The sequence below is a fragment of the Leuresthes tenuis genome, unplaced genomic scaffold (assembly GCF_036924035.1).
Source record: "Leuresthes tenuis unplaced genomic scaffold, fLeuTen1.0.hap1 SCAF_7, whole genome shotgun sequence".
Taxonomy (NCBI): Eukaryota; Metazoa; Chordata; class Actinopteri; order Atheriniformes; family Atherinopsidae; genus Leuresthes; species Leuresthes tenuis.
Window position 1 is genome coordinate 24,051,336 of NW_027325361.1, and position 111,489 is coordinate 24,162,824.

A 111,489-nucleotide genomic window follows, 5' to 3' on the forward strand; every position below is an offset into this window, starting at 1 on the left:
AGTTGATGATGTAATCTCTGGACAAATATTGTTATAGACTTTTAAAAAAAAGAAAAAAAAGTTTCATAATGCTCCAGTTAAATTAGTTGAATACAGAACAAAAGCACGGCTGAGCCGGAATACAAAAACCTAAACTATGTAAAAAAAACTTGGCAAAACAAAACCTGACGTGACATGAGTAGCTGTGACTTCAGTGACGGTGAGGATCTGGCAAAGTGCATGAGCAGACCTGAAAACTAAATACTGAGGAGGGTGATTGGTGATATGAGTGAACCTGATGGCAGGGCAAGAGAAACTAAGGAAAACATGGCAAAAACTAAAGACTAAACAGGAATTTAACATAACAAAACTAATAGACGTGACAGAGCCGAGGAGTGAGTGTAAGCGTGGATGGATGTTTGTCTCCATGTAAGAGCATTGATTTTGTTCAATTTGTCAGACTAAAATGCTAAAATGAATTTTAAGGTCTGGTTTGGTTGGACTAACACAATGATTAGATTCACTGTTGTGTCACTTAAATGCACTGACTGTCTTTGTCTGCTTAATACTACTTTTTTAACAGGCTATAACACGACTTTTATAAATGAAGGTCCATTTATTAATTTGTTTTTCGCTCTCTAAAAATAATAAATCTTTGCACAAAAGGTGTGAATAAGGATTGATAAATGAGGTTTGTGTAAACTTAATCAGGAATAATAAGGAAAGCACTTAGCATGTTGATTCAGAGTTAGACTAACAGAATCTTTCAGTCTGGCCCAATGTCACTTGTTCTCAGGTAATTCCTCACTCATTGCTTTGTAAGTGTTCAGATTTTTGAGTGTTATCTGCTCACCTTTCCAAAATAAAGACATGCTACCAGTTCAAAACTAATGTTATCATGCAAATTCAATAAAAATGCTATTATGCTGAAGTTAAGGAGTTCTAATGTTGGCCATGTCTGCCTATTCACTGGTGGAAGTAACTGAATAATGTTACAAAATAAATCTATTCAATAAGAAAAAATATTTCATTACAATATTTGTTTGTACTTTGCATGAATGACTTCTTGAGGCATTTCTTTGACCAACTTGGGTCAGCCAATGCAACGACTTTAGCGCAACACCATCAAGGAGCTATCCATTCATAAGATCCATCCATTTGAAGAATGCACCTAAATTCTGAGTGTTGAACTGTTAATTAAATTCATACCACCACTCATTTTTCGGACAAATCAAGCCAGCCTTTGAGTGCTGGAAATCCATGAAATCAGAAAAGAATTTTAAGACTACTCCAATCCAGTAAAACAAATGCAGCCTAAAGATGACTTTTGAGCTGTAATTTGCTGTTTAAAATGTTGGAAAATGTTCCAAAAATAATCAAATATATTACTTTACATTACTCTGATAAATTTGTTGCATCGGGTTAACTCATGTTGGAACTGAACCTATTTAGTCCGAGTGTTTGCATGCTAACGTTTGCTAATAAACACAAAAAGTTGAGGATGAGAAGTAATTTGCCTTTTAGAGTTGAGGCATTTCATAGGTAAGTGGACATGTTGACCTGTTGCTGAGAACAGATTAGAAATCAGTGGTATCCAACCTCTGCAGCTCACACAATGTTTGTACAAAACTTTATCCATCAAAAAGTGGTTGAGATATTCTAGTCTGGACCAAACTGCTTGTGCTTGCATGGCTCTGAGATGTAAATTATATTGCACTTACCTTTACCACATATCATGTTTATTTCCTGTTACAGTGCAATAAAGCTAAAGCATGAATGATTTCTGGGCAATTTTTTTGCAGCACCTTGTCAGCAAAAACAGAACAGAAACAACATAGCAGTCACCATAAAGCTGATCCAATCCCCGTTTCACTGAATTTGTATCAGCACCAGTGGAATGCACTCCCTCACCCTGTGATACAAATAGAACTATGCCCTTAATCACTCATTAGTCATCTGCATTCATCATTTACTCTTCGCATCCTTTCTCTTCTCTATTAGAGTTCCACTAATGTTATCCTAATCTCATTTCTGTCACTGAGCTTGTTTGTTCCTTATTCCCCTGTCCGTGTCGGTATTGTGATTGGTGTAGTGTTGGATGAATGGACTGGAGCTGCAGGATACGCCAGAGGCCTGATAATTCAATCTGCAAATTACAGCTGATTGATAGTGGTGCACTTTGAATAAATGAACAGCAGGTGTGTGTTTGGTCATGTACTGCACATTACTGTGATGTGACACAAAAGTGGCACATTTTGGGGCTCAAATTTCTCTCACTCTGCCTTACATTACCGTGAAATCAAAATTCTGCACCCTCTGGTCCCTTGGACTGATTAAATGGCTCCGTCCTGCTGACAGATGAGATTAATCAAACCACTAGAACTGTTCTTGGCTGTAATGGCTGATAATAATTGAATGAAGGAGGGATATTGTATTGAAAGCAGTCCACTGTCTCTCCTAATAAGACAATATTCAGTGATATTTAAGAGTATGCACACAGCTTTGTAATTATGGTTGCTGGGCTGGGGGGAGGTCTTCAGCTGGTTGCATTCTGCTGTTTCACCACAAGATGTCACTTGATCCGGCGTGACATTTGTGCCTTGCAAAGTGACTATATTGTGCATCAGGATGCTGATGTAATTTGCGATCTGTATGTCATTTTCTCAAATTTCTTTAATGGATTCTTGTGAAATTTGCAAAATTGCAAGGCTTCAGGCTCTCCGTTTATTGTCAAACCACAGAAGTTCAGACCAATAAGCATCCTATACTGGCAGCTATGACCATGTTTTAGGTGTCACAACAATCAGCAGTAATAGCTCCTATTCAGTGACTGGTTTCGTGTGGTTCCACATGATTCATCTGTCTAACTGAAGTCAAATTGTGACTTTGATGGATAAATGCTTCATCCATCTTCATTCATCTGTTAAGTTATTTTGAAAGTACTTGCCCTTTTCCAGACAGTGTCTTCTCAGATGGTTCTGTAAAGCAACCCTGTCAGGCAGTATTGTGCATGAAGGCACATTCATGAGCAGCGATCACATTTTCTGTGAACTTTTAACTGAATGAGGCAGTTTTCATCTGACAAATATGTGGCCTTCAGCGACACGCTTGTCGAGAATGAACTTGTGAATTGGCGGCTGTAGTTCAGGAGGAAGAGCACCACCAATCGGAAGGTCGGTGGTTCGACTCTGGCTTCCCCGGGCTACATTTCCAAGTGTCCTTGGGCAAGACACTGAACCCCACGTTGCCTCCCAGTGTATCACTGGGGTATGAATGTGTGTCTGAATGATTAGAAAAAAAAAGCACGTAGTTAAGAATCTTAAGACGTGCTGTATGAATGTGTGTGAGTGGGGTGAATGCGGCATGTAGTGAAGCGCTTTGAGTGGTCAGTTAGACTAGAAAAGCGCTATACAAGTATTAGTCCATTTACCAATTGCGCCCACGGTCACACGACTTTGCGATAAGTTCTGCACCAAAGAAAGGTCTAACGATCAACCTACAACTAATGCAACTGTATTACATGCTCTGTGTGTCCAGTTTGTGTGTGTGCTCCCAAACTAGATTTATTCTGGTCTAGCTGGTCTGTTTTCTTAGTTTAAAAAAAAGAAGAATGTTATAGGTGTATGACATTTAGCTGTTGGTCTTTGTTCTGAAGTTGCTCTTTTTTTTTAACCCACTGCTGAAGACAACTTAAATTCATGCTATGTTAACTGAAACACTGAAGCATTTGTCACTGGCCATCTGCTGGTTAACACACTTTAATCGGTGTGAGAAAATGTTGACTCGCAGATAATAGGACAAGAGAACAGAGGAAGGCACGCTGCAGGCCAAATGGTAAACTAGCAAACACCGAATACATTGTGATGAACAGGTGCTGTTTCCTGCTGATTCAAAAAATGTGAGCTCTGCCGTTTATGATCATTTAAAGGATTCAATTTTTTAATCTAGCGTGGTAAAATGATATTATGAATGGGACTTCTGAGAGCAAAGTTATTGTATTAAGACATACACAAATGACTGTCAGGTCTCAAATGTACTCTCATAAACTCAAAAACTATGTAGTAGGCTGTGCACTAAAAACATGTTTTGGTTTTTTTTTGGTTTAATTTTGAGTTTGTTATGAAATAGATAAATGCAGAGATGTGCTGATGCAGATGGCGGCTGTATCCATATTCCAATACTTCCTAACACTATGTGCCATATTAAGAGGATGATTCAGTGGAACTCATAATAAGGTTAGAAATGAACAATAGTAAACTAGTTCATTTAAATACCGTGAACTTAGTTAATAATTTCAGTTGGTGAAATATGAACATGAACTAATTGAGTTTTAATCTGAACTTTGAACTAGTTTGCGTGAAAACTGTTGTCAGATTAAGAGGTGTCCTCTTTTTCATTGAAAGTTTCAGGGCACAAATGATGTAGAAACACAGCTAATCCCACCTCAAAACAATATGAGGTGCAACATTAACCATGGATTCTACTTAAAAAAGTGAACATAGCCTGTGCGACATTACCTAGTTGTGGACTGCAGTTTTACAGCAACATTAGAAACTATGTTTTTCTGAGTTGTTTTGACGTACACTGACATTTATTTTGCGCATTCCCGAAACTGCCCTCGAGCGCCTGGTGGCTGAGATACTGCCATTCACAAGTTTTGCTTTATGGAACCACATTGTGAGATAACAAGACATTTTCCCTTTTAGCGCCTACTTTTTTTTTAAGAAAAAAAAAAGCCAACAACAACATTTTCACTGTAATGGATGCACACTATAGTAGATTGGGTGAAGAGACCCAAGACAACACTATCATAGGAAGGAATGCAAAGAAAGAAAATGTAAACGGCTCAAAAGTAAACATAGAATTGGCTTTTATGCATGAGAGTTTAGAGAAAAAACAGGAGGAGAGATGGATGTAGACTTATCATGTCATTTTTTGCTATTGGTGAATAACTAAATAGCTTGCCTGTTTTGTGTTATGTCGTATTTGCTTTGCTTAGTTCTGTTGGCACAGTTGTCAACGTTTGGCTTTATAATCATGAAAAGATTACAATCTGATTGATAGCTCTTAAACTGCTAGTAAAACATTTAGAGATTAAGTTGGAAAACTTGACACCTAATCTACTTGGGATAGCTTGCTGCACTGGGTTCACTTTTTGTTTGTTTGTCTCTGGCCTACAGATGAAGCCTCAGTCAGCAAATCCAGTCCAGTTTTAGACATGCAACTTTGTTCTTGGAAGCTTGGAAGAATGCTCTCTGCGTGCTTGCATAACGATGTAATATAAAAAAATGCAAATTATGTTGCACGTGTATTGATTTCACATGTACGCCACATCCAAACGCATTTAAGATAAATGAGAGCATTTGAATAGTTTTTACTTTTTTTATGAAGGGATTTTTTTTTAATCACCAGTATTTTCTTATTTCCGTAACATTACCTTACGTTCTCATTTTTGGTGACTTCTTGTAGTGTCTTTGCTGACCTCTTTAGCATGCATTTTTGCATGCAAACGATTCTTCATAAAGAAATATGTAACACTTTCATTATAGATCCCGTTTAAAGTATATTCACCAAACATGCAATTTAGATTATTCATTTCAGAAGTCCTGTCAAAGTGAGCCATCAAAGACAAAAATCTGCCAGTGTGTTTAAAAATAGAATGCTGTAATTCGCAGACTGAAATCAGACAGGAACTGTTTCCCGTGAGCACCTGTCTGTGCTGTTTGTAATAAGCGATAGTAGCAGAGGTAGTGACAGATTTTTTTTTTTTTAGACCATGGTTTTAAGTAGGGGACAGCTGTTTTGCACACTTTTAAACAGGCTTAAAATAGACTGTGAAAAACATCAACCCATTACTGGGCTGTGACAATGAGACAACAGCAAAATTACCACATCAAAGTGGGTTTGCAGTAATTCAGAAATGACAACTTTTGCAGAAACAAGCTTCTTGTGTGATGACGTCCCAGAGGATGCTGGACCTCCTCAACAACTCTGCTACGAAGATTTGACTGTATAATTAGGCTTTTCAAAGAAAACTGTCAGATAGGCGGGTGAAGAGTGCCAGTCACCCAAAAAAAACAGGGCAGAAAAATGATAGATTTGTTGAATAACTGGCATTTAAATGAGGGATCAGGCATTACTAAGTTAGTGGAAGAGTGCTCCTGGGAAGTCTTAAAAGGGGCAAGGCATAATGAATGAAATTAATATATAGTGTGGTATTTTTTACCATAAGATCAGTTCATAAAAGTACAGATGAATAAATTAATTGAAAACAACTAAAAAGAAGGATTTTTCTCAGGTTCCATATTTTCAGATTTTCAAATAATGAACCTTTGGCATATGTGTGCAATAAAAGCAATAAAGAAAACAAATCAGAGACTTGATTGATCTTTTTCACAGCTTTGGGAAGCTGTGATAATTAGACTGAGGCAATAATACATTTCAAGGCGTAATGAGACAGAGTTAGAATATCTACACATTCACCCACGATAATGAATCTACATAAGTGATATTAAAACTGGAGGCAGGAGCAACAGCAGCAGCTGCCATGAGTGATCCCCAAAGAGCAGGTGGAGCAAAGCTACAATAGTGATATTACCAGCAGCTCATTCTGCATGCTCAGTAGAGCATTTTAGCTACAACACATGTAAGATAAACAATGTAACTCATCCAAATTGTGCTGAAGTACTAAACTGATCACTTTTATTTGAGATAAATCTTCTTCGATGTCCTTTAATGTGTCAGGATCTCCATGATGGCCGCTACTGTTGGAGAACTTTGATGCAGCTATTCAGCCTTTCATGCAATCTCACTGACATTTTTAATGATTATTCTTTCCAAATCTTATTCAATTATCTTTTTTAAAAGCCCCTATTGATTTTGTAAGTTAATTTACGGATAAGTTTTCTTCTCTAAAGAAGTGCCCAGCCAACGTTCTGCTGTAAATGCAGTCCTGACAACACTGCAAGGTTGCACCTTTCTGTGGGGAAAACATTTTAATTAGTGCCTCCTTGTTTCCACTCTCCTCCACAATTTCTGTGACCCAGAAATCCTTCCCAGCCAAATATTTTAAAGGATGCCCCAATTCCTAAAATGCACCCAGAGGAGACAGGAGGCTTGCCAGAGGAACTCCAAGCGAGGTTACATCAGAGTATTTCTTGCATGTCTCAAGGGAGAATGAAATGTTAATCCATCAATCCTATTTTTTTATAAATTGAATGAAGAGTAAAACTATACTTTGTCACAAATATCTTTATCTAAAGCAGTTAAACTACTTTACTAAAGTAGTGAAATACAGATGAAGGCTGCAACAAACAACAGTTAGCTGATAGAGCTGTGTCAGTAGACATTAGGCAAAAAAGACAGCTCCAACGCAAGAGTCAAATTCCTGTCACATCATCTCCTTTCTTCGACTGTTTGAGCTCGCCTTCTCTGTTCACATCTCTTACCCCATTTCCCAATTCTCACAAACTCCTCAACTCCTCTCCCCACATCTTAGTCTCTTCTGCCAAAGATGGGAGCAGAGGAGATTAGGTAAGACGGGAGGAAGGGGGCATTTAACAGTGAAATGTCCTTGCTTCAAAAGCGTCATTTGAAACAGGCGTCAGTTTAATATGACGGGTCCAATTCAATCCAACTTTATTTGTTAAGCACTTTAAAAGAACCACAATGGACCAAGTAACACGGTTGGGTCTGTGCAACCGTTTACAGTGATTTGTTTAATTGAAATTTCATCCAATACCTTGTAGAAAGCATGAGGTCAAACAGGACTTCGATCTCTTATTTGACATTCAGGACACATCTCCAAGAACCAAATACTAATAAACCTATCTGATTTTTTTTGTCAGTTTCAGAATGTGTCATTTTCATCACCAACGTCTTAGTGTGCACAGTATTAAATGCAGTCCTATTCTTATTAGGTTCCAGGACATTACCCTGCGTTGTCATTTGGTATTTTTGGTGGCTTCTTGTGGTGTCTTTCCAGCCTCTTCAGCATGACAACAAATTCACGTGTATGGATGTTTGTGCACAGGGATCAGCTGGAAATGTGTTTTCACCACATGAGCTTGATGACTGAAAACTTACACAGACAAATGTTGGTGAAATCTTATGCCCGCCAAAAATTACAACAAGTAACGATTACGAAAAAAATTACTTTGTGAAAAATCTGTTTTATTTGACAATAAATTGTCTTTACTTTGAAGATACACTGCAGTCTTACATGGTTTATACAAATTACCCATTGAGATTACGCAACCCTGTTGCAAGTGTGACAGATTCACTGCAGCTCTGTCTGGGCTGGTTACAGCGGACCAGCACAGCTCAGTCGGCTGGGCTGCAGCTTGTCCAGATGGTTCTGCTGCATTCACACGAGGAAATATAGAAAGTGAAATTAAGACAGTGTATATTAAAGTATATAACAATATCTTGAAGAATGTCATAAAGTTGCAGAGAACCTGAAATGGTTTAACTTCAGTTTGATTCTAAGCACTGTTTCACCATAAAAATGATTCAGAACTAATTCTATTCAGTATGTTTTCTGCTTAAACTTTATTACTTGTCACAATGCGTTGGAGACCGGACCCACAAGCAGAAACTGGAGACTGATAAAAGTTCAGCCACTTTATTCAGAGGAGTACTAAAACAGGGAGGGACTTTAAACAATGGAGTAAAGCAGGCAGGCCAGAGATGGCAGCAGCTGACGAGATGTGGACACAGAGATAAGTGGATTTGTGGTATGGCAACAAGGAGAGGAATCACTCTTTGACTAGAATCTAAGAGTTCTTTGAGTTTGGCCTGGCTGTTACCCGATTGGTGGTGAACAACAAGACTACCAAGTAGATAAACAGTCTAACTGATGCGAAAATGGGAAGCAGCTGCATCAGGAAAGAGCCAGAGAACCTGCCAAACACGCCCTCATGCACACACACTCAAGGGAGACAGAAAACACACGGAGGAAATGGGAGGAGGGACAAAAAAAGGGTAGGCTGACCTTGCTGCCAGCAATGACTATGACATTACCAGGCTCCATAAGTTTTATCAAAGTGAAGCACCTGTTTTAGCTTCAACAATTGTTTTATATCTTCCAGTCTTCTTTGGGATCATTGCAGTAAAGGTTTTAAATCATATTTGCCAGTCCATATAACTTAATGTTTCCATTTTGTTATAAATAAATAAAGAACATCAAGTGGAGGTCTTCAAGGATTTATTCTTATGTCTCTTGTGTCAATCTAATCTAATCTTCGTCTGCACTGTGTCCATTTAAGCAAAATACACATTCTAGAACTTTGTAAACTACCAGTCAAAAGTTTGAACACATCCACTCATTCAGATTGGATGGAAAAGTGTGTCCAAACTTTTGACTGATACGTAGATTACAGTTGACTGTACATTTACTGTCAATTTAATGGATTAAACGAGTCATAGCCTGCCTGTGCCCAAACAACTAACTTCAATAACAATCAGGATATTATCCATCCATTCATGCATTATTTTTGTTCCCCCCCCTAATCTACTCAGGGTTGCGTGAGGGCTGGAGCTTATCCCAGCTGCCACTGGGCGAGAGGCGGGGTAGACCCTGTATGAGTCGCCAGTCCATCATAGGGCCGTCAGAATATTAGTCTTCTGACATTTAAAGTTACTGTTGAACCTTTAGTCAGATTAGTGTTTCTTGAACCATCAAATAATTGCTAAAAGAACCATTTAGAAAATTCAACTGCAACTTCTGTACATGAGAGGGCTCTGTGCCAGTTTAAGTAATAAAAAAAATACTAAATGCCTTATCAATCCGATGACAACACAGATAATCAGTTGAGGTGCCATGCCTCTAACTGACAGATTATTTGAAGGTACCAATTTAGTTGCCTCTTCATAAAACATTGATCAGAGTATTTTCGGTCTTTAGAGTACTGTCGCACACCACAGCAAGGCTTAACTCGCAGCATTTGCTTTTATTATATCTGCTGAAAAGTGAAAGTGAAATGGCGTGGAATTAAAAACGAGGCAGGCGTTGCGGCAAAGCTGTTTTGCTGGGTAAAGTGTTTGTGAGCAGTCAGAGCATAAAAACTAAATATCAGTGGTTTTCTGGTTCCTTCAGTTGTAAACATGCAGTATTAAAAAAAAAAAAAAAAAAAAAAAAGGGCTTGGTAAGCAGTCGGTGCTCTTGAAAACTCTCCATTATTAGTTTGAGGTCAGTAACCGACACAGAAAAGTGGAAGAGATGTTTTTTAATAGTTTTCACACACTGCCCAGTGAGGAGGAAAGCCGGAGCACACACACTGACTGTTGACTTTCATTATATTGTAACAGATGAAAAGAAGGTGGGGGTGTTCTTGTGTAACCATCACATTGATTTTGCACAGTTAAACCACTGTTCGGTTTCATCTGTACAATCTTTGCAGAAAACCCAGCACCTCTCCAGCCCACTGCTGCTGTCACGTATTTTCTTCTTCTTTTGTTTAAAGTTGATTAGATATGTGTGAGTGGAGCCTTTTTTGGACCAGCGTGTGTGCTGTCAACAATGTTTTTCACCGCCTTCCTCCGACTCTGCCACCTTTAATAACCAAGTCTTTTTTGCCTGCATGTTTAGATATGCGCATTTGTTGGCAGGACATAAAATGAATGTGATTAGTCAAATGCATGAAAAGAACCAAATTATGCAGCCAGAGAGCACACCCACATGCCACAATAAGCGCAATTTTTCACTGTATTGTGTACAGTGAGAGCTCCTGCGGCTCACTGTGATAAAAATGAAAGGGTTTTGCCTTCCAAGTATCCTCACTGAAGATACAAATACAATTTTGTCCCACATTCTATTGTGACAAATTTGTTTAAATGTGCAGTCCTTTGATTTAATTGAATATCCATCTTTATGTAACACAATTTGTCTCAATGTGTGCCAGATATTGTGTGCTTTCTAAATATCTACCTGCAATGATGATAGTAAATAATACCTGATAACAAAACTCATCCTGTTGGCAGGTTAAAGCACATCTTTAAAAACTACACATTAAGTAAGAATGATTGTGTTACTACAACCAAAACTGGACTTGTGAATTACATGTAAACATGTCAATCCAACCAAATGTATGGAAGTGTAGCTCTGAAAGAGGTTCAACACACGCAGAAGATGCGGTTGGGGATCGAATGTCCCTTGCATGTTAATACTCAATTACAATCAAATGGGCCTAGTCGCTCCTCAGATGCTCCAAAATTTCATCTATTTTGGAACTTTATGTTAAAAAAAGGTAACGCATGAGTGCATATTAATAAAATTGAAAATCATGCGTCACCACATTTAGCGTTTCCAGATTGTTCAAATAAAATCTGATTTTATATCGCAGTGTCATCTGACTAAATCACCATTCAAGTAAGTTAAAGTAGACTTTTGCAAAGAACTTGGCTAGTCTTACATGTACAATGATCTCCAACAGAGAAAGTTAGAAGCAGCAGAATGTCTTGAGTGTTTTCTCATACAGTCCACAGAGTTGCAGCGTCAGACACACGTCAGTTAATAACTTGATTCCCCACCTGAGAATGTATACTGGGACAAGGACAATTGTTGGACAATTTGAATATGCAAGTCGAGCTGCAAAGGTAGTTTGACACATCTGTGCATGTAATTGTACTGGGTGAGAGCAGGAAGTCCAAAAAACATTCAAACCATGAGGCAAATGGAACCTATTAGGAACCTATGACGCTTAAATGTGGCTAAAGTTTTCCAACACGTTTTTTATCCAAGCAGCAATGTATGAATCTTTTTTGTTTGTTTTTGCCTTTGTATGCCATTTCACCTATTTCTGATTCCGTGTTGTAAAATATCTTCAGCAAGTTAGCAAGTTCTATGTACTGTAAGCAATTTACTGCTACATTTGTCCTGTGAACTCACAACCATTTCAAGATGAAAAAAAGGTCACATTGCCATATTTCCCTTCAAAAATCATAACTTTCCTTTTTTTTGCAATGCATCAAACTGTCTCAAAATGTGCCACTTCTGACATGCATAAGAACATCCGTAAGAAGGAAGGAGGGACTGGTGACTGGTGGCATTCATCTGTGGACTTTCATACAAAAGACGTGAAGTTCTTTCACTTAATAGATTTGCTATACTTAAAGTTTAGGTATTAAGGATTTGTGGATACAGTTACACATAAAATAAATAAAGTCAGGTTTAGAAATTCAAAAACACACAGTTAGGATTAGAAGTTTAAGGAATATGTGATTGAGGTTCACCATCACATCACATGAATGCTGCCCTGTACAGATCAACAGGCAACATAAAACAATTTTCAAACCTCTATAGGTATACTGCAACGTTTATGCCCTGTGGACAAGTGTAGCTGTTACACATTCTGAAGTGAAACTTGGCTGATACTTCAGCAACATCACTACTATTAGATCTAGATTCTGAACTAATTTGGATGAAATTCATGCTCCAATTGCTGAAGTCAACACAAAATTTGTCACAGTCTGCCGATCAGTTTATGTTATGTTACAGTTTGTTTAATTATGTTATGTTCTAGTCATGTTTTTCCCCTGTCGCGTTCAGTTCACTCAAGTCACCTGGTTAATTGTTCACAGCTGCACCGCATTCACTGATCACTCCCTTCACAGTATTTAGCTTCCTGGTGTACTTTCAGTCACTGCAGAATCTTCATTATACCTCCACGCGTTGCACCAAGATAAGTCTGGTTTTCCTGCCTCATAGCCTTGTTCATAATCGTCATAGTCATAGTCTTGTTTTGTTTTCATGTTTAAGTATTTTTTAATCCGGCTCTGCCGCGCTTTGTTTTTGCCTTTGCTCCCTGTCTTGTTTTTTGTAGAATAAACCTTGTTTTGTGAATTAAGAGCTGCATCTGGGTCCTACCTTTCCACAATCCTGACAAAATTTTGTGCACAATATATAACCTGACCGAGGGAGTCTAATCTATATATATATATATATATATATATATAAAGACATTCAAGTTGTATTTTCACAAATACACCAACAGACATTGACTGTGCTTTTTTGGGTTAATCATTTATTAAATAACCTTTCAATGAATCTCAAGATGTAATTCTATGCTGAACTGAAACATAACAATAAGAGTCCTGACCTAACTACAACCTGGTTACTCCTGTAAGAACCCTGCATCCATCAGCACTGCAATATCAGCCAACAAAGCAAAGTCAGCCTTGTACAACTTCCACCTCTAACCCTGTCTGTCCTGTATATCATTGTAATATCTCTAAATATTATCAGCTTTGTGAGGTTCACTAACTTGGCATACTTCATTGGTGCTGGCAGGAGGCCCAGAAACCCTTTAAATTAATGAGATAACTATTCTTTTTCTGTGTTCACCTGATTTCTCTGCACCAACATTTTGAGCACACCCCTCTCCTCTTGCACTGCTTGGGCTCACGATTCAGTCACAGCTCTTTCAAATTTTCACTCAGACATTCTATACTGTGCAGTGATGTCCAATATCAGTAAAAAGTTTGGACACGCTTTTCCATACACTTTGAATGAGTGGATGTGACCAAACTATTGACTGGTATAGCAGTTCATGCAGTCAGAGTCATTTTAGGCTAGATTTCCAGCAGCAAAACAATTGCTAAAGTATGGTGTGCTTTTACTAGTATTTTAAATCAACAACAGATCATAGGAACCATAGTAACCTTACAAATTGCTACTCTGCAGAGCCTCTTAGCTCCACAAGGTGTCTGGTGGCTAATTTAGTTAGCACTCTTTGGTGCATTCTGTTAGCAGCTAGCAAATTCACAGTGAACTTTGACGGAGATCACAAGTAGCTACTGTTTATATGAATTTACTGTGTGGATCACATTCATTTTATATTCAGGATGTTTTGGACAATACATGAATCACAATTTCATGATACGTTCCTGTTTCTAACACTGTAACTATTTTAAAACTTGTTTACAAGCTAACTATGCTCCACAGGGGAAGTTGGACTACACTCTCTAGTATAAGGTCCCAGACAGTCCCAGTTTTGGGTGACCTGTCCCCGGTCAAAGCTGTCCCGGATTTTGACACTGAATGCGCGCAGACTCAATGTTGGTAGCCATTTAATTTTATGACGTACAAACAGCGTCAACAACAACAATCTAGAGGTGGCAAAAAGGAAAGAAAAGGAGATCAATTGTATGTTGTGTTTTAAGTTATTTATTTTGTGTGAACTGGCAGCAAACTTGACTGTGAGCGCGCGCGCGTGTGTGAAGTGATGTAATATTAAAATAAGTATGATTGTTTTTCTGAATTGAAGACCTAACCTCATAAAAGTCAGTGAACGTTAACATTATGACACTGTTTTCACTGATGCTATAACGTTAACATTATTATGAGATTACCAGGTGATGACTTCTTTTTCTCATGGTCTCCTCTGCTCTTATTCTACCCAGGCTCCTGAGGTGGAGGTGGATGAATGAGGAGATAACTGTAATGTCACAAATTTTTTCGATTGCCAACTTTTGTGTAATAAAAGCTGGTTAAGATACATGAAGAAGTACTTGTCCCTGTTTTTTTATTTCATAATAATGATATTTGATGATTTTTCACCACTGCAATGAAAATGTCCCTGTTTTTCATTTCAGAAATCTGGTCACCTTACTCTATGCAAGTTTATTTAGTTTTTTTTCTGCTGTACAATGTGTAAAATATATATTTTTTACAACTTGACACCATTTCCTGAGGTCTTCATAAAATGTCTTTGGCACGTTTTTGGTTTGAAATACAGACGCACCCCTTCAGAATCTGGAGCTCTTTTCGTAGCAACTGCTTTCAGGGCGTGGAGTGAGCCAGTGTACTCCACCTCCCTCTCTTCTACAGAGTGTGCCTTATTTGAGATTTATCCAAGAACTTCAAGCTACCATGCGAACATAAATTCCAAAACAACACAAATTTATTTCCAGTAACGCTTGGAGCACATCACAACCACACAACAGGGCATACATTACCTTACCACAGGGTTCACAATAGCGCACATCAAAATAATAGAAAAATATTTGGCTGGCAGTTCTATTCTCATATATCTACTTTCTTCGTCTGCAGTTAAACATGGACAGTTTATAGTGATCCCTCTTTTAGGCACAATTTTGTGGCGAGCTGTGTGTTGACCATGTTGGGATAACAGCTGGACTAGCCAGCTGCACCAGTGGCTCTGTGTTAGAGTGTCCACTCTCACAGATGATTAACAAAATGAGAGCCTTTTCTCAGAGAATCCTACCTGAAGTAAACCTTTTGAGGATTTGCTAAATCAGCATTAGCCCTTCTGGGGGAATTAAAAAAAAAAGCATTCTTCTACAGAAGCATGTTTATGAGCTCATGGAAATACCCTTATATAGCTCTGTGTACTTATATCTCGTTTAGGCACTTGGCTGAGAGGTGCATGTGTATTAAGACTAATCATAGGCCAGAAAACAAATTCTTTTGGTTGGTTTTGCAAGGAGGCAATATAGAACCATTAGGAGGCATTGCACCTTATTCCCCACCTTCAGTGAACAATTGTTACAGATATAAGCTCATCACTCTCTATATCTTGGTTTAAAAACCTCAACATACTGTATATGGACTCTGATCTTCTCTCTCGTTTTTTTTACTTATTTCTGAAGATCCCACATTACTCAGAGAAGGAAAGTGTAGAGCTTTGCTCACAGCAACAGAGACACTTGGTACAGACATACACACGTGTCCAGGACATCTTTGAAAACAAAGGGCTAGTGAACAGGAATTAAGTGATACACAGAGGGAGAGAGGTTGCATGCTCTGGCAGGAGCATCAATACACCACAATATGTTCACACAGCAAGTAGCTGTTTGCTTGCGAGGTTTATAGTTTAAAATGGACTGAGGTAATTCCAAAAATCCAAAAAAATCTTAAATGAGATTACAACTTGCTGACCTTGTGAACTGCTAGGTTGAGATGTCCACCAAAGTGTTTTTCTTCTGCTCTGTCCTCTGAGATGTGCCTCAGTCAAACCTAATATTTTTACAGATGCCACTGCATCAGTTGCACACTTTCTCCTTTAGACGCACAAACAGTTTGGCAAGAATCTTGCTGAAAAAGTTCTGACAAAGCTCTACTATGGGAAAATAGAGATACTAATCATTTCTTTTGTTCAGCCTTTTTCCTATGCTCATCACTTACGTTGTGAATGAGAACATAAATGCAGGATCTCTGTGTAACTTAATGTAACCCAGTAGAGAAATTTATACTACATTCAGTAAATGTCCTACCTCCCCTATAGGGACTTATCTTAAAATAACTGAGTCAAGAAGAAGAGCACAGCGCACAAGGAAGAGGTGAAAGAGGAAAATTAATGCAGGATATGCCCTTTGGTTCATAGACATAAATTAATGATTTTTTGCCACAGATTGTTCTGTTAAATAAGTTTTATTATAACTTTATGGCATTATGATGGCCTCAGTACATGGTGTTTTGTACTGTCATTGATTGGTATCCATTCATATCCATTCATCACAGATTAGGTAGCTATCAGCACAGTCTTAGTTTGGAGAATCAGAATATTTTGAAAAAAGAAGCTAAACTAACAGTTACTAGTAGATTTTCACCATCGAAAACTATTTAAATATAAAAATTTTCAAGTGAATGCCACACACTATTTTCACGACGGAAGAATTTTATGTTGATCAGCTGATCAAGAAGCCAATATGCATGCAAAGTCGCAGACATGCTTTGGTTGGGAAAGATGGGAAAATAAAGTAAATGAATGCCTGATGCAAAACTGATGCGAGCTAGATATCACTAGAAACCACAACTGTTCAATTTCAAAGCCAAAATGCTTTTAGAATCTCTTAAAAAAGATTCCAAGCTAGCTGTAGTGATAACAGTGCACAGCAGCCAGCTGCAACAACCAGAGCAGGTAACTCTCCAACACTGAGCATAACTGTCCAAAACTGTCCTCATGCTTTGGTGCCCAAACATTTATTTTCTCATGACAATTAAAAGTAATTTGATTAATGATAGCATTGTGGTGTAAAAAAAATATGACAATATATACGCAGGCAGTACAGAAAAGCAATCTGAGGTAGTGAGGTTTTCAGAAACAAGCAGGGGGAAGTGAGAAATATCCACAAATCTATTATATTATCATCCATTACCATGCATGCTCCTTCTGCTGCAGTGTCTATTCTCTGCCAGTGCAGAGGCAGCCAGGAGTGTGTGTGAGTTACAGCGGTGGCACTGCACTGCATCTCTGTCACTGAAACTTTTACACTTTTCACAGCCTTTCATTTCATTCATCCTTATTTATGATGCTTTTGGGCAGTTTGTCGGATTTTGAAAATGATTTAATGAGAGCTGTGAATAGCAAGCCTCAGGTTTAATCCTGTTTAACCAGGTTTAACCTTTCCAAATCATATTGTGATGTTTTTGCAGGGTGGTATAAACTGATTGTCCAAATTTGTCTGTGGTATAGTAGCCTGCAAGCTACACCTAACTGAGGCTTCTTCATGTTTTTACAAAATCCATCCATCCATTTTATTAGGCTGTGCTCATCAGGCTTGGGTGTGGGATGCAGCTAGGATAGGCTGCACCCCCCTCCTCCCAGACAGGTTTCCAGTTCTATCACAGAACTAATACAGAGACAATTAACCATGCTATGCTATCCCTTGTTTACTCTTGTAATCCAGAAGCACCCAGATATTTACTGTTCTTACTGTACATTTTTACAGACATTGTTCCAAACCTTTGTTTGCAAACCTAAACTCCGCTGTCATGTTCTTTTTAGAGAGAAGAGGCTTTCTCCTGCAACCATTTCAAACAATCATGCTTGTTCAGTCTTTTTCTAGTTGTACTGTCATGAACTTTAACATTTACCATGCTGTGAGCCTTTCACAGTCTGACCTTAGGGTGAACTTAAGGGGGTGTCCACTCCTGGCAAGATTGTCAAATGTCTTGAATGTTTCACACTTCTAAATAATCTTTTTTTCCCTGGAAGATGTTGAACTTTAAAATAGATTTTTAAACTACCTTATAACCTCTCCCAAATTTTACTGGCAGCAACAATTGCTTCTCTAAGATCATTAGATGCTCTTTCCTCCTTGGCATTGTGTGAAGACACTTGAATGTTCAAGACAAGAAAACTGAATAAATGTTGTCTTTTATAGAGGTGCTCACATTTGGTTGACCAGTTAATCAAGTGCAATTTATCAAAAAAATAAATAAAGACTGTCATTCCTTCTTCACTTGAATGAATGTTGAAATGAAGTTCATGAAAATAAGATAAAATGATCATGATTTCTTTATTACTCTCAATGAATATTCTGAGTCATCCAGTCACACTTAAGTCTGCAGAAGCTCCTTTCACTTTCAGTGATAAGTAAAAGCATATTACTGAATTTGCTCTACAGGACTTGAAATCTGAATTATCGATCCCACTTTACATCCAGCAGATGAAACCCTCATTAGGAGATTAATTGTTTTCTGATCTTTGGTGAGAATTTCATGAGTCGAGGTTAGTGGGGAATGGTAACGTATGCTTTTCCACAGTACATCCATCCACCCTGGAAAGGTTGCCAGTCCATCGCAGAGCTAACACAATGACAGACAACGATGCTCACTCATTGCCATGGTCAATTTAGGATCCAGTCACTTGAGCATCTGGAGAAAACTCTCACATGCAGCTGGATAACATGCAAACTCTACACATAAAAGCCTCTGCCTCCTTGCTGTGAGGCACAATTGTTCTCAGTTTATTTGAAGCCTACTTCAGCCTGGAAACACAAAACCACAACACTATTAATTAAGTCCCTGTTACACTGACCTAGTGAGTCTACTGCACTGAAATTTCAAGATCATTTTTAGGGATTTGTGTTCAATTGGTCCTTTTAAGGTCGATGCAATTCATACTAGCCGAACAACAAACTGCTGCTAATGGAGTAGAAATATTGATTTAAGCGACTGAGAAATGTCACAGGAATCTGTAGCATTCATGCTGTGTTTCAAAGGACAAAAACACAGCACATCAAAATGGTTGTTCAAACAAGATTATTAGATTTTTCTCTAAAATTATTAGATCCTTGTTTGTTCAGCAAAACCATGTGTTTCAGGGTGATGATAAGTGGACCTATAACAAAGCCTTGTTTAGCAGATTCTATCATGGGTTTGAAAAAGCCCAAAACTGATCTGCAGAGGTATATATAGAGGTAGTTAAATTCATGGACTTTTCATCTGGTGGAAAAGTGACAGCATTCATACACAGATGAAGTGGTCACACTATGTGGATTGGATTAACATCATAATACAATTAATAAGAAGTTCAACTCTAGGTGTACCCACTTTATTTGTGTAAACAAAACAAAACAAATCATCAACGCAAGGCTGAATATATGTTTCACTGATAACTAGGGAATGAGCTGGAAGATGATCATTATTTTCTCACTTAACTGGAGATATGAGATTAGATATTGGTTCTCTATTGTAATTTTTTACATCTGACCGGCTTGGAACTACCTCTGATTAAAGGGTCATATCATATCATGTGGATTTCTTGTAATTAAAAGTACCTTACTCGCTGGCACAATGTGCCAATTATTTATGCATCTCTCTCACTCTCTGTGAATTCCCAAAGCCCCACTAGCTGTGCATTTTTGCAGAGTTAGCAAAACTGTCTCCATTTTGCAGGGAAATTCATCAAATCAATTACCGAGTTAATTACTTTGATTTATTTGGGCCTCTGCACAGTTAACTTCTAAACACATTACACAACCAAGAAGCAGTCATTTAAATGGTTTTGATAACCGACTTCCACGCAGGGCAAAGAGGGCTGGTGTTTTCTGAGTGCCACGGATCATCAGTGACAACCAAAGAAAAGCACTGTGAAAAATGACCCAGAAGATTCTACATCACAAAGTAAAGCAGAAGCTAATAAAAAAAAAATATCATCAGTAGACTTTTGTAGACATTTAATCATATACATACGTGTTGTTAGTTTTTTCCATTTTGTTTGATGACGGTAGGAGATACTAAAGTGTTTACAATTCATCCTGAGAGGAACCCTAATAAGTAAGTAGGTATAGATGAATGGATGTCTCTACAGGGGTCTGTGCGAATCATCCAAACCAAATATGGTAGAATTATGGCAAATCTTACGAAAACCAATTATTTTTGTGCATAAATGATGTATTCTCTGTACACTTCCTTCCAGTGGTATTCCTGCAGTTGTGGGGTTTCATTTTCTCAGCAGTGACACTTGCTGTTTAGGATGAATAATGCACCAAGTCCAGCACACCTCATGAACTGAGAACAGTTATTGCAGTGACTCCCACACTCCTACACAAATTGATTGTAGATGTAGAGACTGTAGCAAAGGGGTTCTTTTTTTTTTTTTTTTTTTTTTTTTTTTTTTTTTTTTCAAATCAATAGATCACGTTTATTTGACTAGTATCATTTTGCCATTAGACAGGGTTGTTACTTCCCACCAGCAGTTTTTAGCCCTAGTAATATGGGACAGTTCTCTCTTTTTTTTTTTTTTTTTTTTTTTTTTTTCATTTATTTATTTTTGTTTACAATATATAACATGTAATAGAACTGAACCGGACCGGGGGACAAGGAAAGAAGAAGAGGAAAGAAGAGGAAACAGAACAAAAATAGAAACAAAAACCAGACAACCAGCTGCTACACCTGTAAAAAACAAAACAGACAACAATCCATGGTCTCTGAGGGGAATCCAGCCTTAGCGCCACCAGGAGCACCTGAAAGCAGACAAGCAGAGAAAAAACAAACACACAAACAAACAAAAACAAGCACAAGAAGCGGTAATCGCATACAACACAGCTGTGGATAGATGACCTGAGACGACATGATAACACATCAACTGCTTAGCGAGCATGCTACTGGGCTAATGAATGTGTGTGTGTGTGTGTGTGTGAGAACATGCAACACCCATGGCACAGGATCTACATGGTAACCGTGGTTAGTTATGAGTGTATAAGTGTACAGGGCCACAATCCACAGCCCCTCCCCCAGCAATCAGAAGCAGGCAGAGAGGGCCACAAGACCCAGGCCACCAGCAGCCCCCACGGAGCACAGAACCCAGGAAGCCCACCGCAGGGACAACCACGCATCCACCCAGAAGACTGCAGAGGAAGCCCCCGGATAGAGCCCCCATAAGCATAGGGCAGAGGCCCTCAGAGAGCCAGGGGCAACAGCCCACTGACCCCGCCAGGTCCCAGCCGCCCAGACATGGGCCGTGCACTGGACCCGGGCCCCGGGAGCCCGAGCGCCCCCAAACCCCCCGGCAGAGGCCCCACCCAATACCCAGGAGGGCCAAGTGCCCCAGACAGCCACGCAGTGGGTCAGCGCCTGCCCCAGCGCCCCTGGCCAAGTGCCCTGGGAGCCAAGACGTGCCCACAGGTGGGTGAAGTCGCGAGCAGCGGAGAGAGGCAATGCCTCTCAGCAAAGGGGTTCTAAGCAAATGACTAATATCAATAAGCTAACATGCTGAGAAATTAAATAACCCTAATGCTTAACATCTTGATCTAAAGCAGGTTGGTAAAACATTTTACCATTTAGTTCATGGGTTTCGTCAAAATTTTGTATATACCTTTATGGTTCCCAGAGGTTGAACCAGCTGCCTTTGGCGATCTCTTGATTTTTACCAGGTCCACATCAACACCAAGATTTGGAAGGATAAATACGGGGTGTATTATAAGAAATTAACGTTCATAGTTCTCAGAGTAAGATTCATGAATAAAGACTCATCAGAGGTGGACCTCAACCTAATGAACAAACTCATATTGCGTATCAAAGGAGAGTTGTGCTCAGCGATGGCACCTAATACTCCCAGATCTCCTAAAGGAAAACATTGACATTTTCCAGATCAGGTGTATGTTTCCATGTGCTTAGAGAAGACAAGGTTCTTTTTGTGATCTTTACTACTACGCCAACTGTAGATTTTAAAAAACATTTCCACGAGTCAATATGCTTGAAACCTCCGTTCCTTGTTTCCAACTTCTGCCATCTTTGGATGCCATCGTTACAAACACCTACCCCAAGTAAAATTGCTTATGGAAACCGGAGTAGCTTGTGTGGAAGTTAGTGTTGAAATCATGATAAACAAAGGCTTCCAGCAGGCTTACCAGCACACCCTCAGGCACCACGGATAAAGTGTGATTAACTGCCTGACATTAACTTTAATAAAGTCAGAGTCTTTTGGGTTCTTCTGGGTGTTACAGCTGCACCAGGATGCTTTTATTAGCGAAGGGAAAGAGCAACAGCAGTAAGTAAAAGCCTGTGTACCAAGCAACACAGAGTGTTTGATGAGAAAACTAATTGAATAAACATTTTTCCCTGGCGTTCATGAAATGGATACTAGTCTGCTTAATTAAAAAAAAAAACATATTGATGAAGATGAGTTTAAAATTAGTATCTCTCTTAGCAGCGCTCGAGCATCCTCATTATAAATTCTGTACCTTGGAGAATGTTGACTGATGTGAGTTTATACAGGAACAGCAGTGACACGTTATTGTGATGAAATTTGGCATATTAAAAATGTATTTGACAAGTGACGGGGAAAAGACAAAGACAACAGTTTGTTTGAATGTTTTCTGGTTGGTGTTAAAGAGCGAGCAGTTGCACGCATAATATTTGTTCATGCTTTCATTATAGCCACAGAAGCAACAAGCATTAAATGGCAGTTAGTCCACCACTTTGATCCAGTAATCATTCCAGCACCTAGTTTAAGCTTTTCTATGACATGTCTTGATGATATTTAAGTTGCTCTCTAAGAGAATCTCTCCTTGATTGCATTAATGAAATTGAATGGCACTTTTTGGTTCTTTATCTTATCAATGTATATCATCATATAGTATATGTATAAGAACATAAATTTGTCCCTTCACCATCAGTGCAGATAACATGAAAGCAGTGCAGTGCCTGAAGGTTGCTTATTTAGCAAACTTGTTGAAGGTTTGTTCACATAGGAGAACAGCACAACCATTTGACATTTTGATTTGGAAACAGGGCTGCACACCTCACAGCAAGAGGGTTCCTGGTTTGAATCCCAGCTGGGCCATTCTGTGTGGAGTTTGCATGTGTATGTGTGGGTTCTCAGCTGGTACTCCGGCTTCCAAAAATATTCATGTTAGGTTAATTTGGGACTCTAAATTGTCCTTAGGAGTGAGCGGTTTATTGAAGTTTTGGTTATTTCCTTAATACCTTTATTTCTTAGGATAGAAAACATAATGCACACTATTTCCTAAGCCTCCTAACACTGAAATACAATTTTTTGCCAATATTTTACATTTATTTTGCTGTGAATTTCCTGTAATTTTTTAATATCTTTTTTTTGTCTTTATCCTGGACTTCTAGTAACTATCTAAAATGAAAGTTTAAAGGCATTTAAACTTAAAATTAAAAAAAAAAACTTTAAAATTTAAAGTTGCCATCCCCGCCAAATAAGGGCCAGCAGCTTATTTATGTTTGTAGCATTTGCTGATAACAGTATCTGTGTAATGGTGTAACCAGCTCTTTATTTCCTATTTTTGTATTCAACAATAATTTAATCTAATACCCAGCTAGTTGTGGTTAGACGCTTATACACCAAGTTGACGATCAGCTTTCAGGATCATCTGAAGTGTCGGCTGACGTCGGTTTGATGTATGAGAGCCCACACATGTTGCTGCTTTGTTGCTTTTTGCTTTGAAGCTCAGCAGTCTTGTGAGCTCATCCTGGAGTGTCTTTAAGCACAGGATGATGATCATGAATCAGCCCCAGAGCAGAGATAATGAAAACACATTGCATACATTACCTTACCACAGGGTTCACAATAGCGCACATCAAAATAATAGAAAAATATTTGGCTGGCAGTTCTATTCTCATATATCTACTTTCTTCGTCTGCAGTTAAACATGGACAGTTTATAGTGATCCCTCTTTTAGGCACAATTTTGTGGCGAGCTGTGTGTTGACCATGTTGGGATAACAGCTGGACTAGCCAGCTGCACCAGTGGCTCTGTGTTAGAGTGTCCACTCTCACAGATGATTAACAAAATGAGAGCCTTTTCTCAGAGAATCCTACCTGAAGTAAACCTTTTGAGGATTTGCTAAATCAGCATTAGCCCTTCTGGGGGAATTAAAAAAAAAAGCATTCTTCTACAGAAGCATGTTTATGAGCTCATGGAAATACCCTTATATAGCTCTGTGTACTTATATCTCGTTTAGGCACTTGGCTGAGAGGTGCATGTGTATTAAGACTAATCATAGGCCAGAAAACAAATTCTTTTGGTTGGTTTTGCAAGGAGGCAATATAGAACCATTAGGAGGCATTGCACCTTATTCCCCACCTTCAGTGAACAATTGTTACAGATATAAGCTCATCACTCTCTATATCTTGGTTTAAAAACCTCAACATACTGTATATGGACTCTGATCTTCTCTCTCGTTTTTTTTACTTATTTCTGAAGATCCCACATTACTCAGAGAAGGAAAGTGTAGAGCTTTGCTCACAGCAACAGAGACACTTGGTACAGACATACACACGTGTCCAGGACATCTTTGAAAACAAAGGGCTAGTGAACAGGAATTAAGTGATACACAGAGGGAGAGAGGTTGCATGCTCTGGCAGGAGCATCAATACACCACAATATGTTCACACAGCAAGTAGCTGTTTGCTTGCGAGGTTTATAGTTTAAAATGGACTGAGGTAATTCCAAAAATCCAAAAAAATCTTAAATGAGATTACAACTTGCTGACCTTGTGAACTGCTAGGTTGAGATGTCCACCAAAGTGTTTTTCTTCTGCTCTGTCCTCTGAGATGTGCCTCAGTCAAACCTAATATTTTTACAGATGCCACTGCATCAGTTGCACACTTTCTCCTTTAGACGCACAAACAGTTTGGCAAGAATCTTGCTGAAAAAGTTCTGACAAAGCTCTACTATGGGAAAATAGAGATACTAATCATTTCTTTTGTTCAGCCTTTTTCCTATGCTCATCACTTACGTTGTGAATGAGAACATAAATGCAGGATCTCTGTGTAACTTAATGTAACCCAGTAGAGAAATTTATACTACATTCAGTAAATGTCCTACCTCCCCTATAGGGACTTATCTTAAAATAACTGAGTCAAGAAGAAGAGCACAGCGCACAAGGAAGAGGTGAAAGAGGAAAATTAATGCAGGATATGCCCTTTGGTTCATAGACATAAATTAATGATTTTTTGCCACAGATTGTTCTGTTAAATAAGTTTTATTATAACTTTATGGCATTATGATGGCCTCAGTACATGGTGTTTTGTACTGTCATTGATTGGTATCCATTCATATCCATTCATCACAGATTAGGTAGCTATCAGCACAGTCTTAGTTTGGAGAATCAGAATATTTTGAAAAAAGAAGCTAAACTAACAGTTACTAGTAGATTTTCACCATCGAAAACTATTTAAATATAAAAATTTTCAAGTGAATGCCACACACTATTTTCACGACGGAAGAATTTTATGTTGATCAGCTGATCAAGAAGCCAATATGCATGCAAAGTCGCAGACATGCTTTGGTTGGGAAAGATGGGAAAATAAAGTAAATGAATGCCTGATGCAAAACTGATGCGAGCTAGATATCACTAGAAACCACAACTGTTCAATTTCAAAGCCAAAATGCTTTTAGAATCTCTTAAAAAAGATTCCAAGCTAGCTGTAGTGATAACAGTGCACAGCAGCCAGCTGCAACAACCAGAGCAGGTAACTCTCCAACACTGAGCATAACTGTCCAAAACTGTCCTCATGCTTTGGTGCCCAAACATTTATTTTCTCATGACAATTAAAAGTAATTTGATTAATGATAGCATTGTGGTGTAAAAAAAATATGACAATATATACGCAGGCAGTACAGAAAAGCAATCTGAGGTAGTGAGGTTTTCAGAAACAAGCAGGGGGAAGTGAGAAATATCCACAAATCTATTATATTATCATCCATTACCATGCATGCTCCTTCTGCTGCAGTGTCTATTCTCTGCCAGTGCAGAGGCAGCCAGGAGTGTGTGTGAGTTACAGCGGTGGCACTGCACTGCATCTCTGTCACTGAAACTTTTACACTTTTCACAGCCTTTCATTTCATTCATCCTTATTTATGATGCTTTTGGGCAGTTTGTCGGATTTTGAAAATGATTTAATGAGAGCTGTGAATAGCAAGCCTCAGGTTTAATCCTGTTTAACCAGGTTTAACCTTTCCAAATCATATTGTGATGTTTTTGCAGGGTGGTATAAACTGATTGTCCAAATTTGTCTGTGGTATAGTAGCCTGCAAGCTACACCTAACTGAGGCTTCTTCATGTTTTTACAAAATCCATCCATCCATTTTATTAGGCTGTGCTCATCAGGCTTGGGTGTGGGATGCAGCTAGGATAGGCTGCACCCCCCTCCTCCCAGACAGGTTTCCAGTTCTATCACAGAACTAATACAGAGACAATTAACCATGCTATGCTATCCCTTGTTTACTCTTGTAATCCAGAAGCACCCAGATATTTACTGTTCTTACTGTACATTTTTACAGACATTGTTCCAAACCTTTGTTTGCAAACCTAAACTCCGCTGTCATGTTCTTTTTAGAGAGAAGAGGCTTTCTCCTGCAACCATTTCAAACAATCATGCTTGTTCAGTCTTTTTCTAGTTGTACTGTCATGAACTTTAACATTTACCATGCTGTGAGCCTTTCACAGTCTGACCTTAGGGTGAACTTAAGGGGGTGTCCACTCCTGGCAAGATTGTCAAATGTCTTGAATGTTTCACACTTCTAAATAATCTTTTTTTCCCTGGAAGATGTTGAACTTTAAAATAGATTTTTAAACTACCTTATAACCTCTCCCAAATTTTACTGGCAGCAACAATTGCTTCTCTAAGATCATTAGATGCTCTTTCCTCCTTGGCATTGTGTGAAGACACTTGAATGTTCAAGACAAGAAAACTGAATAAATGTTGTCTTTTATAGAGGTGCTCACATTTGGTTGACCAGTTAATCAAGTGCAATTTATCAAAAAAATAAATAAAGACTGTCATTCCTTCTTCACTTGAATGAATGTTGAAATGAAGTTCATGAAAATAAGATAAAATGATCATGATTTCTTTATTACTCTCAATGAATATTCTGAGTCATCCAGTCACACTTAAGTCTGCAGAAGCTCCTTTCACTTTCAGTGATAAGTAAAAGCATATTACTGAATTTGCTCTACAGGACTTGAAATCTGAATTATCGATCCCACTTTACATCCAGCAGATGAAACCCTCATTAGGAGATTAATTGTTTTCTGATCTTTGGTGAGAATTTCATGAGTCGAGGTTAGTGGGGAATGGTAACGTATGCTTTTCCACAGTACATCCATCCACCCTGGAAAGGTTGCCAGTCCATCGCAGAGCTAACACAATGACAGACAACGATGCTCACTCATTGCCATGGTCAATTTAGGATCCAGTCACTTGAGCATCTGGAGAAAACTCTCACATGCAGCTGGATAACATGCAAACTCTACACATAAAAGCCTCTGCCTCCTTGCTGTGAGGCACAATTGTTCTCAGTTTATTTGAAGCCTACTTCAGCCTGGAAACACAAAACCACAACACTATTAATTAAGTCCCTGTTACACTGACCTAGTGAGTCTACTGCACTGAAATTTCAAGATCATTTTTAGGGATTTGTGTTCAATTGGTCCTTTTAAGGTCGATGCAATTCATACTAGCCGAACAACAAACTGCTGCTAATGGAGTAGAAATATTGATTTAAGCGACTGAGAAATGTCACAGGAATCTGTAGCATTCATGCTGTGTTTCAAAGGACAAAAACACAGCACATCAAAATGGTTGTTCAAACAAGATTATTAGATTTTTCTCTAAAATTATTAGATCCTTGTTTGTTCAGCAAAACCATGTGTTTCAGGGTGATGATAAGTGGACCTATAACAAAGCCTTGTTTAGCAGATTCTATCATGGGTTTGAAAAAGCCCAAAACTGATCTGCAGAGGTATATATAGAGGTAGTTAAATTCATGGACTTTTCATCTGGTGGAAAAGTGACAGCATTCATACACAGATGAAGTGGTCACACTATGTGGATTGGATTAACATCATAATACAATTAATAAGAAGTTCAACTCTAGGTGTACCCACTTTATTTGTGTAAACAAAACAAAACAAATCATCAACGCAAGGCTGAATATATGTTTCACTGATAACTAGGGAATGAGCTGGAAGATGATCATTATTTTCTCACTTAACTGGAGATATGAGATTAGATATTGGTTCTCTATTGTAATTTTTTACATCTGACCGGCTTGGAACTACCTCTGATTAAAGGGTCATATCATATCATGTGGATTTCTTGTAATTAAAAGTACCTTACTCGCTGGCACAATGTGCCAATTATTTATGCATCTCTCTCACTCTCTGTGAATTCCCAAAGCCCCACTAGCTGTGCATTTTTGCAGAGTTAGCAAAACTGTCTCCATTTTGCAGGGAAATTCATCAAATCAATTACCGAGTTAATTACTTTGATTTATTTGGGCCTCTGCACAGTTAACTTCTAAACACATTACACAACCAAGAAGCAGTCATTTAAATGGTTTTGATAACCGACTTCCACGCAGGGCAAAGAGGGCTGGTGTTTTCTGAGTGCCACGGATCATCAGTGACAACCAAAGAAAAGCACTGTGAAAAATGACCCAGAAGATTCTACATCACAAAGTAAAGCAGAAGCTAATAAAAAAAAAATATCATCAGTAGACTTTTGTAGACATTTAATCATATACATACGTGTTGTTAGTTTTTTCCATTTTGTTTGATGACGGTAGGAGATACTAAAGTGTTTACAATTCATCCTGAGAGGAACCCTAATAAGTAAGTAGGTATAGATGAATGGATGTCTCTACAGGGGTCTGTGCGAATCATCCAAACCAAATATGGTAGAATTATGGCAAATCTTACGAAAACCAATTATTTTTGTGCATAAATGATGTATTCTCTGTACACTTCCTTCCAGTGGTATTCCTGCAGTTGTGGGGTTTCATTTTCTCAGCAGTGACACTTGCTGTTTAGGATGAATAATGCACCAAGTCCAGCACACCTCATGAACTGAGAACAGTTATTGCAGTGACTCCCACACTCCTACACAAATTGATTGTAGATGTAGAGACTGTAGCAAAGGGGTTCTTTTTTTTTTTTTTTTTTTTTTTTTTTTTTTTTTTTTCAAATCAATAGATCACGTTTATTTGACTAGTATCATTTTGCCATTAGACAGGGTTGTTACTTCCCACCAGCAGTTTTTAGCCCTAGTAATATGGGACAGTTCTCTCTTTTTTTTTTTTTTTTTTTTTTTTTTTTCATTTATTTATTTTTGTTTACAATATATAACATGTAATAGAACTGAACCGGACCGGGGGACAAGGAAAGAAGAAGAGGAAAGAAGAGGAAACAGAACAAAAATAGAAACAAAAACCAGACAACCAGCTGCTACACCTGTAAAAAACAAAACAGACAACAATCCATGGTCTCTGAGGGGAATCCAGCCTTAGCGCCACCAGGAGCACCTGAAAGCAGACAAGCAGAGAAAAAACAAACACACAAACAAACAAAAACAAGCACAAGAAGCGGTAATCGCATACAACACAGCTGTGGATAGATGACCTGAGACGACATGATAACACATCAACTGCTTAGCGAGCATGCTACTGGGCTAATGAATGTGTGTGTGTGTGTGTGTGTGAGAACATGCAACACCCATGGCACAGGATCTACATGGTAACCGTGGTTAGTTATGAGTGTATAAGTGTACAGGGCCACAATCCACAGCCCCTCCCCCAGCAATCAGAAGCAGGCAGAGAGGGCCACAAGACCCAGGCCACCAGCAGCCCCCACGGAGCACAGAACCCAGGAAGCCCACCGCAGGGACAACCACGCATCCACCCAGAAGACTGCAGAGGAAGCCCCCGGATAGAGCCCCCATAAGCATAGGGCAGAGGCCCTCAGAGAGCCAGGGGCAACAGCCCACTGACCCCGCCAGGTCCCAGCCGCCCAGACATGGGCCGTGCACTGGACCCGGGCCCCGGGAGCCCGAGCGCCCCCAAACCCCCCGGCAGAGGCCCCACCCAATACCCAGGAGGGCCAAGTGCCCCAGACAGCCACGCAGTGGGTCAGCGCCTGCCCCAGCGCCCCTGGCCAAGTGCCCTGGGAGCCAAGACGTGCCCACAGGTGGGTGAAGTCGCGAGCAGCGGAGAGAGGCAATGCCTCTCAGCAAAGGGGTTCTAAGCAAATGACTAATATCAATAAGCTAACATGCTGAGAAATTAAATAACCCTAATGCTTAACATCTTGATCTAAAGCAGGTTGGTAAAACATTTTACCATTTAGTTCATGGGTTTCGTCAAAATTTTGTATATACCTTTATGGTTCCCAGAGGTTGAACCAGCTGCCTTTGGCGATCTCTTGATTTTTACCAGGTCCACATCAACACCAAGATTTGGAAGGATAAATACGGGGTGTATTATAAGAAATTAACGTTCATAGTTCTCAGAGTAAGATTCATGAATAAAGACTCATCAGAGGTGGACCTCAACCTAATGAACAAACTCATATTGCGTATCAAAGGAGAGTTGTGCTCAGCGATGGCACCTAATACTCCCAGATCTCCTAAAGGAAAACATTGACATTTTCCAGATCAGGTGTATGTTTCCATGTGCTTAGAGAAGACAAGGTTCTTTTTGTGATCTTTACTACTACGCCAACTGTAGATTTTAAAAAACATTTCCACGAGTCAATATGCTTGAAACCTCCGTTCCTTGTTTCCAACTTCTGCCATCTTTGGATGCCATCGTTACAAACACCTACCCCAAGTAAAATTGCTTATGGAAACCGGAGTAGCTTGTGTGGAAGTTAGTGTTGAAATCATGATAAACAAAGGCTTCCAGCAGGCTTACCAGCACACCCTCAGGCACCACGGATAAAGTGTGATTAACTGCCTGACATTAACTTTAATAAAGTCAGAGTCTTTTGGGTTCTTCTGGGTGTTACAGCTGCACCAGGATGCTTTTATTAGCGAAGGGAAAGAGCAACAGCAGTAAGTAAAAGCCTGTGTACCAAGCAACACAGAGTGTTTGATGAGAAAACTAATTGAATAAACATTTTTCCCTGGCGTTCATGAAATGGATACTAGTCTGCTTAATTAAAAAAAAAAACATATTGATGAAGATGAGTTTAAAATTAGTATCTCTCTTAGCAGCGCTCGAGCATCCTCATTATAAATTCTGTACCTTGGAGAATGTTGACTGATGTGAGTTTATACAGGAACAGCAGTGACACGTTATTGTGATGAAATTTGGCATATTAAAAATGTATTTGACAAGTGACGGGGAAAAGACAAAGACAACAGTTTGTTTGAATGTTTTCTGGTTGGTGTTAAAGAGCGAGCAGTTGCACGCATAATATTTGTTCATGCTTTCATTATAGCCACAGAAGCAACAAGCATTAAATGGCAGTTAGTCCACCACTTTGATCCAGTAATCATTCCAGCACCTAGTTTAAGCTTTTCTATGACATGTCTTGATGATATTTAAGTTGCTCTCTAAGAGAATCTCTCCTTGATTGCATTAATGAAATTGAATGGCACTTTTTGGTTCTTTATCTTATCAATGTATATCATCATATAGTATATGTATAAGAACATAAATTTGTCCCTTCACCATCAGTGCAGATAACATGAAAGCAGTGCAGTGCCTGAAGGTTGCTTATTTAGCAAACTTGTTGAAGGTTTGTTCACATAGGAGAACAGCACAACCATTTGACATTTTGATTTGGAAACAGGGCTGCACACCTCACAGCAAGAGGGTTCCTGGTTTGAATCCCAGCTGGGCCATTCTGTGTGGAGTTTGCATGTGTATGTGTGGGTTCTCAGCTGGTACTCCGGCTTCCAAAAATATTCATGTTAGGTTAATTTGGGACTCTAAATTGTCCTTAGGAGTGAGCGGTTTATTGAAGTTTTGGTTATTTCCTTAATACCTTTATTTCTTAGGATAGAAAACATAATGCACACTATTTCCTAAGCCTCCTAACACTGAAATACAATTTTTTGCCAATATTTTACATTTATTTTGCTGTGAATTTCCTGTAATTTTTTAATATCTTTTTTTTGTCTTTATCCTGGACTTCTAGTAACTATCTAAAATGAAAGTTTAAAGGCATTTAAACTTAAAATTAAAAAAAAAAACTTTAAAATTTAAAGTTGCCATCCCCGCCAAATAAGGGCCAGCAGCTTATTTATGTTTGTAGCATTTGCTGATAACAGTATCTGTGTAATGGTGTAACCAGCTCTTTATTTCCTATTTTTGTATTCAACAATAATTTAATCTAATACCCAGCTAGTTGTGGTTAGACGCTTATACACCAAGTTGACGATCAGCTTTCAGGATCATCTGAAGTGTCGGCTGACGTCGGTTTGATGTATGAGAGCCCACACATGTTGCTGCTTTGTTGCTTTTTGCTTTGAAGCTCAGCAGTCTTGTGAGCTCATCCTGGAGTGTCTTTAAGCACAGGATGATGATCATGAATCAGCCCCAGAGCAGAGATAATGAAAACACATTGATTATTAGTTTACGAGTAAACTTTTGTAACCAAATGTACTACACTTTCTCCGCAAATGCTTTTGAAGATGCACTGTGTAAATCTGAAAGAACAACATGTTCCAACTGAATATTAAAATAACTATTAGATTGACTGTTCTGAAATTAATTGTAAAGATGTTCCATTTACAGTTAAAAAAGGAAGTGCAGATTTAAATCCACTATGTGTTGGCATATTTTAGACGTGTGGCAGGAAGGCAAATGCTGAAAACACAAAAGCACAACCGCAAGCAGCAAAGAGAAAAAGCTGAAATAGTGCTGCATGTGCAGGAAACACAATCCATACAGAAATTGAATGCAAATAGTGAAAACACATCCATTAATGAAACAAGCTGCATGTGCAAATAACGCAACCAAAGATTGTAAGCAAATCATTATGTGTTTTCTGAAGCCGTAGTGTATCGAGTCTCGACTCGTCACTCAGGAGATGTACGACACCGAAAATTCCTGAAGAATTCAACAGAATTAGAGGCTTGAACATTAAACTTTCTTGGCTGTTGCAAACAGCTGTTGCAATTTTGGAATTAAATGTTTGGGGGTAAAAGAATCTACAAAATTTAGTCAGTGTGTATGGGAGCAGACAGTCATGCTATGATTAAATTAGATTGCAAATGTTTTGAATGTAGTCATGTGTAAAGGAAGGCAGACCCTTTTTGAATTCTAAGACTTTACATAATGTGGTCCATGACAAGTCTTAAATTTAGATAAATATAGACAACACAATATATTACATAAGCAATTTATTTTACAAGAACTGAAGCAAAGAGCAGAAACAGTGCCAAATATAAATCTTGTAGACAGCGTTGCTTTTAGGTTTGAGGTTTGCGGGCGTTCATTATGCACAGCTCCTTTTAGGTTTTTAGCATTTCAATCAGGTTGAGGTCTGGACTTTGTCTGGGTCATAATAACACCTTGATTCTTTTTTCTTTCAGTCAGATTTTTTTGTGTGTGTGTTTGGGATCATTTTCCCATTTCATGACCCAATTTCAGCCAAGCTTTCGCTGTCAGAGCTTTAGCTGGCCTCACATTTGATTCTAGAATACTTTGGTATTCAGAGGAGTTCATGGTGTGACTGCAAGCTGTCCAGGTCCTGCGGCTGCAAAATAAGTCCAAATCATCAGCCCTCCACCACCGTGTTTGACAGCTGGTATGAGATGTTTGTGCTGATACGCTGTGTCTGGTTTTCTCCAAACGTGCTGCTGTGCATTATGACCAAACATCTCCACTTTGGTGTCATCTGTCCAAAGGACATTATTCCAGAAGTCTTGTTGTTTGTTCAAATGCAAAGATTTTTGTTGTTCATGTACAATGATGAACAAGTTATTCTATTGTATTCTACTCTAATTTTAAGATCTAGTAAGGACCAGATGATTTTTCATTATGTTCTGCTACGTAAAAACCTTGGACTTGAAAGAGGGTGTAAACTGTAAAGGAATTTTCATCATTTATCTGCTGTTTCTGCAGATGATGTGTATTTTTTTTTTCAAGCTATGGATGCCATCTGCAGTAACTGATTACCCTTGTTACAATGGCCCCAAAGCCACTGTTCATCATTCCTACAGACTGATCTGTAACTTTGACAGAATCAGCAGGTTTACTGCTGGCTCTCCTGGAAATCACCACGCTGGACATTATTGCTTATCTGTGTGAAAAAAACATAACATCCATCTTGTGAATTCATTATGAGATAGGGTGAATAAAGTGATTTACAGTCGGTGAGATAGATGTTGATTCAGACTTTTTCAGCCGTGTGCCTGCCGTCATCAGTCTAACTTTGTTTATCTGGTAACATGGGACTTTAGATTTTCAAAGGGCTGACACATCAAGGACATGTATTCACTAAAAACAAGGACTTTTGGTGGGTTTTGTTTGTACATTTTCTTTGTTTTATGAAACGTGTGGGAAGTAAGATCTATTTTGCTTCAGAGGCTCTTTATCATATTTCACTATGATTAAAACAGGACAAACATATAGTAACAGCACATATTGTATCCCTAAAGCAATTCTGTTGAGACATTAAATCATCTTTATATTTACACTGATGGATTCCTCGTGTTTTCCGTCCACAGATAAACCCCCAAAGCGCTAAACGTCTTACTATTTTCAAGTAACAGAAATATGCCAGTCACAATGCAGACTGATTTCACAGCAAAGGCTTCTAAGGCACTGGTGGCCTTAATTTGAAAAGTGGCTTGACAGGAAAGTGGGCAGAAAGAAAGTGGTATTTTGCCAATATTGTATTGGCAAAAAATGCAATATGACATTCATAACTATGATTCTTTATTATAGAGTCTCATGGTAATACCAATCACTGAGTTTTATTACAGTAGAACATTGAATTTATATCCAAATATGCTGTAGGTCATGCTCTTGGCCACTCTACTATGTTGCACTACTTGTTTTTACTATGGTCGCTCAAAGGGACAAACCAAACACTTGCTCTTTTGCATTTTTTGCAGCCACCTTAGCTCTGGGAGTGTGGGATGATATTCAGTTGGCTGCAGTTTACAATTTGTGCCACTAGCTGCCACTATAACTCAGGCAGAGGACCTTTGATTCAGAGCAGGGACCTCATACTCTGGTCCTCAAGGGCATTTAAAACCTGCTGTCCTGCAGTAACAGTATGTTAACAGTAGGTCCTTGTGGTCCTGTGCGTTGTAAGGTGGGGTCTTTGTTGATTGGGCTTGTTTCCCACAGATGCCGTCAGATAGGAGTCAGATAGGAGACCTGGGGAGTTTAGTGGCCCAGTGAACACCACAGACTCTTTGTTGTATTCTTTGAGTGCTCCCTAAGCAGTTTTTGTGGGGTGTACTACTGTCCTGCAGGGGCACGCTGCTCGATAGGGGAGTGCTGAAGCTACAATATATGGAGGTGGCTAGACTGTTTTTCTCCCAAATACAACCTCATCGAACATTTATTCAATGTGTAATCTCTAGAGGTCATGAGAACAAAAATGGTGTCCATGAAGGTCATTGTATTGTAAAAAAGAATGAAGCAAATACATAATAAAATGTTGTGTTTACATGTAATCAAGGCAACCAAACAGAATAGCGTCCATTGCGATGACAATTACAATGAAAAAGAAATGTTTTCAAATTTTAACCCTAACCCCACATCACCTTCTAATGAAGATTTTGTAGCTTGTTGAAGGAAAGCACTCACTTGAGTTGTATTTCCCTTTGGCTGCCTGTATGGACACTGTTATGGTTTGTATTTTTAGGGTAGGACCAAACAGCCTGTGAGGTAGCTTCAGTTAGAGGATTTGTTGGGATGGGGAGTGATACTGGTCTGTGAATGCTAAGATGCAGGTTTCCCCAGCAGAACATCAAGACGGGGAAAGTGCTACCTGTCAGTGCTTTTTAATGTTGTGGCTGATTGGTGTTGTGCATCACTTGACTAATTGGGGTACCATGCCCTCTTCTGGCAGGTTGCTTGCTGTATGTGGCAGAGAATAAACTGCAGCTGGATCTGTTACCCTCATGGCTGCTCACTGCATAAACTCTCTTACACAGACAAAACTGTGTTTTTCAATGTAATTGTGTGCTTTTTTTTTTCCTTCCCCGAGAAAAGCTTATTTTCCTGTATTCTATCCTCTTATGTACTTTTTGTACAGCCTGTCATAACTGAGTTTTAACACTTTTATGCTAGTTTATACTTGTGTTCCACTGCACTCCATACAGTAATAGTGTACATTTTGCTCTACTGCCCCTTGATCAGAGAGCTGTAACTTTTTGTTACTTCTTTGATGAAAATTTTGTGACCACAGATTGGAGAGCAAAGTGGTATTAAAGCAGGTCTATCAAGTTTGCTATTTATTGCTGGGATATACCACTTGTTCTGTAAATGTTTGAAATAGGAAAATAAAAGGTTTGTTGAAAGTTGAAGAAAATAGCCAATACTGAAGGTGTTTTGTTGCTTGGACTCACAAAGACTTAAAGGGGTAAAACATCTGTTATCTTTTATAACTCTATAAATCAACAATTCAAAAGCAGATTTACATTTGAATGAGTTTTCCCCTGTTTCCTGTGGAATTCACCGTATGATACAGGGGAAAACTCATTCAAATACTTAAAAACATTTGTGCACTATTCTGACAGCATGGATTTTTCCAAGGTCCTGTGGAAACCATTGGATGTACAAATCTCGTTAGTATGAAATGATTTTATTTTCATTAAGAGGCCAAACCTTGTTTAGTTTTTTTTTCTGTTTCTTCAATGCAGTAACTTTCTTTTTGAGGCCACAGTGGGCCTGCTGTCTCAGATCCACCTCACTCTGGCCATTCATCATGTGGAAATTGAATTGTTCTCCATGCCAAGATGCTGCACCGTACAATCAGCCATTAGTTTTCGGCCCCACAGCTGGATGCTGCTGTAGCAAATTGCTGTAGACTTCCCTGGAATGGGCCTTTGATTGATCACCTCAAGGGAACCTGCTGGCGAGGAGGCAAGTCAGCCTCTGAAGGCACTAATATTTCAGCGCTTTGAGAATCATGTCCACATAGGGTATTAAAGGGGGCATGAGTCAATGTTTTCTTATGGAATGTCTTCCCACAATAAAGTAGTGTACACTAAGTTTTTACCGTGGATTTTAACAGCTGTCACAAAAAATGAAAGAACCAGTGTGTGATATTTTAAAGCTTAACACGGCAGCAAACAACTACATCCACTATGTGATATAGTGGTGAATTGGTGTTTTTAACCAGACCGCCCAGCTTCACTTTGCCTGCCTTGTATTTCTTGCTCTTAAGCTCTTTCTTTTCCAAGTCAAGGAGCTGGATGCATATAACTCAGTTTCATGACTAAAGCTGTGTGTACACACAAAGGCAGAAATGTGCGTGAGCATTCTTATGCTGGATTTATAAAGCCGTGCATACGTATGGTCTCTTTTATAATACTCAATCACCCTGAAACCACAGTCACATGCACAAACCTAATTTTAAAGTAGAAAACAAATATCACCAAAAGTCTGTTAAAGTTTGATGGCCAGTCCCCCTCTGAAAACTCTTGCCACAAAGTTATACCTCAATGAGATGTCCACATAACTCGCTTTTGATAAATCAGTGCATTTGTGCGCTAATTAACTTTTTTCTAGCTAGATAATAGGAGTGATCTGAAATAATCTGACTTTATGGCTGTGACATTTTCTAATAGTTATGTTTAACAGGTTTGTCATATTTGACCCAAAGAGATGTTGCTGTTCATCACAAAACAGACGGATATTAGATTTGGTTTAAGGTGTAAAGGTTTTATTGGTGTGATTGAGAGCATCACTTGCAGATTATGAAGCAGCATTACAATTCACTAACAAGACAATGGCCTCTAATATTGGTGTCATTCTATTAAATTTCAGATCAGCCTGCATCTGAATACTTTGGGAATCATTTCATAATAAATAAGAAATAAGGCATAAATTTAGTTTTTGGTTTATCTGATAGAACATACCAGAGTAATATACTTCTGATGTATCTATTAATTTATGAATTTACAGAAGCAGAATCCACACGATGTCTTTCCATGAATTTCCTTTGTTATATTTGGAATCTGCAGTTGACTGGGGTCTGTGCTCTGCTGAGATCTCTGTGAAAAATAGTTTCAATAAAGAATTGACCTTAAAACAAAATACATATTTCACATCAGTTTATAGCTTGGAGTTCATTAAACAGATTTCTATGTTTAAAGGACAATATGCCAATTAATTTTTCAATGAGAAGTGGTAACAAGGCAGATGTGCATTTTACAACACTAGAATTCTTTTGGAGAAAACATTTTACTTCCACAAAGCCAGCTAATACAGGTATCTGAACATCACTATATACATAGTAAATAGTATATTACATTCATATTAGCCTATTTTTTATGGATATTAACTTGCTCTTTGATATTCCTCCTGTTTGATGCTTTGCTATATGAAAACAGAGGGAAATTACTTTACCGAGCAAATGGAAACCCTGGATTATTAGCAGCACCTTGAACGAAACTGTCATGGTTAAAAGATCTTTTTTAGGTCTTTTTGGGGTTTTAACATATTAATATATAAAAGAATTACCTTAGGCAAATACAACCCGAGATTATAACAGCAAATTACATGTTAGATTGTATAAGTATTTAACAAAAACTAATCCAAAATGCAGGGGCAGTGTGTGAAAAACAAAGTCCACTCTTACTGCTTCTATAGGAATAAGTGGGTAAGTAGCAGCCAGCTGCTGTTTATCAAATGCACTTTATTAACTGGTCATCAGCAAGTGTGAGCACCTCCATAAAAGTAGAAGTTTTGTCAGGTTTTATAAGGTCATTTCCAAAAAAAAATAGTGAGATGGCAACATCTCAGACTCCACAGGCCTCAGTTAGCATGTTAAATAGTAAAGTTGATAGCACAGTTGGAAAAAGACTGAATAAGTATAGCATGTTTGGAGGGGTTCTGGGAGAAAGCCTCTTCTCTCTAAAACAAACATGGCAGCACATCTTAGGTTTGCAGAGTTGCATCTGAATGAACCATAAGACTTCTGGAATAATGTCCTTTGGACAGATGACACCAAAGTGGAGATGCTTGGTCATGATGCACAGCAGCATGTTTGGAGAAAACCAAACACAGCATATCAGCACAAACGCCTCATACCATCTGTCAAGCATGGTGGTGGAGGGCTGATGATCTGGGCTTGAATTGTAGCCACAGGACCTGGAATCATTGAGTCCACCATGAACTCCTCTGGATACCAAAGTACTCTAGATTCAAATGTAAGATCATCATGTTGTTGTTCATTTGAGTCAAATTTTGAGATCTGGTAAGCACCTTCTTTTTTTAATCATGTCCTTAGAACTTAAAGAGGGTGTATTTTATTATTGGCACCACTGTATATCAACAAATGCAATGAAGCTGAAGAGACAAAACATGAAACTATACTGGGTTTTCACTAAAATAATTAAATAGAAGTAGACAGGAAATAAAAACTGAATTATCTTTACAAAAGGAGAAAAACACACTCTTGTGATGTCAACTAGATATACAAATGAAAACTAGGTTACCACTCTGTGACCACTGTGAGTCCATCTCTGACTTATGGATCATGTCCTTGCAGAGCGTCAAGCAGTTTAAGAAAGAGATTTAGAGTTGAATGTCATCCAAGAAAATACGACGGAGGTTAAAGCTCACTGGGACTGGATAGTGTAGTGGTAAGAATGCCACCTTTCATGTGGGTGATCTAGTCTCATATTCCCAGTGTGAAAGGTACTGCCTTCAGTAGGGGTCTTTAAGCAAGACCCTCTTACCCAACCTGCCTACCAGTGTAAGTCACTTTGGATAAAAGCATCTGCCAAATGCATAAAGACCAAGAAAACACTTTTGGATGAGCTCCTGTGTGCATCACTGACTTCCTGGAGAAAAATGAAAATAATGATAGTTATTTTGTCCTTCTTCAATAATCTACACCTCATTGTTTGGCTCCTGATATGAAATTGCTCTCATAATTATGCAATCCAACAGATTGTACATCTCAGGCAGCCATACTAAAAAAAATATTTTAAAAAAACATTCTATTTTTCTAAGTGAAAATGCCTCATTCATTTACTCCCACCAACTTGTTTTAAATGTAGAAAAAACTTACACATTATACACATTTAAGATATATGGCCGCTTCCAATGAACTCAACTAAACTCAATAATACCGCGTGGCACTTACAGACAAAAAAAAAAAAAAACCCAGGTTGCATCGAGGAGGGGCCACGGGGTCAGATTTCCAGAAGGGTGCGACCCCCGATTCGCTGACGAACGTCCTGTTTGTGCTAAACTGCGCGCGCCCGCTGCTCTACAAGCAACCTCACAGCGCGCGACGACAGGCATTGGCCCATCCATGGTAGTTACAGATCGTCACACGAGCTGCTGGAAGTCCTACCAATTCCTCTCCACTGTCTCAGCATCCTTCCCAGCGGTGGGGAAAGAAAAAAAAACGGAGAAGCTAAACACGCAAAAGTTTTTCTCGGACTGGCTAAAAGAGGAGTCGACATGCACGAAAAGGAGGTGTTTGTGTGAGCTAAGGAAGCGACTGACGAAAAGCGCTCTTCAGGCGGTAAAAAGGATGATAACATAGCCAGTGTTTTAGGTGGTGTTTTGTGCGAGAGGACACGAAAACGTTAACAGTGGAAAAGTTTGAAGCTGGGTTCGGGCTATGGCGCGGGAGAGCGAAGACGCCGGGATGGCCAAAGCCTCAAAAGCCAAAAGGCAAAAAAAGAAGAAAACCAAGGAGAACAAAACTAGGACTGTCCACGCAAACATACTCTATGACTATGCCAAAGGAGAGGAAAACCCAAACCGACACTATGCAAACAACAAGATTAAGACGACCAAGTACACCGTGCTGTCATTCCTGCCAAAGAACCTTTTTGAACAGTTTCATCGCTTTGCCAACGTTTACTTCGTTTTCATCGCTTTGCTGAATTTTGTCCCGGTTGTAAACACTTTTCAGCCAGAACTTGCTATGACCCCAGTCATTTTCATCTTGTCTGTCACTGCCATTAAAGACTTGTGGGAGGACTACAGGAGACACAGGTCGGATAAAGAAATCAATCACATGGATTGTCTGGTGTACAGCAGGTAAGCTGGGCCTCGGGTCTGGCTGGAAGTGTCCAGCTGGTGTGTAAACCTTGTGTTGCTGCTTTATTTTCCCTTGAATCGTACAAGCTGTTCCGGTCTAATGCATCTTGCACACTCTCACATCAGCTGATGTGGGAAGAAAAAAACAATAGACACATTTGCTCTACTTTTCTTGCCATGGCATGCGAACTGGCCTTCATGCATGAAGCCAGATGTCACCATTTTAGTCAGATCATCATTATTTGTTGAGCCAATGTCAGAGGAAACGGAACATTTAAGGCCTCAGAGTTAGACTTTGCCAATACATGAGGAATATGTAGAATCCTGAAAGTCCAGAAAGGTAGATTCCAGTCCACCTGTGTCAGAATTACATGAAATGTTTGGGTTTTGTTTCTTTTTTTTCTTCTGACAGTCCAGCTTTTGTTTTGGCTCTTCCACTGTAGATTATGAGTAAATGACTAACCTGGTGACCTGTTACTGACTATTTTCCCGAGCATGTTTGCACAGACTTTACTTGGCTAATGAAAAGCAGCACTGTCGTCCACGCACAGAGCATAATTCAGGGCCATCAAAAGGCTTAGTGTTTGGTGGCTCCGCAGTTTTCAACCAAGTTTTGACCCAAGTTGTTGTGTCAAGGTTGGACATAATTGCATTTTCTTTTGCAACACTGTGCTAAACGCATCAACCTTTCTCATCCTGGTGCGCTGCAGGCTTGAGAAAAGCAGACACATTATCTGGATCTGGTACATCATGACGCTCAGAAGGGTTCTCCTGAGAGAAAAACATTAAATGAGATAACATAACCATGCTCATATGCTAGGGTTTTTTTTTTTTTTTGTCATGTTGGGGAAATTCACTTCACCTGCTTTATAGGCTACCAATGACTGTTTTTCAGATTGAAAGATGGACAATCAGCGTTCATTCATTTTCCATCAAGGTGTTTTGCAAACAACTTGGCAACTTTCGAGACATGTCTTTGCTCTGAACCACCGTCTGCTTAGCTGTGATGTGTACTCTGCTACACGAGCTGCAGATGATGCTGGGAGCACTGCAAACGCTGGGGTCTGAGCAGATGAAGTCCACCTCTACAAAGCTCTCCATTTCAGTTGGCTTGGCAAAAGCTAAAACCCAAGTCAGGCTTCACGGGTACTACAGCTGTTAAGTTGTCTTTGTTTACTCGGGCGCTCTTCAGGTATGCTTCACCAGGCTCTGAGCATGCGTCCCGAAGAAGTGGGCATTTGATACACCACCTGCCACCTGATTTTTGTCAAGAGGAATGGGTTATTTAAATTGGGGGAGTGTGTACATTTAAAGACTTAGGGTCCTCATTTGTGTGAGCAGACAAACAAATCTGCTTCACATATCTGGGAATTTAAGTAGACTTGTTATACTTAACATCTCCCATTTTTTCCTTATGTAAATGGAGTAGGTGATCTGTTTCTTTCCTAAATATAAGCTCGTTTTTCACACACCCAGTTTAAGGCAGCATGTAACTGACTCATGATTTTCTCCATCAAGTGATTCATCATTTGATCCATAAAGTCGGAACATAATAAATGTCCCTTAACCAGAAGTGATGCTTTCAGCTATTTAGTTTTTTTGTCTTTGTTTTCCAATTGTCCAGTACGTCCAGTTATATTCAGTTTGTTGTTGCATTATAATGCAGATCTGAGAAATTGGAAACAACAAATGTCTGGCATGTATTCCTGAAAAGTGACTCTTAAAGATCAAACAGCTGTTGAACTGAATTAGCTGACTGTCTTTACATAATGTAGCTAACAATTACTGTCATTATTTGTTGTGATTAATCATTGATGTGTTGTTTAAATTCTTGCTGCATGAATGCCTGATGCATTGTAAGTTAAGTTATTCTATGGGAATAAACCAGCTGCTCCTAATCAAATGCACTTTATTAACTGATCATCAGCAAGTGTGAGCACCTCTATAAAAGTAGAAGTTTGGGCAGGTTTATAAGGTAATTTCCAAACAATTTAGTGAGAAAGATTATTCACAAGTAGAGAACATTCAGGACAGTTGTCAATCCTCCCAGAAGTGGACATCCCAGCAAGTTCCCCCCCAGGTCAGACTGTGTATTGCTTAAAGAAATTGCAACATCTCAGACTCTACAGGCCTCAGTTAGCATGTTAAATATTAAAGTTGACAGACCAGACCAAAGTGGAGATGCGTGGTCATCATGCGCGGCAGCCACAGGACCTGGACACCTTGCAGTTATTGACTCAACCATAAACTCCTCTGTGTACCAAAGTACAAATGTTAGACCATCTGTCTTACAGCTGAATCTTGGGTGAAATCATGTCATGCGACAGGACGATGATCCCAAAGTGCTGCAGTGGTCCAGTCAAAGTCCAGAGCTCAACCTGGTTGGAATGCTGTATCAAATGTATATCAACAAATGCACTGAAGCTGAAGAGACAAAACATGAAAATATCCTGGGTTTGCACTGAAATAATGAAATAGAAGGAACTAAAAACTGAATTTTCTTTACAAAAGGAGAAAAACACAGTTAACAGTTTGGGGTCACTTAACTGTTTTGAGCTCTTGCTTTGTCAGAGCCATTTTATACCTTCAGTGAGGTATCAGTCTGTCACTCTCGGACGGCCATTTTTTCAACACAGATAGACGGAGGTGCTCCAAGAAGATAACCATCAATAAGCTCCTGAGTTGATGGTATGCATTGATTGGATGCTGATTGGTTGAAGGTTAGCTCTAGCCAGCCGGAGTTGGGTGGGGGTGACAACTACTAATTTCATAACAAAGTTGATAAATGGCAAAGAAGCACGTGAAAAACAATGACAACAGCTTCACTGATCAAAAAATTCATCATCTTAAACTGTAGTTTTACTCGATGACAGAGGAGATATTTGTCCACTTTGATTTGTGTCTTTTCCACAGCAGAGCAAAACTAAAGGACCAACAACAGCACCAACACAACTAAGAGCAGCCCACAGTTCAGACTGTTCCACATATTTATGAGACTGCCTTCACGTGGCAGCAAAACGCTATAACATCCCAAGCACGTACGTTTGGGAGGCATCATCAAAATTGTGTTCAGTCATTTATTTATTTATTTTCTTTCTTTACAGGCAGTAGTCTGTTCTTCTGTTGTCCCTTTTTGTTAGTTAAGTTTGTTCAGTTTTAAACTGAAGGTTCATGGCTGAAACTTTCATTTCCTGCTTACACTGCCCCTGCTGTCAAAATACACAGGGAGGAATGCAGAGAAATCATATTCCACTTTTGTTTATTTACTTGTATTAACTTCCTTTCTGGAGATTGGAGAAGAAATCAAGTTGACTGTGTTCCAGTTAGACCAGTCTCAGAGTTGGAGATTGTTCTGTTTGTAGCAGTAGCCGTTGTTTACAACCGTAGCTCCACAGTTTGATCTTACACTAACCACTCTCATTGTTCTGGCAGAGCGGAGAAACGCTATATGGAGAAATACTGGAAAGAGGTGCGGGTTGGAGACTTCATCAGGCTGCGATGTAACGAAATCCTCCCGGCCGATGTCCTGCTGCTGAGTTCCAGTGACCCAGACCGCCTCTGTCACATCGAGACCGCCACGCTGGATGGAGAGACCAACCTCAAGCAGAGGCAGGTCGTCCGCAGCTTCTTTGACTTGGTAAGATTTTGACAGAGATGGGAAGGATAATTGAATGTATTTGGCTTTTATTGCGTTTGGTTGTTTGACTTCAGTTACATACTTTGGGTTAAAAAGTGTCAGAAGTGCAGAAACTGAAGTTTCTTTCATCCCCTTATCTGAGTGTCTACAGTGTTGTAAAGATAATATTATTTAAAGGGGGTCAAGTTATTATTATTATTATTATTATTATGAATGCATTTATTTGGATGTCTGAAGTAACTGCCAACTCAAATCCTCAGAAGAAACACAACCCGAACATTGTGTTTTGGCTTCCTACATCTGAAAATCTGACACTCAGTGAGCTGTTCACATTTGCAGGGAAACATGCGTCACTTTATGAGGTTATCCCACCTCCCGCCCCTCTTTCTCTCTGCCTTGCTTCATCTGCAGATGATGCTGGATTTACTTTACCTTTGAAGCGGGAAGCTGAAACTTTTTTTTGCTCTTGCTTATATATTACCATCATATCATTAAGTATATAGTTCACTAAAGTGAAGGAATAAATGAGCTAATGATGCTCTGCAGATATTACGGTTAATGTTTCATGTCCCAAGAAGGGATTTGTTTACCTTGCCTGTAGTTAGAAAAATGTCAGACCACACTGTGTATGCCCGCTCGTATCGTATTAACAGACTGTGAGGGTTTTTGACTACTACAGATCTAAAACAATGACAAATCTTCATGAAGAGAGGGGCGTAGTGGAGTCCAGTGGGTCACTCAATGCCCCGAAATGATCTGTTTGAGTGGAAGTGTAAATCGATGGATTAAAAAAAGAGCTGCTCTACTGTCTGTAATTCTGACCAAAGCATGTCGCAGATGTCAGGATATGATGTAAGCGTTTTCAGAAAGGGCACAAATCTACAAAACTATGCCAGTTTTCATTCAAAATCAGGCAAGATCATCCTCTTTGATTGAGGTCTCACCATCATCCTCGATCAATTGGTGTCTATCATGATTTCATCTGACAGTCCTTTTTTTTTTTTTTATTAAAGCACAATGACCGAGACAAAATGAAAGATTAAAGTAAAGATATTATAGGTTCTCAGAAACGATGTTTGTAAAACCCTGCGACATCTAAGCATGTTTGATTGGTCAGCAATGTCTTGAAAGGGAATCACAATCATTCCTGACCCCTCAGTAAATACTGTTCCCAGAGCAGGGACCTTTTAGGGAGTGCAAAACACCTTTACATTAATGTTAATTAATGTTAATGTTAATTTATATTAATGTAGACTATTAATGAAGACGAAGAAGCTTAGTTACCGAAAAGGTGAGTCTTGTCTTTGGAGTTAAATCCTATAGCTTTAGAAAAGTCTTTAGTTATGAGCCAAACTACTTAGTTAAATTGTCTTAGCTTACACTTGGTAGACATAGTAATGTTTGCCTTAATGATGACGACGCATAACATAGTTTTCAGTTAACAATGATTGTATTTTGAAAGTAGATCTCTGAAGTTGTGTATGTGATAAATTATTCCAGTCACTGCTCGTTGGCAGAGAAGAAAGCAAAGAATAAATACAAAGTAGCTGTTCAGTCAATAAATTGGTTGAACAGTCAGGAGAAAAAAAACTACTGGAATCAATTCGACTTTGTGTTTACTGTGTGAAATGTAGAAGTTTTGGTTTCTTTTTCTTAACACACTTTAATGAGTCAAACAAAATGATGAACCGATGCCTTCCATTAACTGCACCTTAAGTCAAAAAGAATGATTGAATAAACAGTGGTAGAAGATGACCTTTCTTCATGTTAGCCACACGAGGTCTGAGAGGTCCTGCAGTAGATTCTACATCCCAAAGATGTGAGTGGAGGTTGGTGTTGTCGAGTGGTGTTTTTTTAACATTTCGTCCACCTAAACATTGCACACCTGTTAGCAGAATGCACCCAACCCCTCAGTATGTTTGGAGGTTGCCATCAGTCTTTAGTAATCAGCTGCTTGCCTTCTGTTGCCAGGACTGCGAGTTTGACCCGTTGAAGTACACCAGCGTAATTGAATGTGAAAAGCCCAACAACGACCTGAACAGATTCCGAGGCTACATGTGAGTACTGCTGCTTCAAGTAACAGCTGCCTACCAGGTGGTTGTAGCCTTTAAAAGATTTTAAGAATTTTTGTGCTTCAAACTGTGGTTTGTTGACAAGCCAGTGTTCTGATTCGTCTTATTGGGACGTGATGGCAGATTTAACTGTGTGCATTTGAAGATTTATGTGCTTTCTCGTGACCAGACTGAACCAAATCTGCATCCACTCAACTTGACTAATGAAGCTGCAGGTCCTCGGGCCTCATGAGGGAACATCAGTTTGTGTTCACTTTCATCTTTTTCAATATGTACAAGATGATCATTTCCAGTATGTGTAATGAAAGGAACGAAGGAATACAACTAAATTCATGCAGTGACTCATTTCCTTCATTGTTGATGAAATTTCACTAACAATTAAGCTAATTTATGACTGAGTCACTCTTCTGAAGTAAAGTCACACATTCTCTGTCATCTATTAAGGCTCAAAATAGACTAAAAGCTTTTCTAATAGAGATTTTAATTGAATCTTTTTTTGTAAGAAGTTCTCTGGAAGTCCATCAACATTTTTAAAATCTTTAGTAGTGTCATAGCGGACACTCTTTCATGTCATCAACTCCATTCTTCCAATATCTTCCCTGTCATGATCAAAAGTATTTAAATGGCTTCCGACCTGTGGTCCATATTTTCTCAAACACCTCCTTTAGGTAACTGTAAAATGACCAGTTTGGGTCTGGATGCATCTTGTCGCTGACTTCCTCTTAAAGTCAAACAACAAGTTGGTTATCATATGTGTTTCCCCTACATACATCCCCTGAGGCATCTAATCATATTTCTGCTTTTATTGCAGCGCTTTTGTTGTAAGGGGATGTTTGGGCTTGCAGACAAGAATAGGAACAGGAAACGGATTTATTGGGATGGGATGTTTCCAGTTTATCTAGTTAGAAAGTTTGTCAGTTGTTGCTATGTGAACAGGTATGTGAAGGCAAAAGATTATTCCAGTCGAGAGTACCTTTAAACCTCCATCTGTACATTAACCTTGCAAGACAGTTGAATTCTTGCTACATGCACAAGATTATACTGATGAAGCAGTTAATCTTGTGAGGTTTCAAGCTGTTGTTTTGTGGCCAAGCAACAGTGTTTTGAACCGATCATTTATCTTATGCTCAAGGCTAATGGTAAGTGTTTCAGGTCAGACAATGGCGGCTCCCACAGAGATTAACATAGATGCTTACTGCATCACTTGTGTCAGAACTTTAGAGTATTTCTTTATTGATGAAGAGCCACTGAAGAATTTTCTTGCTGGAAAAGATGTTTTCACTCTTCTCCTGACTGGCTCCAGCAGACATTTGATTTACCATTTGGGTACACTCCATTGATCTGATTGGTAGAGGCTGGTCTGTGATAAATGGTGTAAGACCTATTTCATCTGATCACCCACAGTATTTTTCTAAAGCATTTTCCCTTTTCCAGTTTCCATTGAAGACTTTGCTCATAGTTGTGCGAAACAAATCACTCTATTCAAACCCTATTTCTTTTTTCTTTCTTTTTTTTGTATTTTTTTCTCTTTTCCCCTTGTCCTGTTCAGCATTATGGCAGCAGAATTGTAGTCTGAATACCTTTGATGCCAAACAGATTTGCTTTGCCAAGGGAAGTTTTATAAATGTAAAGCTCCCCTTGATGCCCATTTATTTATTTCTGTTGACAATATATGACATGTAATAGAACTGAACCGGACCGGGGGACAAGGAAAGAAGAAGAGGAAAGAAGAGGAAACAGAACAAAAATAGAAACAAAAATAGAAACAAAAACCAGACAACCAGCTGCTACACCTGTAAAAACCAAAACAGACAACAATCCATGGCCTCTGAGGGGAATCCAGCCTTAGCGCCACCAGGAGCTCCTGAAAGCAGACAAGCAGAGAAAAAACAAACACACAAACAAACAAAAACAAGCACAAGAAGCGGCAATCGCATACAACACAGCTGTGGATATAGATGACCTGAGACGACATGATAACACATCAACTGCTACTGGGCTAATAAATGTGTGTGTGTGTGTGTGTGTGTGAGAACATGCAACACCCCTGGCACAGGACCTACATGATAACCGTGCTTAGTTATGAGTGTATAAGTGTACAGGGCCACAGTCCACAGCCCCCCCCCCCAGCAATCAGAAGCAGGCAGAGAGGGCCACAAGACCCAGGCCACCAGCAGACCCCCGGAGCACAGAACCCAGGCAGCCCACCGCAGGGACAACCACGCATCCACCCAGAAGACTGCAGAGGAAGCCCCCGGACAGAGCCCCCATAAGCATAGGGCAGAGGCCCTCCGAGAGCCAGGGGCAACAGCCCACCGACCCCGCCAGGCCCCAGCCACCCAGACACGGGCCGTACACTGGACCCGGGCCCCAGGGGCCCGAGCGCCCCCAAACCCCCCGGCAGAGGCCCCACCCAATACCCAGGAGGGCCAAGCGCCCCAGACAGCCACAAAGTGGGTCAGCGCCTGCCCCAGCGCCCCTGGCCAAGTGCCCTGGGAGTCAAGACGTGCCCACAGGTGGGTGAAGTCGCGAGCAGCGGGGAGAGGCAAACCCTATTTCATCGTCATTTAGGAAGGGTTCCCACTCTCAGGGGAACAAAACACAGGCTTGATTTGATAATGATCTCGTAGGCTTCTGTGATTTTGCATTCATGATAAACAATGATCTCAATGTCAGTGACCTATAAACTGGGGAATCCCAACACACCCCATTTGATTTAGAAAGTTAAACTGTCCAAGAATAAAAATTTAATTGATAGGAAATCTGCTGGAGCCTTGTTACTGGCAACTCGACTTCAAAAGGCTTTCAAGTTCCACTGAAACAGCTAATGGCTTACGTATATTTCTGTGTTTCCTGTAAAAACAGAAGGTAGGGATGGATGACTGGCTGCAGTCTGCTCTGATTGGTTTCTTTTTAAATTTAAAACTGTGAAATCCACATTAAAAACTAGATTTGTATAATTGTGGTACCAGATAGTAGCACAAGGCACATCATACAGAAACATTTAGACATGAAATTTGATTTCATGAGGATTTGAATTCATAAATTGATCAGCTTAAGAGGTGCTGGTTGGTGGATTCTTTGAACAAAGCCAGGGTGCCCGTGTCCCCCTCTGTCCAGGCTTTTTGTTTGTTTGTTTTTGTTAAGCTGTTTGCTGGTTTTCTCTGGTATTACAAACCTGGGTTCATGCCAGGCGTGTCACTCAGTTTTCATTTTGTCCCCGCATGGAGACTTGTTGGGAGGGTGTGTTTGTGAGACAAGAGGACGAGAAGCTTCCTCTGAGCTCTCAGTAAAGTCTCTGCGCCAACTCGCACTCGGAGCGATTAGGACATGTATTCTCTGCTCAGAAGGAGACCAGATGCTGCAGGTATTCAGTTGCCAGGCTACAGTGGAGCACAGGGCACAGCGCCTTGGCTCAGCAGTACTTTATTGTATTACAGCCAGTGACACCAAGTCTAATCTTGCTCCATTTCTGGGAGAAAAAGCACTCTGCGTTTCAGAGGGTGTTATCAATTTCTCCATCTCCAATCTCCAATTGCGAGCTGTGGACGCCAATGAGCTGTGCGTGGACTGCTCCTGGTGCAGGGACACTCTTATTAATCTGTAATGTGGTCATGTGTCAGTTGGCTTGCTGACAAAGTCCAAAGGATGAATCTTCCTGTTGGTAAACATGATGATTTATGATGATTTATACTTTATTCATCCCACATGGGGAAATTTACTTGTTATAGCAGCATAAAAGAAAGTGTAGTATACACTACAGAATTAAAGTAAACAGGACAGGAACACAAAAAAACAGAAAGAACTATCAAGAACCTACACAATAAACAAGAAAACAAGCAACCTGCAAACAGACAATGTGCAAAAACAAGTACTGAGGCTAAAGAAGTGGCGTGATATAAAAAGTATTGGAATGTAAAGTGACCATAATATAAGTAATTTAGGAAAAGTAAGTGACCATGGCATTAATAATACTGCAAGGCATAAATGAAATACAAATATTGCAATGCTGTAAGTGGAAATATAAATTTTAGAAATATAATACAGAATAAACAAAGATTTAAAAAAATAAAAATACAGCCATGATGAGTATTAATTGAGACATGAACATGACGAGGAAACTACAACATTTTCAGGTGGTGCAGGTGTTGTAGAGCCTGACAGCAGCTAGGATGAAGGACCTGCGGAACCTCTCCTTCTTACACCGTGGGTGTAACAGTCTGCAGCTGAAGGAGCCGCTCAGGGACCCCACAGTCTCATGTAGGGAGTGAGAGGTGTGTCCATGATGGATGTCAGCTCAGCCAACATCCTCCTCTCACCCACTTCCAGAGGACAGTGCAGGACAGAGCTCGCTCTTTTAATCAGGCTGTTGCTCCTGTCCCTGTCCATGCTGCCCCCTCTCCAGCAGACCACAGCGTAGAAGATGGCTGAGGCCACCACAGGGTCATCAAAGGTCCTGAGGAGAGCCCTGTACACTCCGAAGGACCTCAGTCTCCTCAGCAGGTGAAGGCGACTCTGGCCCTTCTTAAAGAGAGCGTTGGTGTTAATCCAGTCCAGTTTGAACACCCAGGAATTTGTAGCTCTCCATCACCTCAATGTCCAATCCCTGGATGCTCACCGGTGTGAAATGACATGTTTTCCTCCTGAAGTTTATGATCATCTCCCTCATCTTGCTGGTGTTTAGCTGAAGCAAGTTTAGCTCACTCCAGCTGACAAAGTCCCTGATGACCGTCCTGTATTCCAGGTCATTCCCCCCAGAAACATATCCAACAATGGCTGTGTCATCAAAGAATCAAAGTCTGAGGGGTAGAGGGTGAAGAGGAAGGGGGAGAGCACCGTACCCTGAGGGGCACCTGTCAGACACACAGTGGTGGAGCCTCACTAACTGTGGTCTGTTGGTGAGGTAGTCAGTTGTCCATGCTGCCAGATGTTGGTCTACTCCCGAGTTCTCCATGGGCTGGATGGCGTTAAAAGCACTGGAGAAGTAAAAAAAACATGACCCTCACAGTGCTAATGCTGTCCTCGAGGTGTGGCAGTGATCTGTGCAGCATGTAGATCACTGCACTGGGGGGGGCTGGACTGGGGAGGTGTGAAGTGGGGCCAGGGGAGGCGAGAGAGTGAGGGGAGGCAGAATCAAACCTATTGAAGAACAGATTCAGTTCATCTGCCCAGTCCTTGTCACCACTGGCTTGTTTTCTCCCAGCTGCCTGCGATGGTCTGCAGCCCTCTCCAGATATCTGGTGTTGTTCTGCTCCAGACGCTTCTCCAGTTTCCTCCTGTAGCTGTCCTTCTCCTTCCTGATCATCAGCCGGAGTTCCTTTTGGACTCTGCGCAGCTCCTCTTTGTCCCCCGATCTGAAGACCGTCTTCTTCTCATTCAGCAGGGCCTTAATCTCGGAGGTCACCCAGGGTTTATTGTTGGGTGATGACAGTTGTCTCTCTCTGTAAAGAGCCACAACAGAGCTGATTATGCTCTGCTCCAGACTAAAGGTTGCAAGACTGTTTTACTAACACACTTGTCATCCTTAATTTAATAATAGGATTAAGGCTGACATTATTGGCCCCTCATTTAATACAGCTTAACATATATTTCACTTCTAGTTAAACAGCATTTCCTTGCAGGGATTTAAACTTCCTTGGTGGGCTGGCTGGCTTAAAAGCTGAATTCCATCTTTGTGTTGCCTCTCATGATGAGCCTGACAAGTTTTAAACAGACAGGTCTCAAGTGAGAATTGAGGGTCAGTGATGAGGCAGTGAATTGCCTGATTGATTTCAAGCCCGGAGGGGTTTGAGTAAAGCAGAAGCACGGCCACTTGTTCCGTATCGGTGGGAATGCTGAGATAAGGGCCTCTGGTCAGCAGGGACTGTGGTGCTTCACAGCATGATTGATTGAAGTGTTCAGCAGGATGAACTGATGTTATCTTTGGGCACGAGTGTATGAAAAATATTCTCACAACATCATTATTTTTCACCTGACTGTCACCATCCTCAATTTGCCGGCACTCTTGAGTCATTTTTATGCATCTTCTAATGTGACAGAATACATCGGAGCGGCAGAAGAGATGCACTTTACAAGGAAAACCTGCTGCTGCGAGGCTGCACCATCCGCAACACAGAGGAGGCTGTGGGAATAGTCATTTACGCAGGTCAGCTCCCACAGTATCGGCGTTGTCATGCGGCACGCTCCATATTAGATGTCTGACTAACTAGCCATGTATCTCTGCAGGTCATGAGACCAAAGCCATGCTGAATAACAACGGCCCGCGTTACAAGCGCAGTAAACTGGAGAGACAGATGAATGTAGATGTGTTCTGGTGTGTCATCATCCTGCTGGTTATGTGCCTGTTTGCTGCTGTTGGTATGTAACAGTTTATGTTGTGGAATCATTAGTCCAGCCTTGTTGCATGGCTGCTCGAGTCTTCTTGTAATGATAGGAATGAAATCTCTTTTCGTATGGAGTTTCTTGTGCTTTTACTTTTATCCTCTCATTCCAGTATTTGTTGGAGTTGACCTTGTGGTGTTGCTGTTCCAGGTCATGGGCTGTGGATGTTTCAGTACGGAGATAAGAGACCAGTGTTTGATGTACTTAGTCCAGAAGGGACAGACTTATCACCCATCATGTCGGCCATTTATCTCTTCCTCACCATGATCATCGTCCTACAGGTACGAACTAGCAAGAAACTCAAAGAAACAAAAGTGCAGATAAAGACAGGAAATGACACATTGTATCGGTAAGTGTAAAATGTTCTTTCCGACTGTGAACAAGCAGTGCTGTTAATCAAAGAGTTAGCAGTAGTTAATGCTTCCCTCTGGGCATGTGACCTCTAATTCTTTCCTTTCAGTCTGAAAAAGCAGTGAGAGTGTATGATTTGCCTTTCAAATATAAGATAAAAACAGAAGAAGTGACCTATTGATCTGTTTGCTTACAGGTGAAAATGTCACCCTGTCCTGTGTCAGACACTGCAGCCAGGTTATGATATCAGGCAGGTTTTGACAGTGTCTGACAGTCTGATTTTCTGTGAGAAGTCAGTGTGAAGATAGGTGTTGGGTTCATCACTCTTGATATGGCACCCAGCGGCACGGAGAGTATGCAAACTTAACTGTTCCAAAAGTTCTGACTCATTTCTCCAAAGAGAAATGTTGCCTTATTACTCAGATATGGACTTAAGTATTCTCCACCTTTGCACCAACTTCCTAAACATTTATCTGTTGTTTCTATGTCTGCTGTTGTCTTTGAATTTTGACAGATTATACAATTTAGCCACTCGGTTTAGCCATTTTAACCATTGTTCTCTTTTTTTTTTTTTTTTTGGCTAACTCAGCTGATACTTTTTGCTCTATGTCAACCATACATAATTTGGTTGCTTTTAGCTAACCGTTTCAGCTGTTTATTACTTTTAGCTAGCTTTATGTTTGAGCTATTTTTTTCACTTTTAAACATTTATCTTTAAGTTACAACTATTTCATTTATTTTTATTCATCTCAATGCTTCATTTCTGAAATTTCTCAAGCTAGCTATCTAAATCCTTTTAATATTACACTTAGCTTCTGTTACAGCTGCTTCTCTCCTGCTCTTAGCAGCGACACAGTTAATTATTATTTTTATTTTGAATATTTATTCAACACTTTTAGCAAGCTGCCTTTAATTATTATATTTCTTCTTACTTTCTTGACCAGTTTTAACCGTAGCTGTTAGCACTCCTCCCTTTAAGTTTAGCATTTAAACTGTTCCAATGTTCATCCATTCAAGTGATAAGCAGCTCGACCACTTTTCTAAAACATTCTCTCCTTTTCTAGGTGCTGATACCCATCTCCCTTTTTGTGTCAATTGAAATTGTCAAGATCTGCCAAGTGTACTTCATCCATCAGGACATGGATCTTTACGACGAGGAGACAGACTCTCACCTCCAGTGCAGAGCACTTAATATCACAGAGGATCTGGGCCAGATGCAATACATCTTCTCTGACAAGACGGGTACGCTGACGGAAAACAAGATGGTTTTCCGACGCTGCACCGTAGCAGGGGTGGAGTACTCCCATGATGCCAATGGTGAGACAAGTCAGCCAAAACACACATATGCACACTGTTTTTATTGCCTTTGGGGACTCTCCACTGACACAATTAATTTCCTTCCTAACCTTAACAATCACAACTGAATGCCTGACTAACCCTAACCCTTAACCCTTAACCTAACCATAGCCTCATTCTAACCCTGACTCTAAAAGTTTTTACCTCAAAAAGCGCTCTGTACCAGCGCAGCTCCCACATTTACACAAAGTCCCCTTAAGCTGGTGCACAGACAGATTTTTTGTCCCCAACACACACACACACACACACACACACACACACACACACACACACACCCCTCAAAGGAATTTGACAACACTTCTTGGACTTTATGGTCATTCTTAATGGGGTATGAATGTGTGTGTTTGTGCGTTATCTAGCTAAAAGACTTGCCATGTATCAGGAAATGGATTCTGAGGAGGAAGAATGTATGTCCCACGGAGGCACCCTGCCCAGGCGGGACAGTGTAACCAGCCACCAGAGCGCCCGTGTTGTGCTGCGATCCCATAGCACCAAGTCCCACCGCAGGACAGGCAGCAGGGCGGAGGCCAAGCGAGCCAGCATCCTGTCTAAGCACACGGCCTTCAGCAGCCCCATGGTCGGTTCACCCTCCCTGTTCTGCCATCGAACTTGTTGTGCTGTCTGCTCCACTCTTAATAAACTTCCTCTTACCTGCAGGAGAAAGATATCACCCCTGACCCTCAGCTCTTAGACAAAGTCAATGAATGCAGCAATCAGATGGACTTCATGCGCTTCCACAGCCAGCCCATATCCCAGCTGCCCTCTGACCTCTCAGACATCATCGACTTCTTTATCGCTCTCACAATCTGCAACACAGTGGTGGTGTCGTCCCCCAACCAGCCGAGGCACAAGGTAAAAGTGCTCTACTCCCTTTCTCTTATTGTGTGTTTGTGTGGCAGCGTGAACAGCTGTGTTTAACAACCAGGTAAAGGAAGCTTTGCGTTTAATTACTGTAATGGATACGTCTGCTCGACATGTGACAAAACTAAGCTTGTAATATAGCACTGACAGCATATCAGTGGCTGCGGTGCTGACGTCAGCAGAGCACAACTTACTGTTCTCTTTACAGCAGCCCGTCCTTTATCTGAGAGCTTTTTCGTGATGTTAAAGTTTATATCAGCTAATCTGCTCTGCGTGTGCTGGAAATAATCAGTGCAGCTTGTGTTTTATGATTCTGATTTCCACAAAATGCATTACATAATGGCAACATTTTGCCAAAAGTAGATATCTTAGTGGAAACAACAGGAGAAAGCGGGGATGCAAGCAACACTGATGATATACCGTTATATTCAGCTCTAAAAACCAAGGTTCCTTTTCTTTGTTTTACACTAAAAGTGTCAACAGAATATTCGAGAATGTTTGTTATAATTCCAAAACAGTAACTGTACTACTGCACCTATTATTCTTCACTTTTATCCTTTATTTTCTGTCAAAATCATGGGAGTGGTTAGAAAATTTCAAAAACCTCCAAAACAACAGCAAAGTGTCCATTTGCACGTAGCTTTGGCTGCGTTTGCTGCCTGTATCTTTGATGTGCTCGGTGCGACCACTGCTGTGTATCCGTGTTTTGTTTTGCCCTTGTGTGATCTGGGGTGTGGTTGTCCTGTTCAGAGGTGATATCCTCCCCACGCCACATACAGTGTGTACCAGTTCACTGTCCAGTCCCGCCCGCCTCTCAGACAGACAGATCTGTTCAGATTAAATTGTACACAGTGACGCATTATTTATGCAAGTCTGTCTTTCTCTTTAGAGGTCATTTGATAAGATAGAGGCAAGTGCAAATGTAAATAAGAACAAAATAACCAGCTTTGATACAGCTTTCTTTTTTTTCATGGTGCTTTGTAATGCTTATGCCAATGCAATTGTTCACATTTTGTGATGATTCCCTCATGACTAAGCTGGCACCTGAAGGAATTATCCCTCTCTATTCATGAGAGCTATGACTCCTGCTGTCCGGAGACCTCACTGTGAGTCACCCTTTCTGCTATTGTATTGCACCACCCTGAAATGGAGGACTGGCTGGGGGATTATTGGCTGGAGAAGCATTTTCATCTGTTCTCAAGTCTGCAGGACCAGAGCTGGCTTCTGATTTACAAAAGCACTTTAAGACTTGAATGACAGTAAATGGTTTTTTATGAATTTATCAAGTTTAAGAGTTTAAGTTTAAGTTTAAAAGCCGTGCACATAGTTTATAGCCATTTTTGAGATCATTATTTGAGAGTAATTCCTCAACCACAGACGCTTCCTGTTCAGTGACATTTGATATGAAATAACTCCACATTAAACAGAAAGTTAAAGATTTATTTATTTACAGTCATGTCTTGTTACTTCAAATCAAAACATCGGCAACTACAATTTGTGTTTACAATGTTGATGTTTACCAAGTGAAATCGTATCAGCATGTTGAGGCAGTATTGGCAAACAATCTCTAATGATAAGTGACCTACTTTTCTTCCTCTGTACAAAGCTGCAGCACAGAGTCTCTCTTTTTGCTGAAAATCTTTGTTTTAGCCGTGTCTCTTTCAGACTTCCCCACTTGGAATGTTCAGTCCGCTTTGATTGGTCAGTTATGGCTGCCTGCTGTTTTTTTATTTTTTTTAATTTTTTCTTTTTACTTGAGGTGTGAAAAACAAGCCACTCTGCGGGCATCATGTATATGTCTCATTGAGGGTTTTTCCACTAAATAGCTTTGACTCCAGTGCAAATTAACACACAAAATCTTTGCTGAGCCAGAGCAAAGAACGACTAACCGCCATATTTAAAAGCCCAGAGCCAGTGTAGAGTATTAATCTGCCTTAATTCAAGAGAGAACAATAAAAATTGAGCTGCAGTGTGCATGTGAAGTTGAAGCAATCGTGGAACAACATGAACTCGGTGTTCCTCTCATTGTTTTGTATCGTCAGTCGTGAACACTGCCCAGTGTTCATTCATTGTTTGAAGCTACATTTTCAAACATTGGGTTTTATATCAGCAGCTCCCGTTCAAAAAGCTGTGCACAAATCCTGTTTGTATCACCGTTTGGAAACCCCGGTCAGCATTGCGTGGAAGGTTGTTGTTGTATGCGTGTGTTTTAGTGGCCCTTAAATTGCTTAAAGGCCAGTCTAAATCGCACATTATATTTTGTGAATGGCTGACGATTCTGCCATAGTTTTTGCAAATGCGATCCAAATGGCCACCACTTTAGGTATGATTAACCAACTTTTCGTTGTCCTCCAGGTCCGGATGAGATTTGAGCTGAAGTCTCCAGTTAAGACCATTGAAGACTTCATCAAACGCTTCACCCCCAGCCGCCTGACCTCAGGCTCCAACAGTAGCAGCTCTTCCAGTCTAAACCGCTCGTCTAACAAAGGATGCTCCAGCATGCTTTCCTCGCCTTCAGCAGAGAGCACACTCACCAAACTGAACGAGGAGCAGCCCTCCGGAGGTTTGGAGCCCACCTTCAGCCCAATCCCGCCCTGCTACGATGGGAAGACTTCCTGGAACCTTGAGGAAGGAGAGCTGCGCTACGAGGCAGAGTCGCCCGACGAGGCAGCGTTAGTCTATGCTGCCAGGGCTTACAAGTGCTCCCTCGTTGGGCGCCTCCCTGACCAGGTGACTGTGGAGCTGCCTCACCTGGGGAAGCTGAGCTTCGAGCTGCTGCACACTCTGGGATTTGACTCCACCAGGAAGCGCATGTCTGTGGTGGTGAGACACCCTCTCACTGATCAGATTACTGTCTATACTAAAGGAGCTGACTCTGTCATCATGGACCTCATCAAACCCCTTGACACAGGTAGGAAGATGCTTATATATGTAACCACAGAGCAAGTCTCAAAAATGAATTAATTGAAAAATAACTTTAGAATTTAAATGAGAATCTACAGGTGGAACACTTGGTAGAACATAGTTGGGATTTAGATTGAACTTGCACACGACAAGTACAGTATCACGTCCCAATAATGATGCGTTGATGTGGAATCACATGGCGCATTGACTTATTAGACATGTCAGTATTGCTGTGTTGCTGATATTACTTTGGACCACGTTAAACGGTGACTCGTTTTCTTGTATACTGTGGGCTGCCTGCACAGGGAGGTGGTCTTTGTCTGAAAAGGTCCTTTCCATTGAGGTAACCTTACAAGATCACAAGTTATGTAACAACTTGTGTTTTTGGAGCTGCCAGACTAAATGGTTACTTTGGCTATTTTTCCGAAAACAAACGTCCTTTTTTTTCTCCCTTTTTCTTGTTCCATGACTAACGTGCTGTTTCGTGTCGTAATGGCAAAGGTGTGAAAGGCTGTTAGTATTCCAGGCACACAGACACTCACACACACTCTTTTCACTAATATTTTGTGCAGAGTCAACAGACATCCGTCCAGGGGTTCTCAGCAAACACTCTTTCATCCCACTTGAAAGTTTGACGCGACACAGCTTTAAAGGCTGCAGCTACGGATGATGTTCATTATTTCATTATTTTATTGTACCACAGGCTAAGAGTACATCTTTTGTCTTCCTGACCACAATGTAAAGGAAATATATTGGATTATACAGATGGCCAACTGCCACAATTGTGTAGCTGAAATTTTAAAAGACTTCACTCTTGATTAGTAAAAGTTATAAGTAGCTCACTTTTTATGTGGCTGTTGGAGTCGGGACATCTAACAGACAGAAAAGTGTGCCAAAGTGTTACATTATGGGAAACAGGTGAGGTACAGAGAGAACAGCTACAGCGCCTGGGAAATATTCTGGAATTGGCACATCTGGAGGATGTTCATTCTGCTTTTTGTTTTGTGAAACATCACAAATATTACACAAAACAATTTTATTTAATAGCTGGACATTCTGGCTTGGTAAAACGTACTTTATTTTTTTTAGTGAGGTAAAGGAAAAAATGGTGGAATTACCTTGTAATTTGCACTCGTAAAACAAATACCTGCACAGGTCTAAAGATGCAAATGAGTGCGGTTTATAGAGCGCTTACAGAGCTTAACAGCTGTTGTACCTCGCTGATTGGCAGGAAACATGGCCCCAACAAGAGAGCTGTCAGCGGAAACAATGGGAGGAATTAGAAAACTCCTTCAAGAAGGTAATTCAGCTTGGAGTATGGCAAAAGATGGTTGCTCCCCGTCAGCTGTGGCTAAAATTTGGAGCGAGACCAAAGAAAATGGGAGGGTTGTAAAAGGGAAAGATGCTGGTCAACCATAAAAGGTGTCCACGTGTCGGGACAGAGAGCTCAAAGCAATATGCCTGAAAATCTAAAGAATGCACAACAAAAGATATGAAAAGCAAGTGGGCAGAAACAAGTGCTCTGTGACCAACCTGTAAGAAACCGGCTGGAAAAACTTAAAGCTGTCATTAATGTCAGAGCAGGTGCAACAAAGTACTTACTGTGATATATTGTTTTACTTATTATTGCATACTTTTTTCCTTGCAATTGAGTGATTCCAAATATTTTTCCCCCCTCTAATAAAGTATGCGTTACAAAGCCTAAACATTAAACTTTTGTTTGCTCTTCACCAAATGTGGTGATTCTGTCATTTTGTAGTGTTGTGGAGACATGAGCCCTTTGACACAACTCCCCATTTAACTGGTGGCATCTGAACAAATGTCTGATTCTGTAACATTTTGCTGTCTGACATGCGTATCATTTTCAAGACTGCGCTAGAGCTGATTGTTGCAGTGATTTCAGCAGACGGACTTGCACAGCAGCAGTGAGGTAGTTTGGCTGTCTAGCTGCATGACTGAATAAATATCAGCACCGCACAGCTCTGTGCTTAACCTAAAATAATATCCTGTAGGGTCCAGTCAGTTTTTTCTAAGCATCCGAGTCAAGTGAAAGTTTTAAAGTGTTTGAACTGCAGCTGCTGCTCTATGCCTGACTTTATGAAATGCTGCTTGGCGTGATATTAATTTTTATGGCAAAACAACAACACCAGAACAAGGCCTGATGTCTTCCACAGCTTTAGAACTTTCTCTTGACTCAGGCTAAGGTTAAAGAGTTGCTGTAGAGTCCCACATAGCTGTTCCGCACAGTCCTTCAGGACCCTGTTCCTGACACCATCTGGACCTGCTGCCTTGGTCTGGTTCAGTCTGCTAAACTGTTTCTTCTTCTGCCCGCTGGAGGCAGATGTGTTGAGATCCATGACTGAGGTGCAGGGTGACATTAGGGATTCGGAGGGTGGCTGTGGGTCCAGAGAAGGTGTGAGGTGTGTGTAGCTGGATGCAGGCTCTGTCCAGCCTTCCATTAGCCTGTGATTTATTTATTTTTCCCCTCCCTGACCACACATCTGTCACATTTTTCTGCTGGAGCTTGCTTTTTAGCTTTTCTTTCTGTTCACTCTCTATCTTTTTTTTTTATCCAGCTGAAGAGTCCTGAGTAACTCCACGTCTCCCTCTCTGAACGCTCCTTGAAGTTTAACTATGATCTGATTTGTGCTGCGTTGTATATCCGTTCCAAGTTCGATGTGTTGCTTCTGGAGCAGATCATGTGCTGTGTAATTTGAACAGGTGAAGTCATCTTTTCAAACCGCTCGTTGTAGACAGGAATGTTTGCACATTAAAGCGGTTTTGCTAACAGTTATCCCTCTGAATAATGAAATCACAGAGTTTGTGATGCAGGTAATATTCAGTATCTCATATCTCATTTGCAGCAGTACGGTGGAAACTCCGTGTGCAGCCGACTGTTTAACTTTCTTGTGTGATAGTTAATCACAGGAGTGCTTTTGTACTTGTCCTTTCTTTACATCCTGGCAGCGATTTAGTGCAACATAAATTTCTTTATATGATGTGGTATCTTGTATAAAAGCTCCATAAATCAGTCATAGAATAAATTCTACATCCTAATATTTTGATTGACTGTATAAACCTGGGCAGCAACTTGCCTTGCTTCTCTCAGTAAAAGCCTGCTGTGTCGTGTGGGTAATTCATTTATTTCACATGCCTGGTTAGAGGCCCCCTCTTGTTCATCAGAAGCAGGAAGTTCATCACAAGACAGCTTAGACTCGTAGAAATATGCGTCTCCAGATAAATTATCCTCCCACACTGAATGGAGACTTGTTAGCTGCAGCATGGATGGAGATAAGCACCCCCATCTTGTTTTGGCATGTTTTCTAGCGAATTTTCGCACATATTCTTTACAGAAAGGCTAAATTATACAATGATCCATTACACAGGTCTTCCGTCCTGAGGAATGAGCAACCAGTTTTGCATTAAGATTGTACATTATTTTTATACCAGATTGTAGACTGTTTTTCATTTTTGATGCCCTTTGCACAAACTTTTCTCTGAGTTCAAAAAAGAAAAATCCAAAGGGATGGCAATCTTTAAAAAAAGAGAGTCTCTATCGGGATGGCTTTCACACACTCCCCGCCACCTCTTTGTGCTTCAGTTCAACACTTTTAATGGCCGTGTCTTCTTGCAGGCAACTCACTGCTTTGCTTTATCATTGGGTAAAAACAGCCAATTAGAGTGCAGTCTGAGTCGGGGCTTCTCATAACACAGACCTCCATAATGGCTCCTTTGAGGCAATGCGGGAGTTGTTCAGTGTCAGTCTAATAACAGTGCACACGGAGGTGCTGGAGGTAGACTGTAGACCCATGGGACTCAGAAGTTAGAGGGCAGTCTCGCTTAAGCTGCATTATTCTGTTTAATAACAAGTTCTGCTTTGAAAGTTTTTTTTTTTTTATCCTCATTTGAGTTGGGTGTTTGTTTGGGTTTTTTTTTTTTGTTAAAGCAGCTATTATCAGCATTCTGTGTTATTCAAATCAAAAATGGGTTGGTTTAGAAATGAATACCTAAGTGTTCTGTTTGCTTTGGCCTAATTGCTAACCATGTTGTGGCATTTAGCAGCTACACAGGGATCTCTGCGTGTCTCCTAAAGAACAAAGAATGAAACTCTTTGTGATGTTTATCAACTTTACGGCGGGAGGAATGCTGAAGAGGAGGGTGAACATTTTTCTTCACCATAGCAAGAGCCTTCGTTAGAGGATTGTGAGGAATTTCGTGAGGTGATTCACAATAGCGGTAACACTGCAAAAAAAAAGTGGCCTCAAAGTTAAAACTCAAGTAATAATCTGCTGTAGTATCAAGCTTTGCTGCATATATGCACTGCTTAGGAAAATAAGCTAATGTTTTGTCTGCTAAACTGCTAGCCAAATGAAGGTAATTAGCTAGCTAAACCATCTTAAGAGGAAAAACGCGACACCAAATAATCTGAGAAACTGTGTTTGGAAGTATTTTGGATTTACATAAAATGGCATAGTAACGACCAAAGACTAAGCCGATAGTAAAAGAAGCGGCCGTCTCACTGTCTGTACAACAATAAATCTGTCAACACCACCTGCGAGCTGGACACCTGTGTGAGGCAGTGGAAGCACAACAAATTTACATACATTTGAAGAAATGCAGTTTTATTTTAAATTCCTTCCTTTGTTTTTTTTGTGTGTGTGACTGCACAAAATTTGTATTAAGCACCTTTTAACTACACTTTTTTACTATTACTTTAGTAATTGGCTAAGCCAGTTACTAAGGTAAGATGTAGTAAAAAGTTACAAACCTGTGTGCACAATTAATGACCTACTTGTTGTTTTTTAATTATTATTAATATTACTAATTCCCTGATGTGTAGAACAACTCCCAGCAAACCAAGGACCTGCCAATGAATTGAAGTAAAACACAGCAAGTTTCTTCAAATGGGCATCTAGGTATTGAATTTCTTACCTACCGCCCACAGAGCAGTTAACCTTCTGTGACCTTTCAAAGCAAATTGGATCACAGCAGCATTTGGGGAAAAATAAAGAAAAGGAAGAAATTGGTGAGGATTAGCTGGGACACACACAGAACATTCACCGCCACACTGCAGCAGATATCCAAAGAGGGGTCTCAATTTTTCAAGAAGTTTTTCATGTATTTTCTTGACATTCCTTCCTTAAGGAAACTTCTGCTAAGCTTAAACCTGGCTTTCTAACATCTAGTAGCTTTTCTGAACTGTCTATACCCCGATGGGGTTAAAATTAGAGGGTGCAGCGGGGGGCAAATTTTGACCATGCTTACGTTTCGTCACAAAGGAGAACGTCTTTCCTGTGTTTTAAATCTCTGATTGCGACCAGTTTGGAGTTAATTTGTTCCCCTCAGTAAAAATAATTCTGCGTGGCAGGGTATGTGTGGCTGTGCCTGCCAAGCTGGGGTGTTATTAGTGAGATTACATGGCTGGCAATCAGAGTGTTGGCTGGTGCATCTGTGTCAGGAGACCCATAAAGCCAATCTGTGTGTGTGCTGTCCCCCTGCCAGAGCGATGGCCAAGATGCAGCACCAGAGAGACAACGCACCACTTTATATCTTAAACCTGTAATATTCAGTTATGTTAAAATCATTTAGTCACATAATCGGGGAAAAAAAGATACCGTTTGTAGGATGAGATGGAAAATCTTTTTATCACCTCACAGTTTGGTGCAGGCGCAGCTCGATGAGTAATATGCAGACATTGTGAAATATATTGAGGCGCAGCGTACATGGTTAATTTAGGTGTGAGGACAGATGGCTTCCATGTGCCTGTTGAAGAATTCTTTGGCAATTTGGTACCGAAATGCTAAAGCACTTATGCAAATTCCCTAAAACACAGATATTTCATCTTCATTGCTCTATCTCTTTCCTGTGTGTGTGTTTTGTCTTTTCTTTTTAAGGCAAGTCCAAAGGGAGACGCCAGAAAAAGATGGTCTGCCGGACCCAGAACTACCTGAACCTGTATGCTGCAGATGGCCTTCGCACGCTGTGCATTGCAAAAAAGGTAAGCAAGCAGGCATCAATAAACCTCTGAAGTGCTGAACAAGTGACTTCCCTCATTAGACTGCTTCAAAGACTGGTGGAGAGTGTGTGTCTCAGTGGCTTTTTGGCAGGTTGTGTTTGTAGCCCAGCACAGATGATCACATGGACCAGCCCTTCCAAAAGTGACATTCTTCGTGACTCAGCTGCAATCTGCGCCACTTTCCCAGGCTGCTAATTTATGCTCTCGCAGGCCGGGCTCATTATATTCTTGCTTGTGCAGAGCCCATCACAGACGCCGAGTGATGAAACACCTTGTCAAGGTCTTACAGTCTGTCGTCCTCCTCTGCCACGGACGGAGAGGATGCTGCACTGTTCTGCACCCACCTCCCCGCACCCAACACTCAAACAAATGATGCTTTAAGTATGTGTGTATGTGTAAACTTTTGTGTTTATGTGTCAGATTCTGAGCAAAGAGGAATACGCCTGCTGGCTGCAGCGTCACTTAGAGGCTGAGACGGCCATCCAGGGAAGAGAGGAGCTGCTATTTCAGTCGGCCTTGAGGCTGGAGACAAACCTCCAGCTTTTGGGTAATAGTCTGATTTAATTATTTAGACCTCTTTAGAAGATTTTACGATAGTTTCATTCCCTTCTTGAAGATGCTTTTACACCAGATCCACTATCTATCTGTTAAAGACTTTGTTACGTTGGTGTGCTGCCGCCTACAGGAGCGACCGGCATCGAGGATCGGCTGCAAGATGGCGTTCCTGAAACTATTGCTTCGCTGCGGAAAGCCGGCTTGCAGATTTGGGTGCTGACGGGTGACAAACAGGAAACTGCAGTCAACATTGCATACGCCTGCAAGCTGCTGGACCCTGACGAGGAGATCCTGACGCTGAATGCTGATTCTCATGTGAGCAGCTTCACACAGATTCTCCTTTGCTCGGTCTAACCTGGACCGTACACCGAAGAGCTGAAACAGTTGCTTGATAGCCTCATAATATTCCAAATAAACACTTAAAAATTGTAGTAAGATTATCTGCTAAAAAAATTGTAAAAGATGGGGGGGTTTATTTTATAGTTATGCGCGATATGAGTCTTTTGGCCCAACATTGGCTCATGATGTCTCAGCTAGTTGCCTGGCAACATCCGTATCCTAACAATGAGTCACAGCTCTGTGCCAGAATACAACCTGGCACACTACCATTACATAAATTCACAACTTATTGTTTTACACCATCTAGCGTCTTCCCCCTCATTCCTATCTTTGTTGTCAACTTTTTGTAGCTGTGGTTAAAGGAGACATGTACAGGACTGTGAAAAAGTCCTCTCGTTCCTTTAATTATATAAAAGAAAGCAGGAAATGGATACAACAGCTTACTGAAACGTGTGCAAATGTGACTGGAAAGGGAAAACCCAGCCTAAACCTCTTAGAAAAGCTTTCTGTCATTTCTTTAAGTAGTCTTCAGGAATAGTTCTCCAGGCTTCTTGAAGGACATCCCAAAGCTCTTCTTTGGATGTCGGCTGCCTTTTGTTCAGTTCTCTGTCAACATGATCCCACACTGCTTCAATAATGGTAAGGTCCGGGCTCTGGGGAGGATTCATCCCTCCATAAGACCTGTTGCCACTGAGTTCTTGTGTCCTTTGGCATAGCTCAGCCTTTTCTCCCCGTTTCCCTTCCTTAAGAATGGCTTCTTGACAGCCACCCTTCATGGAAGCCATCTATGAGGCTTGGGCAAACTGTAGATGGATCAACTGAACAGCCGGATGCATCTATCAGGTCCTGTGTCAGGTCTTTGCTGGATGTTTTCCTTACTGTCCTTCTGATGTAGATATTGTTTTTAGGCACTTATGTCCTCCATTGGTCCAGTTTCCTCATTATTTTTTTTTAGGGAACACTACGAATTATATTGAGATATGCCAAGTGTTTCGTTGATAGCTCTCAATTGTTGGTGCAAAAATACTATTTTATGATGTCAAATTGTGGAATCTTATGCTTTTTTCATAGATGGAACTTAAGAAATGGAAACTATTTCTGTCTTTGCAACAGGCTGCTAACAAAGTGACTAGATATAAACTTTAAACTTGCTTTTTGATAAGTTCTGTGTTATTTGTAGCCACAGCATTAGCTCATAACTTGAGTTGTGTGACTTTTTATGCTTGAATGATTCAAAGGTCCGTGTTGAAGGGGAACTCCATTATTTTTAAACCTAGACCTTATTTCTGGCATGAAATACGTTTATCTAGGTACTATTGCTCTGTTAGCTCACAGCTGCTGTGTTGTTGTTATTGGCGGCTATCAGGGGGCTTATAGAGGGCTTTCTACACACTCGTCTTCTGGGATGATGTCATCAATGCCCGCCGCTGCAGCACAGCTCATTCACTTTCAGGACGTCCATTGTACTCAAAGTTGACGTCCACGTTGTCAAAATCTGATAAATATCCTGCCATGTTGCACAAAACTATCAGTAGCAAACTCTGTGTGAAGTTAGCCGACTGTCACAGAGCAAGGAGTAAATGAGCTGTGCTGCAGCAGCGTGCGTTGATGACGTCATCCCAGTAGACAAGAGTGTAGAAAGCCCTCTATAAGCCCCCCGTTAGCCGCCAATAACAACAACACAGCAGCTATGAGCTAACAGTGCAATTGTACGCGTTCATTCATTCATTCATTTGTCTTAAAGTAGTGGTGAAATAAAGTTGTTCTCTCCCGTTATATGGATATACGCGGATCTCAAGTAATCTAAATATCTTCCGAAGGACGCCGACTTTCACCAAACTGTTCTCGGTGAGTAGATAAACGTATTTCATGCCAGAAATAAGGTCTAGGTTTAAAAATACCGGAGTTCCCCTTTAAGTGGTTTAACAAACTAAAACACACATTCCTTTGAAAATGGTCAGGGGTACAAGGACTGGACTGAAAATGAGTGAAAAAGCAGCCAAAGAAAAACTTCGACCTTTGGAAAGCCTTGAGAAATGTTGTTGAAGACCACCTTGAAAGACAAGAAAATCTGGCCTCTTGGAAGTTAAACGTAAGGGTTGAGGGCTTGTTTCGAGACCTTAGCATAGCACTCAGCAATGAGTGTGCGCTTGACCATTTAAATTACAGGACATTTGTACTGATACCAAAAATCAGTAAAGTCGAGAGACGGATACGTAACTTTTTCAGTGCGGCTTAAAGGCCGCTGATAGAACAGCAGCTGTTTATGCCACCTGCTGGCGTCCTCCACTGAACCTTTGTCTTCACAGGAAAAGCAGAGCGCTAAATGAAAGTAAACGCTAATGAAAGTAATGGCTGAGTCAGGTAACGGAGCAGAGCTGTTTAGAATTGTTCATACAGAGCACAAATTTGTAATTTAATCTAAATGTTCAGAAGACGTTGTTTCTTTTTTATCCTACAATCTAACAGCAAATCATTCCTAAAACAGCTGTTCGTTTTAACATGATATATATACGCGTCTCTCATTTCTTCACTGAAGGCATTAAGTTCAGATGGTCATTTGGGCACAGCCTGTGTTTAATCCAGTGTACTTTAATCACCTGGTTGCCAGATGTGGACCAGGACAGGCAGTTGTATTGAACGTTACTGTATTCTGATGCTGATCTCTCACCCACTCCGTTCCTCTGTCTCTACCAGGAGGCGTGTGCACTGCTGCTAGAGGAGAGTTTACACTACATCCAGGCCAAATTCCTCTGCAGCTCCGGAGCCCAGTCCGCTACTGCTAACTTTGCACCCTTTGAGATTTATCCCACCTCATCTCCGTCCTCCTCATCCTCTCCCCCCGCTCATTTCTTGGTGCACCGGCTGGGCTTGGTAATTGATGGGCGGACCTTGGCCTATGCCCTGGATAAGAGCTTGGAGGACAAGTTTCTGGCTGTTGCTCGTAGTTGCCGCTCTGTGCTGTGCTGCCGCTCCACGCCGCTACAGAAGAGCACTGTGGTGAAACTGGTCCGGAACAAGCTGAGAGTCATGACCCTGGCCATAGGTAAGTACCAGCAGAAGGACGCACATTTGGGGGGGGGGGGGGGGGGGGAAGCTGGGACAGGGCCAACAATTGACTGGAAAAGTGAGGGATACTAAAGAGGAGCATGTTAAAACTGATGAGGTTAATTGGCAACAGGTCAGCAGCATGATTGTGGATAAAAAGAGCACCTTAGAGAGGCAGAGTCTCTCAGAGGTAAAGATGGGTAGATGTTCAGAATAATCTGTTCCTACTGCAGGGCTTCGTGGTAGAAGATTCTGGGGGCTTTACTGACTCGTCTGCAATCCCGACCTTTCACTTCAATTCACTTTTATTGCTATAGTACTAAATCTTGATCAAAACAAAACTTGTTTGTGTGTTGATGATGGTAGAAGTGGAACTAATACTAACGGTATTTGGAACTAAACACATAAGATATTCCTCAGCATTACATGCATTAAAGTATTTGCTGACATTTTGAATCTCAGGCAGCAGCACACACTTTTTTTTTTCTTTAACATAGTTTTTCAATTTTGAAGAGGTGCCAAAAGACATTTCCATTTTAACCTGGGTGTAATTTCTCTTCAAACCCTGCCTCGGTTGTCTCAAAAGGTTAAATGCATGGAGTGTGCCACTTTTAACATGGAGTAGCATGGAAGGTGCTGCATGCAGCTGCGCTCGTGTGTGAGAGTAGCCTGGATCAGACTGCGATGTTATGCCTCTCCCCGTGGCGAAACTGGGTTTGTAAAAACAAGCCTCCTGGAAGATTGGCTACAGCTATTACTAAACTCACATAAGCGCATTGTGGAGACAGCAGAGGAGTGACTTAAAGTCAACAACACAATATCAGCGGTGTGATAACAATTCAGACCAGCTGTGTTTGGATGTTTTTGTGCAGCACCTCATTACTGATGATAAAAACCGACTCGGATCATAATTATTTATTTCTGCGAGTCAACATTGGCCCTTTTAAAAACCAGGCACTGGTTCATTTCCGCATTTTTGCGCCTTATGATGCGTGCTTCCTGTCCTGGGTAGTTTCAGCGCAGTAAGGCTGAAATGTTCTGGGTGATCCAAGGGAGCTTATATGGAGAGTCTGACTCACCTGAACATCCTAATTTCTTTACATCTCAACCATGTGAGCTGATAAAAATGCAGCAATCGTAAATTCAACCAGATCTACTTTGCTGTAAGTAGTTTTTAACATGCAGCTGCCATTCAGTGAATTTGTTTGTTAGTAATATTTAACTTTACAGTGGAGAATAACAACCAAGACATCAGAAGTATGAAGTGACACTTTAATACAGTTTAATAGGTTAAAGAGAGGCCACTCTTTAACCTGTTGATAACCATTGCCTATCATTTTGAAAGATATTTTGATTGTATGTAATTGCACATATGTTCTCTGCAGTATTGCACGGGTTTGAAAAACACAAGAAGAATATGGAAATACCTTTTCAAGTCATGAAGCCCGTCCAAACTTAACTGGCACTCTACATCAATATTCATGAGTGGCTTGCATTGACCTCTCTTGGTTAAGTGGTGTAGTGTAGTGGGTGGACTGTGAGACACTCCACAATGCACACGCATTATCATGTTGGGGTTTATTCAGGGAAATTTGCACTTTCAGCACTAAGTACAGGACCAAACTCACCCTCTGCCTGCTCTTTGGTTTCCAGGAGTCTGACAAGAAACAAAAAATACAAATAATAGTTTTTTATTATTCACTTGTCTCGAGATGTTTCTAAAATCTATCAATTTATTTACATGCACAGCAAAGAACCAATATGAGCTAGATTAAACCTTACTCTTATTACCTATTAAACAGTATTTTCTGATTACCTTAAACCAAATATGGTATTTTCTTCTTTATTAAGCTTAAATTTGCTTTGTGGACTTTGCCGATCTCAGCAGCATTACTCTTTGCTTCTGTCTTAGCCTGAGTAGGCTACTGCTTTGTGTTTTCATGTAAAGAAAACTTTAAATGGGCCCAAAAGTTGCAATAATGTAGAGACATTATGTGAGTGAAAGTCACTCATCGGACCACAATCTGAAGATTATCATATTTAGATTAGGGTCAAGGGTCAGAATATTGCTTTGCGTGCACGCATAGCCAAAGAGGGATAGTTCTTAAGTGATCGAGACCTTAGCCATGACCCAGATTATTCCCTTACTTTTTGCTATAATTGAGCTGCCCCCACATTTGTCAAACTCACTGAAACACAGATAGAGTGAAGCTCCGGTGGGTTCCTCCTGCTGTGACGTCAGGATGAACTGTCTTGGAAATGAACATTGGCAAGAGGAGCACCATTCATCAAACACAATCTCCACAGCTCTGCTCCGACCTCTCACATCCAGCTGTGTTATTCTTAGTAATTATACACCGTGGACTAATGAAGCTGGTGAATAACAGAGGTGACATGGGGGTGTCCATGACTTATAACTGCTTGTGCTGTTTTCCATTTATTCGTTCCTGCTGCACACGCAGGAGAGTCCTTTTTGTGCAAGCAAAGCGTTTTTTTTTCATTGTTTTTTTTTTTTTTTTTCTTTGTCATTCCTGTGTTAGCAGCATGAAGGAAACACTGCAGGTCCTCACATCTTTCATTGTACACCTCTGTGGGGACAACAGAGGAGGGTGGAATCTTAATGTGCACCAGTACTACAGCCTCATCCTCTGTAATGATAACCTTATCATTTGGCTTTTTAATTACAGCAATAATAAGGGGAAAAGACACAAATCACTCTGATTATGACCCGAAAATGAATGAAATAATGAAAATAATGAACAGAAGATTTATTAGCCCCTATCCCAATTCATGTTTGCAGGAATTTGTCTTTGGCGATTAATGAAATATTACAGAATTTGAGTTTATTTAACAAGCTACCTCAAAGCAGAATTCTAATGCATGATTGTGTGACAAATATTGGAAATATGGATGGAATATGATATTATATAACTTTGTTTAGCACCTTTTTAGCATACTATGGCGACATGCCATCAGAAATATCTCCAAAAGTCATGGAGAATTACTGACCTAGGATCCTGTGGGCCTTCTAGATCTATATGCTAGACAAAATCACGAGATAGGATTTTGGGTCCACTGCCCAACTGCCTACACGGTGTCGTCAGTTGGCTGTGTAGTTGGTGGCGGTTTTCCACCTGAGTGCTGTCATCGGCCATTAAACACGAAGAACTCATGAGCTTTTCTTTCAACAAAACTGTGGTGTTGCTGTTCGGGTGGTTTTTAAAATCCATCAGCCACTTCGACTTGTGGGAGGAAAGTTGATTTCAACTGCTATTTTACAAGGCAGCCAGCTCATTGAATGTGCCAAACTCTGCACTTGGGAACATTTTGACAAACAGCAGCAGATTGCATTCATAACAGGAACTGAGTCCTCAAATGTGGAGAGGGTAAAGATGGAACTTTCATTGGACGACTGCGAGGAGAGGATGACACAGGGAGGCTGTGAAAGGAAATGGACCTTTTTAACCGTTCAAACAGAAGCCTTCCTGCTCACTAACACTTCATCTCCCACTCGACCACCTGTAGTAGAAAATAATTTACCTTAAAGTGGAGCAGTACCAGCAGCATTGCTTAATGATCACTGCAGCAGCCTGGCTCTGTTGTGAGGGGAAAGTACTAAACAGCACTGAATGACAATCATAAAGCTAGTCTAACGGATAAAGTATCATACGGTTAATTTTTGACATAATTATGCTTCCTAAAGCCATCTTCATAACTTGTTACTGCCTCCAGGCTGCTCCCTGTCTTAACCAAAATACAGTTTATGAAAGAAATTTATCTTTCAAATTCTGAGGTCACTAAGTTCTGTCTTCCGCATTATTCACAGGTGATGGGGCCAATGACGTCAGCATGATCCAGGTAGCGGATGTTGGCGTGGGGATCTCCGGACAGGAGGGCATGCAGGTAAGGAGGAACAGTGGGTGGGGCAATTAAGAGCGAGGTTAGATTTACAACAGATCGTTAAAAAGCAGCGCAGTCTGAGAGATCCAGAGCGTGAAAGCAGCTATGCGATAGAAGATAAAGGTAAAAGGGAAGAGGCTGGCATTCTTTAGTGTAGTTAATGGCTTTTCATTACTCTTAAGTGCCAGTTTTAGACTATAAATAGGATTGACTGCGTCCTGCTGACTCAGGAAGCTTGTCCCGTGTCCTACAGAGAAGCAGCACATTTTATGGGTGCTTTAGGTTACTCCATCCACACCAGCTTCTCCTCCTGCTTGTAAGGTCACAGCCACAGTAATGTCTTTGACATAGGCAGGAGAGAAATTTCTAAAAAGCCTGAGTCGTCCTTCCTCCCCTGTACTCATTTATCGTAGCATCCTGTTCCAGAGTGGCGACCTCACATGATGGAGATTCCCAATTAACTTCCCGGGGAGGCTTCAGCGGCTCGCTGCTGTACTGCACATCTGTTAAAGCCTCTGTATCCTGTCCTTATCTGAGCCTCCAGATTAATCACTGTTAATCAAATTCGCTCTTAATGAGGCGGCGGTCACTCCTCGGGATTCGACAGCATGCTGATGCGCACATTTCCGCACGCACACCGGCAACCGCTGTTTTGGAGGATGTTATTAGCGCACAGCGGGAGCTAAACAAGGCGCCCGTGGCCATTCCTCTTGTTGGCAGATAATGTTGACAGTCGAGAGCAGTCATAAAGGGTTAGCAGCGTCCTTTAAGGTGGAAGTCACACTGCAGGGCTGACTACAGGGAGGGTTTTAGATGCTGATGAATGTGACTGACACTCTCCCTTAGTTACAGCCATTAATCCCTAAAGGTAGACACCTCATTTAAGGGTTATTGCTTTGGAAAGATTACACCAACTAAAGATTGATTAAAAAGCTGCAGGCGAGAGGAGGGGGACAGGTATTTCAAACTGTTATTTCCTAATGTCTGCCTGTGTTGTGCGCAAGTGTCGAAAGTGGGAGGAGGAGACCATGTGAAGCAGGGTGGGGACTGAATGCTGGCTACCTCGGGTGTTTTACAGGCGGTGATGGCGAGCGACTTTGCCCTCCCTCGTTTCCGGTATCTCCAGAAGCTCCTGCTGGTGCACGGACAGTGGTGCTATTCTCGACTGGCAAACATGATCCTGTATTTCTTCTATAAAAACGCTGTAAGCCACTGTCTTTACTCCATCTTCTGACGCAGATGAGTTGAAATTGTTCCTCTGTTCTGTCCCCTCACGTGAACCCATCGCTTTTGGTTCCCGCAGATGTTCGTGGCACTCATCTTCTGGTATCAGTTCTACTGCGGGTTCTCTGGTTCAGCCATGATTGACCAGTGGTATCTCATCTTCTTCAACCTGATGTTCTCTGCCTTCCCGCAACTCGTCACCGGCACCCTGGACAAAGACGTGTCAGCAGAGACTCTCCAACAACTACCTCACCTCTACGTGAACGGCCAGAACTCTGAGGTCCGGGCTGTTTGACATTATATCCCAGAAGAACCTGATTGTTATTGTAGCTTTCCATTCCCCATCAATGTCGCACATTTTAACATTCAAATTTACAGATTTTAAAAAAATAAAATCACTCTTGTTGTCGTTCCTTTTGTTTAAAATTTTAACTTAGCCAGCCTACGCAATAAGAAATATACTCTTTGTTGTACACTATGAGGTCAGACTGCTAGCTTTTAGCTTTTTTTGTGCCTGTAAGTAGCAGTGCTGCAGTGTCTCTGCTGGTCTGCGACGACAACACTGAGCCCAAAAAACTGAGCGTCAATGCTCATGTTACATAGCCACATATCAGAAGTGACTCAAATCGGATTTGAGCATTTGAATCACCGATCACATTTCTGTGTCCACAGAGACCCTAAAAGAAAATCATTGGGGGAAAAAGTCAGATTTGTGTCCCTTAAACCTGGTTTTGGGAACACTGATGCCTTAGTTTAATGAGATGGAGAAATCTGTAACTTTACAACTCAGTTTTAGCCTTATGATGCATCTCAGTTCCCAGTGAGAAATTAACTGTGAATATCTGCGCTTATCTTGCAGGAATATAAGCCATACATGTTCTGGATGAACATGATTGATTCCTTCTACCAAAGTCTCATCTGCTTCTTCATTCCTTACTTTGTGAGTCTGGTTTTCATTTCCATCATCAGCGCCCATCGCTCCATATTTTATTTTTTTCCTGTTTTTATTTACTCATCATCTTCCCTCTCGTAACCCCGATCTCCTCCCAACCTCCCCCCAGGCCTACGCTGACTCAGACGTCGATCTGTTTACATGGGGAACTCCCGTCACCACCATTGCTTTATTCACCATTCTGTTGCATTTGGGCATTGAGACCAAAACCTGGGTAAGAACTCTGATTTCAAAAGGCACACGGAGGTTTACCTCCAGCTTATTTAACTGATTTACAAAGCATTGTATTTCAGTTTGGGGGTGTGTCCTCCAAAAACGGTCCACAACAACCACATTATACCTCAAACCTGCACATTTATTGCTTGGTCTCGTTCTCAGACATTCAGGCACGCTTCTGAAAACACAAGTTCCTTGATTTCTAGGCTGTGAAATGTTTTTTCTTAGATCTAAAAAGACCTTTTCACTCGCTATTGTCTTGGACATGCTTGTCACTCGTGCAGAGGAGTGTTCATGGCGAGCAGTATTGACAAAAGGTAAACGCGTACAGATGCTCAGCTGGCAGGCGCCTCATTCTCTCGCTGCTCAGTAACATAACGTATGCGCGGTTTGTGAGGGAAAGGTCAACCGAACGTGTCTGAGGTGACAACAGGCAACGCTACGGACTCTTCCCCCATACAGTAGCTGTGAAGCTGTAAATAATGTGTGTGAGAACAAGAAGTTAGCGTGATACGTGTATGGGTTAGTCGGATTTGTTGATATGTAAATGAACTAGTGCTAACACATTAGTGATTGTAAGTTTACAAAGCAGCAACATGCTGTTGTCACAGTTTGCTCTGCTGCCCTCAAGTGGCCAAAAAAACAAAAACATGTAGCTTTAGAAGTTGATTATGTTTGTTCTATTAAAAATATAAACAATATAAAATATGAACGTAGATGTCAGTTAGGATATGCTTTTAAGCCTCCATTCTCTCTAAGGCCTTCACGCTTGACTGCAAAAGGACAGCAGATTGTACATGCCTAGGAAGAAAAAACCCCACCACACTTGATTTATTACCTCTGTAAATAAGTATTTAACCAATTTTTGGAGTCAATCGCTAGTTTACAGTTTGTCAGTAAAACATTTGCTTCGCAGATTGGTCCCATTAAACAGTAAAATAGAGGATGAAGTGTTCATCAGACAGAATGACTAAATGGAGCTGTGATTCCTACATTTTTAACTCGATGTATAAAGTTTCTGTAATCTGAAATATGTAAGAACTTGTCCTTGTTGTCTTCCCTGGTAGACCTGGATGAACTGGCTCTCAATAGCCTTCAGTGTGGCCTTATTCTTCACTGTGGCTCTGCTGTACAACGCCTCCTGTCCCACCTGCTACTCTCCCTCCAACCCCTATTGGACCATGCAGAGGCTGCTGCAGGACCCTCTCTTCTACTTGCTGTGCACCATTACACCTGTAGCCGCCCTGCTGCCCCGGTACTCTTATGCTGCATTTGTAGAGGAGTGAAAACACAAGCTGGTCTCTCAAATATTTATGATCTGTATCATGAAATATCTCTGTTATTGATACCAGATGCCTTTCATATTTATTCCAAGAGCCTGGCATTTATCGTTGGAGTAGTGCTGAAGTGTGTCCTGATGTCTGGCTTTGTTTTATTTTCCAGATATTTCTACAGGGCGTGTCAAGGCACACTGTTTCCAAACCCAGTGCAAGTTGGAAGGCAATTGGACAAACTCCCCGCCGACACTCGCAGGAACATTCTCAGCCTGAGCAGGGTCAAGATAGGGTCACCGCTCAGTCCCAAGCCTCCCTTCCTCCCCCTCACTAAGCTTTCGCCCAAAGGTTGCGATAAAAAAAAACAGAGGAGCATCCCTGGCTGCAAGGCATCACGAGCCAAACAGGGTGCCGTCCCACAAACAGATGAAGAGAATGGCTGTAGAAGCCCACCGGCGCCCACACACGGTGAAAAACGCCTATCAGATATCTACACATTAGTTTCCACAGAAACAAACACTCTTCCATACACCAAAGACGCTCTTCCGGTCTCGGGGGAGCTGCAGTCTCCTTCTAGCAAAGACTCGGAGTCTCCCGATAAGACATTAGAGCCATCGGATGTGAGTCTGTCCAGCTGGACCACCTCCACGCCTCTTACCACACAGACAGACAGCATCCAGTTGAGCTTGCCCCCTGTCGGAGCGTCTCAGTATGTCCGATACACGAGGAACTCAGAGGACGGACTCATAACTGAGCACACTGTTCACCCCGCACACAGGACTCTGCAGGTGGCAGAACAGTCGCTGTACACCGCCTTATAATGTCTTACAGTCTTAAGTATGTTACTCATACTCCAATTTGCACGATATATATTTTTTTTTAAACTCTTAATTTTATTGTATTTTTTAAGGATTTTATTTTATAAACTATACAAAAAGGTACTTTATATTTTGGGCATAAAGCTAAGGTAAAAATGTTGTAGAGATTTGGGAGAAGGAAGAACTGGAATGTCTCCCGTCATGTTTGTGTTTTGTTTTGTTTTTCTGACTTTACAAAGATGCATCTCAGTACTTGACCAGGTTTTTAACCAGACCAGAGTAGACATTCCTCCGCTGAGTCATTTGGGAGTGTGTTTTCTCTCTGATATGGCACCCTGATGATTCTTTTAACTCGGCTTGTAGGGGCATTAAGAACTGGACCAGACGCCACTGTGGCCTCGAATTGCTGAGAGAACTTTAATCTTTTCATGTCTCCCTTAAAACACGTCTGCATTTGTGTGCAAGGACTTCTGTGTTGGATATCCCAAAGTTTTATATGATCATGCAGGGAAAAAAAAGTGGCATTCACTTGTTAGCCTTGTTGCTGGATCACATTTATGTTGCTCAATTTAAATTAATGAGAGTCATTGTTGTTACTATTAAGTTGCACAACACATTCCATTGAATTGTTTGAACTGTTGACTTTACATATACTTGTGCATCAATTCTCAACAATATTTACATTTCAGTCTTTGAAACACTCAGACTCTACCAGGAATTATGCTCTATTTGTGTGCGTGGGGGGGGACTTGGTTTAAAGGTTACAATCAGGTTTGGGTTTGTGTTGCAGTTTTATGTTTTATATCTATTAATGTCCGCATGAAGGTAGAAAGACAAGTTTGTCTCTTTGTGTTGGATCAGCAGATCTCTTCTCGCGGTGCAAGTCAGTTTTACATGTCAAATATAGATTGACATATCGGGCATTTATTGTTGTTAAACCAGATCGGTGAAATTCCCATGCCCGTCTCAGGCTGGAATTGTGGACAGACTGTTAACCTGTCTTAAGTCTGGAAAAACAATCAAATCTTTTGGCATCTCAAAACTTTATCAAAATATCTCTTTTGGTTTTTTTTATCCGCTGAAAAATCTGGGGCTTGTCTGCCGGATAATAAGCAACATATCTGATCAGTAACTGAAGTAGCCTGGATTACTGCTGTTAAACCACAAAACACTTCTTTGTATATCATGAATAAACCCGATATCGCCATGATAAGTTGGTGAGTTTAGTCACCTGTAGACTAAAGCATCCGAGTTGTTTCCCTGTGCTTTTTACTAACTTCACAATCTTGTGCTATTGGCATTTGATTCATAATTAAAAATGTATCATTTATGATGGGCACAGCAACCTACAAGTTTAACCAGTTTAAAGGCTAGTTTGAGTACAGGGAAATGGCTAACCTGCCCAGCAGCTAGCTTTTTCCAGAACTAATACAAGTTATGTAGCAGCATGTCTGAAAGCTGACTGATTTATGATTATTACCTTGCTGAAAAAACTAGTCGTCGGCGTAGCTTAGCACGTTGGTGAGCTTTTAGAGGTACTGGGAGGCATATTTTTTGTATCCTTGGTCAGAGCCAGGTTGGACTCCTGTCTTAATGTTAAGCTTATTGTTTTCTGGCTTTACATTAATACTCAACAAATTATGAGAGTGGCAGCTAATAAAGCTGGAGCCAGCAGACGGTTGCTTTGCTTAGCAAGGGTGGAGACAGAGGGGAACCTTGCAATTCAGCATCTTCTGTTGGTACACTTACATCTATAAGTATATTGTGTACATTTTAATGAGTCCATGGGGTAGAATTGTCTTAAATCAAGCTCACAATATTTGGCCACCATTTGGCCCAATTGTCCCTTGTTATGAAGCCATTATTCGGTATGTGTCACTGTAAACACATCTGTAAGCTCAAAGTAGCAAGTGTTGGAGTCAAACTACACGATTTGAGAAGAGTTAGCCTGGCTACCAGTTAGCACCATCCAAAGATAACTAAATGTGCCTACTAGCAAAATTTTATATTATGTTTTTTCTTTAAAAACTCTTACAAAGTTTGAAGTGGTCAGTACTAAAGTTAACAAATGAGATATGTTTTGATAAGTAAGATTTAAAACCCCTGATAAGAAGATTTTGTTCCCAGTCTGGGCTAAGCTAACTTTCACCTGGCTATCTAAACTAAGCTAAGCTAACCTAATGCTCACCTGACTTTACCTTTATAGATTTCTAATCCAAGTATTAGAATGCAAATTATCATATTTCCCAAGTTGTCAAACTATTCCTTCAAGCATTGCAAAGCAGTTTGACAATAAGCTAATATCATGAATGACAACCAGGTTTACTTGAAGGTCCTATTCACTTTTTTGTATGTGCCAGCTCTATCTTAAGCCAGTCTGTTTTCTTTCTGCCAGTGTTCAGCTGCAAACCAAATCCTCTGTGCTGAAAGGTCTTTCTAAATGGAAATGATACTGCTTTAAAATGTAAATTTGCACTTTGAAAGCGTGATGTCAGAGCTGCCGTTGAGTATTTTTAGCGCTGGTGATGTCAGTGGTCAGATAGAGTATGCATTGAATGGGAGGTGCCATTCTATTCTTACTTTTGCAAACAATATGAGCTTTTTGTCACTTCACAAACTAAGAATGGGAGATTAGGAAAGATGCTACAGTTTAATTGATGAGCATTGGAAGCAGCAGCACCTTTAACAGTCCATGATTGTTTTTTTTCTACTGCAGTGTTTTTGTAAAAAGCAAACATACCAAAGATCATTTATATATCCGTATTTTCTATGCAATTGTCTGTGCCTTAACACTGGATAAGAAATTGCAAAATCTGCTCATGACGCTGAATCTGTATGTGTATAAATATGATGGAGCATCTTTGTGTTTGTAGATATTTATGAGGCTAGATGCTACGTGGTTTTCTTTCCTCCCGAGTCTTTTTTTCTTCTTCTTCTTTGCACACAGCGCCTTTCTCTGGCATGCTGTTCAGATTCAGACTCCCCAGTCTGTTCACTTTGTTTTATCAGTTCAGTCTGTTCTGTACTCTCTTCATCACACTTAGTGTGCCAGAATGAAGCGCACTGCTGCATTCCAACATTCCCACTTTCACTTATTCCTCACAGCAACACCAGTTACTTTCACTTAACACTGCCTTGAATTTGTCGTATTTCAGCGTTGTTGTTTTTTTTGTTGTGAATGTTTTTGGGTTTTTTTTGGCTCTTTGTTTGTATTTTTGGTTCAAAGCCGGTTCTACTGTAAGTTTAACATTTTTACACTAGTTCTTGCTTACAGGGGGGGGGGTACTTATCTACAGTTTGTCCTTGATCTAAATATCTATTAGAAGTTCTTGATGCGCCTTTGTAAGGAAGTGGAAATAGGACATTCTAAAGAGATTCAGCTAACTACCTACGTGGGAAAACTTTTAAATTTTGTTCAGAAATACAATATTTTATATCAGGTCTCTGTCCTTTTTATTAATTGGAAAATTCTTGCACATGGCTACATGTGAACAAAATAAAGTAACGATGTAATAAAGTTTTTCTTTGCTACCTGTTTCTCTGGCGTGGATTACGTACTCATTCTCTCGGTCTGTGGTTTTGGCCTTATTTGGGAATCGTCATCATCTGATCATATTAAATGATATAGCTCTGTCTTTTGAGACAACTGGTAAGCGTGTTCCTCACTGAACATTAAAAGCATGCATGCGTTTACACTTATTGTTTCTACAACTTTATTTAACTTGATATTGACAGCTGTCACTTACACACCGCAGAACATGGAGCGGTTGAGCTTACATTTATAAAGAATAGGTGTTTGCTCCAGTCTTCATGTGTAATACTGAATGTTGAGAATGTATCTAGTACCATAAGTATGCATTTGTGTTTCATATTCACAGTTTTGTCCTCTTTGGCAGAGACTCCAGTCCCCAAATCTCCTCTCCCATTAAAATAATGTCATTGTGAATAATACCATACAAATAAATGAATAGACTAAACCAGCTCCTGTTAGTTAATGTTAACTGAAAAAACATGAACATTCACAGTATGAGCTCTATGTGCTGGACAAAAGATAGGTGCGCCAAAGAATTTGATGAAATTGCTACCTCAGTGATGTTCCAAGTGAGCTTTTCTGACAAAAAGTTGTTAACTACCTTGGATTTTTTTTCTACTTATGCCTCCGTTGTATAGTTAGAGTTCCCATGTAGTTGGACTTACAGGTAATGCCAAGGGTCTATATCCCCTTATAATCTTTTTAATGATGGCTCATCCATTAGCTTGGGATTTTCTCCATTTCAACTGAGGCCTCAGGTACGGGGAAGATGAGGCAAACAAAGTCAGCAGAAACTGGAATCATCACGTCTTCAGCACTGGTGACCTAAACAGATAAAACAGGATCTGCAGTTTAACTGTATCAATAGAAAATCTGTTCTACATTTTTATAGGTTGTGATTTTTTTGGCTTTATTTGCTGTGAAGCAATTGAAGATTCATCAGTTTATTGCTCCATTCATTTATTTATTTATTTTTTTTTTTGCGCTCCCTCCTGACCCCTGCAGCTGGCTGTGCACCACAAAGGCCCTTGTTTATCAAAAAAGGCTTCCGTGGCCAAAGACGAAGTGGTGCAAAGAAGAAGTAACGTCTGCATTTGTAAGAAGTAATAGTGTTTTGTTGTTGCAGAAACAAACACTCATCAGGCTAACTTATCTGATAGCAGAGCTGCCATTTTTGCACATACACACAAGTTGACCCTTCACCCCTCAGAGTCCGTTCGCCTTTTGAACTAATCCTGGCTGCAGTTTCGGGGGGGGGGGGGTAATATGTACACAGTCAGCTTTCTTTTGCCTTGAGATTACTGACCACTGCTGCACTTTATAAGAGTAGGTTCCTCATCCAGATATAGAGATAATGATGACTCTTCGGTCCTCGCACTGCGGCTCTCTCCATCTCTTTCGGGCCGAGTGAAAACCAGTCCAATTGATCATCTGTTTTTTTTCTGCACCCTTGGTGTACTCACCAGAGAGTGTGACTTTGTGCATTGCCTTTGTCTCTGCACAATCGTTTGTGTGCTGCATCTGCCCTCTGTGCACTATTGTAGATAAGCAGCACGTGCGTTATTGATAGTATAATTAAACAGGCTCCGCTGTTGAAATGAAGGGTCCCTGACAGACTTCTCTCATTTTCTGTAATTACTTTTTGGATGACCTGCAGTCCAGAGACAGACTGGAGACTAATTCTGCACAAGCTAATGGAGTTTAATTAGAATTTTATCAAAGGGGGGAGTTTGTGGATTCTGGTCATTAAAGTCAGCTTGACCTGCCTGATGAACCACTGTTTTAACAAGGTTAAATCAGAATATTTTCTATTTCCCAAGCTGCCTTGTAAATAACCTGATCCAATTAAGCATACAAAGAACTGCATTATGGGAACTGTTTGTTTTAAAAGCTTTACAGCCTCTCCCTTTCATTCAATGCACTACATGCACTGAGTTTTATTCACTTGCGCTGATGCCGATATGCACTGCAATGCTTTTGATTCCAAATAACCGATAAAGCCTTTTTTATTTCTGAGCCTGAGCAGTTGGTGGAGGCATTGTAAGCATCAAATCTGCTCCAACACGTAGGAGTGGCTCAGACAAAGCATTATTGCACTTTTTCACTCTAACATCCCACTGACACAGGAAGCCAGCCAACAGAAACAGCAGGAATAGGCACACAAAGATAGAGAAACACCTACAAGTTCTTCCGAGTCTTTGGTACACCTGACGGTAGGCTGTTAGAGGAAAGTGGATTGAGATACGTTTGAACTATGGTTCTATGGTTCTACTCTTTAGCTTAGAGGAAAAAAGTGAACAGAGTACAAGCTTTCAATGATAATGATAATTAGAAACCAGAGTACTGAATGAGTTTAATGTTTGAACTGATATGGTATTAGTTTAAAAGTAACAGGTCACCAAAGTTACAATTTACCCTTTGGCCACTATGAAACTGAAAACTAAATTACATTGAGACCTGCCCAGCAGTGGTTCTTATTGTGAGAAATAATGGATCATTAACATCAGTAGGATTTCTTCTCTGAGAACCAGCAAAAACTCAGACAAATCTAGTTGAACAAATCTAGTTAGTCCAGTAGATATTGAGAAAAACTGGAAGAAGTAGATGCTTTAGTTGCCTAAGAAGAAGCCATCCAGGGTTCATCATCTGAGGAGAGCAGATGTTTGTACACACTATCCTGGCATTACATCCAGTAGCCATCCTCTTAGAGCCCTCAATATTTAGCTTTTTAATGGAGAGTATCTATGTTGTGAGAACAGCGGGAGACATAAATCTGTATATAAACAAATTCCTTGATTTTGCCTCATACACATTATAGTCGGCCGTTGTTTGACCTGGCTGTTGTGATGATGTCAGCCTCCGTATTCTGCTGAAAGTCAGCGGGGCTGATGAGCTGGGGTGGAATGCCAGATATAAAGATGTCTCCAAGGTATGTGTGTCCTGATCACAGAAGACATTAGCCCTGTCTTGATTGCCTCGGCGACCTCTGTCTCTGCTCACTGTATGGCACGCTTCCAGAAATCACTTAACAGCCATGATAAAGTACTCCTCTATTCCACAATACAACCCTGTCCTACATGAAAACTCCAATGTCCTTTACTAAACCAAACAGCCGACTATGCCACTGAGATTGATTGATGCCCTGAAGGAAGAGAGATGTGCCGTGATTATGTCAGTTTTAGCTGTGGAGATGATACTCATATCAAATATACAGTAGACAGAGCAGATATGGTGTTCTGTTGGATGTCTACCAGAATCAATGGTTGCTAAACTTCTAACGTCCCCCATTGGAAAAGTTAAAGACAAGTACCAGAGCAAAAATCAACATTTTTACAGCATCCACACAGCATTATGGCTACTCTTTCACACAAAACTTTCTCTTTCTTTTATTTTTATACAAAGAACTTCTTTTCAAACAATTTAGACAAATGATTAACTATATGACAATTCAATTCTTCAAAAACTCCCATCACACAGACATCCAAAATGCTGCTTTCAAAACCACTGGTTTCCCGCCCGAGGGCCAGGATCTCCTTTAGAAGTTAAATTTTTTCTTTTCTTTATGGTAACTCAAAGGCATCATTGCCATTCATTCTGATGTGATTAACTTATTAGCCAACAAATTACTGTAAATTACCATCAAACTGGAGAGATTTTCAAATATTCCTTTGTGATTTATTTATTTTTATTCGTATATGTCTTATTGGAATCGGCAAAGTAAATTTCCCGTTGATCATTCATCTGGAGTTGCATTTCTCAGTCAATGTCCAGAGTTCATTTGACTCCTCGCTCCATGTTTAGTCTCCACCAGCTTAGATATTTGTGTGTGTGATGGCATCCTTACAGCTTCTCTTGCAGGATGGCTGGCCTGATTTTTGCAACTTCTTGCAGTTTAAGTTCAAAAAGAAAGATATAAGTACTTGTCCGGCCGAGCCAGAAATTGTAAAGAAATTGTAAAATCCTTTTTTATTCTGCAGGTAGTTTCATCTTTAACCGTACGTGTTTTAGAAACTGATCATCCTGTGTGTTTTATGCAAAATCTTGCAAAGCAATTGATTATAGCCACTAGAGGAAAGTCAAGGAATTGAAAAAAATATGGTACTTCCCCTCTGGAGAATAATGAAAGGCAGAAAGAGAAATGCAGAGGCGTTCGTGATGCAGATGCCTGGTGCTTTGTGTGTTGACAGGGACACCTTCTGTTCACAAGGATTATTGCAGCCATCTTTTACAGAGCTGTAAAATGTACAGACTCAAAGACAAAAGGACAACGCAGATCATGATGATACATTTCATCAAGATTTATTAGGAATTTCATACAAACATAGGAATTGCATTATTGCAATGAGAGGCGGCTCGATCACTTCAAGGAACTTTCAGGAACGTGTTCGTTATAACCTCTGAAGTGATAGACACAGAAAACCAAATGTCACACTGACTGTAAAGCTCTATATCTGCCTTGAACTCTGACAGAATAACAAACATCTCTGCGCCACAAGATTGCACATGGAGTAGATAATACATAATTTACTAAGGCTCTACAGCAGAACGAGACTGCAGCCACTTTTCACTACCTGCTTTGTGTGACAGGTGTGATTTATTGTGTGTGAATATGATCTAGAGGTTACGAATGAGAGAGCGCTGTGTGTCTGCCTTCATGAACACAGCCAGCAGGAATGATTCTCTGTATTCAAACGGTTCACTCTGCCTCTTCAATCGCGCTTTGTGTCTTTTCAGTCAATTAAGCAAATTCGATTTTTGCTTGAATCATATATGGGTCACTTTAGCAAGATAGGAGGCCGCTTTGCTGTGTTGTGAATGTAATTTTAAATGGATACATTTGTTTTTTCCCCATATTTATTCACTCTCACTAATATATGAGGACAACATGAAAAGTTTCATATCAGAAGTCTTTGTAGGTCCATGTAAAATCATTAAGCAAAATCTAATTTACAAACAGGTTCAGACATTAATTTAGTACTTTATTGAAGGCATTTTGGCAGCCGCTGCAGCTTGGGGGCTTGCTTGATAAGTCTCTACAGAATGTTTTTCCTCCTAATTCTCTTTGGTAAACTAAAAGTGGGCTTTCAGTGTGTCTTTCACTGAGACTCTCTGTACCCTGGATGCTGTATTTGTAACATTCTTGATTATCATGGTGTTAAGCTAATTTTGCACATCCTCGCACTTAGATTTTACATCGTGTCTCTGAGTGTCTTTATTGTGGCTTCTTTACCAAAAAAAAAGTTTGATCACGGAGGTGTTCGTCCTGTTCAGGGTCACAGGAGCCTGGAGCCCATATCAGCTGTTGAAGGGTGAGAGTCATACAACAAGCTGACCTGGTTGCCAGCGAAGAATTTGCAAACTCTGCACAGAAAGGCTTCAACTTAGATTCAAGCAGGTGTTGCCTTGAGGCAACAGTGCTAACTACGCCACTGTGTCGCCCCAGATGCAACTCAAGGATCATTAAAGCCGAAAGTAAATTACAACAGTTCAGATTGTGCCCACAAATGGTCTAAATACCTCTGTAAATATGAGATTTCAGTGTCTGGTTTTCAATAAATCAGATTTTTAGTAATCTTCTCACGATGGGTGATTGGATTCAGATTGTCACAATTATTTGGAACACAACTAAAGAGGTGAAGGGGGTTTGTACTGTATTAAAAATGTGTCAGCAGATGTCAGTATACAGCTGTAAGAGACAGAAACAACTGAGAGGGGTTTTCTGAACTTCCCTATGCATGTCCAAGCTCAGGTCACCTACCAAAGGCCTACTTCTGTACAGTGTCCCAGCTGTCCCCATCTGACTCTGCTCTTCTGGACAGAGATCTCCGATGTTGTTCCTGGGATTTGTTGGAGTCATTCTCCTGATATGGGACTCGGCCCCCAAATGCTCTTATTATCACTGAATTACCACTTCCTCCATCTTTTCAACTTCCTCTTTCAGCCCCTGGTACTTTTTGAGCTTCTCGTGTTCCTTTTTAACGTTGCTGTCACTTGACATTTCTATATCTATCACTACTGCTTTTCTTCTGTGATTTGTCGACCCCCACAATGTTCGGTTTGCTTAGCCATCTCTAGTTTAACATTGTGAACCTAGTGCTCCCACAGGATCTTAGCTCAGGTCTACCACGCCTTACTTACAGATGTTCCTGTACTCTATTCCAGCTGTGCTGGCACCTGCACCTAGGGTCCTGTCTATTGTGGTTGACACCGGCATCTACTACTCTTGTGCTGCCACGATTGGTGCCGCCGTGCTGTCTTTCAGACCAGCTTATTCTAGCTGTTTTGTAGGTACTTGGTTGTGGCCCTAGTAGCCCTAGTAGCCTCTTCATGGTTGTCATTTGTCTGTGGGACCCCAAGGTATCTGTGGCCGTCCTGAACATCTGCTACATCATTTAGAAATATATTTTGTGCATTTATAAAAGTTAGTTAGTGAATCTCATTGGATCTCTCTTCTTCTTCGTTTTCTTCTTCTTTGGGGTTTAAAGGAGGCATATTGTGGTCTCTTTTAATAAGTTTGGATAATATCCTTTGGTCTTACTGAAATAAATGAGACAGGATTTTCTGTCCAAATATCTCTTGGCATCTAGCATCCTTGAAGCTCTTTTACTGCCATCTTCTGGAACTAGTTGTTCATCCACTTATTTCAGTTCTTTTAAAAGTCATTTAGGAATCCTATTAAGCTCTACAATCCCTGGCCTCCACCAAGCCAAGATGCTTTTCAATGAAGTGTCAGTCATCCCTGTTCTCCTCATCCCAGTTGTCATTGTTTGTCTTTCCTCGTCTTATCTACAATATATTATGCTCACATACAATACTAAACTGTTCTCTGTTGAGTACAATAATCACTACTCCAAGGTAATATTCCACTATGATACAGTTTCAATTATTTCACTTTCAGACAGATTATTGTGACTACATCAATCATGAGGATTATTATTATCTCTACTTCTTTAACCAAGAAATCTCCATCGTATAAGTGAAGAAACAAATTTGTCTGGCTGGATCACCGTTTCAATGAAAAGAAAGCCTATCTGGCGGGCAGAATAAACTTTGCCCCCTCGCGCTGTACGGGTGTCCTACCACTGTGTTTTTGAGGGTCGCGTGTGGAGGTGAAGAGGGGGTACATGACGTTTGACAACCCCGCGCTGCATGCCGGGATATAGCACGCTCTTGTTTACAAGATGGTAGAGGAAGGTGTTTTTTCTCTGACTTAAACCCAAATAGTGTTTTCTCTTCCTCACGCTGCTACCCTCGAGCCTTATTTAACGGTGTTTTTTTTTAAAGAAAAAAGTCGAAGCTGTTATTTTTCTATTTTGAAACGGAGCGACAGGAGCTGTCGGCAGCAGCTGTCAGAAACGATTTTTTTTTTTTGCACTGTCACTGACAGACATTTACAAGACTATCTTTGAAATCGCAGGTTTGTACAGGAAACTCTCTGCTGACTAACACGAGATATGAAACTAAAGCCGTCATGTCTGACATGTTCGTTTTGTTAGCTTGTCAGGCCGTTACCTAAAGGCTGAAAGCGCTTTAAATTAGCCAGGAAAAACTCCTCACTGTCGTTGTGCTGTATCATGTTGATGCTGTAGTCATGATTCACGCGCGCTGATTTCTTTTCAGCTCTGTTTTCAGAATGTGCGGTAGCCAGTTTGTTTGCTCCTCTTTTTAAAACGGTTGTTTGAATATTGAACAGGGGCTTGCAACACAAAGCATGACAAGTCAGCACTGCAGCTATATTTAGGCTTAACCCAGGCTGTTTGAGATAAGTTTAAAGGTTAAGAGTTCACCTTTAACTAAGATTAATCACCAGGGTGACTAATGTTGCCTGCCTAACCTGTCATCAACCTGAATGTCCAATCAAAACACTGACTACAGTTACTGTTCCTGCCACACCCCGACGGGGACATGGAAGTGTTCTGTAAAGTGATAAATGGTCATAAACTGCATGTTCTTAGATAACCCTAAATGGAAAAAAGTTGGGATGGTGTGGAAAATGCTGTGATATTGTATACTTGATTTAGTATCCATCCGTTGTGTTGCATTTCAGGACTGAAACATATTACAAAAAAGTCAGTAAAGCTCTTACCGCTTTGTAATGTTGCCATTTCTTCTCACAGCACTTAAAGGGCTTTTTTTTAGGACTGAGGACATCGAGCGATGGAGAGTTTCACATGTTATTTTGTCCCCAGTGTACTGCAGACAAATGTTAAGGTGTGCAACAGTAGGGGGTTGCCATCTTCACATTTTATTATTGGCAGACCAGTTCTGTATCCGTAACCTCTTCTTCTGCAACCATGCTTTGCCAATTTGTATATAATGTTGTTTTGTCATGGTTGAAAAAAATGCATGTTGGTCTAAAATCTCGTTGAACTTTTCTGCATTAGTGCTGTCATCACAGACGTGTGCGTGAGCTTTGCCAAAGCCACTGATAACAGCCCCACACCATCACAGAGCCTGGCCTGTGAACCAGTTGATGATGGCAATCTGGACGGTCCTTTTGTTTTGAAGTCCGGAGCATCACTTTCCTCCAAAAGAGATTTAAATACTGACTAATCTGACCACAACTCAAGGTGAAGACGACCCCGCTACATTTAAAAAAGTGCATCTTTTTCCCCAACAGTATTCCTTCGGCTTATATGCTGTTTCAGTTTTGTTTAACTGCTGCGACTCAGAGCAACAGTACAACTCTGTGTGCTGATTTATTAGCAGCTCAGTTCGACTAAATATTACTTAACTCGTTTTTTTTCCCTTTGTTTCATTTATATCATCTGCTGAAGCTGTCTAAAGGCTGAAGATAAAAACGCTAAAACGAATCCCTACACCTATTTTACATCCTTAGCCCGGGTCTACGATTTGGAACCCATTTCAGAAGTTGCACGTCTTCTTCGCCCCCTTCATTAATGCTTCTGATGTTTCCGCCCTTCCATTACAGCAAATTGATTAACATGCATGCAAGGTTCCAGCCACCATCGCCGACCAACACCCTAATAATCAACAACGATAAACTGAGCCGTGTACCCACAGCAAATAAAATCTCATACTGTCATTAAACCTTTCTTTCAGAGGACTGTCCTCCAGACCTGCTGACGGGTATCTGAATCCAGCCGAATGTAAGTTACTCTGTTTTGGACTGAACTGGCGGGAGCTATTAGTTAAATTACTATTTTTACTTACTTCCGAATTCTCATTATGTCTTTGCATACGTGGTAACGCTTGTTGGATGTCATGTTCTTTACAGAGAAAAGCTCCTTGTTAGCATTGCATGAATGTGTCTGTGGCTTTAAGGTCAGTCTGACCTCCTGTTTAAAACTCTTGCACAGGAACAGAGCGACTGCAAAGAAACTAATTGAGCGCTACTTTCGGCAGTTAACTGAAGGCTGTGGAAATAGCAACTGCAGGAATGAGTATTGCGCATCGAGTTGTGACTTTCAACCTTTGGATAAAAATGCTGCAGCTGCCAGGGCGCTTGAGCTGTTTAAGGTTAACGCCAAACTCTGTGATTATTACCCTTCCATCAAGTCCAGCACTGACGAAAAGACTCAGATGGGCAGTAAAATGAGCATTGAAGATTTCTCAGGTAATGTAAAACAGACTCTTGAATCTTATGGACCTTGAGTTTGAACCTGTTCTTGAGTGTCTCGCCTTCTTGTTGCAGATGTTCACTACCTCACAGAGCACTCGGTGTCTCGGATCCTGGGTTTCTGTGAGGAAGAAGGGGACTACTCTGCTCTTGTCCGTGTCATCGGCAGGATTTTCTCCAATGCGGAAGCCCTGATGAAGAGTTTTAGGAGGGATGAACCAAATGTCACCGAAAACCTTGATTCCCCTAAAGCAACAGATGAGGAGAAACAGAGTGAGCAAACCTCAGAGAAGAAGGACGCCTCCTCTGCTGCTGCTGCTGCTTTGCCAGATGACACTCTCAATGGAATGCTGGACTCCCATCAGGTCACAGTAGATATCGACGGAGTTCGGAGAGTCTACGACAGACTTCTATCCATCGACCAGGTGGAGGCGGCGCTTGTGAATGCACTCATTTACCTCACTCCAAATGTGGAACTTGATCTGGAATATCTTAATGTGTACGAAACAAACCCAGATTATCTGAATATCTTCATTATAGTGATGGAGAACGGTAACCTTCACAGTCCTGAGTACCTCGAAGTGGCATTACCGCAGTTCTGCAAGGCGATGAGCAAACTGCCGGTGACCGCGCTCGCTCGGCTGTCAAAGCTCTGGTCGACATATGATCTCCCACAGATCCGCCGTATGATGGAGACTTTCCAGCAGCTCATTACTTTCACGGTCGTTAGCAATGAATATGATGCAGAAAATCTGGTAAATGACGACGAAACTGTGGTGGCTGCGACCCAGTGCTTAAAGGTGGTCTTCTATGCAAGCATCCTGGGAGGGGACATGGATGTGGAGCACAATGAGGAGGACGACGATGAGTCTGAGTCAGATGAACTAACGCTGCACGAGTTGCTTGGCGAGGAGCGGCTCTATAAGAAAGGCCCACGAGTTGACCCCTTGGAGAAAGAGCTGGGCGTCCGTTCCATAGATGGCATCACACCCCTCATCCCCTTTGAGGATTTTCTCAATGAATCGGTGAACGATGTGGTCGAGATGGACAAAGATTTCACCTTCTTCAAAGTCAACGCCGAAACTAAGTTTTCCTTCCAGAGCTGCCCCTTCATTCTCAACATCATCACTAAAAACCAAGGGCTGTACTATGACAACAGGATCAGGATGTACAGCGAGCGACGCCTTACAGCTCTCTACAGCATGGTCCAGGGCCAACAACCCAACCCCTATCTCAAGCTCAAAGTACGCAGAGACCACATCATCGACGACGCCCTTGTCAGAGTGAGTCCCTGCGCATTGCAGGAGGATTAGATGTGAATCTGAGTGTGTGTGTGATGCCGGGAGATAACCCTCCCTGTGTTGCAGCTGGAGATGATCTCCATGGAGAACCCATCTGATCTGAAGAAGCAGCTGTTTGTTGAATTCGAGGGGGAGCAAGGTGTGGACGAAGGAGGAGTTTCAAAGGAGTTCTTTCAGTTGGTTTTGGAGGAAATTTTTAATGCGGACATAGGTGAGGCATAAAACACCACATATGTAGGATTTTATTGAGAGAAGTATAAAGATGATATTTAGGTCATGTTTGGATCATACAGTACTGTTCAAAAGTCTTGAGCCCCTCATTTTTTATCTTTCGCTTCCAAGGAGACTGCTTGTCTAAGAAGGTTCAGACTTTCAATGAATTGTGGCATCTAGTTCCTGTTTCCTTGGCGATATATAAAGAAATCAAGGGTGGCTTAAGACTTTTCCACAGTATATTTAACTTTTACATTGCAAAGAAGTCCCAGTAGTGTGCTGTCGACATACTGATGGGCCTCGAGCAAAGTTAAGTTTCTCCTCATTTGTAGATTTGGAAAAAAATACCGAATGTTTAGAAAATGTGTGGCTCCGGTATTTTCCTCAGAGCCTGTGGGGTGAAAGGATCAATCAGAAATGCCATCCACACTCACTTGTCTGTCCATATTTATTAAATAAAAAATAGGAGGTAATAATCCATTCATTTGAATCTTGTGCAAACAGGAATGTGGTTGGAGGAGGCAAGTTTGCTCTGTGTTTTTTCACTCTCTAAATTCCTGCTTCTGAGCAGGAATGTTCACCTACGATGACGACACAAAGCTTTTCTGGTTTAATTCGTCCTCATTGGAGAATGAGGCACAGTACACGCTTATTGGAATCGTCCTGGGGCTCGCAATTTATAACAACTGCATCTTGGACGTTCATTTCCCAATGGTCGTCTACAAGAAGCTCATGGGAAAGAAAGGGACCTACTTGGACCTGTCCGACTCACACCCGGTATAGTAACTTTCTCTGAAGCCAATACATTGTGAAACACTATGGATTAGGGCTTATTTTAAATTAGAATTCCTAGAAATAAAACCAAATGTTTTATTGCTGGAGTCACAGTAGCACCTCACAGCGAACGTTTTCCCTTTGCAGCTGCTCTACCAAAGTCTGAAGGGATTGCTGGAGCATACCGGCAACGTGGAGGAGGACATGATGCTCACCTTCCAGATATCACACAGAGACCTTTTTGGAAACCCAATTTTATATGACTTGAAGGACCAGGCAGACCAGATCCCTGTTACCAAGGAGAACAGACAGGTGAGATGTGCAGTATGTGCTGTTCAGTCTTCAGCGATGTGGCACACAACAGGCCATGTGTACGTTCACTTTATGTGCACATTGCACAGCTATTGTCGCAAAGCTGATTTTAACAGCAAATGAGGCAGGAAAAAAAAACCTTTTTTAAAAGTTTTTTATTAATCTATTCACAACTGGAGAATCTGCAAGTTTGCATTTTTCCCGTGGTATTATTTTTTTTCCCCCCCTCAATTATTACGTATTTATCGTGTTTTTAATGGTATGAGAAGAGGTCTGAAAGTCATAACTGAACTGATTGGCTTCTTCCTCCTTTGACTGAAATGGTCATTTCACAAGTACAAAAACAGGAACACGACGAGTAGGAACTTACGTGAAATGATTGAGATGAACAAACACAGCAGTGTGCTCTGTACTTTGGCTCATCTAAAACAGATTTTTATCAGAATCACATTATTGTTATTAGGGAAAGATAAAGAAAGCAAATACGCTATCCCTTTGGGCATATTTAAAAACCTCTTTTTTTCTTTGTATCTGTAATTTACAGGAGTTTGTGGATTTGTATGCCGAGTACATCCTGAACAGAAGCGTGGAAAGACAATTCAAAGCCTTCAAAAAAGGCTTCCAAATGGTCACAAATGAGTCCCCGCTGAAATATTTGTTTAGACCAGAGGAAGTGGAGCTGCTCATCTGTGGAAGCAGAGTGAGAAACGTCTCTTCATCTACAATTTTGACACTAAATTATGACTAATGTTTAATTTATGACAGAACACTCTCCTTTCATTTCACAGAAGCTTGACTTTGAGGCACTCGAAAAAGCAACAGAATATGATGGAGGATATAGCAAAGACAGTCAAATTATCAAGTAAGTCTATAGACTGTATAAAGGAAGTGGATGTATCCGCTGTGGCGCTGCTTTATGAAAGGCAGCCTCGAGGCTTTGCTTTTTGAACGGAAGTTTAACAGAATTTAAGATATTTTTTGAAGCCAGCTTTTCGTGATAGTCATTAGCTTCCCGTCTCAGGCTCGGTGGTTACGTCCATTTTATACACAGTCTATTAGCAGGTCTGATAAAGCCTGAAAAGATGCCTTGAGCTGTGAGAAATGAAGTGTTTTCCTTTCTTTTCTGCGTGCAGAGATTTCTGGGAAACCGTTCACTCTTTTGGAGAGGAGCAGAAAAGGCTGTTCCTTCAGTTTACCACAGGCACAGACAGGGCACCGGTGGGCGGTCTTGGAAAATTAAAGATGATCATCGCCAAGAATGGCTCCGACACAGACAGGTACGCAATCAAAGCATTTGCTGCATTCCGTTTGCCTCGGAAGTGGAAGATGTGGAATGACGTCACGTTGAAGCTACAATTCGGGAAAACCAGTTGAGCTTCGTCACGAACCAGGCTCGAAATGAAAAGCAAGATAAGTTCATAACAAAACGTTGAGTCATTTGTGCTGATCACTGCTGTCAAAATGTTTTATGGCTGATAGAAGCCGGACGGCACTGCGAGTGCATAGTGCTAATAAACTGTTCATTGCTGCAGATATCGACACTATTTTTGCGCAGGATAGCCACTTTCAGTTTTGAAGTTCAACTTTCCGAGTTGGAAATCTACTTTCAGTAGATGTGATTAGATTAGACTTTGAAAGTCCAACTTCCGAGTTCAAATGGAACGCACCAAATACCTGGGAATCTATCACTCTGCTCCTCTGTCAGTCCAAAGAGCAGACATCCCAAGTGTTCGGTTTATGTTCAAACACACTTTCCTCAGTTCAGATTTCCCCCTTCTTTTGTTACCGTTCACACAGGCTTCCGACCTCCCACACCTGCTTCAATGCTCTGCTGCTTCCTGAATACTCCTCCAAGGAAAAACTGAGAGAAAGACTCCTCAAGGCCATCACGTATGCCAAAGGGTTCGGAATGCTGTGACAGATTTAAAAAGGAAGAGTTCAGACGGCATCAGAAAAGAGATGGGAAAAAAAAAGGGAGTATCACAAAGATATTTTTGCGAGATGTCATGAAACAAACGCTGCAATAACCCTGTGCCTAATCAAACTCTTGCAGAAACACTCCATGCTGAGGCCTCGTTACTTACTTTGTCACTTTCGTAGTCATTAGACATCCCAGAGTGTTTAAAAACAAAACCTCGGCCATTTCATTCTCATGTGTTTTGTTTCTGAGCAGACTTAAACAAGATTTGATCAGCAAAACTGTGAAAGTGCACTTATACGCAGCACGTGCAGTATGTGAATTTAGTTTGACCTCTCGTGTTTCTGCAGTCTTCAGACTGCAGCAGAATTCAGTCCTCACTGGGCATAATGGTGCTCCTTGGCTACAGCTCATTGTAGCATGTTCACATGCAGCTTTTTTTATCACTGCTAACACAGATAGCCTCGCTGATGAGCTTACTTCCTGCGTGAATGTAAGCGACCTTTGGTTTATTTTGTGGTTCAAACCTTTGTGCTGTGCCTCTTGTGTTAGATATGAAATGAACACGGTTTGTTGTGAACTTGGTTAGTTTGGTTTCGATAGCTCGCAGGGTTTCTGACTGGTCTGTCCAGAAAAAAAAGTGTTTCTCTTTTCTTCTTTGCAAAGAGTTACTGATTGCACACTTATGATCTCAGCTGCCAAATGTGCAGCAATGTCTCTATGAGGAAAAGTCACGTGAAAAGTGTTATTTGGCCAAATATCTCAGGTATAAAAATAATGTGCAGATAATGTGAAACTCGTATGTTAAGCCACTATTATGCAAAGTGAATAAACAAAATTTTAAGACTCCATAAACTTTGTTGTGATTACAATATACTGTAAAACTGGTCAATATCCTGTGTAATAAAACTGTTCACGTGACAGACCCACAGAGTTAACTACCTTTTCCGCTTCCTCGCAGATACGTGACGCTTTGTACGTTAACAATTTCGGATCAAATTCCAAAAGCAGACAAAGTTGGCGTGTGTGTGGTGACCGTGACAGAAAAAGGCAGATCCTTATAATTAGTAGTTTAATTTCTAAGGGAACTTTTAAGGAACTAATATTGTCTGAGGCACAAGACGACTGTGACCGGTTTAATGAGAGGAATGTATGGAACTTTTCTCCAGGGTAAAATAATTATTAACAGTAAAAAAGAACTTCTTTGTTCATAATAGAGACGCTTTACCCAGCATATAGACGCATACAATTGATCTTATATGAATATTTTAATATGTATTCACATAGAAGATTTACAACTGTTAATGTACGCTGACAGTAACTTATAAATAGATTTTAGCTTACTTTGTACATTCTCATACAGTATCAAATGGACATTGCAGTTGCATTTCAGTGTAAGAAATGTGCTTCAGACTTTACAGATCAATACATTTTCTGAGACAATATGAATATAGACCGGGGGTGGAGGGGGAGACATTTTTCATTACTCTAAGGCTATGAAAAGCCATTTCTTTGGCATTCACGAGTGCTTCTGCTCAAAATACTCAAGCTGTTTCATGACGAGATGAGACTGGCTGTCGGTCGGCATACACAAAAACATTCACTGCATACACTGTACACAATTTGACACATTATGTTGATAATGAACATGATGTATAAATAGTTAGAAATGTGGGCATTTACATGAAATAAAGAAGTGTCTCTTTGAAGTTCTCTGGTGAATGTTATATTACTGGACTTTTTTGTCTTTATCAGCCACCACTTCAGAGAGGTCCTCCGGCTTCATGGATTTCACTTTGGCTTCCATCTCGGTGACCCTTTGCTTCATCCTTGTCTGGGTGGAGGTGAACTCCGCCATCAGCTGGGCAAATTTGGTCTGCATCTCATCCAAGTTGCCCTGCAGCTTGACTATTTTCTCCTCCAGGTCTTTGGGGTCAGCGCCAGCGTTCGCTACCGCCTCGTCTATCAGGTTGTCTTTCATCAGGATGGCTTTGCCCTTCTCTTCCAGAGCCTTCTTGGCGTCTGGATATTCAGTGAGTGCCTCCATCAAGTCGTCTTTGGACAAGGCAAAGAGATCCGAGTAGCCCACGCTTCTGATGTTGGCTGTTCGTCTGTTGCCTGCTTTACTTCCTTTGATACCTAAGATACTGATTTCTCCGAAGTATGCGCCATCGCTGAGCACTACAAACTGAGTGACTCCATCATCAGCCACCACTGCTAGCTTCCCCTCCTTGATGATGTACATCTCCCTGCCAATATCTCCCTTCTTACAGATGTAATCCCCTGGACTGAACACTTGTGGCTCCAGCTTCAGCACCAATTCAATCAGCAGACCGGCTTCGCAGTCCTGGAAAATTCGAACTTTCTTCAGCGTATCCAAATGGACATTGATGGCAATCTCGGCCTTTAGCTTGTCGGGGAGGTTTTTCAAAACCTCCTTCTCATCGCAGGTCTTCTTCTCAGTCCACAGGTAGTCAAACCACTTGATGACCCTGGCCTCCAGGTCTTTGGTGACCTTTCGAAACTGCATGTACTGCTTTATGGAGTCAATCTTTGCCTGAAACTCCGCACGAGAAGCATTCATGTTAGAAATCATGGCACCGACGTTACCAACGATACTAGCAAAAATCAGCACACCGGTAAGAAAGTCCCCAATGACAAAGAGAAATTCAATATCCTTGACTGGAGGAGGGGTTTCTCCGATAGTGGTGAGGGTTAGGGTAGACCAGTACAGGGAGTAGATGTACTTTCTTGCCAAGCGGCCATGTTCTGGGTGGCTGATATTGGGATATACCCAAGAGTCTGACCCAAAGCCAATGGTTTTTGAAATTGCAAAGAACACACAGGCATTCCAGTGGATAATGATAAGGATGTAAAGTACGAGATTGCTGATACGAAACATGTTCGGGAAGCTGGTTCTGGTCTCAGTCCGCTCAAAGAACTCGAAAAGCCTTGAGATTTTGCAAAGACGGTTAAATCGGAACTCCGGGTTATTGTATCCGTATTGCAGAAACAGCAGATCAGTGGGTATCATTGAAATCATATCATATTTGAACTGAGGTGTGGTTCTGTATTTATCTCTCAGTTTTTTGGAATCTTTTACCAGCAGGCCTTGTTCCAGGTAACCTGAAGGATGAAAAAAAAGAAAAGAGTCAAATTCTAAATACAAGGACACAAAATCATCTGCAAAGACATTTTTCCTTGAAATGTTTTAAAAAATCTGACCTGTTCTTGAGCGGACAAATGTGTCCGCGTAATAGATTACATCTGAGGTGTAGTCCAAGACCAGCCAGAGGTTTGTAAACGTGTCTTGGAGTTCGTTAAAGCAGGCCCTGAAACGCAAGGAGAAAATAAATCTGCCAGTGCCTGTAACACAAGTAAAGAGTGAGTTAAGAATTAGACTAAGAACATACCTGGTTACGATCATGATCAGGTTATAAAAAACTGGGCCTGCGATGACGGTCAGCCATTTGTAGTACTGGTCCGCAGCTGGATCCATAATCCAGATTTCTTTTCTGAAAACAACTCAACATTTAGTGGTGTGGTTGCAAAAGTTTGTCAACTCTTATGCATCCATGAAAGCGTCTGGCATGTATTTTCTGTCATTTTCCAGTCACAACAGACTCTATGCACCTAATGGAGTACTTACGGGGGCTCCACCTTCTTTTTATCATCTTTCTTATCATCCTTCTTCTCGTCTTTCTTCTCATCCTTCTTCTCCTCTTTTTTCTCATCCTTCTTCTCGTCCTTCTTTTCCTCTTCCTTCTTATCCCCATCCTTCTCGTCTTTTTTCTCCTCCTCCTTTTTCTCATCTTTCTTAATCTCATCTTTTTTGTCCTCCTTTTTGCTATGGATCACAGATTTAGTTTAGACAGTAGTAAGATTGGATCCAGGTGGTCCATTGGGGACTGTCGAGGGGCTACAAGGCTACACGCTGGGTGAGCTACTCTGAGGTTACACAATTTTAGATGAAAGATATTTGTTGGAAGATCAGGTGCAGGTCATACATTTGCCCAGCAGGTGGCAGAACACTACAGGTAAGCTCATTTCAGTTTAGCTCCGCAGTATTCATACCTGTAGAACCCACACCATAACTTGCAACAAAAAAAATCCTCAAACAAGCTATGGAAAATCTGTTCTTTTGAATGGATGTCTATAATGTGGGTGGAAAGAAGGGAGAACTGGAAAACATGATTTTGAGGGTGGTTTTGCCACTTACAGTGCTAACTACAAAAGGTACTAATGATACCAAGCACGACCAATGACTAGAAAAAGCTTTATGCATACACTTACTCATCTGTGTTGTTGCAGTTATTCATGTTATAAGTAGCCAGAGGCCACTTACTGGCAAGACTTTGGAAAGGAACAGAGAGATTTCTCATTCAATTCCTGGGAAAAACTCAGTTTAAAGAGGTACCTGTGATTTTGGGTGCTAGCATAGCACACTTGATCATTAGCTTGTATTCAGCTAGTGCACTGACATATGAGAAGTGTGTTTGAATTTTAGCTGTTTCTGAAAGAAGAAGAAGTTTTAACTTCTCGACAGGTACCTGTCAAACTAAAATATGTGACTTTCATTTTCCTTTATCATTCATTCTCCAGACCCTTTAAGCCCAGACTGACTTTGAAGCAATCGGTTATTTCATGTGCAATGTCAGTCCATTGCCCTGTTTTGCGTGTGTGTTTCAAAATTTGCAAAGAAAAGAAAACCAACTCCTTGTATGTGCAGAAAAACACATTTGAGAACATCAACCTCTGGCAGCACTGCGCCGCCATGCTTACTTTCTCTTTCGGAGTGTGTCATTATGGCCCACAGACTCTGCAGTGCTCTCTCCACTGGGCACATCTTTGAGTTTAGGACCTCTGAAGCGCTCGAGAAAAGAGTTGTGCCTCTCTTCTTCAGGGTTCACTCTGTAAGAAGCCCAGTTCCGCAGCAAGAGGAAGAAGTAAGACAACCTAGAAGGTCAGCGGGAGGTAAACAGCGCAAGGTGACATCCATCTAGGCTAAGAGCGATTGATCATATCAATTCTCTGTATGGACCAGTTGTGGATTAAATTTTCAAATCTTACACTTAAGGAAAATGTACTTAATGTGGTTGTTGCCCCATGTGACAGAGATTCAATTGTGCTATTACATACAGGGGCATTTCTGTGTGAGAAAATTATCAAGTTGCTGGCCAAAGGGTAAGCAGTTTATGAGTAGAACCTGTCAGAGTATCAAGGTAACTCTTTGGGTCCCAAAATAAATCTGTGGAGTTGAGAGTGCGAGGAGGTATGAAAAATAGATGTGTATATATTTTTTCTATGAATATGAAGAGACTGCGGAAAGGATGAAATTGTGGTACCAGACTACATCATTTCTATTTGTAGTGGCCATGACCAGTCATGTTTGAATGGGCTTTGGTTGTATGCAAGTAAAGAGTTCCTGTAGAAGTCAAGAGAAATAGAACACGCTAGCTGAAGTACAAGCTTGGAACCATTAGCTTTCAGTGAGTGACATTTAATTTTTCCTATTAGCTGTTTTAAAAAAACTGATCTGGATTCAGTTTCAGAGAGCAGACAAAAGCTGATTGGTCTCTCAGATTAGCTGAAGGCTTCTAATAATAGAGGCATTCAAGGAAAGCATGTCAGAATTGTACAGTTTGTCCACCAGCACTGGTAAATACAATACCCCGTCTGAATTTGAAAGTATGACTGGAGACGTTTACCTGGCCATTGCTCTTGCACCTGAGTCCGAGCCTCTGTGGAACTCTGAGGACAGAGCTCTCTCAGAGCTGTTTTCACGAAGAGACCGAGCCCTAAAAGACAGAAAGTGGGGGAACAATGACACTGACAGAATCATGCAAAGCAACTCCAAAAATAGGGTAAAACAAACATGGTTCATGATTAAACACATTCACCACCAATGTTGGTGATTTCAGACCTGCTGCCCCCATTTTCAATGACAGCCAGCTCGTTGTCAGATGTGTTGGTGGACCGTTTTGCTGAAGAAGAGACTTCACTGCAGACTTTTGCCATCTTGTCGTATTTGGCGCTGCTAGCCTGTAGCACACATGCACAGAGTGTAACAGTGAAACATTATGGCACTCATTCCAGCCAGAAATCAAACATCACAAAAAGGTGACTCATGGGTGTAGTTTATGACTTCTCTGTCTGTGCCAGAGCGGCACCTAAAAATACGTTCTGCTTATGTCCTTAAACACTAAACAAGATCAGTGCCGTCTTTATTCCTACCATCAACAGGCTTTTAAAATAAGCTATGGCTTACAGATGGACTGTAGCTGGTATGTTCAGTGGTGTATATAGCAGGTTAAGTCTATTAGGACGCTGCTTAAAGAGCTGGTACAACTGTGCATGGCAGTGACAGTCTGGAGAAACAGCCGGCTCTGACTCAGGAGGTTCATCCAATAAACTCCTGTTTTTCTCATGCATTTGAAATGTATGAATGCTCAAAGTTTATCAGATTTTTTTTCAAGTTTGCCACGTGTATATACACTTTTCTCTTCAAACAGATATTTTCGTCTCGGGGTAAATACTGACTCACTGATCTCTGTGGAACACCACTGGTTGTAACACGTGCCCTCATGTAGATTACAGCTAATACCAGGGAGTTAAGCAACCCCCACTAAGTTCAATCACACTGAGAGAACTGCCAAGAAGCTAAGTGTCTGAAGGGTGACGAAGTGGCAACCAGTAGTGTGTGTACAATTAAGATGAGTGACATCGTCTCCAGGCCATGTCGTGCTTTTGTTGACTTTCAGTTTTGCATATATGCACTGCATGGAAACAAAGGTTATTTGTCACCAGTTGAATTGGGTTGGTTGGACATGATTGTAATGTGTTTAAAGTCTAGGCTTGGATGTCGATTTGCTTGCTGTCAGGCAATATGGCCACTACTGGGTCTGTTGCTTCTTGTATCGGCAATTCAACCAGCCCTTTCTGACTGGGTTCGGCTGACAATTGTCATTCCTTTATTATTATTTATTCATTTATGTCACAGATCCTCAGTTGCAGTGTCATGCTGCTTGTTTTAATTAATTTTAGTCACATAAGTATAATCTAATTGTTTATTATGTTATTTATTATGATCAGCACAACCACCAAGATATTAATGCTTCAGTTTGTTCTTTTGTCTATAATACATTGCTAGAATGACAGTAAAGAAACCTTGCACTTTGGTACGGTTTATCCAGCACACTGCTATTTTAAAGACAGAATTTGAAGATGAAATAACGAATCATTCAAAAAAAGAACACGTACAAAAAAAAAAAAACCACACCGCTCTTTTGTGCATGAATATATTTGTACTTTTGTACTCATCTCTAACAGCTCAGTATGACCACTATATTTCTGGGCCTGCATTCTCAGTCTCTGAGTTTTCGGCTGGTCATGAGGAAACTCTTTAAAATTCAGTCCAAATAATCTAATCTTTTCATAGGTGGACTGCTTGAGACCTTTTCTCATCAAGAAATCTCCCTCTAAAATAGGCACATAAGTATTTTCAGAAACAAATGTGAACACTTGAGCTGACTTGATGAAATAAAAGACAGTTTTATGCTTGTTAGTCCTTATTATGAGATGTATAATAGACTTGTAATAACATAACTCAGTTTCTAATATATAATCAATCAATGTGGTTTACACTTGCTGTTACTGCTCTCGTTTTGCTATTAGGAACATGAGAGAACAAAGTGAAGACTTTCTAAAGCTATTTTAAAAAATCCGACTCGTACATTCAGCTGATAACTCACCTGTTTGAAGCTTTCTCACTCTGAGTTTTTCAAGCCAATCAAAGCAGCAATTCTCTGATTTCTCCAGTGTAATCCCATCTTTCCAAGTGTAACTGTAATGTATTTGTTGAAATATTTCCAATGGATTTCAATTCTGGGGTGCAATCACCAGAAAAAGTAGCTGAGGGCTGCCCATAATTGAAGTGACAAGCTCCTGCTGCAAGAGATCAGTGCAGACTGAGCTGACTGGTCCCAGATCAGATGAAGGGGGAGGAGTCCTGGCCATGACTGCACCTGTCATCAACATGTCCATCTCTCACACACAGTCAAAAATGTCCAAACTGATCTGACATATTTCATGCAGGAATGTTCATTTACTTCCACTTCATTACTTAGATCCATATTAACAATGCATTGTACAAACATGTACTTATAAATGAGAGTTTGCATTGAATATAATTACTCAATTTCCCTGACTGATCTGTTTAAAGTATAGTTGTTGTTCAGAGGCCTAAGACCCTCTGAAGTGATGCAAGATAAATCCACAGCACATCTTAAGTTTTGATACAAAGGATTTTTCACCCTTTGGACTTTTTAAAGCTTCTTTTAAAGGTGTTCAGTTTAAACAGTTACTTGTGAAATACTGGTACGTGAGGGTCAGAGGGGAAATGGGAGTTTGGTGGCACTCCAAACAACTGAGTGACATGCAACGAACCCTTCAGATGTCCACACCGGCCACTTTGGCCTCCCTCTGACACGGTGCACTGGAGTGAGCAGATGATTGGATAGGTTTAGACGCTTATAGGTTCGTCTGAGGGGAAGATTAGGGTTTGGGTTGAAAAAAAGGGGGCCTCTGCTGTCACGGTTACATAACTGTCAATGAGTCATATTACAGCAACACAACTTCTGAATCAAGTAATCAACGATAGTTATTGATAATCTTGTATTGTGTGTGAAAGAGGAAATTGACACCAGCCCTGTGTTTTATCAACCTGTCCACCCACCCAGACCTCTTCCTTGTCCCAACTTTGTGGCTCCCTAACACACCTTCACTTTATTTGGTCCAGTCATTTTTACAATGGACAGGGATCCCTGTCCAATCCCGAAAAGTGGCTGAACTTAGGTGTCGTGTAGTCTTTCAGCATGCTAATGTGTGCCACTGGTCATATCAGCTGAAACTTGTATATAAACAATATTTTCATGTAGTTGATTCGAGAGAATAGCATTATTAGACTCATCATACTGCCTCTGCGCCATGATGCCGCTCCACCCCCTTCTGCTCAACACCCAAGGCATAAGGTTAAAGAGAAATCCCTTGGCGATATACGGAGCTGCAAAGCTAATCCCAGCTTAGACTTGAGTACCTATTTCAGCCAGCTAATGCCCCCTTGCTTAGAGCAGTAGAGCATTTTCACTATTGTGATGATATTACACTAAGTTCTTACACTCTCGCACCCCATGTGTGTTACCTGTAGTCACCCTTGTGCCATGACTGTGTAAAACTGAAGTCATACTTATTAGAACACTGAAAGAAATCATGGTCTGTAATGTAGTTTCGGACCGCAAAGCTGGAGAATCCACTTGAATTTATTTTGTATCTGTCAGCATTTCCATCCAAAAGGAATTAGCTGTAATTTTGTTCTCGTTGAGATGTGGCAAACGGTGCTGTATTTCAGTTGAATACTGTGATGAAGGGAAAACAAAGCGCAATCCTGACCAATCACTCTCTCTATCTCAAAACCTCATTGAGCTCAGCCTCCAGGTGCACATGGATCTCATGGAAGTGTCCAGACATCCCCGTCAGAAGGCACACGGTAATTACTCCATCTTAAACCCTTTCTTTTCTCAGAGTTCACTTGTTTCTTACATGTTAGCATACACATAACATGAGTCTTTGCATATGAGCAAGGAAAGTCTCCATTTTGGACTTTCACTCAGGTGGATTGGGTTCGCCATCAATTTCTGATTTCTTTCTTTTAATTAATTAACTGATTATTAGCATTATTATTGTTTTGACCAATTATGTCTCCACTTACTGTTTCATAAAAGTTCCGAGGGGATTGTGGTTTTCTGTGAAAATAGAATTCCACAACAAACATTATGAATTAAAATCCTGTGAAACACTTTTTGTACCTCTGGTGACATATTTTTACACCAATGTGAAGCAAAATGTGACTTTGACTTCATGACCAGCTAGCATTTTGTTGAGCTGTGAAGTAAAGTTTCTTTCACGACAGTCACAGTCATTTGTCCACTGGGTAACTACAGGCAGTTCAATATTTTATCCACTATATAATCATTTCAGCTCCTCACTTTCAAGTGTTTAATTTTTAACTAGTTATTTTTTAGTTATTTCAAGATTTCAAGATTGCCGCCTTTCATGTGGGTGACCGGGGTTTGAATCCTGACCCCCCTGCATAAAAAAAGGTAGTACCTTCAGTAGGGGTCCTTAGGGCAAGACCCCCTTACGCTACCTGCCTACCTGGGATATGAGTGCAAGTCGCTTTGGGAAAAAAAAGCATCTGCCAAATGCATAAACATGTTAACTACTGTATTTCACATGTTAGCTAGTAACACTTACCCGATATGTCTTTTAACATTGTACAGTTTTGACATCTATTATTACCTCAGATTATTGTGACTCTATCCATTCTCCATATCATGTTGTTTTACCTTGTCTATTTGTCCTTTGCTATTTGTTATATGTCAATAAGTTAGCCTGATGTTAGATTTTTATAGCATCTTTCTTTTTGCTAATTATCTAAATTTTCTAGAGTTCAAATTTTCTAGAATTCTGCAATGACTACCTGTGCTTCACCACTCTAATCTGTTTATTGTGTTTGTTCACTTTTTAGCCATACCAAGCCAGCTATATTACTGTGTTTAGCATGCACTGTCAGGCTGATTGGACTGTGTACTTTTCCCTTAGTCAACTGCACATTGTAACCTACTGGTTATTATGTCAGTACATTTGAGAAGGATACCATGGCCATCTTTTTTTCAAGTCATTGTGACTTCTTTTTAAACACAAATGAATGTGTTTTAGTCTTTCCATATAGCCCCTGGCAACATTAATAAGTTGGGAGTCCCTGTTCTTCAATGATATGGTTTTCCCTTTAGCTTACTTAAGTATATTAAGTATAACAATCAACATGATTGTTATACTTAATTTCTTCTATCTGTGAAGTATCCAGCATGGATCAGGTTTGACTGCATGTTGATCTCCTGCAGCTGCAGAGACAACAAGGCAAAGCTGTCTCTGAGGCTCCAGGCCAAAACGTGGCCTTAATCGGAGAGCAGGTGAACAATAACAGTGAGCAGCAGCAGAGAGCTGTGTGTGCAAGCATCATGGCAGTTTGCCACATTGTGTGAATTGCCATTGGGACGGTTTCCTTCGTCTGGTTTCTCCAAACATACTATCAAATGCTCTTACATTTCTTGAATTGTTGAGATTTTTATTTTTTTTTTTTTTAAATCTAACTACCGTCAGTAATCCAGAGGTCTGGAACTGCCACTGGTTAACAAGATTTCCCTAATACAAGAAACGTTTACAAGCACACTGGCATGCAACGTCCACAGTAAGTTTAGTTCTGATGATGGTTTATATCTTCATTATTGTATTCTACTTTGACTGAAAATGACTTTAAACGTGAGAGTTTAATTTGCATTCACATGAGAGCTCATTTATGAAAACATTGTCAAAATTTCAGGCATTCAAGCCTTTAAAGATGTTGCTTTGCCACTATAAAACCACACTGACACAAAAGCATCATGTCCATCATATTTGCATCCAGTCATCACAAACATGAAACACTACTTGGTTTGAATTGGAATCAACTGCAATGTTGAGGTGGGATCCTTAAGCAGAGGGAAGGCAAGTTAAACAAATGAATTTTACAATGACTGCAGAACTGAAGGCAAATATCCTGATGCAGGAGATACTCTGGACAGAAAGATTGCGCTCAGGTAGGTGAACACGAGACTGTAAGTGAGCAGCAGGTCTCTGCAGGACGGCAGCAGGTTAATTCAAGGACTGCAAGAAGTACTTTTTATTTTAGATTAAAAGAATAATGTGACCTAAAAAGGTCCTAACAGAGACTAACTGGAGGCGACAGAGACACCTGTTTTTCCTTACTTTCCCATGCGAGGAGACAGCAGCTGGTGAATCAGTGCCTTCAAACATCCCCATGAGTTGTTGAGCAAACACGCGAGTGTGAGTGTTTCCTGTGAGAGACTAAAGGTAAATATACAGTGGCTTACAAAAGTATTCACCTCCCTTGGTTATTTTTCTGACTTTTGGGGGGGGTGCTATGTAATAAACTTACACAAAATAGTCCAAATTGGTGAAGTGAAATAGAAGAATGAATTAAATTTGAATTTCCCTCAGAAGTCACATGATTTGTTGAATAAGGTCCACTGTGTGCAATCTGAATGTAACTCTTCCAAACTTCCCACGGTGTATCTGTCCATAGGATCACTATAAGCTGTACACTCCACACATCTGAGTTTTATGGAAGAGTGGGCTGGGGAAAAAAGGAGAAATTAAAAAAGCATGTTTAGAGGTCACCATAAGACATGTGGGAGACTTGTCGAGCATATGGAAATAGGTCCTCTGGCCAGATTAAACTTTTTTGGCCATCAAGGAAAATGCCATGTCTGGCCCAAACCCAACATCACCGGAAGAGCACCATGCCCATTACGAAGTATGGTGGTGGCAGGATCATGCAGTGGGGATGTTTCTCATTAGCAGGAACTTTGAAATTGGTCAGAATTGAAGAAATGATGGATGGTGCTAAATACTGGAAGATTCTTGAGGAAAACTTGTTTTAGTCTGCCAGAGATTTGAGACAGGGACAGAGGTTCACCCTCCAGCCCAGCAAAAACCTTAAGCATACTGGTTAAACCATGCTGAGTCGACTGGGTAGTCAGAACATCACACAACCGGGCCCACCTCTGGTGGACAGGTAGGGGAAATGAACAGGAGACGACAGGAAATAGGTAAAAGACATAGAAGACAAAGGACTGCCAAACCCCAACATGCATCTATCCATCAATTTTTTTTATACTCTCTTCATAAACATTTGGCCTTCAGGTGGCCACGTGCAATTTGACACTTTTCTAAACAGTTACCCGCAGCTGTAGAACAAACACAGTGAAACTAAACATAGGAGCAGTACATATAAAACTAATACAAAGATGCTGAAAAGATCCAAAGAAATGAGGGGAATTGCATGTCTTATACAAGTGTCCATATAATCCTTTATTGATATGAAAACATTAAAAACAGCTGCCTTACAGGACGAGGATGCCACTTCCTCTGGAGCCGTGGCACTCGGTCCAGGCACTTACCTGTGAGAGCAGCTCATTGTTGGTTTTGTGATAGGAAGAAGAGCAAACACGTCACTGTGCACTTTCGCTCAGCAAATGGTCAGAATATTAAAATGTGCCATGAAATCTTGAGTGCCTGTGTGTGTTTGTCTGTCAGTACAGACCTCTTGTTGTAGCTGACTTTGAGCACAACAAATCAAGGAGCGAGGTCAGAAGTGTTAAACCTGCAGTACATAAGAGAGTTGATATGCTAAACAAACCATAGAAAAGAACAAAAGATGAAATTGTACATGCCATACATGCCTGCAATGTAAATTAGATCACAAGTAGGCCCTCAGATGTGTCTTAGCAGCTGATGTCAGCTCAAGTGTCTCTAACATTGCGGCGAGTCCTCTTATGCTGATGAGTTGGACAATGTTCATCAGATGCTGGGGATGATCACGTGTACCTTGCCATTGCTCGATTCCAAGCAGAGGAGATGATTCATCCTCTGCCAGACACTCAGAGACAGGGTTGCCATAACAACCTCAAGAACAAATTGTGGGCTTTTGCTAGTGACAGAATAAACACGTCGTCTATAATCACTACATCTGTGCCCTTTACCAATAATATTTGTGTTGTTTTTGTTGGTTTTACAATCATCTAATGACCATGCAGTTAGACTGTTTGTTCTGTCCCCCCCTTAAAATCAGTAAGTGCTTCAATAGGCGCTTCTGTTTATAGCCACTCTTTTCCATTCCACCTGAATGGCATGATTGTAACAGCACAAAGTTGGTTTCATTGCCTAAAACTCATTCAGGGTCATCAGGTGCAACACTGTGAACACATGAAACAGTGAGAAGAATAGAATAACAATGATGATGTTGTCTAACTGTGAAAGAAAAGGCAGTTTTTCGAACAGTTACCCGTGTGACAGCAGTACAATGCACTGTGCCGACACAGGTCAGAAGCTTCAGTTCGTGTTCACATCAAACATTCAAACACTTAAACTTGGGTGATATTAATTAATTAGTCGTGTCGGGAGTGTTTTTCTGAATATTGCACCAGACCATGTACACCGCTTAATGGTCCCCGTTTATCATCTTTTAACTTCACTGTTACAGCCAAGTCACAAAGCAAAAGTCGCCTCAAACTGTGTTCTTGAACAGGACACAGAGTTCAGCAGGCATCAGTGGCTCACGTGTGGCCACATCGAAGACTTCCTTGGGATGCGGTAGAACAGGACGTTTGGAAGACGTCTGTAAATGCTGACATCTCTGCATAAATTATGTGGTGCAGTCGTGTCGACATGAACCAGAATGTAATTGTTTACGACCCTTGACACACATAGCTGCTGCTGCAGTTGACAGCAAAGGGTGGCACAACCTAGCATCAGTATACTGTTCCTAATAAAGTGCTTGCTGACTGTACGGTACTGTGCAAATGTCTTGAATTTTTTTACATATTGCCAGAAAAGCAGTTAATAGGTGCAATTATTTTTATTGAAACATTTCTAAACATAAATAGAATTACAGTATTTAAGACAAAAACTGTTCCAACTAGCTTAAAAGTTGATATTTGGTATGACCACCTTTATTCTTCAACACAGCCTGAACCCTCTTAGACAAGCTGCCTGTCATTTCTTTAAGTAATCTTCAGGATTCTTGAAGGACATGGAGACCATTTCTGATGAGGCTTCAGTGAAAAATAAATGACTAAAGGTGGATTTATGACTTTTACGAATAAGTCAATAGTCACCCCACAAGCCTTCACTCTTCTCCACACTCCAAATTATAATTTCCAAATTATGAATATTCTTTTTGTAACAAAAATGGTGACAGGATTGTTTCAGCACACTCTTGCAGTGTGTGATTAGTTTTCAGAGGATGTAGTTTGGACTTGCCTGCCCTCTGTAGGAAGCTTACAAGATGCCACTAATCAGTCAAGCGAAGTTGTCCATGGAGGTTGTAAAGTGATGGCATCGCAATTTGAATAATGATGGCAAGAAATACATTTGATAACAGCTCTGTTTCATACAGAGGTCTCTCTGAGCTTTGTTCGAAACAGAATTGCCACATATGAAGTGGTGTGTGTGTAATTTTATGGTTAATGTGGTTGAGAACACCTCAAGTCAGCAACAAAAGAATAATCTTTAACTATTTCTCCAGATATATTTTCTATCCAGCATTAAAAATGTTTTGTATGTTAGAGAGGTAGAAAAAGAAGACATTTACTTTAAATGTACAAAACTTATTATTAACTTGGTTTAAGGTGGTAAAATGACTCCCTAAGTAAGATTAGAAAATTCCAGCCAACACTGTTTTTGAATTCATTTGTTCCAATTGTTGATGGACCTGCTCGTACATTTCATCTGCTCAGAACTGTGAGGGTTACATCAGGTGTATCTAATGTGTTCTTAATTTAACAAGAGTTATGAATGAGCCACTTGCAAAAGTGTACAACACAAACTATACTTATACCAACTTATACTTATACACTTATGGCATGTGATGTGACTCGAGAAAAAATGCAAAGCTCTACAGTCATGTATTCTGTTTATGAGAACAACACATCTTTTCCCAGAGGTGACAGCGTGATAAGTTAGCTCTGAAATGAACACATCTTGCCTCCGGACAGGCTCCACTGAAACCTGACAGTGAACATTCCTGTATTATGTAAAATGATCTGAACTGCTTCAGTTGTGCACTTGAATATATGTTAGCAGAATGTGGCTTTGACAGTTTCTCTCTGGGTTTCGACCCACAGCGAATGTGTAACTGCAGCGTTCCCGGTGCCTCATCCTCGATCAAACAGCTATACAGTTGCAGCCAGCAAAAAGTAAAGAACCTTCAACCCTGTCACGGTGCCACAGACCTTTGCAGAATCATTCATCATCATCACTATGTCCACAGAAACAGGCAACTGATTTTTTGTTGGAAACACTTTTTGTGCTAAATCCCAAAAATCCACAAGCTCATCAGATGTGAATGCTTTGTATCGCACAGATTTAGATTTTTGATTATTGGTCATTTGACTTCAGCCAGTACCTGACACCTCAAAGGCCGAGAGCCTTCGTGGCGGTAATGTACATTTTCAATGTGATCTTTCTGTAAGTAGTTTCTGTAAAACTACCTCGCTGAATCCTTGTAAGAAAGAGGAGTGGACACCAAGCAGAGGAAGAATTCATAAATACTGGCAAAGACCTGCATCGGTTTTCCTTAAAACTGCTGCAAAGGTCTTTGATCTTGGAGAAAAAACAACACTCTCCAGTGGCCCTTCGAGTACTTCACTATTGTCTTGTTTTTGTTTTAAAAGACTGGTTTGGTTGCATTGATAGCAGAATAAATTAGATATACTCTGTTTATAAAAGAGGAACAACTTTGAAGTGCAAATAAGCGCAGTAAAAAAAGAAAAATGGACGTCAAAAGTAAAACAGCCTGACAAACAGCCATGATGTTTCATGGCGCTCAAAACAAACAAAAAACAAGACGCTTCACGTATGTTCATTATGCTGAAGTCATCTCTGCGGCGTCACAAACATGGTAATGGTAAACTTTTTTGTGATGTGGTAGAACTGGAAATTCAAAACATTAAGGTCACGCTGGCAACCCTGTTTGGCTCAATAACCCTCGACAATATTTAAAATCTGACTGGAGTTTGATTTTGTCAACTTTCCCTGACTAGGCAGAATTTAAAGGGAAGTACCTGTTTAAAGCACCGATGCACCACCCTGATGGTGGTGGT

At 40.7% G+C, this 111,489-nt stretch overlaps 3 protein-coding genes across 5 annotated transcripts; 2 read left to right on the plus strand and 1 right to left on the minus strand.

Annotated features, from left to right (window-relative positions):
- The first annotated feature begins 40,517 nt into the window (after window positions 1–40,517).
- On the plus strand, window positions 40,518–80,615 carry atp10a (ATPase phospholipid transporting 10A). Of its 2 annotated transcripts, XM_072390075.1 has the most exons (21): window positions 40,518–41,174; window positions 44,607–44,811; window positions 46,783–46,868; window positions 52,922–53,028; window positions 53,109–53,240; window positions 53,415–53,545; window positions 54,680–54,932; window positions 55,331–55,548; window positions 55,629–55,823; window positions 58,188–58,743; window positions 64,631–64,734; window positions 65,173–65,299; window positions 65,438–65,622; window positions 68,344–68,692; window positions 72,521–72,597; window positions 73,673–73,798; window positions 73,898–74,098; window positions 74,678–74,758; window positions 74,880–74,984; window positions 76,054–76,241; window positions 76,430–80,615. In XM_072390075.1, the coding sequence occupies exons 1-21, from the start codon at window positions 40,750–40,752 to the stop codon at window positions 77,079–77,081; spliced, it is 4,503 nt and encodes a 1,500-aa protein (XP_072246176.1). In that variant the 5' UTR covers window positions 40,518–40,749; the 3' UTR covers window positions 77,082–80,615. The 2 variants fall into 2 exon arrangements, with proteins under 2 accessions (XP_072246176.1, XP_072246177.1); XM_072390076.1 differs by lacking the exon at window positions 74,678–74,758.
- A 7,162-nt stretch (window positions 80,616–87,777) lies between these two features.
- ube3a (ubiquitin protein ligase E3A) lies at window positions 87,778–94,905 on the plus strand. 2 transcript variants are annotated; one of them, XM_072390085.1, is made up of 11 exons: window positions 87,778–88,027; window positions 89,674–89,720; window positions 89,931–90,187; window positions 90,266–91,473; window positions 91,558–91,702; window positions 92,276–92,481; window positions 92,626–92,790; window positions 93,335–93,490; window positions 93,579–93,652; window positions 93,924–94,067; window positions 94,588–94,905. In XM_072390085.1, coding segments are annotated over exons 2-11 (2,478 nt in total). In that variant the 5' UTR covers window positions 87,778–88,027; window positions 89,674–89,718; the 3' UTR covers window positions 94,709–94,905. The 2 variants fall into 2 exon arrangements, with proteins under 2 accessions (XP_072246186.1, XP_072246187.1); XM_072390086.1 differs by lacking the exon at window positions 87,778–88,027 and adding an exon at window positions 89,085–89,180.
- A 1,202-nt stretch (window positions 94,906–96,107) lies between these two features.
- On the minus strand, window positions 96,108–102,552 carry cnga3a (cyclic nucleotide gated channel subunit alpha 3a). The gene is made up of 8 exons (XM_072390087.1): window positions 102,460–102,552; window positions 100,632–100,750; window positions 100,417–100,506; window positions 99,491–99,664; window positions 98,358–98,555; window positions 98,122–98,223; window positions 97,934–98,040; window positions 96,108–97,834 (listed from the first exon to the last, which is right to left on the minus strand). Exons 2-8 carry the CDS (start codon window positions 100,724–100,726, stop codon window positions 96,438–96,440), a joined length of 2,163 nt encoding a protein of 720 aa, XP_072246188.1. The 5' UTR covers window positions 100,727–100,750; window positions 102,460–102,552; the 3' UTR covers window positions 96,108–96,437.
- Window positions 102,553–111,489: the final 8,937 nt, after the last annotated feature.

What these genes read in the sequence shown, in the direction of transcription:
- atp10a (XM_072390075.1), top strand. Translation starts at nt 40,750, where the DNA reads ATGGCGCGGGAGAGCGAAGACGCCGGGATGGCCAAAGCCTCAAAAGCC. An exon ending in TCCGCAGCTTCTTTGACTTG is followed by an intron (nt 44,812 to 46,782) that starts GTAAGATTTTGA and finishes TTCTGTTGCCAG; the next exon opens with GACTGCGAGTTTGACCCGTT. An exon ending in CGCTGTGCATTGCAAAAAAG is followed by an intron (nt 64,735 to 65,172) that starts GTAAGCAAGCAG and finishes TTTATGTGTCAG; the next exon opens with ATTCTGAGCAAAGAGGAATA.
- ube3a (XM_072390085.1), top strand. An exon ending in AATTTTTAATGCGGACATAG is followed by an intron (nt 91,703 to 92,275) that starts GTGAGGCATAAA and finishes GCTTCTGAGCAG; the next exon opens with GAATGTTCACCTACGATGAC. An exon ending in AATGGCTCCGACACAGACAG is followed by an intron (nt 94,068 to 94,587) that starts GTACGCAATCAA and finishes CCGTTCACACAG; the next exon opens with GCTTCCGACCTCCCACACCT.
- cnga3a (XM_072390087.1), bottom strand. Translation starts at nt 100,726, where the DNA reads ATGGCAAAAGTCTGCAGTGAAGTCTCTTCTTCAGCAAAACGGTCCACC. An exon ending in ATTGAAAATGGGGGCAGCAG is followed by an intron (nt 100,507 to 100,631) that starts GTCTGAAATCAC and finishes TCTGTCTTTTAG; the next exon opens with GGCTCGGTCTCTTCGTGAAA. An exon ending in GACACACTCCGAAAGAGAAA is followed by an intron (nt 98,556 to 99,490) that starts GTAAGCATGGCG and finishes TGTGATCCATAG; the next exon opens with CAAAAAGGAGGACAAAAAAG.